The sequence below is a fragment of the Nelumbo lutea genome, chromosome 3 (genome assembly GCF_056320005.1).
Source record: "Nelumbo lutea isolate HS-2025 chromosome 3, American lotus-T2T, whole genome shotgun sequence".
Lineage (NCBI taxonomy): Eukaryota > Viridiplantae > Streptophyta > Magnoliopsida > Proteales > Nelumbonaceae > Nelumbo > Nelumbo lutea.
This window is the reverse complement of record NC_142686.1, coordinates 101,567,808-101,711,986: the sequence shown is the minus strand read 5'-3', so window position 1 is coordinate 101,711,986 and position 144,179 is coordinate 101,567,808. Positions and strand designations below refer to the sequence as shown.

Here is a 144,179-nt window from a genome sequence, read left to right as displayed (position 1 = left end):
CTTGTTGCAGTGGGAAATTTATCAGAAAGGGAGGGAGAGAGAGAGAGAAGGGCGGAAGGAAGTCAAGGGACAACCTTATCTGTTTAGACCTTTTTATAAAAGCATAGTAAATTAGCAAAACCAAGAGCATAGAAAAAAGGGAGAAATTCTTAGAGGCTCAGAAGAGAGAACGGGCAAAAAGACAGAGCCACCATATTAGCTCTTGAAATTTTTTCACTATGGCAGCTAGGAAGAGCTACCTCGCCAACGATTAGTTCCGATACCATGTTCGAATTCGACAAACCGACCTATGGAATTTGAATCACGCTGCCTCGTTTGAGTTGAAGAAATTGATTACCAATGTGCGTGATGCTACAGTCATGGAGGGAGATATGTATCGACGCAGAGGCATCCAATTCCAGGACAGTGTAGAACACATATGAAGAAAGTGGATTTTATAGATTAGGAACAGAGAAGGGCAACTGAGGAAAAGACCATGAAGATGTATATCAGGATCAAGAATCTTATATGCACGGTCCACTTCCTCTTGAGCTTACCAAAATAGCTCAGGGGAGGCTGCTGAAATTGAATTTTGAAGTTGTGCGTCCCGTCTGCCAGCCCGTTGTTCCTCCTCATCTTGATCCATTTCAACCTCTTCGTCGCTAGCCGCAACGTCAGCTTGTGGCACCACCACAAGCCGCTAGCCACTACAGCCCATCGATGCAGCGAAGAGTCTAAGCCACCGAGACGTAGAAGATGAGATGGGCCATGGTGAGGAGGCCGATGGGGACCCAGCAGTGGCGACACTGTAGCTTAGGCGACTAGACCAAGGCAATGGAGACCAGGCCTAGGAAGAGGAAGAAGAAATGGAAGAGCTTTCAAAGTTCCTTGTTTTCAAGATCAAAGGCTTGCTTCTTCTCCAAGGTTTTCTCAAAGTGGAGCTTGATTATGGTGTTTAGGGCTTGTAGAGTAGTTTCCTTTGGGATTGTTGGGTGTTCGTAGCCCACCATTGCTAACTGCATGTCGAGTCCTGGCCCCTGACCTCCTTCTTCCTAGTTCCTACCCAACAAATGCGGTGGAATGATGTAGGGAAGAGAGAGAGAGAGAGAATTTTGATGTATTTATTACTTCGGTTATCGATATAATTAGACATAACAATGTAATTTTACACTAAATTTTGATGTAAAATTACATGTTTACCAAATGTCTATAAAATCGAACCAATGTGTAAAGTTTACCTCGGTTAGATTTTACACCTCTACCAAACGCAGCCTTAGTTAATGCCATGAACCCAACCTCCCAACATGGTCTAGCCTTAACTTGGTTGCCACGTGTCCTATATTAGAGACGAATACACAAACCACTTATCTATTATTATACAACCCTCAAGGCGGAAACCAAATGAACACAGTATACCCATTCCGTCAAAAGGGCAAAAGCCCCCATATCCACATCCGTGGTGTTCCCAAACTTTTACCATAAAATAACTTAAAACATCCTTGCCCTGCATGATTGACTATGGACAAGAAAGTACTTGAGGAAAATAAACGCAGTTAAACGCGGGTACTCTGGATATTCTGCTGCATTTTTTTGGCTGGTCCGTCGAACTAATCTCCTGCAGCTGCAAGAAAACTCGTGTGGGTGTCCGCAGAGGGTGAAAAGGCCCAGCTGTTTCTCAAGCTACGATACCATCCTGCTCCCTTCAGATAAATCCTCTAAAAATCCCCACTTTGTTTAGTTTCACTTTTGAACAATGCGCCAGTAAAACATCAAATCGTTCCCCCCCCCCCCCGCCCTCTGTAACACATGTACGAGCTTTAGTCGTTCACGTTAAGGACAGTCTGGACTCTGGAGCTGCACAGCACGGTGTTTCAGTAGTTGCAGAGAGCTTCAAAAGACCGACCAGAGGAGTGAAGCCCATTCACACCTCACAACTTTCAATTGAAGTTTGAACTAATCTCATTCTCCGGTCCAAGATTGCTCGAGTTGTGGAGCGGACCCTGCTGCCGCCTGGCGGTCAAAGTAGCGGAGAAGGAAGGAAGAACAACATTGAAACTTGAGAAGATAATGATCGACTGCTTGCTTGTTGATGAAATTTCAACCCTACGATCTCATCTCTCCCAGTGAATTCTGAGAAATCTGGTCCATTCCGGAGAGAGTTTCAGTTTGGTTTGGATTTTGGCGTCGTCTGGTCTGGTCAGTGGTCACCGATTTTCTATTTTTTTATTCTTCTTCCTCAGGGAGGAGTGTTTAATGATACCGGGAAATACGGAAGCCCGGCCCGAAAGTGTAAACTGGGAAGTACAAAAAAAATGGATACTTGGTTTTAGGTGGTCTGACGGTTCTACCCTCCATGGCCCTCGCAATTCTAAATGCCTGAAGAAAGATGCCTTCCGTGGTGTTTACGGGGAAAACGAAGTTACGGGGTTCTTCGGATCAATTTCTGAATGGCATTTTGATTTTGATGATTTTATTCATCGGGGCAATTCTGTCATTTTGACGTAATATATTCAGGATCAGGGATTTTTTTTTTTTTGGAAAATTCCACGGGTACCGGATTTCGCATTCTTTACTTGTTTACAGCACGGGTACCGGATTTCGGAAACAAGACCCGGCCCAACAAAAAAAGGAATGGTAAAGTAGCTGTACAAAGATGCGGTCACATCTTTAGGAGCTCGCGTGAGGCGTGAACCCACCAATCACGTTCGACCATGTCATCTAAGGGAACGAAGCATAACGTTAACGGTGTTAACATGGATTAGGCGGTTCAACCAGACAAATCGGCCACCGAACCAGTGGCTATTGGGAGCACGGCGAGAGCTCCAAAATTATTGTAAAAATAATAAAGAGTCAGAATGGAATCAAACCAAAATTACAGTATTGTGATATTACAGAAACTCGGAATTGGGAATTGTAAGGAGAATAAGGGTTGAGTCATGTCACTTGGTCACTTTCCTTAAAATCGCATTTGCCCCTTACGGTGCAGCCAAGTGATCGCAAATCAGTCGCCAAGATAAAATAGTTCGCAGGCCACTAGTAGACGTGCATTTGCTTATCAGACCTCCGCAAACCACATAAAAGATGATGCTCAGATTACAGGGAAAACAGAGAAGAAGACTATAAAAAATTGTTGTGTGTAGACTGGATCGGCCAACACTCTCCTCATAGAGTGCTTTCAGACCCGAATGGACACCATTCAGATAGGAGCCTCTTCAGAATAGCGTACCAGTTAGAAAAGGCACAAGGAGGAAGAAAATATACGAAAAAAAATGTTTTAATTTTAAAAAATTATATTCGAATTTGAAAAGACACGTTTTAAAAGGTTTAATCCGATTGAAACCAAAATGATTCAATGCATCACATGCACACCCCACCCCACTCCCTGGCCCGGCTCAGCTTGACGCACGCGTGTGAAAAGGACCCCCAACCCCCTTCACATGCATGGAATATCTATAGTGCTCTCCTCCTATGGGTCCCTTACCCATAGAGAGAGTAAAACTATAAATATACTCAACTTCCCCTCCTTTCCCAAGCAATGTGGGACAAAAAGTTTTCCCATGCACTTAAGGGTGAGAAGAGAAAAAGACAAAAGACAAGAGAGGGAGGAGATAGATTCTTGAAAAATTGAATCTCCCTCCAACAATCCTCCACAATATTCAAAATTACAAGAAAATCGAATAATATGAGCATCGCAGTGAAAAAAGTATTCACGACGATGTCTTTTGGATTTCAATCAACACTTAGGTATGACGGGCTATGTTACAAAGTATGGGTGGAGTCAAACTCCTTCAACCTTTCCTCTTTATCGTAACTAGCTAACCGACCAACCAACTCAACTCACTAGTTCTTTAGTGGTTCTTTTCTTTTGAACATTTCAGTCTTGTTCCCCTCTCAGAATCATGAGTGTTTTAGAAAGGTAGCCCTAGATCTCTCTTAGAAGCGGTCACACTTCATACTCACTTAGGAAAGTTATTAGTGTGCACTGCACACACTATTCCTAACTGATTAAGAGCCCCATGCTCAAACCCCTCAAACTGCAATGAATACTATCTTACCTCTGTATCTAAAATGAGATACAATTTGATAGTGCTTTTCCAAATCATCTAGCAACTCGTTTTTACCCATTCAATTTAATTCCAATGATCTCCTTTCACATAGGTAGGTGTCCATCACTAATGACTTTGTAACGGGTGCTTCAGCCCATTTCCTATCGATGCCTCAAAAACCACCTTAGAAGTCTGTGGTTTGGTTGATAAATCTGCAAGGTTCTTTTCAAACCTTACAAAATCCAGAGTGATTGTACTTTCGTTAAGGTATTGTTTTACCAAATTATACCTTAAGTGGACGTGCATTCTTTTATCATTGTATGTCTATTCTTGGCTCTAGCTATTATTGTTTGGCTATCACAATGGAGAGATATGGACAGAACTGGCCATGACCAAAGTAATATATTTGCCAGCAAGTTCCTTAGCCACTTTGCCTCGGACCCCACCAATTCCAGTGCAATGAACTCAGCCTCTATTGTTGAATTTGTATTGCATGACTATTTTACTGATTTCCATGATACTACTCCTCCACCTAGAGTGAACACATATCAACTGGTGGAAATACTATCATTTGAATTTGAAATCCAATTCGCATCATTAAAGCCTTCTAAAATAGGAGGAAAACCTAAGTAGTGTAAATCAAAAGTTATAGTTCTTTTTAAATATTTTAATAATCTTATTAGAGCTTACCAGTGTTCATTTTCGAGATTATGAGTATGTGGACTTATCTTTCCCATAGCTATAGTTATGTCCAGTCTTGTACAGTTCATTAAGTAAGATACAGATCTAATTATACTTGCATACTTCTTTTATGAAGCAGGTTCTCCAACATGTTTCCTTAAGTGAAAACTATAGTCAATGAGTGTTTTAACCGGTTTACAATCATAGTGTTCAAGTTTCCTAAGAATACTCTCTACATAATGTGATAAGGAGAGAATAAAGTTTCCCTGTTGTTTATGGATTTTAATCCCCAAGATTACATCAGCCTTATCCATCCTTGGTATCAAATTTGGACATTAGAAATTATTTTATTTATTTTACTACCTCTAAACTAGTTCTCATTATTAGCATATCATCAACATATAAACAGATCATGACTCTTTTGTCATTTTCAAATTTACTGTAGGCACATTTATCGGAATCATTTCTGCTATATCCATTAGTTACCAACACATTATCAAAATTTTCATGCCATTGTTTGGGAGCTTGTTTTAAGTCATAAAGAGACTTAATTAATTTACATACTTTATTTTTTTGTCCTGACATTATAAAGCCTTCAGGTTGCTTAATATATATTTCTTCTTCTAATTCCCTATTTAAAAGAGTTGTAAATGGATGCTATAGCAAACAAAACTCTAATTGTTTTTAACCTTGCAACTAGGGAGTAGGTGTCAAAGAAATCGACATCTTTCTTTTGTCTGAACCCCTTAGCAACTAATCTGGCCTAATTTATCTATTGTGCCATTTGGTTTTACTTTTTTTTTTAAATCAACTTACAATATGGTGTCTTGGTTCTAGGTGGGAGATCTATAAGTTCCCGGGTGTGATTAGTGACTAAAGAGTCTATTTCGCTTTTTATGGCTTCTTTCCAAAATACTACATCAGGTAAATTTACAGCTTCCTATTAGGTTACTAGGTCATTGTCTACCAGAAATGTGAACATTCTATCACCCAATTTTGTTTCTCTATTTTGTCTTTTTTTCTCCTTAAGTTTGGTTTTTGCCTAGGTGAAGTACTGACTCATTGATCACTCACTTGTTCTTGGTTTATAATTAAGTGTTGAGAAGGTTCTCTATTTATTGTTTATTTTCCCCAAGGAAAGATGTGCTCAAAGAACTCTACATCTCATGACTTTATTATTGTGTTGTTTTCGACAACATTTTCAATTGTTTTAATTACAAGGAACCGATAAACTGCATTGTTTTGTGCATATCCAATGAACATACAATCATGGGTTTTTTGTCCAAATTTTTTTCTTTTAGGTTCGGGTATTCCAATCTTTGCTAAGTAGCCCAAAATTTTTAGATAGTTCAAACTAGGTTCTGTTATGCCAAATTTCAAAGGATATTTGTCATTTCTTCTTGGGTGGTATTCTATTATACAAGTGACAAGCCATTAGGATTGCTTTCCCCCACAAATTCATAGGTGCACCTGAAATAATTAGCATTGCATTCATCATTTCTTTTAATGTTTTGTTCAGTCTTTCTACAACTTCATTAGATTCAGGTTGAAAGGAAATTGTGATTTCATGTATGATTCCATTTTCTTAAAAGTTTGATCAGCCTCATCTTTTGATCTAAATAGAACTAACTACTTTTGCATATCTAGAAAAGTTATTTATAAATGTTATATAGTATCTTTTTCCTCCTCTAGCTTCATGACATTTAAGGCCTCCTAGATCTCTGTGTATAAGTTGTACCAGTTCTGTTTTTCTTTGTACACTTTTATGAGGTTTCTTAGTAAATTTTGCTTCTACACATACTTGGCATTTTTCATTTGTAAAATTAATAGGAACATGCAAAACTCCTAATTTACATAATTGTTTTAAATATGGAGCACTATGATGTCCTAGTCTAGCATGCCAAATATCAAAAGATTTAACAATATAAGCAGAAGAAAAAGTAGTTTTATTCATAACAATATCACAAATATTCAGTACAAACAATCCTACAGCATTGTATCATTTTCCAATAAATACATTATTCTTAGTTAACACAGCCTTGTTTGCTTCAAATGTGAGCTTTAGTCCTACTTTGTTGAGGAGTGCTTCTGATACCAAGTTCCGTTGGATCTCCGGCACATGCAGCACATCATTCAACATTAAAATTTTTCTTAAAACCAGTTTTAGGAGCACCTTTCATTTGCCAATGACCTTCAAAGTTTGTGAGTTTCTCATGAACACTTGCTCTCCTTCAGTCTGAGTTTTATACTCATAGAAGGAACTGCGGTCCCCACAGATGTGCTTGGTAGCACCAGTGTCCAGTACCCACTCCTTCGGTTTATCAACTAAGTTTACCTCAGTTATCATGGCTGCGATAATATCCTCAGTCAAATTGACTTCCAGTTTCCCAAAGTCCTTTTGATGTCGGTAGTCCTTCTTGTAGTGTCTAGGTTTTCCACATACATAGTAATTTCCTTTCTTTTGTTGTTTTTTGAATTTTTTTCACATTCAGATTCTTTTTGGATTTTAAACTAATCCTCATCTTTCTTTCTATTCTTTTCTTCTATTTTAATTCAAACCACTACTTGATCCAAAGTAGTGTCCTTTCTCTTATGCTTCATATCGGTCTTGAAATCATTCCATGTATGTGGCGGTTTCTTTATGAGAGAATAGGCAATGAATTCATCTGATAGTATCATGCCTTCCTTTGCTAGTTCCCCCACAAGAACTTGGAACTCATCTATTTAGGCAAACACGTCCATGTCTTCTTTAAAGGTGAAGTGCATGAATTTGACAATGACATATTTCTTGTTTCTGGCATTTTCCAGAGCATATTGATTGTCCAATGCATTCTGAATTTCATAGGCATAATTGTAGGAAAAATAAACATTGTATAGTTCATTGGACAAGCAGTTTAGGAAATGGTTGGTGTAGAGGTGATTGGTTGTAGTCTAGTGTTCTACAACAACAGAACGGGCTACTTCCTCCATGTTTAGTGGGTTCAGTTCGGTCAAGGCAAAAGCTACCCCTAATTGCTCTAAGGCAAATAGTAGGTGTTGTCTCCAACAATTGTAGTTGGTTCCATTAAAGGGTTCAATCTTAGAGAAATCGAGAACTATTGATAGTATCTGGTTCCTCATGAAGAGGTTAGTAGAGATTGGTTCCATAAATGCGGTTTTAAGATTGTCATAAAAATAATAAAGAGACAAAATGAAACTTATCGCTAATCGCTTTCCAAACCAAAGTTGCAATGTTGTGATGTTGCAAAAACTCGAAACTAGGAATTACAGGGAGAAGGAGGGATGAGTCGTGCCACTTGGTCGCTCTCCCTAAAATCGCATTTGCCCCCTACGGTGCAATCAGGTGATGACAAATCAGTTTACCAAGATAAAATAGCCCACAAGCCACTGGTAAGCGTGCACTCGCTTACTAGACCTCCGCGAACCAAAGAAAAGATAATGCTTAGATTACAAGGAAGACAAAGAAGAAGACTGATGAAAATTGTTGTGTGTAGACTAGGTTGGCCAACATGCATGCGCATGTGCACCCACGCCTACGCCCATGTGCAAAGCACCCCTAACCCCACTCACATGCATGGAATATCTATAGTGCTTTCCTCCTATGGGTCCCTACCCATAGAGAGAGCAAAACTATACATATACTCAACTTCCCCTCCTTTCCCAAGAAATGTGGGACAAAGAGTCTTCCCATGCACTCAAGGGTGGGAAGAGAAAAAGACAAAAGACAAGAGAGGGAGGAGAGAGATTCTTGAAATTTTGAATCTCCCTCCAACAAACGGTAAATTTTTTGGCCTCCTCCTTCCCCTCCTCTTCTTCTCTCTATTGGTCGTGATTGATCATCTACTAAAACGGGCCACCAAAACAACGACTATCGATGGCGACGACGAGAGCTCTAGTGGTAAATTTTCTGGCCTCTTCTTCTTCTTCTTCTTCTCCTTACTGGTCGTGGCAACTTCATCATTCACCAACCTAACCAAAATCAACACAAATAATGACCCCGCATCATGAAACTGTATTCCACTGCAAAATTCTATCCACGTGAACTGTACGACCAAAGTTATGGGAAATAGGAATATCTTGTAAATGTTTATGATGAACCTATAATTTATCTATATTTTATAAGGTTTTTGCATGAAATTTTATGCCGGTTTAATTAGATTTTGCCATATTTTAGCTTGATTGCAAGAAAGATTTCAGGGGTAGCCAAATCAAGAAAAAAAAAAGGCAAAAGCAAGAAAAGAAAGCCCAAAATTTATCAAGTTCAGCCCAGCCCAGCCATGAGAGCAAGGGAGTTTCATTCGGCCCAAATAGTGCAAGCTAACTCTTTGGAAAACCCAAGGGAAGAAGCTTAGTGATGTAACCGTTTTCGGCCGCGTACCAATGTTTGTGATGTATAAATTTTTGGGCTAAGTACCTCGTTGTTTGACCCGGTGGTGACGTGCCTTGGTGATGAGCTACTTGGTGGCGAACTCCTTGGGGGAGAATTGCTTGGTGACGAACTCCTTGGTGGCGAACTGCCCGGTAGCGAGCTCCCAGGTGGAGAGCTACTTGGTGACGAACTGCCGGGTGGCGAACTGCTTGGTGGCGAACTCCTTGGTGGTGAACTGCCTGGGGGTGAACTGCCTGGTGGCGAACTGCTTGGGGGCAAACTGCCTGGTGGCGAACTGCCTGGGGGCGAACTGCCTGGTGGCGAACTCCCTGGTGGCGAACTGCCTGGTGGCGAACTGCCTGGGGGCGAACTGCCTGGTGGCGAACTCCCTGGTGGCGAACTACCTGGGGACGAACTGCCTGGTGGTGAACTGCTTGGGGGTGAATTGCCTGGTGGTGAACTGCCTAGGGGCGAATTGCCTGGTGCCGAACTCCCTGGTGGCGAACTACCTGGTGGTGAACTGCCTGGGGGTGAACTGCCTGGTGGCAAACTGCCTGGTGGTGAACTGCCCGGTGGCGAATTGCCTGGTGGACTCGTCACTTGACTTGCTCCTAGGCGGCCTGCAACTCAGAGGATGGTGGAGCTCCCTGGTGCAGCGCAACCCGGCTACCCTCCGCGTGAGGTGATTTTCTCTCCTTTGTAGGCGGCGGGAGCTGAGGGACCTGCGAGAACTGAATCAGAGGTCCCAGGGGTATTTTCCCGGTGGGGGGCTCTCCGACGCTTAAGTTAGCACTCTTATTGTAGAGAGCTTTGAAGATAATATGAGAGAGCTAGAGAGCAGGGGTTACTTCCCTTTTTTCCTCCCCCTCCCCTTTGGGGGGTGAGGTCTTTATATACCGGAGTCCTCGCAGGTTAGGTGGGTGAAAAGCCTCCAAACGGTAAGACTCGTCGCATCCTGTCAGAACCGGGGTACGGTGGGGAACTCCTCGAGGTCGTCAGGCTGGCGCTTGTGTCAGGTGGCCAGGTCGGCACCTGGGCCGGGTTGTCAGAGGGGTGCCTGCGTCAGTCGGCGGGTCAATGTCTAGGCCAGGTCATCAAGTCAGCGCATGTGTTAGTCGGCGGATCAGTGTCTAGACCAGGTCGTCAAGTTGGCGCCTGTGTCAGTTGGTGGGTCAGTGTCTAGGCCAGGTTTGTCGGCGGGCGCCTTGGCCGGATCATGCGCTAGGCTGGTCCAGGTCGGCTAGGTTGCGCAGGTCGCACGCCGCACGCAGCTCGCACAGGCCATGCGCAGTTCACGCAGGCCGCGCGCGCGCCACGCAAGTCTCGCCAGGCCGGCCAGACTGGTGCCCGGGTGGGTCACCAACTTCGTAAGTTTGTTGGCTGGGTGTTTTCCTAATTGTCACAAGGTGCAACGTGTCACAATTTCACTGGAGGGCCAAATCTGCCATCATCAATAGCCCCCCACTCCCGAGCTGATAGTAACTCAACGAAGGGAGTAGATTTCTTTTGGCCCGTAAGTCGATGAGCTAGTAAGTGCTGATCCAATTACTAGTGTGGCTCGTAGGCTTTGGGAGCGACTCGTAGTCTACTCTTTTTTTACTTTTGCCCGTGCCGGAGAGGCGACCGGGTCTTAAGTAGTAATGTGGCCCGTAGGCTTGGCCTGCATCAGCTTCGTAATGCCGGTCACCTACTCCTACAAGAAGCTACTAGGGGCTCGACCTTCGGGGGCAGCACTACTAACTTTAGGTTGCCAGCTCACACGGGAGCATTGGAAAGCTCGACCAGTAAGAGCGCCTATGTAGTCAGTTGGCCGCCAACTCCCGCAGAAGCCACGAAGAGCTCATCTTTGTAGGGGGGATCTTGCGAGAGGACTAATGTGGCATTAATTGAATTGAAAGTAAGGTTGGAAGAGCTACTTAGTCCGTTAGCTCCCTGCATAGTCTCTGAGCTCATAAAAAATGTAAACTATAAAGCGATAGCTTCGATTTCTAAAAAGTGAGGACTTGGTTTTGGCAAGATGAGAACTTAGCTTTTGTAGGATGAGAACTTAGCTTTTTGTAGCGTGTTCCCACAGATGGCGCCAATTGATGTAATCGTTTTCGGCCACGTACCAATGTTTGTGATGTATAAATTTTTAGGCTAAGTACCTCATTGTTTGACCCGGTGGTGACGTGCCTTGGTGATGAGCTACTTGGTGGCGAACTCCCTGGGGGAGAACTGCTTGGTGACGAACTACTTGGTGGCGAACTGCCCGGTGGCGAGCTCCCTGGTGGAGAGCTACTTGGTGACGAACTGCCAGGTGGCGAACTGCCGGGTGGCAAACTGCCTGGTGGCGAACTCCTTGGTGGCGAACTGCCTGGGGGCGAACTGTCTGGTGGTGAACTGCCTGGTGGCGAACTGCATGGGGGCGAACTGCCTGGTGGCGAACTGCCTGGTGGCGAACTGCTTGGGGCCGAACTGCCTGATGGCGAACTCCCTGGTGGCGAACTACCTGGTGGCGAACTACCTGGGAGCGAACTGCCTGGTGGTGAACTGCCTGGGGGCGAACTGCCTGGTGGTGAACTCCCTGGTGGCGAACTGCCTGGTGGCGAACTGCCTGGTGGACTCGTCACTTGACTTGTTCCTAGGCGGCCTGCAACTCAGAGGATGGTGGAGCTCCCTAGTGCAGCGCAACCCGACTACCCTCCGCGTGAGGTAATTTTCTCTCCTTTGTAGGCGACGGGAGCTGAGGGACCTGCGAGAACTAAATCAGAGGTCCCGGGGGTATTTTCTCGGTGGGGGGCTCTCCGATGCTTAAGTTAGCACTCTTATTGTAGAGAGCTTTGAAGATAATATGAGAGAGCTAGAGAGCAGGGGTTACTTCCCTTTTTTCCTCCCCCTCCCCTTTGGGGGGTGAGGTCTTTATATACCGGAGTCCTCGCGGGTTAGGTGAGTGAAAAGCCTCCAAACGGTAAAACTCGTCGCATCCTGTCAGAACCGGGGTACGGTGGTGAACTCCTCGAGGTCGTCAGGCTGGCGCTTGTGTCAGGCGGCCAAGTTGGCGCCTGTGCTGGGTTGTCAGAGGGGTGCTTGCATTAGTCGACGGGTCAATGTCTAGGCCAGGTCGTCAGGTCGGCGCCTGTGTCAGTCTGCGGGTCAGTGTCTAGACTAGGTCATCAAGTTGGCGCCTGTGTCAGTCGGTGGGTCAGTGTCTAGGCCAGGTTTGTCAGCGGGCGCCTTGGCCGGATCATGCGCTAGGCTGGTCGGCCAGGTCGCACAGGCCACACGCCGCACGCAGCTCGCGCAGGCTGTGCGCAGTTCACGCTAGCCACACGCTAGGCCACGCGCAGTTCGCACAGGCCGCATGCCACGCAGGTCGCGTAGGCGCGCGTCAGGCCGGCCAGACTAGTGCCCGGGTGGGTCACCAACTTCGTAAGTTTGTTGGCTAGGTATTTTCCTAGTTGTCACGAGGTGCTATGTGTCACAATTTCATTGGAGGGCCAAATCTACCCTCATCACCTAGCAAGAAGAAAATTTTGGCCCAGCCCATTTTTAGCCCAAAGAACAACCTAGAGTGTAGCCTACATGAGCTCAAAAGCAAGCTAAGTTGCAGCCCAAATAGCAGCCCAAAGGGAGCTAGGGGCGGCAACTCCTAGAAGTTTCTCGAAGAGAATGAGGGAGCACTCTAGAAGGTTCATGAGGGGTGTAATACACCCAATTCTAGAGACTTCAAGAAGGGGCAAGAGCCCCCTTAAAAAAACTATATAAGGAGGCCTCTAGGAAGGGGGAGAGGTGTTCAATTGCTTGAGAGGAAGGCTCTCCCACTCTTAGAGGTTCGGCCACCTTGAGAGAAGAGAAGAAAAGAAGATTAGGCGCAAGGAAGAAGAAGAAGAAGGGCTAAGGTAGTTCAAGACAAGCAAGTTAGAAGAGAAGGTGAATTCTAAATTGGGGGTTTGTGATTCAAAGATCATTTGTAATAACTCAATTGTAGTTTCATTCTCCTTTAATTTGAATTATGTTTCTTTGTTATATTTTCTTTCTTCTTTCTCCTTCTTCGATTCTTCTTTGATGTATTTCAGCTTGTAAAATTTCAGTTCAACAATCTAATTCTTTTTTATTCATTCGAATGGTCATGAATTGTACTTGGAGTTTCTTGAATAAGGGTGTTTTTGTAGATTAATTCGGCCAACTAACCTTCAAAACTCAGATCTGAGAATTCAGATATGAGATTGCAAGATCTGAATTGCTATTCAAATCTGTAATTTTCAGATTGGCTGAATGGATCTAAAGCTTGGAATTCCTAGAGTGCTTGAGAGAGACTCTAGGAATTCAGATCTACTATTCAAGAACTGAATTGGATGCAAGATTAAAGATAACTTGCACAATTCAGTTGGTGATCAATTCAGTTTTGAATTGATGCCTTAGAAGTGTTTGAAGAAATGCATGCATGGGGATTAGATTTTTGTTAGAGATAGAAGAATTGTCACTCATGCATAGGATGCACATGTGCTTGAGAGAGGCTATTCATGACCTTGGGGTTTCACCAAACCAAGGCTCAATTATGATTTATTCGAATGGTCCAAATTGATAGATTGCTGAATTCTAAGATTGAAATTTAATGCTTACTCTTCTAAACTGATTTGAAAACAATTGGACCAATGATTTAGATAGATTTTAATTTAGGATTTTTACCTTTCATTAAAGTTTTGATTTATTTGTTAATCAGATAAGAAGTACTCAATTTAGTATTGATACTTGTTTCCTAAATCCTCGTGGGAACGATACTTCACTCACTACTTTATTACTTGAACTGCTAGTGCACTTACTAGTGTCACAATGAGCCACACATCAGTTTACTGTTTTGCTTTCTTACTTGGTGACCGGCGAGTCACAATTCCCCGTGTATTAATATGAAAATGAAGAGGAAAAAGCAAAATTGCTTTTAATCCCTTTACCATTCTATTATTTTCTTCTGTCAAATCAATCCAGCACACCATTGCAGCTGTTATTGATGCTATGGCATATAAGAACTTCCAAAAGATGAGAACAACGAATCCAATCAATGAAAGAAGGAGAAAAAGAGAACTGGAAGTCAACTGGAAAAACAAATAAAAGGAAAAAAATAAGTTGTCCGAGAAAGGAAATTATGGTCTATTTTTCGTAATTAAGTCTTCGAGTTTCGATCTTTGATGGGTTATTCAAGTATAGATGAATCCAAGAGCAATTCATCCAATATCGCCATCTTCACCAATAGCCGCTGATAGCCGCTGGTTCGGTGGCCAGTTTCTATCTAGTTGAACCGTCGAACCCATGTTAATACCGTTAATGTTATGCTTCATTCCCCTAAACAACATGGTCGAACATGATTGGTGGATTAGCACGTCCAATGCACCCATGGGTGCAAAGAACGCAGACTCACATCTTGATTATATTATGATCTCTAAACTCTAATTACTTTTGTGCCCTTGAGAATACTGTTGCTTTCCAAATCAGATGAAAACGAAACCAATGTTAGGAAATTCAGTTCTGTTGACAATAAGAATAGCCTTTATAGTTTCTCTTATCACGGACAAGTAATTTCTATGACAATAAGAAAATATTATTAATGGAGCGCGATCTAGATGTTCTTAGCTGGAGGGTAGCTCTGACGTCGGTTCGCTTTGCTGGCCTGTCAAACTGCAAGGAAGTGACACCCAGAGAACATGCAGTGGCTTACCCGGTGTGGGTGCTTTGATGCTTAAGTTAGTACTTTGGTATGCGAGCTAAAAGCTTAAATGCTAGTAAGATAGTGAGCAAGTAAACGTGCATACCTTGTGACATTGAGGTTGGTGCCCTTATATAGGTGAGCTGCTATAGGTCTTACGAAACACATTCGAGATCCCTGGCCCGTGCTACTAGGAACCCGTTTCGCACTAGGAGGTGGACTTCATGCTTGCCGATAAGGCTTATCAAATCCGTTCGATCCAAGCGGGTTAAGGATATGGCTTGCAGACGTGCAACGTGATCCCGGAGAGGTCGGAGACAGTTGGCTAGCTTCTGAAAGTTGGCTACGTGTCACCTCAATAGGTTGAGCTATCGCGAGCTGTTCGGACCTCGGTCTTGGCCAAGGTGACCAGACTTACTAAAGTGGCAGGGAATGCCAAGTCATCATCCAATCAACAGGTTGTTTCTGCATGTCTAGGTGTTAATAGATCGGGCCAAATTACCACTCATCAATTGCCCTCCACTCCTCGTGCCAAGGGTCCTGACCTGGTGTGGGAGTTCATGACAAGCTTGGGTGGATTTGGCCCGGTCTTCATCCTGGCCGAGGTCCGATCCAGGAGTCAGACCTTAATGACTCAACTGGCTCAACCATAGAGTTAGATCGTGTATCAGGGATGTACGAACATCAAAATGCATGCTCAACCAACTATGACCTTGAGAGTTGTGCAACCGTCCTCATGGGAAATATCAGATCAAATCGATCTGAGCCATCCGTGATCAATTACAGTGGCTACAAATAGGGGCCTTGGGTTCAGACCTTAATGACCCAACTGGCTCAACAGTAGAGTTAGATCATGTATCGGGGACACACAGACGTCAAAATGTGCGCTCAACCAACTTTGACCTCGAGAGTCCTGCAACGGTCCTCATGGGAACTATTAGATCAAATTGATCTTAGCCATCCATGATCAATTATAGTGGCTATAAATAGGAGCCTTGGGGACCCATTTCTTTTGTCCCATTTTGAGTTTTCACCTTTTGGAGGTCGCACGCTAGCTTTGGTATCTTCTAGGTCGGTCGTCTATTTTCAGTCTTCAAGGTCGGTTTTCCTATTAGGTAAAATTCCTTCCTTAGTTTCAACTTTTTTCTTCTGTCTTCACTTCCAGCATGTCTAGTAGTGAGAGTTTATTTGAGGAGAGTGGAGAGTCCGATCGGGCCATGGAGGGCACCTCGGCTCAAGACTTAGAATCCAGTTAGGCCGAGGTGGTTACCTCGGCTCAAGCTTAGAGTCCAGTCTGACTGAGGTGGACACCTTGGTTCAGGAACGAAAAGATTTTAACAAGAAATCGGTGTCTTCACGTTGCATCGTCTCCCCAGTGGATCAATGCTTTGGTTTTTCGGTTCAAACGTCCTGACCATTATGGTTATTACCTACCCTTGGAGGGGTTCCATTAGGACCACGATCACGAGGAGATTACGGTCTTCGAGGAGCAATTGATCATCGGGATTCGTTTCCCTCTTCATCCTTTCATTATTAAGGTCATTAAATTCTTTGAAATCACCATTGACCAACTTCACCCGAACTTGGTTCATACCTTGGTCAGTATTATCTCTCTTTTCCATGATTTCAAACTCCCTTTAGATTTAGCCGCTGCTCGTTGTGATCCATTAAGAAAAATCCAACCAGCCCTAAGGTAGTAGACAAATATAGTTACTATATAGCTTACCGACATGGATACAAAGTTCTCCACGAGTATCCCACCAAGGTCCCAACTTGGAAGAGGAGATACTTCACAGTTGTTGTTGATGGGGGTGGCCATTCCCGATACACGAGAGGAAAGGCATTAGTGACCCTGGGGACCTATTGGATAAGAAGATGAAGAAGAAGATGCATTCCATGGTGGAGCTCGGCCTAGGGCTAAAGGATTATTTGGTTAAGGAGAAGCTTGTTAAGGTTGGGCTGAGTCCCTCGGGTAGGTTGTCACTTCGGGCATATGTACTTTATCTTTTCATGCTTATTTTACATTGCTCCAACTAATCTTCTGCTCATCTTCCATAAGCATTATGGCTGATATCTCGATGTCCGATATGTTCATTGACATGAAGAAGAAGAGGAAGGCATCCTGAGGCGACTTTTCCTAGAAACTAGCCCCCGAGCCCGCTACACTTGCTAGGGACGAGGAGGTCCTTGTTATCAATTTAGTCGAGGAGGACTAGGAGAGGAGGTCACCCCCTCACCAACCTGAGGTGGCTTGGACTTCTAAGCTTTGGTCTAGTCATCCCGAGGTCGGCTCTTCTAGTGTAGGCCACAAGGAGAGCCGAAGCATCATGAATATCTAAATCGTCCTCAACAAGAGCAAGGAGGTGGTCTTCTCCAAGGAAGTCTCCAAGTACGCCGAGTTGGGTGCCAAGGCTTTGGGTCATCTCATGGCAATATGCCTTTGATCTCAATACAATGCTTTTATTTGTGTTTTCTTTCGTACTTAGTAAATTTTGCTTCTCTTGTAGACGAACTCCATGATCCACTTGCTTCTAAAGCAGTTCGAGCAGCATGCTACAAGGATACAAGCTATCGATGCAAATGTTCAAGCTGTAGAGTCAATGGCCACAGAGTGTCGGACTAAGCTGATGAAGGCCATCAACACAATCAAAATGTTGGAGGCCAAGTTTGTGGCAAAGAACGAGCGCATTGAAGGGTTGACGAAGGAGGCGAGGGATGCTTTCGCTCAATGCGAGGCCTCTCTTACTTAGGGGATCAAGGACGTCAAGGTCCTTGCTGTCAAAACTTACAAGGCTTCACCAGCGTTTAATCAACTTAAGCAAGACCTCGCTACAATAGCCTTTCGGAAGGGCTTTAGGCTTTGTCATTGGTCGGCCAGGCATGCATTCCTCGAGCTCGACCTCAGAGATGTCACCACCATCGGAGTCACTACGGAGGTGGTGCTTGAAGCTGATAAAGACCCAGACTCCAAGGAGGAGGGTGATGATGACGTCAATGAGGGAACCGTGGAGAAGAACAGGTCGGGTGCCACTGTTGAGGAGGCCATGGAGAATGAGGAAGCTAAGGATAGTTCTGCCATGGAGACTAAAGAAGCCAAGGATAGTTCTGGGACCGTTGAGGGTGGGGGTGAGGAGCCCCGTGATGACTGATCTCTGCCTCTTTTCTTGGAGTCCCCTATACAAACATCTGCCAATCCTCCGAGCTCGGTATAGTAAACCTTTTTTTTAATGTATAAACTACCATTTTGAAATAATGAAATGCAACTTTTGGATTTTCCACATCGCATACAATAGTTTGTCTAAAAATATTCAAAGTGTAGGTTCTCCTGAGGTACTCAACTTCTAAAATAACCAGGCAAGGTAAGGAGTAACTCGAGATAACTGTGAGCCGAGGTGAATAGACATAGAAAGGTATATGACCCGAACTGCCTACACACCAGTAAGGCATAAATAAGGTTTGCTCATGCTGCCCATGCTTAGAAAGTGATTGGGTCTTATTCAAATTTGGTACGGAGGTTGTTACTAGCTCAACATTGTGGCCCTTAGGCTCTAGAGTGACTCATCATCCACTTTTCGTTATATAATTTAGCCAACTTGTGGCCTAACTAGGTTGCCTAAGTAAGTGGTCCTTTGTACTTAGAAAAATTCTTTGATATGGCGGATGCTTAACTCCTGAGCTCATAAGTAGTACTTCCTTAGGTTGTCGATGTTCCAGGCACGGGGCACTTGCCTCCCTTCCAACATCTTGAGCTTGTACGTCCCTTCACCGAATACCCATCTTACTCTGTAGGGAACCCCCCAGTTCGGTCCGAGCTTACCTACACCAGGCTTAGGTACCATCACTTTCCGAAGTACAAGGTCGTCAACTCAGAACTGGCATCGCTTGACTCGAGCATTGTAGTGCCGAGCTACTCGTTGTTGGTAAGCCGTAGTCTGGATGTAGGCCAGGTCGTATAAGTAAGGTTGAACAGTACATGATCATTGTACTTCATTAGTACTAGACGAAGTGACATTGACATTCCCTCGAGGGCTTGCCAACCTAATTAAGGTCCAGGTGGCGACTTACGAGGCGTGCTCGCCGACCAATTCTACATGCATCCCGTCACTCTCGGGAAGTTGGCTCCCACACCGAATGTTCTGGAGGAGACTGAATAAGGCGCAAAGACTGGTCTACGTGCACGACTATCTCTGAGGACTTCGGACCAGTTAGGCACGTCTTCCCAGAGATCTCAAACACGGTTTGTGAAGCCCACGCTAAACAATGCCTACCTCCAACCTCAGAAGGTATGCGCAATTTAGCTCTCGCAGCTCTCTATCTCTCTCACTTTTAGCTCTCTCAAAAATATCCAATTCGTTGACTTAAGCATCGGAGTGCCCACCCCGGGTAAAGCAAATTGGGCACTTTTACATTGTTTCCTTGCAGGTTGCCCCAATAAATTATACAGCTCGGAATCCAAAACACCTTCCAACTAAGAACTGTTTAACTAAGCGTCCAAACCACCTTCCAACTAGGAATTGTTAAGTTAGGCTTCCGAGTCAACTGCCAGCCGAGAGCTGCAAAACACACATCATCAATTATAAACTTTAAATAATAGAAATCTGCCAAAAAAAAATAACAACGTTAATTTTAACTTTAAATTAGTGACAAATATCTATTAAGTGAACCATCAAATCAATTGATTCTCTTACTTTGCAAGTGGCTTCAGAAATAGAATCGGGTAGAATAACAAATTGGACTGTCATTAGAATAACTCATACCCTTTTGAGGAAAGGAAGATGCCCAATTGAAATGGATCCAAATCATGGAACAATTCTCTTACTTTCCATAAATGAAAAGAAAAACCCGTTTGCTGATAAAAAATGATCGACATTTTTTTCCAAAGGTTTAATGTTGTATGGAGCTCTTTTCTTATTTCTTTAGACCTCTGTGAGTCTAAACTACTGTTAGGACTTAGGAGCTCTTTGCTTGTTTCACTAGTTTTTAGAAAACAAAAAAAATAGTAGGTTATTAATAGCCCTGCTATAAGAAGTAGTCCTAAGAATATAACTTCTAATTCCGATATAACAAGTAGCCCTGAGATAAGAGAACAAAGAGGAAAGCAGAGAGGAATGTCGGTGGAGCAGAGAAGGGAAAAGATTGGCGCAATTGTCGATGGGTTGTGGAATCCTTTGTAATGGGAAGAGATGAGAGAATAGAGAGGAGTGAAAGGAATACAAAAGGGGAGCAGCCAAATAGGGAGGATCACCGTCGGTTTCTAAAGTCGTCGTCGTCATTGCCGTCATTGGTGAGAATGACGACTGCCGGCAGAGTGCTAAGAGGAAGTAAAGGCGCAAAGGTTTTGGGGATGTTTCAGGTGGGAAATTAAAATGGGATAAGATGAAATTTTGTTTGAGCTAATGGTAGGGGTGCTCACTGTTTGGTTAACCAATCCGTGGGGCATTTTTTGGAATCGAAATAGTACTATCGGTTTTTGGAAAACCGATAATTAGAATTGGACCGAAGCCAGTCAGTTAACCGGTTGACCAGTTCAGTTTGTCCATTTTTTGGTTTTTTAATTTTTACAATATATATTATAAAAATATATATAAATATTGTATTTTAAATAATAAATAATAAAGAACATATTATAAACATATATATTTATATATAATGCATATTTATTAATTCATAATATATAAAAAATAAAAAATATAAATACTATATATAATATACATATATATTATATAAATATATTTTCTATATTGATTAATCCAAACCAAACTGATATCTTCAATTTTTTAAAATCACTGAACCCAAAATCAAATCAACCAGTTCGATTAACCAATTTTTTGGTTTGATTTGATCGATTCAATTTTTTGGTTTTTTTCTCACCCCTATCTAACAGGATGGACTAAATGTCTTGTCCCATTAATTCAAACATGAGAGAATAGAAAACATGTGTGGGGACATGTGTCTTCATTTGGGGTTGTTTGATAGGTGGTTGGTTGAGGCTTCGTTGATAGAAGATCCGACTCTCCAAATTCATTTCGAAAAAATAGGGTAGGTATGGTTGGGTTGAAGTTGGGGTTAGAGTCCGGGTGGAAAAGTAAAGATTTAATTTTAATTTTGGGTTTAGTTACAAAAAATATTAATTTTGGGTTGGGTTAAGAATGAGGACTTGACCAACGCACCTTAACCTCTTATTTGCATTTATAAATATGTATTATGCATATAAGTATTTATATATATGTGCATTCACTATTCATATATGTATTTATATATAAATATGCATCCATAAATGTATCCTTTACTATATATTAAAACAAAACATGCCATATCATATGGTCTCTCTTTTTTATCCTTACCCACTTGAGACTTTTCCTTCTTCTTCAAAATACCCATTCTTTACTCTCAATTTGTCACCTCAACACCTCTTTTCCTAAAATTTCTCTCTCTCTCTCTCTCTCTCTCCCTAAATCATCTCCTCTCCTAAAATTTCTCCTAAACCATCTTTCCACCTAAAATGTTTTTTAATCTTCTCTCCCTTTCTCTCCATTTATTTCTATTTCTATCTCTATCCACCTTCCAAATACATTCATTTAACTTCTCATCAATGTATTAAAATATTAATGTTTAAGTTAAAAACTTTTTTTTGAAAATAATTTAGTTAAAACTTAAATATTAAAATAAGATGAGTAAAAAATATCCAAAATAATAATAAGAGAAGAAATATGTAATATAAGAAGATAAATAATAAAAGTAAATTAAAAAGTTAATAATTGATTAAAATATTATTGTACCTATAACCAATACAAATACAAAATTAAATAGTTAACTAATTAAGTATACTTTATCATTATCAAAGATTACTATTATTCATTAAATACTTAATTAGTTAATTAAGTATAGTTGATAATAAATTACTTGATTAATTATGATCAATTAATTAATTTTAAAAATTACTCTTAATAATTGATAAGTAATTATAGCTAATTAATTGCTGAACTTTTCAATAGGTAATTTAACACTAAATTACCATATTTATTGAATTATTTAAATTAAATATCTGTAATTAAAATTACAGTAATTTAATAATAAATTGCTATTAAATTAGTGGATTTGGCATAATTTTGTTAAGTAAAATAGTTAAGTAAATTATTGGATTATTTAAGTAAAGTAACATACTGATTAAAATTATTTTACACTTAATTTACTTAATTAGGTAAATAATTTTATAATAATTAAAATAAAAGTAATTAAGCTCAACCCAAGACCAACCCTTAGATTTGGTCTTAATGCTTGAGATATGGTTAAGATGGATCTGTCCAACCCGAACCCAGCCCAGGCTAAAATTTGATGAACTTGGGTTGGGCTCGGGCCTGGGTGTCGGGCTTAGATTAATTAATAAAAACACTAAAATTTAACCTAAATATATATGTATGCATGTTATGAATATATGGATACAAATAATGTGTACGTGCATGTATGTATGTATGTAATTTAGTTAGGCTGACGATAAGGCTGGGTTGGGCTCACATTGGAGGAGTTTAATCACGTTTTTTGATCAGTGCTCCTTCCTAGGGTTGTTCATGGGTCAGGTTGGGTCGGTTTACTGCAGTTTATCCAACCGACCCAACTTGATCGGGTTACCTGACATAGAAACTGAAACCGACCTAATGTTAAGCAAAACCGACCTGATCGATTTGAGTCGGGTTGGGTCGGTTTCGGTTCTAAGTTCATCCCTGTGATAAAATCTTGTTAATTTTAAAAACAGTCATAAATTGAACATCATTTCAGCCATCTCCTATGATAAAACTTAAATGAAAAGTTAATCACAAAAGTTGTTCATTAATCACCATTTACTAATCCAAAGTTTCTTGCAACCATTCAAAAACTAAGTGGCCTAATGGGCTTTGGAACTTCATGTTTGAACTAGGAACTAAGTCGGTTCAGTTCGGATCGGTTTTGGTTTTCTTGTATGAAAACCGAAACCGACCCGAATCATCGGTTTAAGAATTTGCACAACCCAAAACTGACCCGTGCTGATGAAAACCCGGACGACTCGGGTTGGGTTTGGTCGGGTTGGTCGGTTTGGTCGGGTTGGGCCTTCTTATGAACAGCCCCACTCCTTCTTTCATACTAATAGAGCTTCAAATGAAGTAGCACATGGCTTAGCACAGTTTGCTTGCACAATTCAAAGCATCCACACTTGGTATACTGAACGAGACTTTGTACATGATCCTCTTGTAAGAGATCTCCCATCTTAATAAATGCTTTGATTTTTATTAGCAAAATCTTATTTTATAAAACATGATAACTATATAATTTTACACATGATAATATTAATATTAAATTAGCATACACCTTATAGTCTAGGGAATAATTACATTTGGCAAAGGAAATTAACATACACTTTATAGTCTAACCCCAACTAGAAGTTTTGAAGTTGGGGGTTCAACATAGGGGTGATCATGGGTCAGGTGGGCCGGGCTTTGCACTTCTGATAAGGGTTATAGTTTAGGCCTGGCCTAGGGTTCTGGGCTTGAAAGATAAGCTCTAGCCCAGGCCAGGCTTGATTCCAGGCCAATGTCACTCATATATAAAACATTATATATCTATATATTAAATGATATAACATGAATATAAATTTGTTTTATACATTATATAATATAAAATATTACATATAATATAAATTATACATATTATCTTATAATATTTATATATAGAATATATAATATAATATAAAATAACATGTATACATATGTATACTTTATACACAAAATGTATAAGTTTAAACATATAAGGGCCAAACCGGACTTGAAATATTAAACGCAAATCCAGCTCTAAAATTTATGGGTCTGATGCAAGTCCGGGCCTAAACACAAAGCACAGGCCCAAGCCCAAAATTTCTGAGCCGGACTGAAATTGTCACCCCTAATTCAACTTCAACAGCCTGAAACCGACTAGGACTGACCTCAACTTCACCTAACCCTGCCTGACTTATTCATGATCCGATGGACGTTATGTTAAGTGTATGCCCTAAAAGCAAGTCAGAAGTCCAAATGGTTTACCAATATCCAACGCGTAATTGAGTCGTCCAAGTGGCATAAGAAGAAGATATAACAGTTTGTTTTGGCCGTCCAAATAATGTGTCAATTGCCAACTAATGTCTAACTGTTGAGTCTAGACTTATTGTCTTTGACTCTTTGCATTGAATGAAGCGGACTCATGTGAATATCAGATTGTATTCTTGATATATTACATTTTATAATCCTTCTGCTAAGATGCCTTCTATATACCAATCCACGAATCCTGCTGCTAATCACTCCGGTGTTTTTTGTTGTATTTGTTGCGGTTTAGGGATTTTAGTGGGTTGGTTGGGTTAAATGGTAAACCCGCCTTCACCCAATGCTTTGTGTCAAAACAGCCTTAATCGGATTTTAATTTAAACATATCTAAAAAATATCAATTCACCAATGTAGTAACATCAAAATATTTGTAAATATAGCATTGATTGATGGTGGAAATGGTATTTGTGAGATGGGACCAGCCACTAGGGTTGGAGGTTTAAAGTAGGGGTGGTTATGAGCCGAGTTTTTCATAAATTATTCGAATTTGGCTCGGTTTGATTTAAATTGGGTTTTGAACCGAGTTCAAGCCTAAACTCGTTTGCTAGTCAAGTCAAACTTGAGCTAAGTGAAGCTTGGCTTGTGAGGCTCGCTAGCCTAGTATAATAAATAAATAATTTTTTATTATATATATACATATATACATATACATATAAATATATAATAATATTTTTATTTTTTATGTATAATAGTAAATAATTTTTATAATTCTTAAATTTTTGTATGTAAAATAAAAAAAATATTTTTATATATATATTTTTTATTATTAAAAAAAAAACTTGGCTTGCAATCGAACTTGAGCCAAGTCGAGATTGAACTTGTGAGCTTTGAACTGAGCCGAGCTCAAGCTCAAGCCTCTAGCTCGAATCAAGCTTGAGCTCGAGATCGAGTCTAACACAATTTCAACGAGTCAAACCTGAATAACCAATTATTTGGCTTGGCTGTGTTTGAATCCACCCCTGATTTAAGGGGATGGAGTATGGATTACTACCAAAAAAAAAAGAATTGTGAGAGTGCAATCCTAACAAAAGAGGTAAATCTATGGTACTGGCAAAGTTTTTCTATCATCTTCTAACCTCCAATCCTTAAAAAAATACAAAATAAGTAAAATGGGCCGTTTGGATAAATAGAATACTTTTTTTTTTATATTTATATTGGAAGATTGAAGATTCAGAAAAAAAATACATATCCTACTTTTCCATATCGATAAACCACTTACATCTTTTCTTATAAACAATTCAATGCACCAAATAATATCACACTTATGGGGGAAGAGTGATTGGTGTACTTCAATTTCAATATTAGATGGGCATTACAAGCAAAACCCGGAACAGAGTGGATGAGCCAAACATACCAAACAAAACCAAGCCAACCTGAGCGCCAAGGCATTGCCATTGCGCCTTAAAAGGAGAAGTTGCCTACTATGAGCACAACATCTTGGGGTCCCTGCACAGGAAACCCTTTCCTTATCTTGTGTTGATCTCGACACTTGTTGCGTTCAGAGTAGATGCCGCAACCATGTGGGCAATGGTGGATTGGCCACTCTTAAATCATTAGTCAAAGAAGTACACCTCTTGTTCATTATTTTTATCATTAAACTATAAACCAGGATTACTGTTTGGATTCTTTTTTTTTTTATATAAGGTGTGGCCTACTGGCCCATTTCTCTAAAACAGATAAGTAGATTTTACGTTTGATGATGCATTATTGAATTAATTTCACCCCTTACACCTTCCTTCTTTTCATGATTGAGCAAAAAAAAGTTGCATTTGAATATGAAATGAATCTACTCTGTTATTTCCTACTTTTTTCTTGCTCTATCAAAAGGAGTATAAAACCCTTATCCAGACAAAACAATGTTGGGGGAGAGGGGCTTGGGCCAAGTCTCGATCTTCGACCTGACCCAACCCAACCCAAGTTGCATTCATGTTAAAATTATAGAAATGGAAATGGGGTTGGACGGGGTCAGGTTTTTTCTACCCCATACTCGATCCCGAATTCAAATGCCCTATCCTGTATTCACCCCAAACCCTGGTGGGGCTAAAAATCCTAATCCCATTCTCATTCTTGTGGAGAATATAAATTTTTAAATTTACCCTGCCTCGCCTTGATCATTCCTATTTATATACATACAAATTTATTTTTTAATTTAAAAAATAAAAATCCATCCCAACCAGGGACTAGGGCAGGGCCCAATGGGGACATGTCAAATTGCCATCTCTATAGAACTATCATTGAGTCAGGCACTCGGGCCTATTAAGTAAAACGAACCTACCAAATCAATTATGACGGTATTTGGTATCATGGTTGCTTTTTATGAAATATTTCCATGTCAGCATCATGTAAGCATTTTAAATAATTTTCTATTTGGTTGAATGATTCAAGTAAAAAAGTGATTGCAAGTTTTGCAACTATTTTACCTCTGTTTATAAAATTCACTTTTGGTGAAAACAAAATTTTCATATTTCTTGATTTAAAGGTCTTTTGTCATGTGTGACACCCATATGTTTTGAAATAGAATAAACACAGATAAATTATTATGCTAAGTGTTTGTGCATGAATCACCCTGCAACAACTATAGCTATGCCAGTTTTTTGCTATGAGTTTTATATCCCAATTATAATTGAGTTTGGAATTTGGATCTTATTATCACAACACATTATTGACCCCATGTTCACTACCGAGCCATACATTGGGAATATCGGTGATATAAAGTTGAAGAGACATTTTTAATGTGTAACTGCAATATTGTGTTTTCATTAAGGCTCAGTTTGGAAGGAGTATAAATACAAATATGTATATTACAAATACATACAAAATAATATAAAATGTAAGGTTTTTCATTCTACATGTTTGTATTTGTACTCTTTCCAAACTCAGTCTAAGGTTATATTACAGTCTATTTTCATAGTTTATTTGGTTTAGACATGAATTGGAATCACCTGGAATGAAATTTCATTCCAAAGGGAGGGGGAGAGAATGACATTCCACCATGAATAATGGCAATAGGATTCCCATTCTGTCCAACTAAATAGTTGGAATCGAAATGAGACTCAGATCCTGATTATAGACCCCTGTTTATGCAAACCAAACGGGCCCTAATTATAGATGTCAGGTACAACCCGTCTCATCGGGTCAGCCCCGATTACCTCGATTAATTGTTGGTTTAATTAACAAGTAATTGTTGGTTCAAAACCGGTCCATCCAGTCCCGAATCAGACCCAAATCCATCGGAGCTCCAACTTATACTTCTGCACTTCTATGCCCTGGGGGCTGGGGCTGGGGTCAATTTACAGGGTTCAGAAAATCAGATATCAGACTTCAGACTCCAACGGGACAGAGAGAATCATCAATCTCATTTTTATCCGGTTAGGCCATTAAATAAGGGTAGTTCCGTCTTTCCATGCAACTTTGGTACCAGCTTTCTCGCTTGTCGCAAGCGGGTAAAAACTCCGCGAAAACCCGAGCGCTCTCATCAAATCAAAATATATCCGTACCTGGCGCATCTTTCAAAAATACCCCTAGCGTTAAAAGTAAATCACGGTAGTACCATTATAATCGTAAGAAAACGACAATGGTCTTCAAGTTGACGTGGAACCCACGCATCATAGGACCGTTCATGTGCGTCAGATTAGAATCGCCTCGACAATAATGCCCCCCTTGTTGGCAAAAACGATTTGGACACCAATCCAACGGCTGGAACCCGCGTATTGGGTCGGCATCCAATGGGAAATCCGTCGCCATGTGAGTCAAGCAGCTTTTGTCGGAAGATTACTCCCGGGAAGGGTATTTTGGTCAATTTGAACAGTAAAATTTCGCCGATGGGAGCTGCCGTCGCCATGCTCAAGGTCAACATTGTAATTTTGTCAAACGATCAGGATATTCCGTAGAAATGAAATATTATCAATCAATTTTTGTTTATTTTATCGCAATATTTCGGGGGCAGAGAGAGAGAGAGAGAGGGAGAGGGAGAGAGAGAATCAAAGGCTAGGAGAAAGAAAGGAGAGAGAAGTAGAGCTGTATTCCACATGGCCTCGTTGCCGCTGGGGCCTCATCCACCGCCAGAGAATGAGGCAGTGAAAATTGCGCCTCGTCGGTCGGAGATGGGAGACGATAAGGTATTTCCGGCATATTTCAAGTCGTCCAGCATGATTTGTATATTTCTGCAATTTCACTTTTTGTTTTCGCGTTTTTTCTGATTTGGCTATTTTTTTTTAGTTTTTTTTTTTTTACATTTTTTGTGGTGATTGAAAACCGAAAAGTTCTGCATTTGTACGATGATTTTTTCCCCTCCGGTGATCTAGCTATTTTTGTGTCCTCAGATTTGTGATATGACCTTATAACTTTTGTTCATCTTCTTGTTCTGAAATAGGATTGATGTTACCGGAAATAATATTCAGAGAAAAAGTTTCCGTGATATTTTATAAAGGGATTTATTTTCCAGTGATTGCTGGCAATTTTTTTCTTGATTATGGCTTTTGATCCAAGATGTATTTGCTTTTAATAATTTGCGCTCCTTTTGTTTTGGCCCTATCGTATTTCGTGATGATCGGAGCGAAGCTGAGGAGAACCTGCTGAAACTTCCATTCGTTTTTTTCGTTTATTTATTTATGTCTTCTTTAAGTTCGATGGAAATTTGGCTATCAGGCTGATGCTGATCTTTGGTGTCATTTTCCGTGGTGTTGAGTCTTGGATTGCTTTCTTTTTCTAGGGTTTATTAGATTTTAGATTCCGGGCCTTCGCCCGATCTACTGTGCCAAACATTTTCTTCGAATTTTTGCTAATGGATGTTACGCTTGATTGGAGAATCTTGTTATATTCGCTTTGATATTACTTGGGTACTTTTCTAGATCTTCCATTCTTTCCTGGGTTTTGGTTTGGATTAAGCCTTTAGGTTCCCTGATACTTTTCTTTCGATATTCAGAGTCATCGTTTTTCGCGATATTCCTTTTTCCCTTTTCTTTTATTGGTTTATTCTTCAATGTGCACTGGTTTTGTTTCATGAGGTTGGTGGTTTGATTCTCTCCTCATTGGTGCTTCGACCATTTCCTGTTTGGTTTTCAAGCTTTAGGCATTCGATTCTTGCTTGCAAGCGACTACCTTTCCACTTTTCTTCTCTTTGACGGATCATCTAAGATATTTGTTTTTAAGTTTATCATACCTAATATTTATCTGTGTTTCCTCTTACCCTGATTTGTTAGTGTTAACATCACCATGAGCTTGATGGCTAGTTATTACTTTTTATGATTGAAATTGTTAACTTAGTATGACAAAATCATTCTACCTTTGGTGGATTTTACACTTGTTTCTTACTTTCTTTATATTCTTTACACTTCACATCATATTTGCACGAGGGTCTCTTATTTGTATCTTTTCGGTTCTTATGTATTTCAGGAAATGTCAGCTCCTGTTGTAGAGGGGAATGATCCAGTCACTGGTCACATCATTTCTACCACCATTGGAGGCAAAAATGGTGAAGCCAAACGGGTTAGTGCTTAATGTTTCAGACATTCTTTTTTGCTCTGTTAACTTGCTGTTCTGTTCTTTATGTTTCATATCAAGTTGTTAACTAGTCCTTGTTTAAGATCTAAATGTTCTCAAGAATTAGTCTATGGAGAAAGATTCTAGATAGCAATATGATATAATCAATCTTCCTGAGGTATACAACCTTAAATATTTCTTGGATGCACTCAGTTGCTAAACTCTTTTTACAACTTAAATAGGTGCTGTGTATTTCAGTCTCCATCGGTTCCTTTCCCATCCTTTTCCCCCACGTTTTGAAAGCTGAGGTGTTTATTGTCTTTCCTTGCAGACCATCAGTTATATGGCAGAACGTGTTGTGGGGACTGGGTCATTTGGAATTGTGTTTCAGGTACTGATTTTAGGTTTGCAGGAGATTTAGCTTCCTCTATTTTTTTTTTTAATCTCTGATCTTACATTTGTTTTCTACTCTGTTATTTTTGCAGGCAAAATGCTTGGAGACTGGAGAAACAGTCGCCATAAAGAAGGTCCTGCAGGACAGGCGGTATAAAAACCGTGAGCTGCAGTTAATGCGCTCGATGGAGCATCCAAATGTGATTTGTCTGAAACACTGTTTCTTTTCTACCACGAGTAAGAATGAGCTTTTTCTCAACTTGGTCATGGAATATGTCCCTGAGACTGTTTATCGGGTTCTGAAGCACTATAGCAATGTGGGCCAGAGGATGCCATTGATCTATGTGAAACTCTATATGTACCAAGTAAGTGATATGATTTTGTCATGTAAGTCTTCTTTAACCCTTGCCCTTACCTTTCTTTGTATTAAATGGGTTTATGGGGTTCTTTTCAGATTTTTAGGGGGCTGGCATATATTCACACTGTTCATGGAGTTTGCCATAGGGATGTAAAGCCACAAAATCTTTTGGTATGTTCTTTTTCGAATGTCTTGTAAGTTGGGTTGCTATAGCTGTCTATCCTTACTTATCATGAATACTTGCATTGTTTTGTTCCTGGATATTTTCATCCACCCTTTGCTTTGCAATACATGCATTCTAATCCAATAAAAACTCATTCTACAGGTTGATCCTCTTACACATCAGGTCAAACTTTGTGATTTTGGAAGCGCAAAGGTTCTGGTATGTACAGTCCCCTTTTAATCAATTTTTGCTATTTTTTGATAAATAATTTAAATTTTATTAAAAAACACTTGAGGTAACATCTTTACAAGCATCCCTTAGAGAGACACAAGATGCTATCTCTCAATCAAAAAAAAAAAAAAAAAAGAAATTACCCAGAATAAAAACGATCTATTCACCCTTGCTTAGCCAAAGCATCCGCCGTCCCATTTGCTGATCTCCTCTCCCATTGTATCCTCAAATCAATTTTCGCTATTTTATTCATTCATTTAAATTCCATGACAGGGATTGATAAAGTTAAGTTTCTTTGATCTTTGTCCACCTGATAGGTTCCTAATAAACTGTATTCCATGAGAAATGTGCACTGATACATTGGTAGATCTTAATAAATTCCCTTAAGTAGGTTACTCCTATTGTGGTTGGGGTGTGAAGTGAACTCTTTCCATTCAGAACACATATAATGGTTATCAAGTTCTGTTTTTTCATCTTTTAATGAAATTAATTTAATTGATGATGATCCTTTCTGCCCACAAATTTTGCTTCTTAGATGATATTGGTCAAATTATTCTCTGCTGTGTTTTAGCATTAATAAAGAATTAACTTGTCAGGTCAAGGGTGAAGCAAACATATCATACATATGCTCTCGCTACTACAGGGCTCCTGAGCTCATATTTGGTGCGACTGAATACACAACATCCATTGACATCTGGTCAGCTGGTTGCGTTCTTGCTGAGCTCCTTCTGGGACAGGTAGGCAATTTTCTACACACCTTAGATGATAAATCCTGCATTTTCAGATAGTGTTCAAATGGAAGTTTTAGCATGGTTCCTTTAATCTTACGCTGATTCTCTGGATTTCTAAATTGTTGTAGCCATTGTTTCCTGGAGATAGTGCAGTGGACCAACTTGTGGAGATCATTAGGGTAAGCTTCGTTTTCCCTTAGAAATCAGTGGTATGCCTTGAATCTGGGGTTTAATGTATCGTGGCTATACAAAGGCCTCATGATTCATATTGGTTAAGATCATATGGTCACATTTTCTGATGTTGTCTAGATGAAGAGTGGAACACTTGCTCGATCATATATATCAAGCTTATTCCCTTAGATGTGGTTTGAATCCTAGTATCTTACATGCACTGTCCATGCATCTAAATTTTGCATTGTGAGGTGGATCTGTATGGGTGGTTGAGACCCAAGGCCTGAATTTTCCAAGATGTTAATGGGAGTTGTGGAGTTTTACTGGTGATTTGATCACATATGAATGATTTTTTGCAGGTCCTTGGTACTCCAACTCGAGAAGAAATCCGTTGCATGAATCCAAACTACACCGAGTTTAGGTTTCCTCAGATAAAAGCTCATCCATGGCATAAGGTTTGAATATATGTATTTTGTTTTGATACCTATGTTTCTTGGAATTCTGTTCACTCAGATTGTAGTAACTAAAATGTCATTGATTTTTGACTAAATAAAAGAAATTCTGAAGAAGCTGTCATTGGTATTCAGTGATGTATATTTTTCCAGAAAAAACTTTATTAAACGAGGATGTTTTTTTAGGTTGAAAGTTTGACATATTTCCCCCTGCCTTGGCCTGTAGTAGGCGTGCACATAATTATATTATTTTGCTTATCTGGGAGTGGTTGTGCATATTTTTTGGAAGCCTTAAGTGGTTGTACATTGTGGAGTTTTGAGCTTTTCTACAAATTGGAAACCATGGAATTTTTTTTTTTTGAAATCATAAGGTTTGTGAAGTTGGTGGTTTTTTTTTTGTGTGAAAATGATAAAAATAAGTTTAATATCTACATTCCTTTTGTAATCATAATTGTTATATAAGTAGTGTGTGGTCATGTGGATATGTTTCAACAAATATTTCATTTGTTCTTTTATATATGTTACATGTCCAAATTCTAGGACATTTTATGGGACTGATTGAGTGCTCTTGATGTAAGGCCAACTATCTACTTTATATATTAAAGATACATATTAATGGTGCCATAAATGTTGAATTTTCTTTCTGTTCTGAAGTTTAATTTTCTGAGGGTGGGCCTTGGCACAACAGTTGGATTGTTCCATTGCAAGCTGGCTGACCAGGGGTTCACTGTTGGAAACAGCCTCTCTGTGTATATGCAGGGGTAAGGCTGCGTAATCTGTCCCTCCGCAAACCCTGCATTGGTAGGAGCCTTGTTCACTGGACTGACCTTTGACGTTTAATTTTCTATAATCTGGAGGCCCAATTTGCTGTAGTAAAGAACATAACAATTTATTGAAGTATGGACCTATGGTGGTTGGTACACTGACAATGCTTCTCAGCTTCACCAATTAACACACTCCTATGGCTATGAAAATCCTGTTTCTGTTTGACTACCAGACACCAGTTTGGTTATTCTCTGCAATCTGGTATTTCAGTTATCCAAGAATACCTGTCCTAGGTCATGCATAAAATTAAATGGTTATTCTTTATGAATAACATTTTTGGTTGATTAATTACAAAACCATGTTACTATTATATTGGTTGCAAGTTTTATTTTTTCTTTGTTGCCTATTCAAATCAGTTGGTCTTACAATTAAATTTTCTTGGTTTAGGTTTTCCACAAGCGAATGCCTCCAGAAGCAATAGATCTTGCTTCAAGGCTTCTTCAATATTCACCAAGCCTTCGTTGTACTGCGGTAAGCGTATATGTGCAGACATGTTCTTATTGCTTGTACTTAATAAAAAAATCTTATTGTTTGTATGTATATGATCATATAATGGATATTATATATTTATATTATGTGCAATATCATATATATGTATTTTCTAATTCTTAGTAACTTATGGACGTTACTTGTATGCTAACCTAATACCTGTCATCTCTATCTTAAAAGATCTTCTTTTTGTCCTTTTAAAGTGCAACAGCATAATAAAAATAAATGCAGGTTACGTTGGTTTTAAAAGATAATTATTATCATTCCTGAACCTTGATAGGGAAGAATAAGAACATATCAATTAGAAAATGCAAATAGACTGAATTTGTTTAGTGTCCTTGTTTACATAGGCTTTTTGCAACTTTTATCATTTGTTGATCTATCTATTCATTTTCTTATGCTGCTTATTGTGTTGAAGTTTGTTTATATAAAAAAATATAGCAAGAATGTGATTTTTCTTTGTTATATGGAAAATGTTGAACTTAACATTTTGTGCTGTTTCTTTTCTTTTAAAGGGTGAGGCTGCACCTCGCACCTCCCGTTGAGATGCTTGTAACAGTCTTTATTTTGTTGATAATGAATTCTTAATGAAATTTTATTTATCAAAAAAAAATGCTGAACTTAACATTTTGTCACTGCAGCTAGAAGCATGTGCACATTCTTTCTTTGATGAACTTCGGGAACCCAATGCCCGCCTTCCAAATGGCCGTTCTTTTCCTCCCCTCTTCAACTTCAAACAGGAGGTATGCTTCTGAGTCCGCGTTTTTGGGATGGATCATCCAACATATTGTCTAGGCAGCTCAGGAATCTTTTCCTAACCAATGATTTGTGGGAGGGAAGTTCTGGCCAAACAGCCCTTGCCAACTGGGCTCCTCAATAAAGTTTTGGAGCTTAAACAACTAAATTACTGAAGTGTATGGTACTTGGAATTTGACATAACTAATTTAGATGAGCAGATATTTAGTTGAGTTGTTTGTATTGACACACCATGCTGAGTGGCTGAACCTTAGAGAATGCCTAGGTAAAATGCCTAACTTGACACCCAAAGATGTTTCTTTTTTTTTTTTTCATGCACCAGAAAATATTTTGCTTAAAAAAGAATTTATTTTTCTTGGGTCATTAAAATTTATGGAGACATGAAATATGTACATTATGAACAATTAAATTGAGCTGGCAATGAGAAAGCAATACTGTAATCTCTTGTGTTGCCATTAGCATGTTTTTTTGATAATGTGGATCTGGCCACTAATGTGTTGGTATCAAATATGGATATGAAGTTAATAGTTAAGTTATTGATTTCCATAAAACTGATTTAATTTGGCAAGTCTTGTTGTGAAAGTAAAAATTAATAGATTTTCAGTTTTAGTCGAATCAATTCCTTTTCTATTAACAGTTTAAGTTCACTCATTTATTTGTTTCATGGTACCAGAGAAGAGAAAGGACAGTGTTAAGTAGAATTTTCTAAAGATTACTGATAAGATTGTATAAACATAATGGCAAGTACTGATCAGTAGTCCAGCTGCAGCCTCCAGGTCTCCCTAGGGTGTCATGTTAATGTGATGGTTAAGACCATGGTTTTTAAAAACGAACCGGTGACCGAACCGGTCAGGGGTCTGGTTACCGGTTCGAATGGTCTGACTGTTTGACCCGAATGGCTGGCCCGTTCTGACAAAAAAATTTAAAAAGTTGCAAAATGGTCAAAACCGTTCGAACGGTTATCTGGCCGGTTCAGCGGTTTGTTGACCAAAACCAACGGTTTTGAGGGAAAAAGCGGTTTCGGAGGAAAACTGAACTGGTCAGGTGACCGGTTCCCGGTTTTCCCGGTCCGACCGTCCGGTCCGGTCCGGTTTTGAAAACAGTGGTTAAGACTGCCCTACTTCAGGTTGCCTGTAGCAGGTTGTATATTTCACGGTTAATTCCATATATGCGTACTATTTTCTAAAGGAAATTTTGACTAAACTTGTTTTTCAGTTTTTACAAGCTTCTGTGAACTAGGTAGTACCTAACATATATAATGGATGACCAGCTTGGGTGTTGTATTTTTTTAGTTCATTTCTTTCCTCTTTCTAGCACATGTTCGTTGGATGTATTCTGACTAATTTGTCTTCTCTCCTGTGATCGCAGTTATCTGGAGCCTCACCAGAGCTCATTAACAAACTTGTACCCGAACACGTTAGGAGGCAATTTGGTACGAATTTCTTGCATCCTGCAGGCACGTAAATGAGGAAAGCCAAATAGAATTGATTTCTGCAACCGGATGGATGTAAAAGCGAAGAGTTACTATTGTGGTTTAATCACTTGCGTTACCAAGCCCAAAAGCTGGGGTCTCTAGTTCAGCGAAGTTATATACTGACAGGGGTTGCTGGAGAGAGATTGGCCTTCTAAGATTTGTTTTTTTCTGCTCTTCCCCCTCTTGTACCTCATGTCCCTTTTTTTTTTTTTTTTCTTTTTCTTCTAGCCACGTTGTTTCTTGTTTTTTGTATATTTATCTGATCATAAAGGTAGGCTGGGTTGGACTGATGGCCTTTAAGGTAGGCTTGTTTTTTGTATATTTATCTACCTTGGCCTTCAAGGTAGATAAATATATGATGATGCGAAGGATTGGTGTAGCTAGAAGGGAAGAGGGAAAACGACAAACGCCAGGAGCTCTGTGGGGTTGGGCGGGGGGAGGGGGTTGCTGCAAGGGTAAGGGTTTGGTTGTTGGGTATGTCTACTTACATGGTATTGTTTCTACTTATGTTTGTAGCGGCATGTGGTCGCGGACTTGAATGGCAAAAGGAGGTTAGTGTTCTTTCTAATCTTATGTGCTTATTTTTGAAGTTCTTTTAATCTTTTAATCGGGATCGGGATGTATCAGAATTGGAAAATCCTTGAGTGACTTGTGTCCACTGCCTCTCATTTTATAATTTACTGGTGAATGAATATCATAATTAATAATGTTAATCAATATAATTTTGAAAAAATTTGTCAATAAATATTATTGGTAATTACTGTTAATTATTAGAATATTTTTCAAACACTGGAAATAAAAATTACAAACACGTGTCCTTGTATACTGTTAATAGATACCAATAATAAATATTATTTATAAGGTAAAGTTTTAAAATATAAGCTGTTATATTAAAGACTCTTAATTAGTATTGCTAACATTTAAAGAATGTATTACACGTGGGGTGCATGGAGTGTTGGGTTGGACTTTTGTTATTTAATCATTTTTTAATTAATCATATTTAATTATTTAATCAATTTTTATCAATTTTTTAATTTTAAACATTTATTAATTGTTCAATTAATCATATTAATTGCTTAATCAAATTTTTATTTGAATAAATTAAATTATTTGATATTTTTCTTGTTAATTTAATTCTTAATTAGTAAATTACTTAATCATTTTATTATTTAACTATCCATTCTGTAGTGAATAATCATATTATAGTACTTCTCAATTTGTTAATTATTTAATAATGTTTTTGTTTAAGTAAATGTTTTGAATTATTTAATCATTTTTATTCATAATTGAATAATTTCGTATTTATAGAGAAAGCAACGTTTATATATATATATATATATAGAGAGAGAGAGAGAGAGAGGGCCTAAGTTGGATGCTTTGTTATGTAGATTTCCATTAGTGTGGTGTTGGATTGTCGGTGGTGCTGTATAAGACAAGGTTTTTATAAACGACTTGGAAACAAAATCGATCAGGGGATCGGTTTTCGGTTAAGCAATTCAATTGTCCAAGTTGAATGGTTTTACTCGTGACTTCATGAATAAATTAAAAATAAAAGATATTTATATATAATAAAAAATAGAATAAAATTAAATAAAATATAAAAAATAAAACTATCTAAATACAAAAATATTACAATACAAAACACAAAATACAAATAAATATAGAAAAACACAAAAAGAATTAAAAAATTACAAAAAAATAAAACTATCTAAATACAAAAATAAATAAGTATATAACAAATAAAAAATACAAAAACATTTTAAAAAATACACAAAAAACACAATACAAAAACATGTGTATAAAATACAAAACAAATCCAAGAAACTACATAAAACACAAAAAAATTATAAAAAGAAAAAGAAAAAACAAGGAAAATTGCAAATAAATATAGAAAAATATTGGAAAGTATAGAAAAATAAATCAACTCATGGAAACCAACTTTGATGTACCCATTTGCTGAGGATCTAAAAGCATGATATGAAACCCTAATAACAGCTAGAGTCCTATAATGCCATGATCCTCTATATCTCTTAAATCTCCTCAACATCATGGGTTGCCTTGGTTACTAAGAGATCATCCATTGAAGTTCAATTTCATTGCATCTTATTCTGGTGGAAACCAACTATGATGTATACATCTGTTGAGGATCTAGAAGCATAATATGAAACCTTGATAATGTTATCCATCATGTTGTCCTTAAACTCTTCTCTATTGCACATTGTGATGCACCAAACTTTGATCATTAGAGAGTGTATGCCCTTAGATTCAATCAGATTGATGCACTAATACATTTATTGTAAATGAATAAAAGTAAATAATTGTTTCATTTTATAATTGATTTATTTTTGTGTAATTACCCTTAAATTGGACACTTATGAGATTCATGTTAGTTTAGAATGTTTTTAGACGTTGGATAGATTTGGAGAAGTTTATCCTACCAAGGTTGATACTAATGTGCTATAAAAAACGTTGGGGTAATTTGTCTTAGTTGTTAGGATTGGAATATGTAGTGCGTGTTTATTTGAAACACTGAACTTAAACCAACTTTTAGTTATGCCCTAGACTTTGGAGATTAGTGGTTAAAATTGGAAAGTTGTACATAACCCCTAAACTCGATTATGATACTGTAATGGGTGTCGGATTGGGCTATTTTTGATATGTCAATCAGTGAGATCCTTTGGGGGTTAAAACTTAAGTATGTTGGGGCAGTTTGAAAATTCACTCGAGTGAGTGATTATAGTGAATGATTAGGGCTGCACTTTCTAATGGAAAGTAGAGAGTGCAACACTATACCTTACAGTCAGGGGAGAGGTTATTCTCTATTGAGTAGTGTTTGATCATTATGGGTTGAGAGGTTGAGTTTTAGAAACCGATCATTTAGGGATGTTTACATGTGGGTTATATTTTACTTAAGTCCATCTGAGGTCATATATGTATGTTTTAATTCTCAGGACCCATACGAGTAGAGAGTGCAACACTACACCTTGCAGTCGGGGGAGAGGTCATTTCCTGTCGAATGGTGTTTGATCATTATGGATTGAGAGGTTGAGTGTAAGAGACCACCATTTAGGGATGTTCATATGTGAGTTATATTTTACTTAAGTTCATTGTCCTTAGGCCTTCATAGGATGGTTGAACTCAATAATCATTTAATGTAAATGTTAGGGTCATTAAGAACCCATATTGAAGGACTCAGGGGTTCACTGTACTTGATAATGAATTCGGTCAAGCTTTTCCACAGAGGCTGGGCCAAATCCATGTGCTTATGTAGGGTTATTGGGGTCACATGCCATACAAAGTGAACCAAATGGGCCAGCAACTACATAGGAACGTGAGCCACTTGCTTAATTGGATTAATCAAGTGGTCACATTACAACTTAAACTGTCATGTGACTTTAACGAATATGGATTTGGATAAGGGCCCGGATCAACCGTTAGGATAAGATGATAAGTCTTATCCACTTTAAGAGTCCAAATCCAAATAAATGTTTGGATTAGAAACCTCTTAATTCGATTAGGAGTGGTGATCCTTAAGGCTAAGAAAAGAAGAGAACGAAATATGCTCTATATTAGTTTGTTCTCATATCATTTTCTTTGTTATTGCAGCCCTAGAAACCTCTGTTTGTTTTCCACCTTGTGGTTGATATTGATCAATCTTGATTTCTGATTTTTTGTAAGAAAACATCAGAACAGTTTCGTGCTCACTTCCCTTGTTCGATCCAAGGTGTTGGATCATGATTTTACTGAAATTTGTGTTGTTAAACCGACATTAATTCAAGTTGTGTCATGTTCAATGGAAGTTGGTTTTGAAATTCTCTTTGGGCGTGAACTGCCATTTTGGGAGTTACATTTGTGGAATTCGTATCAGGTATACTTCTCCCTTTCTTTGGTTTCAAATATAGTCTGGTTTTGGTATAAGAATAGTCTTAGAAAAATGCAGTTTTTCTAAAACTGAGAATACAATTCCTGGAAGGATAAAAGAAAACTTTTGAAATTTCGCCCAACCATCTAACATGGTTCGACTATCCATATGATGGATTCCCCTTTAGATGAGGTCTACTAGCCTTTCATGCTGACATTCTTTTGTTGAGAAAGGCCATCTCATTCCTTTCCTCTCAAACTGTCCATGGTACAACAACTCTTAAGACATCGCATGGAGGCTCAATGACTTTGTATTATATCATTGAATCAGGGTGTGTTACTTTGTTTCTGTTTTGTATTATAACACCGTTCCAATGGGAAGGGCTTGGTCTTGATCTTGCTTGAAAACGGGAGCCTTTCAAGATTCAAGTTATTCTGACGAACTCCTATGAGATTGAATTCTAAAATGTTAAAATTGTACATAGTTTTTACTTAGTCATTTCTGTATTCATAATTCATTCTATATATGGTTTCCATTTTATGCTTTATGTTTCGTAAATTTTATGAAAGAAAATTGCATGTGTTTCTCCCCTCATAGTCCTTGTTTGACCAGTTATTTTAGACGTGCCAAACCATCTCAACTTTCGAAAATTACATGTCACCTTCTACCCTACTTTCTTCCAAGCATTCAAGAATTTAAAACTAGATACATAAAAAGTCATTATTCATAGGCTCAAGAAATGACATTAGATTGCAAGTTGCCTTTAGAAGATAAAGTTCCTGCAAATAACTATTTTCACAGAAGCAGCCTTACTTGCTTTTATGCTACACTAAGATATATTGATTCAATTAATATGAACTTATGAAGCATTAATTTGCTCCTTTTTGGCATCCATTGGATTTATTTTATTTATTTTTGATGAATAATCCATTGGATTTAATTTGTTCATGGATTGTAATTGCCCATAGAAAGGTTTAATTCAAGCCATTGATTTAGTGGCATTGGGGAATGAATCCAATTGTTTAAATAGAAGAGATGAAAATCTCTTGTTTTTCATGACAAAATTTTCACCCTCTCATGATATTAGATATAAGATAATAAGGCTTTTATGTCTCACTTAATCTGTTTTAACAGTGTTTTCTTGTCAGAGAAAAAATTGGTTAAAAATAGAAAATTATAAAAAATAGAAAAAAGACAAAATTGCAAATAAATACAGCAAAATATTGAAAAAATACAGAAAAGAACAGAAAAATAAAACAGAAAAAATTCAAAGCCCACTGTTGGTCGTTGTTGCTCCTTGTTGATGCTGATTACAAGAAGAAATTTGTTGTAGATGAAGCCCTTTTGTGAGGAATGAAGGTTGTAGTCGCCGGTCATTGTAAATGAAGCCCTTCTGTGAGGAAGGAAGGCTGTAATCGTCGGTTGCATTGCCGATCGTCATAGATGAAGCCCTTTTGAGGAAGGAAATCCACCGTAGTTGTGATTCACCATCGGTTGTGGCTGCCACAGGTCGGTTGTGTTGTCGGGGTATGAGGTCTGAGAGGAAGGAAGGCTGGAATGGTTAGAACGAACTCGTAAGGCTGGTGATGGAGTGTGATTTGGCCCGACCTCATAGCACGGGTACACGTGGGCATCAGCGTGATAGCACAGCAAGCGCAATCGCAACTCGGTGGGAAGGGCTCATCGAGTTTAGTCTAGCAACTCGGCGAGTTAGGCTACTCGTCGAGAGTCGCCTGGCTTGCACCTCCTTCCCAAGGCTGAGGCGCTCTGAGCTACCTCCGAGCTCGGGGTCCCCTGACCTTTCCTAATGCCCAAGCTCCTCCTAGTGGATTTTAGGCCACTCCCAAACAGGAACCTCTGTATGAGATCTTGAAGTCTCTCCAGAGTCATGGTGGAAGGGCCGAACTGATCTGGCACCCGACCTCGGTGGGAGGTGGATGCCAGATGACTCAAAGCCACCCGTACATCGGACGGTTGGGCGGCAGGAGAGCCACCCTGAGTCGAGGTACCCACCTCGAGCTCGTCGATAAGGCTATCTACACTAAACGACATGAAAGCACGAAAGGAAATAAAGTTTAAAAAAGAAAAGGAAGCTCGGAGACTCATCGTAGAAAATGCGAACTGAACTGAGGAAATAACTGAGCTAGAAAACCCGAGCTAGGAACCTCATACGCGAGCTTGATACTGGCGTCGAAGACTTTGTGGCGAAGAAACGACCAAGGGTCCCCCACTATTTATAGCCATCGCATTCGGGTGTTAACGGTCGAGATTGAGATGATCCAACGACTCTCAAAGAAATCGGCTACGAGCTTCTCGATGCGAAATTAGTTTAGCGTGTTTTTTGGCATCTGTGAAGTCTAAATCGCGTGATGTCCACGCGTAAACCGAACGCGACTCGGGTTTCTTTTGATTGAGCCGGTCACTGGACCGGTCCAGATAGGCGAAGCGCACGACGGAGTGTCATGAGTACTGAAGCCAAATCCACCCGACGCGTCATGAACTCCCCACATTGGGTCAACATCGCCAGCACAGGGAGTGGGGGGCAATTGATGGATGGTGATTTGGCTCGACCTCGTAGCACGGGTACACATGGGGATGACCTTGCTCAAGCGATGACTTAGCGTGACAGCACAACAAGCGCAACCACAACTCGGTGGGAAGGGCTCATCGAGTTTAGTCTGGCAACCCGGCGGGTTAGGCTACTCGCTGAGAGCCGCCTAATTTGCACCTCCTTCCCAAGGTTGAGGCGCTCCGAGCTACTTTTGAGTTCGGGGGCCCCTGGCCTTTCCTAATGCCCGAGCTCCTCCCAGTGGATTTTAGGCCACTCCCAAACAGGAACACCCTGATCCGCCTCTAGATACCCCAAGGTAGAGACAGCTCGGTGTAGCTTGCCATAGACAACTCGCCACTTGCAGGGTAGCTCGCAGAAGAGCAGTTCGGCACATCACAGGAAGGCCTCCTGCCCGACCACCACACCTGACAAACCTGGAGATTGCAACCACATCTCTCGTCAGACAGTGTTGTGCTCGCCACTTTTAGAAGGTGTCTTACACCTGACAGGTACGTACCCTGCAATGACGGCCCCGCGTGTGCCACCTCAACCCTGGCTGTAACGATTGCGGCAGGACGGCAGTGGCAGTTATACCTGCCTTGTCAGAGGCAGGTGGGCCTGATTTGACAGAGTTCTGTTATAAGTAGCCCAATCCCAAAGGACAGAGGTAACTTTCTGATACTTACGCTATCTGCACTCTTAGCTTTCTTCCTCTCTTCGCATCTTTCACAAAACTCTAACTTAAGTGTTGGAGTGTTCCCACTGGGCAAGTCCCCGGGGATCCCTCATCTTCTCCATCTCAGGTACCTTTCAAGAGCGACGCAAGTGCCAGTTAGGAGTGATCAGATTGCGCACCATCAGCTGGAATTGGGGGATATGAATGTCATTTTTTGTTTTTTTTTAAATCCAATTAAAATAAATTTCACAACCCGCAAACTGCTACCCGAGTCAAATTAGCGGTTCGACTGCCAGGGTCAACAGTTTTTGACCTTTTCAATGGTTATTTAGGAAATAGCGATTTATAGTATAATCGGAACCGGGGGCTGAATAGTTACCAGTTTTTTCCGATCCGATCTGATTTTGAAAACCATGCTATAAGATGATCTTACAAATTACAGGTGTCCCTCAACTTTTTTAAAGCGCGGAGTTGTTAAATCTCTTGTTTTAAAAGGTTGTTAAATCTCCCCAAAGAATTTATTCGACCAAAGAGTTGAATGATCGATTTGGTCCTCCCTCTTAAATTGGTTCCTCCAAAGCGCATCTCTATACTCTATTATTTGCCTTTGACGGCAAGGTGATTGTATAAAATAAAAGGCAAATTTCTGAAGTTATCCCTAAGGTTTAACTAATTGATTAATTCTATCTCTACATTTAACTATTGTCTTAAGTTACCTTTCGTGAATATTCCGTTAAAAGTCATACACACGTGACATCATGTAATGTATACATTTTTTTAAAACCCATTTTTACATTTTGTCCCTCTCCCTCTCCCTTCTTTTTCTTCTCCTCTTTCATTGTCTTCTTCCTTCCAGCAGCAGCAAACCCAGTGGTGGTGATAACCCCCTCCACCGATGTGATTTCGGTTGCCGTCGACCAGAGCAGTGATCGTTAACCTCAACTCCAACTCATGCACAACAACATTGGTGGCCAATACCTCCACCCTATGTTTGTCAAAGTCAATGTATTTGAGCATACAAGAAAAACATAATCATGATTCCTCGGGTCTACGATTCAAGTTGGGTTGGATGAAGCTATTGGTACTTAGGGGTAGTATTAGTTAGAGGTTTGGGTGGTCGCAAGGTGCTATCGTGCTAGGAAGACCAAAAATACGGCGGAGGGGATGGTCAAGTTACGATGGCGGTGGGCGGTCCTAGATTCTAGTTTGGTGACAGATTCAATGGAGTTGTAGAGGTGTGGCGGAGGGGATGGTTAAGTTATGATGGCCGTGGGTGGTCCTAGATTTTGGTTTTGTGACAGATTCAATGGAATTGCAGAGGTAAGGAAGATAGGGGGAAGTGGTGAAGGGGACTAGGGGAGAGGGAGAGAGAGGGGGGGGGGGATCAGAGGAGAGGGAGATCGAAAGACTTAAGTGGCATTTGATAGTGTGTAAATATTGGTCGTATCTACGGTAAGATATGGTGTTTTATTACGTGTGGACAATCCCCGTCCACAAAATAGCATGAATAGGGATATGTTACACCCCAATTTATCGTCCATAATATTTTCTTGTGGATGATCCACATTATGGTATGGACAATTTGTGGGAAGGTTTCAGTGTGATGCACATGTGTTATATTAGTCAAATTACTCACATTTTATTTAATTTTTTAATAATTTTTAAATTTATAGTTTTTAATATTAATTCTAGCACAAGTCCGACGATTCTCCTTCTCAACTCTTTTTTCATTATTTAAATATTAAAATTTTAATATTTTATCAATAAAATAATATTTAAAATATTAATTTTTTATTTTTTAATATTTAAAATAATGCTTTCTAATTATTTAAAAAATGCCATTGTTATTTACATATTGATGCATTTTTTTCAATTTATTCACCATATAAAATGCAAAAATTAGGCATTTATGATCGACTATGTAGGTCTTCCATAAATGTATATGAGATATATGGAATAAAAAAGTGTGGTGTGGGCCAATCTACCCCACACCTACAGAATGCCACTGTGGGTGTGGACTGATCTGGTCCGCACAATCTATCAATAGTTTAGAACAATTGTAAACCGTGGTGTGGTGTGGAATCTACCAATTTCTCATCCACACTACAGAACATCCCCTTAAACTATTGCCGCGAAGAGAAGAAAAGAAAAACAAGGGATGAGGAAAGTGTTTGAATGGCCAAAACAAAAAACAAAAAGTGTGATGTGAAATCTGATTTCTTCTCTTTTGTTAGCCTACATGAGTTTCATTTTCATCCTTTAAAGATGTGAATATCAACAAACCGTTGCTTCTCTTTTGTTAGCCTACATGAGTTTTGTTTTAATCTTTTAAAGATGTGAATATCAATAGAGGAAAAAAAGGGAATTTTTTTTCATGTTTCTCTTCTTATCTCTCGGGAACCTTTCAACTCTGGAAACTGAAAAACAAACTATTCTACAAAATCACAAAAACAACGACTAAGGTGAATATGGCTTTTTGTGGAATCGTTAATCAACCCCCGCTTTTCCTCCATTCGCTCCACCTCTACCCCAACCTTACCTCCTTTTACCTCCTTTTCCCAACTTATTTCCTTCTCTTATCTCCCTATCTCCCTTTTTGGACATCTCAATGGGATCATTGCTGCTCCAGTGGAGGTATCATAGTGACGGCGTAGCTATCATAGTAGTGACAGCGGTTGTGAACAATGGATGTAGTAATGGCAGTGGCAGTGAATTTTTTTCAACAGTTGGGCCTTTATTTTGAAAATTTGGAAAATGATAGAGGACAAATTTTACATTTTATTTTGTTTTTATGTTATGATTTAATGATGATGACACATTAAAAACACAATTTAAAAACAATAGATGTAAAGTTAGTTGATTTCCTAAGCTTTAGGAGTAATTTAAGAAATTTGTCCTAAAATAAAGGAAAAATTCCTAAACTTGGTGCTCCAGTGACAATTTGGCCCCCGAACTTAAAATGCGACAATCTACCGTTAACTAGTCCGTTAATCAGCCATTAATTGATATTTAAAAAGTCAAAAATACCCTTTAAATGCCATCTAATTTTCTTTATCAATCATTTTTTGTCAATCATTCAAACGTTGACAAAAACTGAACAATCCCCAATCCTAGCTTTTTCTATTAAAAAAAGTTGGTGATTGTTTAGAAGAATCTAGAATTTAGGGCTGTTTATTTTATTAATGTTTGGATGGTTGATAAAAAGAATTAGATGGCATCTGAAGGGCATTTTTGACTTTTAAAATGTTACTTATTAACGGATTGGTTAACGACAAGTGCTGGATTGTCACATTTTGAAAGTTAAGGTATTGAATTATTATATTGTAAAAGTTTGAGTATTAGATTATCATATTTTAAAATTCAACCACCAAATTGTCTCTCGAGCCAAAGTAATGATCCTGAATTTTCCCTAAGATAAAATATTAATATCAGTGAAACAAATTGCACTCTATTAGGGCTTGATGGTTTCTGTGAGACCCACAAAGCACCAAACACAAGAAAGCTATGGTCTGATGGTTTATGTGGCATGAAAAGTTAAAGCGGAGTTCATCTAGCGCATCCACCGCACTCTAAATATACAAGTCTACACGCACAATGCATAAAGGCGAAGGCTTCTCTCTCGTATTGTTTACAACGTGGCTTTGTGTTTGTGTCACAACTAATCAGCCCAGCTCAAAATTGTTTACAATTCTATTCAAGGAGAGTTCATAAAATTTGGTCAATCATAATATACCACATCAGCTCCGTACACCTGACTTGGTCCTACATATTAGTTTTCAGAGCTCTGCCTGAGTTGCCACTTGTCACTTTCTACTTGCCACGCGTACAAGTAATTAAACAAAATAATATGTTCTCTGTAATAACCCACACTAGAGAGGCAATATGATTATGATGCTGTACTCTGTGATGTAAACAAAATGTACCAGCTGAGCGATGTATCTCGATTCTCCTTTATGCTGTTTTTGTGTTGAAATAAAAAGTAGGGAAATCAATATAAATCTCAAACCAAACGCAACCTTAATAATGGGCTCCACTGTGCGCCATTCAGAAAAGCTAATCTACACGTACACGCCTGGTCGGGTAGGTCATCTCATCTGTGCCTGTGGCCTGACACGTTGCTCGTTGGGTACTTGGGTTGGATTCACGACCTCGGGATCCAAATTCCACAGATTATAAAATTCATGCATCTCGTGGCTCTAGAATCCAACGGATAGGAATCAGGATCGTGGATGTGGGCGCGGACAATCACATTATTAATTACGCATCAATACGTAATTAACTTGTTTCGTAACCAGAGAGACGGAGACAAAAGGTGACAACATCTGTTTCTTGATTTCCGCATCTCAAAGCCATTTCCCGCTCTCGGAGCTCTTCCATCTTCAACCTTCAAATTTCTTCGTTGCTTGCAAGAATAATATATATAATTCCATTATTTTACGGCACCGGAGGAGCAGCCCGACGCGACAGATTCGTCATCAATGGCAATGGGGTGTTTATTTGTAATTTGCAGCTGTAGTAGTAGAACCTCTAGTGCCAGTAATACCGTCGAGAACTGTCGGTCTCAGGTCAAAGCCCTAGAAGCTAGAACTAGAACGTCTACAAACCTTACAAGGACCTACCAGTCTGCAGCTTTTCTGGCGCTGTTGTTTTCTGTCTCCCATGAAACCGCGTGGGATGCTACTTCTGTTCTTCTCCTTCATCTTGTTCCCTCCACTTCCCGTTTCCGACAGCCTTCTCTCTCCCAACGGTGTTAACTACGAAGGTAGTTGGCTTCTGAAAAAGCTTACTTTTGCCTTTACTGCTGTTCTTTTATTTTCGGGGATTTTAATATAAAGTATAAACATAATACTTTTTTTTCCCTTTTCTGGGTTTGCTAGTTGCTACTTTGATGTCTTTAAAAAGTAAGTTGAAAGATACTCTTCATGTCCTTGATGGATGGGATATTAATTCGGTTGATCCTTGCACGTGGAATATGGTTGGTTGTTCTCCTGAGGGTTTTGTAATTTCTCTGTCAGTTTCTGTTTTCTGAAAGAGTGTAAAGAAAGTAAATATCAGTTTTTTTTTATCCTATATTGAGTTTATTTGAGTTGTATGTTTTGCTTTTATTTTATTTTTGAGTTTGTAATTCTGTCCTTTTTCCTTATGCTTCTTTTTGTGGTTTCTATGACAGAGAAATGGCTAGTAAGGGATTGTCAGGCTTGCTGTCTCCAAGCATTGGGAATTTGAGCCACCTGCAAACAATGTAAGTCATGCTACGTTTTGGCCCTTCTGCGGCACTCGTTGATTCAGAATTTCAGATTAGTTGTGGGCTTGCATTCATATAAGAAGTACGCATCTGCATTCTTGGTACAGTCATTGTCTGAAGTTGGAAGTGCTGTTCGCCTAACTCAAATTTTCCCTAGTTCCTACAGATGTTTCCACTGCAATTAGTCCTTTCAATTCAATGGACTAAATAGTTTAAAGCTATCTGACACTTCTGGTAGGTACAAATTATATGGGGTAATATTCAGTCTCCACTGGAAAGTGAATCTAGTCTTTCAGAAGTTAAATATGGTAGTTTTACAATATAACCTAAAAACCAGAAAGATTGGGCAATCAAGTATTGTTGGACCGTATCGTAAAAACTGATGATTCGTGAACACACTCTCATTGAGTTAGTCATGAGTGCCCTATTGTATACATCAATTATTGGCTTCAAAATCCATACAGAAATATTTGTTAGCTTTTTCTTATTTTCTTTCAACCAAGCGATAAACATGTATGGAGAACCAACCCAATTAGGGCGTGGTTATTTGATCACCACTCGGTCCCAAGAGAGAATAAATATAAAAATTCTAAAGAATACTTGAAATATTGATGATTGATGTTATTAAGACTTCCCTATATGTGATTCTGGAATGGAAAAATTAAAATTCAGACAAAGTTAAGAATTACGGTGCTTTGACAGAGAGGACCAATCTGAATCCTTGAAATAAAGATTTCTGTTCTCTCCAAGTGCCATGAAGTAATGAAAAGTGATTGAGGACTTACAATTTAACAATGGAAGGATAAAGTCGAATGCTGAAGCAGGGTATATATAGCTGGTCTCATATGATTAGAATGCAGCTTTGTTGATATTTCAACAGAACCTGTATCAGGGATTTTCTGTGCTCCAGTCTGTGCATGATTTTGCATTGCCAAAAGCTTACATAAGGAATATTGCAAAACAACCTATGATTTGCAGGTTATTGCAGAATAATCTAATATCTGGCCCTGTTCCAGTTGAGATAGGGAAGCTTTTGGAGCTTCGTACTCTTGATGTATCAGGCAACCAGTTTATGGGTGAGATTCCAAGCTCTTTGGGCTTTCTGACTCATTTAAGTTACCTGTGAGTATGCTCTCCATTAGTAATTATCCGTTCTTTCTCATGATTGATTATGTTGTTGGTATGCTAATTATTTATTTTTTTTTCTTTTTATTCTTTTAATTAATTCCTAAGATTTGCAACTTTTCAGGCGGCTTAGCAAGAACAAGTTCTCTGGACAGATTCCTAGATCTGTTGCTAATCTCACGGGCCTTTCATTCTTGTATGTATGCCATCATGCTTCAACTTTGTTTTCTTAGTAAGGATGTGTATAGACTATAGAATTCACTACAATAGAATGAAACAGGGATCTGTCATTCAATAATCTTAGCAGCCCCACTCCAATAATACTTGCAAAAGCTTACAGGTAAGATCTTTAGACAAAAAAAATCCTTGGGTATGAAGTTCATTATGGGGTGCCACTTCAATGTGCAAATGCCTTACTTGCTCTTATAAGCATCTCACTGGAAATGATGATTATATGGGGTGCCACTTCAATGTGGCAAATGCCTTACTTGCTCCTATAAGTATCTCACTGGAAATGATGCTTATATCATATATTTATATTGTGGGTTTAAATTTATCTCATCTTTATATTGTCATATACAATATTCATGTTGTCTCTTAAGTGTATATTATCTTGCATATTTTGCATATGTTGTCTCTTTCTTCACTGTATGTATCTCTGTTTTCTTTTTTATTGCCAATTTGCTGCTAAATCTAACACCTAAATTTTTAATTTGTATTCATCTTCTATAGTTGCTAATTGCAACATGTAGATCATTATGCATTTGTCCTTTTCTTATTCTGAGTAGCTTGAAGCTATATTGATTATTTTTCTTTGTTAAACTATTCTATTGCCTTGTTGTTTGGTTTTGTAAAATGAGTATTATTTCTTAAAAATTGTGTTGTCCCATAGGTATATTAGAATGCAAATGGCCTCAATGATAATATACAATTACATGTACGCTTATTCTTTGGTTTGGTAGTGAGTGTCTTGTGCTTATGTTAACTCCCTTGACCAAAAAGCTAGTGAATCTTGAACAAAATTCAAAAGCGTGATGGAAGCATGCTGTGGAGTGGTGGAAGTCAAGGCAAGACAGATATAGAAGTTTTGTGAGAGATTGAAGATCCTAAATGTGAGTCTGCTTGGAAGGTTCATTGGGTTGGATTTGGAAGAAAAGAAAGTGGAAGCTTGGGTGCGGATTCAAATGGGGGAGGGAAAGAGTTTTGAGAGTTGGAAAGCTGAGTGGAGGTTTGTTTTTGTTTATGTTCCATAGCAGAATTCATGTAGACTGGGTTTTGGAGACAGAAGAGAGAAAGAGCAGGGATTGTGATTTGCGATTTAAGATTAAGCTGGTGGTTTCCAGCAGCAAGGATGATTCAAAAATGGAGAAGGAAAGCGATGTGGATTGTGGTCTTGGGTGTTCCACTTTATGCATGGTGTACCTTTACTTTTAAAGTAATTGGGAATTTCTGTGATAAGTTCTTGAGTTTCGATAGAAATAGGAGATGGGAGAAAATTGATGTTGCAAGAATTTTGGTGGAGATAGAAGATATTTCAGATCTCCCAAGTTTGATGGTGCTTTGTTTCACAGGTGAAGATTAGGAGATGAGGTTTTTCGTGGAAGGAGAAGAACATGCTTTTTTTAGGGCTAGAAAAGGCTATGGTTGGAGAGAAGGTTGGGTTGTGGAAGTTGGAGGTTGAAGACGAAAGGTTTAGGGGAAGGCAAAAGGTTGGTTGGAGACAAACGGGTGGGGAAGGCCCACCTCTTAAAATTGAAGTTGAGGGTTAAAGATATAGACGTTTGATGAAAAAAATTGAGGATTTTCAACCGAAAAAGCTTCAAGGTTAAGTTTTCAAGGATTGGAAGGAGAAGGGTCCGCTTCAAAGATCATAGAAAGAAGACTGAGAAGTGGGTTAAAAAGTTGGTAGATATGATAACATAGAGAAGGAAAAGGTGCTCTTGGAGCTGGAGGCCTCTTGAAGCGGGAGGTGTAGAACAACGAAGCTCTATTAACTGGGAGTTTCTATCCGTGACAAGTGATTCAAGTCCAAATAGTGGAGTTATTCTGTGGTGGGCAAAAGGAGGGCGACCAATAGGTAGGTATGGCTCTAAGCTTAAATTTTTGCTCGTTTTGGGTCAAGCTTCATGGAGGAGTGATTCAGGAAGGAAGAAGGGATTCAGTGATTCAGTTCGATGCAAGGTTAGGAGGAAAGAGAAAAAGGAGGCAGACTTGGGAGAAAAAGTGGAGGAAGCTGTAGGGAGGGGGGTGGGAGTGCTAAAGAGGGAGATGGGGAGATAGGTGAGAGGGTTGAAGGTGGAAGCCAAGAAGTAAGTTTTGACCCTAAAGATGTTGGTAAGGAAGAAGAGATTGGTAAAGTAAGAGGCTGTGAGGACTTATCAAGGTTTGAAGTGGTTGTTGGGAGTAGATTAGGGTTGGAAAAGGAGATTTGCAAATTCAGATGGAATCGGGGGTCAGTCGGAGGTGTTGAAGAAAACCCGAGTTGCAAATAAATCCATTTAGTGCATGTTACTAAAGTGTTCTCTAGATTGAAAGAGGGACTGGTAGGGGCTGGTCCAACAAACAAATTCAATAGAGTTTATAAGAAAAGTGGACTGGAGTTCGAAGGTTCAATTAAGGAGATAATTGAGAAAAAAAATTTGAGACTCAAGTATTAGATGGAGCGAAGGCCCATGTGTTAGTTGCATCTGAGAAAAAGTTACAGCTAATTGATGAGCTAGAGACTCATGAAAAGGAGGGGGAGGAGTGGAGAACTCTGAAGAGTCCATTTTTAATAGATGAAAGAAAAGGGAGGATTGGTGGAGATTGAGGATTTATTTTAAGAGATGTCAGAGTTCGCAGGAGTTTAGGCCTGTTCTTTTGGGGTGCTGAAGAATTTGTTAGATGGGCTTTTTGAATCTTTTGAAAGGAGCAAGGAGGAGAGTCCAAAGAAGGGCCTAGTAGTGGAAGGAAGAGGCATGGAACAAGGAAGGAGGTGGGCAGGAAGAAATGTTTGAAGAAGAATATTAAGGTGTGGGCAAGCTGGCAAAGTGCTTCGTGCACCGTTTCATGAGTTTGGGGATCCAGAGTTTTAGGAAGAAGAATATTTTTTCGGGAAGAGATTTGGAGTGTGGGTTTTTTCTTTTACTTTTTAGTTGATGTAATTGTGTTGTGTTTGGATAGTGTTTTTGGGTGTTGCCTCAACATCTGCTGATGTTTGTATTAAGTTTTTATTTTAATGAATTCTTTTTTCTACTTTTCAAAAAAAAAATCTTGAACAAAATTATCTAATCTATGATTTCATCGTCTTAATGGTGATCAACAATATGGAGCAAGTAGTTTAATGTTTTACGAAATGTTAAAAAAGTTGGAAAACTGCTTTTACATTGCATCAGTTACTATAATTTAGTTCTTATAGAAATCAGCCACAATTACACATCAATTTTCTTAAATAATTTGTTGAGACTTTTTGGAAGACTTGATGTTTCAAATTTCAAACTGGCTTGAGATTTTGGTTGATTTACTCAATTATTTGAAGCTATGTCTGTATTCTTTTAGTGTTGCAGGGAATAGGTTTCTTTGCTCCTCATCATTCATGGAAGCTTGTGGGACTATTCCAGAGCCAGCTAAGCGTAAGTTACAATCTAACCTGGTAAAAAAATTATACATGAATATATTGTAGATGTAACATACTCATAATGGTTTGCTTACAGAAGCTAATTCATCACAAAATTCCAGTGGTCACCATCAATGGGTGGTTGATGTTTCAATAGGTTTCAGCTGTACTTTTGTGGTCTCCGTGATGCTGATTGTTTGTTGGGCTTATTGGTTCAGATGTATTTTTCCCTTTGCATCATATGGTACTCTCTGAAAGAGAATGATTTTTTTTTACATACACAAAGGGTGAAGGTTATGGAAATGATTTTAGGCTATCTAATCAGCTTATAGTATTTATTTCAGAGCAACAAGATTATGAATTTGAGATGGGTCATTTGAAAAGATTTTCCTTCCGTGAATTGCAAATTGCCACCGATAATTTTAGCCCCAAGAACATCTTAGGTCAAGGTGGATTTGGGATAGTCTACAAAGGATGTCTCCGAAATGGAACTATTGTGGCCGTGAAAAGGTTGAAGGATCCCAATTTTACAGGGGAAGTGCAGTTTCAAACTGAAGTAGAGATGATTGGCTTGGCTTTGCACCGGAATCTCTTACGCTTGTATGGGTTTTGCATGACACCTAATGAAAGGCTGCTTGTTTATCCTTATATGCAAAATGGCAGTGTTGCTGACCGCTTGAGAGGTTTATTTCTAATGGCTTGGTTGCCTTCTGTGGATTTGATCTTCAATGACATTTTCAAACTTCGTTGAACTTTGAATTTCTTGGGTTAAGAGAAAAGACTACTGCTTTGAGAATGGGCCATTAAGTGTCCTCACTGTTTTATGAACCGTATACAGAAGTGATTCATTTCATAAAAGCAGTTTTCTCCTAAATGGGGTCATTTCCTCATTGCTAAAAAAGGATAGAAATGAGTCATTTCTGTATTTCAAAAATTAACTCAATCCCATCTTTTCATAACTACAATCCCACTTCATATGTTGACAATGGCAGTTAAGATGCTATGAAAAACTCAGGATAAATGATTTCATCACATGTGTTATGTTGTAAAGCTCTCAAATAAGGTTTTCATTTATAGATGGCATTATCTAATTATGGAACATGTCCAATTCTACTTGAAAATTATTTTCATTTTGGTTTTCAAAGATTGTAAATGTTGATAATGGTGGTGTAGGCAGGGAGAGTAAGGGAACAAAGGGATCTACCTGAAAGATCGTAGATGGCTCTGCGAGAGGAGAGAGGAGGAAGAAGATTGCAGAGAAGCTTAGGGAAGGTTGAGGTCTCGATCCGATAGAGCTTATGTAGGGGTTCTGTAAGATTGAGGTGAGGAAGGTTTCGGGCCTCCTCTATTTATAGACCTAAGTCACATAGGAAGGAAGGAAACTTTCCCCAAGTGGGGAATTTTGTTATTCTGTTAGATCTGAGACAGGTGAGCACAAGTGGGGTTTCACCATGTGTCCATGTAGAGATCTCGGGGTCTGGGTTTCCACCTGTCTCCTCAAGATCCACACATGAGCACGAGTATAGCTACTGCCCCCTTCTAGAAGCTTATTTGAATGTGCCTTGGACATTTTCTAGGAATATTTATGTGTTGGTTTGTCATCGCAAATCAAGTGTGGATAGATTGCACTGTTGCGATGTAGCGCTTAGGCAGCTAGTCATCGCAGCACAGGGGATCATTGTGATGCCGTATCAGATCGCGGGACAAGACTGTGATAGCGAGATTCTTAAACTAAAGCTAGCCTCCTGCTTTGTGCTGCGATGGCGATTCACTATTTCATATCATGGGGTACTTGCGGGATTGCATTGTGAGGGATTTAGGCTTATGCTGTGATGTGGGTGCATTGTGGTCATGTGTTTGCATGTCCTCCAGTGTAATTCCTTTTACACCTAAATCTATGTACTTACAGGTGGTCTTTAGGTTATTGATTATTTCATTAGTGAACTACATTTGTATTCTATGAATTATTTTTAAATGACTATGTGGATTGATAAGGATTTTACTGGTTTTTTAAGACTTTCTCCACTTGTTGACATGGAACTATTTGAATTCTATATTTGCTTCTTTTTCCCGTTATGCAATTAAACTTTCAATAACAAATTCCATAAGAACTTATTGAGTGATCATCTAAGAGTATCTTCATGGTTTGGGTCTTTACATCTATGTGTGTATATATTTGACTATATGTACAATCTACTTATGCATCGGGCAAACTTAGATCCTGTGCTGCACCAATTTTTTCCTGTGTCATTTCTTTCTTAGCTTACTATCATGTTTAGATCCTCCTCGTGAACAACCATCTTTGGATTGGAATAAACGGATGCAAATTGCTCTTGGGGCTGCCCGTGGACTGTTATACTTGCATGAACAATGCAATCCAAAAATTATTCACAAGGATGTGAAAGCTGCAAATATTTTACTTGATGGAAATTTTGAAGCTGTGGTTGGAGATTTTGGTCTGGCAAAACTTTTAGATCTGAGGGATTCACATGTCACAACTGCAGTATGGGGTACTGTGGGACACATTGCCCCCGAGTATCTTTCTACAGGGCAGTCCTCTGAGAAAACTGATGTGTTTGGATTTGGAATATTACTTTTGGAACTCTTAACAGGGCAAAAGGCACTGGATGCAGGAAATGGTCATATTCAGAAGGGAATGATTCTTGACTGGGTTAGTATTTTAGAATATTTGATACTTTCTTACTTTTGTTGCCTCTAGTAATTACTTTTACAACCTCATGTTCACGTAAAAATCTTTGGTGATTCTCTAAAGTCATTTATACATTGCAGAGAAAATTGTATCACTATCTTTATGATCATTGTTATTATTTTCTTCCAAGTGCTATTCACAGAAGCACTGTCAATTTAGACAAACCATCTTTATCCAAATTTGAATTTTAGCTCTCTCTCTCTCTCTCTAACCATTGCATTAATCAAAAGTTTTTTCATCTATTGAGACTTGCTCTCAGCAATGAACCTTCTCCTGTTGAATGTTCAAGATAATTTCTCGAGCATTCAAAACAAAAATAATTTTTTTCTTAATTGGGTCAAGTATGGAACTCTCCCACACGAAACTAACTATTTCTGCCACTTGGAGAGATCTTGTGGCTGATCCAGGCTGGCTGTGTTTACAGCTTGCATTTGGTATGCAGCGTTTTTGTTTTACAGTTCCAAATCCTTTATTGATTTTAAATTCTATATCCTTTCTCTGAAATTTTGGTTCTTTTCAAATTCTTTATAATTTCTATTCAACTCCTTCCATAAGCCATCTGACCAAGTCAGTGTAGTCCATACAAGAGTGAATGCTATCCAAATTTATAGTTTGTCTTTCAACTCCATACTGCATTACTTCCTTACATGCACGGAAACTTGTTTCATTTTGCAAGGCACATGCATTTCCTGGTTACTGTTTTGTGTTTCTTAACACCAATGTCATTATAGTTGTGGTAATATTAGGTCTTTCTCAATTTTCATACCTTCTTTTTGCTTATCCATATAGCTGTTAAATAATATAATCCATTGGGGTGGCAGTAATGTTCTTTGAGGTTAAAATAAGGTGTTATTGCTTTGTTTAATTTTTTTAGCTGTTTGCTGATACTAATGTGCCAAAATTGTGCAGGTTAGGACCTTGCATGAGGAGAAGAGACTGGAAGTTCTGGTGGATAGGGATCTGAATGGATGCTTTGATGCAGCAGAGCTGGAAAAAGCAGTTGAGGTGGCCCTGCAGTGCACACAATCCCATCCTAACCTCCGCCCAAAGATGTCAGAAGTCCTTAAGACGCTGGAAGCGGTGATCAGACTATCAGTACATACAGAAGAACTTGAAGTTGAAATGCCCAGTGGAGGAAGGGCTTATGGTTTTTCCAAAAATTACGGTGATGCTCTTGAAGAGTCTTCATTTATCATTGAAGCAATTGATTTATCTGGCCCCAGGTGACATACATACCAATTTCCTTTTCTACACTTGAACTTGTGGGTTTGTATTTGGTAACAAAGGAAAATCTTTGAATTTACATGCACATTCGAAGCAATGTTTATGTTATTAACCTGTTGTTGACCTGTATGGTAAAACCGTTTGACCTGTCACCTGGAGGTCAAGATGGTCCGAGTCAACCCAAACCCATTAATATACAAAAAAGTTGAACTGTTCAATCCAGTCTATGGGTTACGGCTCATACCCTTTTATGATATCAACTTTTATGTCATAATTTCTATTTGTTAAAAATGATTTGAATATTAGAACTCATTTGACCAACCAGTGAATCAAATAGTCAAACCTGAAAAGAGACTACTTGCGAGTTGTGACTGATGATATGAACAGTGAGTCTTCGTTCTCTGCCATCTGCTCTTCTTCAACTGTACATTTTTCTGTCTTTTATATTACATTTACTTATATTTAGGTTTTAAGTTGTATGCCCTAATATTATAATCTAAGGGTTTGGACTGTTATGTTGATGGTTTGACATGTTCAAACGAGTTCAGCTTCAGTCAGGGCAAAGTCCATTCGGGCTGCTTTCACTGCCTTGCATTGAGAATATCTCCGCACTTGTGTGCTTTATTTCATGAGGAGATATTTCTAATGCAAGGTTGCAAAAGACTGTTAGAATGGTGTGGGCACAGATTTTCCCTGATAGAAGCCCATCACGTTCAAACCACAGCTGGTCGAATCAGTGGCCTGTCACCCAGAAAGAAAAGTAGGTTGGTCTCTGATTCAGTTTAAAGACCTACCCTTCATTCTCTCTCTCTCTCTCTCTCTCTCTCTCTCTCTCTCTCTCTCTGTACCCATAGACTTGGTTGAATGTCCAAGCTAAATAGGTTTCTCATCAAGCAAATGATTTTTTGTATATTAACAGGTTTGGGGTTGAACCGGACTGTCTTGACCTTCAGGTGATGGATCAAATGGTTTCAGTCCAGGTCAACAATGGGTTGAAAAACACAATCTGTAACTGAATTGAAAAGAAATGAAAAAAGAAAGAAAGAATAAGATAATTGTTATGAAGGAAATAGTTCATACTTAAAACCTCCCCTGTAGTCTGAGTCTCTGACGACTGCTTTAACCTCCACATTTCGCCTAAAACTATACAAACTGACTCCTTAGGCTCAGTTTGGAAGGAGTACAAATGCAATAGAGTGCAAAACCGTATATTTTGTATTATTTTGTATGTATTTGCACAGTACATATTTGCATTTGTACTCTTTCCAAACTCGGCCTTATGTTAATTTATTCCTGTTGCACATTTCTATTCACTTTGTTAGATACGTAGATCTATAGACATACTCAAGAATTATATCAGATGCTCTCCAAAGGTGCTCTGGATGAAGCAGGGCAAATAGCACCAATGCAGTTTTGATTGGATTCAAATGTGATTCTGAAGCACTATTCCTCCTGTATTTTGAATTAAACTCTGCAAAAGTTCTTGGATTTAACCATTTTGTCATTTTTAGAGGCATGCGTTTGGGTGCATGCTTTCAAGTGTTTGATCCACGTTACGTGATTTATGCAAATTCAAAGAACGAGAAATGCAAGAATTAGCGACATCTCTTTGTTTATCATGTGCTCTTGAAAATTTTTAAGAGTAAAGAGAAGCACCCAAAATTGGTATTGGACTTCAGACATTTGTTAGGGAAGTCCGGATGAGCTGCGTTTACAGCTGTGTTAGGGGCTATTTCAACCAATAACAACGCCCCACGTCAGCCATCAAATGTATTTATTTACCCCATAACTTCTCGATCTCACTTCGTATGCTTGATTGATGTGGGGCCTTTTGTTGCTGCCGATTAGCATTGGTTGGTCTGTTAGTGGATTTATTTATTTATTTTTTAGGGGAGGTGGTTGCGTATTGCTGAATCAGTCAATTCAGCAGCTAGGAAAAAGGGTTAAGAGTCGACTCTGAACATGATCTCAATATTTGCTTCATCAAATTCAGCCCTTTTAAATGCTTCCTTAGACCGCATATATGGAATGTTTACATGTGGATTCCACCTCTGCTGATCCATTTGCAATGATACACAATGCCTACCCATCAGAAGGGGTGCTCATGGTTCTATTCAGTGCAGTTCAGAGAATATCTCAGACCAAATCTCTAAAATACAGTATGAGGATTCTCAGACCAAATCAAACTATTTGGTGTTTTTCTAATATGGTCTGGGCCATTCAAATTGGCTTAATCCAATTAGAAAGTCAAAATAACATATATAATTGCATAAATAATAAATATTGTTTTTTTTTAATCATTAAGTGGGTGTTCTGCGACCTGAATTGTTTTTCTTGTTGCTAGTCTCAAAAAAAAGAAAAAAAAAAGCCAAAACCATATTATTTGAACATAGGTTGTTTCTTAAAACATGTTCTTGAATCTGGTTTCAAAAGCATGTTTTCATTTATTTATTCAACATCATGTTCCTTAAGTCATAATTTTTATATTAAAAAATTTTGCTGTTTTTTTCTTTTTTTGTTTCAGAAACTAATATTTTGTTGGTTTCAAAAACTTGCATTGGTTTTTTGAAACAAAACCAACTTGTTTTATTCTTTAAAGACGAAAATAGAATTCAAGAACATGTTTTTGTTTGTTGATGTGGCGGTTCCAAAAACATTCATGTTGTGGAATGCCCCTTAAATTATTATAATTGGTAATGCTATGCAAGCATCAATTTGGCTTAGAATTAAAGTGTTTTGAGAGTTTATTTTATTATATATTTTATATGTTAACATATTTTGTTTATGGCTTACGGTTTGGGGTTTCGGTTGGCCTTTACCACATGTCCTCACTTTGTCTTGGGGTTGAAGTGTATACCAACGCCTTTGAAGTGTATGGGAGCATGCCACATCACCATTCCTCAACTCGTTCGAGCTCTAAACATGTAGTTGTCTAACTTAGCCAATTGTCCTTCGCCAACCTTCCATGTGGTGGTCCAACTTAGGTCCAGGCTCACAACTATTAACCTCTCATTGTAGGTCTCATATATTTTATCACTAGTGTGGAGCATTATCATTGGTTCCACAGCCTGATACACAACCCTTGCGATGTTTAGTTGATACAAATTACTTAAGTCAAATGATATATATATACACACACACACACACTAAAGCACAACGGTTTAGAAATTTTTTTCCTTTTTTTTATTTATTTTTATCTTTTTATTCTATGTGATTTTTGAAACAACTAATGAGATGCTCTTCCTTTCCATAAAAAAATGACCCACAATCTCTCTCTCTCTCTCTCTCTCTCTCTCACACACACACACACACACACACACACACACATTCCCAATAACCTAAATAATATCCTTTCCTAAAATTTCTCCTATGCTACCTCCTCCACTATTCTCCAATTTCCCTAAATTATCTCTAATTTCCATTTCTTATCTCTAAAATTTTTTATCTATTTCTATCTAAAGAAAATTTGAATTAAAAAAAATAAAAACTATTTAAATGTTCTAACAAAATTATATAATAACATTAAAATATTTATTAGAAACACAAAAAATGATAATAATAGATTTACTAATAGTCATATTATTAATACTTTTATATTTTACTTTTTATCTATATCTATCTAAAGAAAATATGAATAAAAATTTAAAAATTATTTAAATATTCTAAAAATGATATAATAACGTTAAAATATTTATAAAACACAAAAGATAACTATAATAGATCTAATAATAGTCAAATTCTTAATAATTTTGTATGTTTACAAAATTCATCAAGAAATTATGTACTAATAGTATATAAATTATGGTTTTCTGGATTATTCAATTTAAATGTTATTCAAATAATAAAACTGACATTAAAAATAAAATATCACTTAAATATTTCAATAACTAAATATCTTGAATAAAAAACATCAAAATATCTAAGTAATTATATAACAAAAATTTTAATATTATGTAATAACTTTAAAATAAATAAAGTTCAAATAAAAAAATTAAATATTTTATATATTTTTTAGACATTTCAATACCAAAATATTGCAAATAACGAAATATTTAATATAAGTAGCTTTTAAATAGTTAAAATAACAAAATTATGTAATAAATTTTAAAAATTTTAAAAAGTAGAAAAATTATGTAATAATAGCGAAGTTATGTAATAATAGTATAAATTATAATTTTATGGATTATTATATTCAATAAAAAATTAATATTTTAAAATTTAAATAACTAAATAATATTGTAAATAACTAATTTCACTTATATCAATTAATAATTCTAGAAAATAAATGTAAAAAAATAATATTTATTAATAATAATTTTAAAATCTTAATCTATATTTATTATATATTTATATATACTAAAATTAATATTTATTATATTTTCAGTAATTATTTATTGTTTTTTGTGATGAATATATTTTCAATAATTATGTACAAATCTATTTTTGTTTTTTTTTTATTTAACAAAAGAAAAATTCAATAATTATTGGAGATTAAACTACCATTACTTAACTTTTTAAATTTGATTTGTTATACTTATTGTATTTATTATATTTTTGTTATTATTTTATTGATTAATATTTATTAGAGATTAAACTATTATTTGAGATTACACTATTTATTGACTAATTTAATATATTTTTGATATTTTGGTAATTTTTATATTTATTATATTTTTATTAGTTATTTATCGCATTTTCTTTGTCAATATATTTTCAATAATTATGTATTTTTGCTATAAATTTTCAATAATTATTTGGGATTAAACTATTGTTATTTATTAGATATTAGATTATTAATTTAGTTGAAATTAGGAGTGTTCGGTTGGTTCAATTTGGTTGTAAGTTGTGTGGCCAACCAAATCGACTTGGTCAGGTTGGGGAGTTGGTCACCCGAAACCAACTTAACATTTGTGAAAATAAGCTTACTAAAGTTGTACTAGTTGAGGCCGATTTTCTGTTTGGTCAATCGATTCAAAAGATTTAAAGTTAAAAAATTAAATTTATGATATAAAACATTTTAAACTAAGAAATATGAGAATTTTTCCACTTTTCCATATTAAAAAAATCTATTAAAAATATAAAAGATTAATATATCGGGTCATTTGATTTTGGTCGATTTACAAATGGTCAAAGCAAAACTGATCCAACCTAGTCAAGTTAGGAAATTGTTGAACCGAAGCCAATCGAAAATATTAGAAAACCGACCAACTAGGGTTGTGTTGGCCGGGTTGGTCGATTTCATCAGTTTGATGAACAACCTTAGCTGAGATTAACTATTGTTATCTTTGTATTATAAAAAATTATTAAAAATAGTATATAAAATATAAATAATTATTAATTATTTAAAAAGTTAAAAATATAAAAAATATATGTATACTCTTATGTATTTTTATTGTTTAAGCATTCGCTTAACAAATATTTGTATCTTGAGTAAAATATAAATTTTGGTGTTTGTTAAATTTGGAAGGCATACAATAACACATATTTGTATCTTGAGTAAAATATAAAATCATGCCTTAAAGCGTATGACAATCATAAAAAGTTCCTCTGAAGTTTCACTTTCACAAAAACATCCCTTGTAGTTTTGAAAAAACCTACAATTACCTCCAAGACAGAAAGCATTGAACTAATGCATTAATTTTTCATTAGTACCCATTTAACCCTTATATCTACCAATTCAGATGATATTTTACTAAAATACCTCAAAAGAACTTTGAACTTTTAATTAAAAGTTTCCCAAAGTCAAATTGTAAAACAATTTTACTCTAAAAAACATTAGGTCTAGTGTGAAGTTTAGAAGGGCAAATATAACAATTTGAATTATATTGAAAGATTTTGTAGCTTTGAAATCTCCATTACTAAGACAAAGATGGAAATAAGGGTGCAACTTGAGTGGGTCCAACCTGAGTCTGAACCAATCCAGATGAAATTTTACATGAGTCAGGCTTGAATTTTCAATCTTCGAGCTTGGTTTGTGCACAAGAATTTGGACATTTTGTTTTTTTTTTAGGTGAGCTCGGGCCTAGCCCTTAAGTAGCTCAAATTGGCTCGACTATAAACATATATACATACATACATATGTATGTAAATATATATATATATATATATATATATATATATATATATATATATATATTTACATATAGACATACATATTTGTATACATATTTATATATATACATACACATATGAATACATATTTGCATAAAATGTATACAAACATGTCTGGTTTTATAGGGGGTTCATTTACCAACCCAAGCCCGGCCCGGGCCCAAGCCTAACCCCAAGTTCATCAAATTACAATGTGGGTTGAGAAAATCAGGCTTAGCCTCGAGTTGGGTCTGGGCTCAAGCCTTATGCCCAAATCTTAGGGTTGGGCTTGGGTTGACCATAAACCCGACCCAACTTGCACCCCTAGATGGAAAGGTGGTAAGTGTAGTTTCTTTTTATTTTTATCTTTTCAAATTATAAAGAAGGCTTTTGTTAAAATGAAACCTCTTGGGGGATTATTATGATTGTTAGAAAATTCAGGGGAGGTTTTATATTTTACCCATTTATCTATTTTAGAGTTGTAAAGTGGGTCTTGCTACTCACAGGCCTGGCCGACCTAGCATGATATCGATCGTGCTAGGCATGGCTTGATCACTATAGCAAGAGGGTCATGCTGCAGTTCACTTCATACCCCTGGGTCATGCCAAGCTTGGGTTTGGAGGCCCACAAGCCGATGCGACACAATCGATATAGTGGCCTGGCATGGTCCATGCACACATACACATAATAATAATAATAATAATAATAATAATAATAATAATAATAATAATAATAATAATAATAATAATAATAATATATTACTATTATTAATATACATGCATACATACATACATATATATATATATATATATATATATATATATATATGAATATACATTTTTATTTTTATTTTTATTATACTATTTTATTCCAATTTTATTTTATTATTTCATATATAAACAATAATAATAATAATAATAATAATAATAATAATAATATATTACTATTATTAATATACATGCATACATACATACATATATATATGAATATACATTTTTATTTTTATTTTTATTATACTATTTTATTCCAATTTTATTTTATTATTTCATATATAAACAATTGTATACATCAAATTTCATATAGAATAAAATTTTAAGGTTTTGTTTTTCAATTTCTTGTCTACTTAACTATTTAATTTGTTTCAACCTTTTCATTATTTTTTTTTATTTTCTAACAAAATTGTACTGCCCTGGCCTGGCCTGGCGCAAGCCCGTTTGGACTCATTCCATGGACCATGCTGGGCCTAACCTTTGAGGGGTTTCGGGCCAGACAAGCATGACCCGAACAGGCCCATGTGTTGGGCCAATAGGGCCCACTTTACACCAATGTTTTAAAAAATGACCCAAAACCGGAACCGTTCTGGCCACCGGTTTTCGAGTCAATAGTTCTACCATCCGGTTTGAATGGATGGCCCATTCCGACAAAAAATAAAAAACGACCAAAACCATTGAATGGGTCAATAGTTTGACCGCCTGGGTCAGTGGGTCATTGACTTTTTGGCCAGAAACTAGGTTTAGGATAAAATGGAATCAATTGCTTGGACGGTTCTCGAGTCAAACGGTCAACCGTCCAGGTCAATGGTAGTTCGAAAACCATGCTTTACACCTCTAAATGTGCAGTATATTAAAAAAATTTTGGAAGTTGTAGCCTACAAAAATAGTAATCGTTTGCCTCATGGGGTTTTTTGGTTCTACTTTTGTCTTGTGTGGGAAGTGAGAACTGGGAATGCTTGGGAGTTAACGATAAATAAACTCTCTCGACTTCATTTTCTTTTTCTTGTACAAGCTTCGAATAATGTAGAGCCTGTTTAACAATGGCAACCAATTTCAGCCCCGTAGAAACGTTTCCTTCTCTTGGCACCAAACAACATTAGGTCCCTTTCGTTCCAAAATCCGATCCTCCAAGCCATTTTTTCACTCTACAAATCAAATTCTTTCAATGATTCATCAGTTGCAGTGCCCAAAAAGTTTTTTTTTCGTTGATTCCCAATTGCAATATATATGATCAGAAGAATTATGGGCAGTTGCTGGAAATATGTGTGGATGAAAAGAACCTGGTATTGGATAAGCTTATCCATTCCAAAATTGTGTCAAATGAGTTAGAGAAGAACTCTTTCTTGCAACTAAGCTCATTAGCCTCTATTCATTAAATGAAAATCTTCGAGTGGCTGAGTCCATCTTCTGCGGAGTTTTGAATCATAACATCTTCCTGTTAAATGCCATGATCAGAGGATATTCCGTAAATGGGTTATATCACCAAGCATTGGACCTCTTTTATGAGAAAAGGAATGAAGGTCTCAAATCGGATTCTTACACATTTTCCTGTCTTCTAAAGGTTTGTGCCTCGTTATCTGATCTTTAGCAAGGCAAGAAGATTCAAAGCATAGTTGCAAAATGTGAACTTGGGTTTGATTTATTTGTCTCAAATTCGCTTATTGGCTTTTTTTGCTAAATGTGACAGTCTAGTTGATGGGACCCAAGTGTTTGAAAATATGCCTCAGAGGGATATAGTATCATGGAATTTGATAATATATGCATACATACATGAGGGATTTCATTGGGAAGCTATGGTAAAAGTACAAGAATTGGTCCAAACTGAGTTAAGACCGGACTTGGTGACAATTGCTTGTGCTCTTTCAATATGTGATATGGATGTAACAATCAAAGAAATGCACAGCTATATTTTGATAAATGGACATGAACATATTGCCATAGCCTGTAATTCCCTTATTAACATGTATGGCAAGTGTGGTAGAACTGAAGAAATTTATAAGGTTTTGTTAAAGTGAGCGTACCTGATAAAATTTCTTGGAATATTGTGGTTTCTATCTATGCTCATAATGGTTCTCTTGATGATAGTTTCGGGCTTCTTAAGGAAATGAAATTTGTAGGATTTTAAGTAGATGAAATTACTTACAGTGGGATCATTTCCTCTCTTGCTCAGAATGATATCCAAAGAAACCATGAAAATCTTCACTGAGATGCTAGATTTAGGACTGAGGCCAAATGTGGTTATTATAGCAAGTATACTTCCAACAATTTTTTACTTGAAGGACTTTGGCCATTGTAGAGAAAATCCTGGTTACTCGTATAGAAATGGACTGGAACCTAATAGAAGAGTTAGAAATGCTTTAATATCTGTTTACACCAAACTTAATTTAATCCAGAATGCATTTCAAATCTTTGGAAACATGAAGAATCGAGGCGTGGTCTCTTGGAACTCAATGACTGTGGGCTTTGTACATAATGACCTCTTTAATGAAGCCCTTGATACATTTAGAAATATGATTGGAGACCAAGCACAACCTAACCCAATTTCCATTACTAGTATTCTGTCAACTTGTGCAGGTTTGTCTCTTATATGACAAGGGAAAGAAATCCATTTATGGGCCTTAAAGAATGGATTTGGGGGTCATACATTTGTGGGTAGTTCTTTGATTGACATGTATGCCAAATGTGGAAGGGTCAAAGACTCACGAAATGTGTTTGATCCGATGATAGAGAAGAATTGGGTATCATGGAACTCGATGATTGAAAGATATGCAGTGCATGGCCTTGGGCAGGAGGCCCTCAAAATCTTCCAGATGGTGGAAAACCCTGACCATATTAGTTTCGTGGTAGCTTTATCAGTATGTAATCATGGAGGAATAGTTGAACAAGGCATTGAGATTTTTAATAGCATGAAAGACTTTGGACTAAGCCTCAAAGGACATTATGCATGTATGGTGGACATATTGGACCGATCAGGATGGTTAGATGAAACTCCCAGTTTGATAAGGACAATGTCAATGGAAGCCAATCCAGATATTTGGGGAATATTGCTTGGGGCATTCAAATTTGGACATTGCAATTTATACAAGAACTCAGATAATTGAATCAGGCTGTATGAATTTGGGATACTACATCCTACTATCAAATATATTGGTAGATTATGGGAGGTGGGAAGATGTGGAGGCAATGAGGAAGCTGATGACTGAGAAGAGAGTGAGGAAAGTAGTTGGTTGCAATTGGATTGAAGTTAACAAGAGTGTGGGGCAGTATATTCAATATGTTAAGAAGATTGAATGAATAGATGAAGGAGATGAGATGAAGTATTAGATGGCAGATCACTTATATTTTATTTCAACCAAACAACCATAGATTCAGAAGAACTGCAAAAGACAAGTTCTAAATAACAAAGAAGATGTTTTTGTATAAAGAGAAGTTGGGACATTACCATACATGGTACCACCTAAGAAATATTTCATGTGAAAATTGATAAGGAGATATTGATGCATGGGGCTTTCCATTTCCTAAAAGACAAGAAAAGCAAGGATCTATATATGATAATAAAGCTCAACATGCATAATGTGTAGAATCTTTGAAAAGATTTCCATAAAGGAAATTCTAGATGAATTTGGCGCCTGTTCAAGATGGATAGGAACAGAAAGTGCACCATCATCATTTTTTTTTCTCATACTAAATATATGTGGAGGTAACCCTTTGACCTTATCATCAAATTTGTCAAGATGGCCCTTCACCCTTTAGCTTAATCTGCAGCCTGGCCTTACCTAACTCCCTCAAGCAATTGAACCAAGGACTACCATATTAAACATGACCCATTGGTGTTAATTTGATTTTCTCATGGAATTGTCAAGGTGACCCCTCTCCTCCTGTATCTTAACTTGCAACGCAGCCTTATATATCTTCCTCAAGCAATTATCGAATCAAGGATTGAATTGCTAGAAGTTTTTCATCTCATTTTGTATTCACTATTTGCTTCTGTTATCTGAAATCAAGAGGGTTTCTTCTGTGATCTAAGAGAACCAGACAAGTCATATGCCTCAAAAGAACAATTTATTCTTTAGCCAGAATACTTCTCTCGCATTCAGATGAATGATACGAAGATTCTGCAGATTTCTATGAGCGAAAGCAACCTCACATTCCTATTAAAGTTGTTTGGAGCAAGAAGCAACTATTTATTGGACCAAGATAGCTCCAAAGAAGATGATGCTGGTAATACTCTATGCTTTCTCAATGAGGTTGAGAAGTGAATAAATCAAGGATTACATGTATCCCAGGTATACCCTATAATCAGGGCAAAGCATCTTTTTATTAATGGTCAAAAGTATTCCAACAATTGGAGCAACCAGTGCATAGTGAAGTTTTGGGCTGCACTTTTCCATCATCTCTATATTTTCAACCTAGCCCTTTTGGTCAAAACAGGCTGGAAACTTTTAAGTTCTTCTCTTTGGTTAGAGTTTTAAAGGAATATAGTTTCCGTGATAGAGGCACTAATGAGCATGAAAAGTATCTTGGCTATAAGAAATCCATGGGTCCCATTCCTGCAAATCTTCAGATTGCAATCCACTGATCTCAATTACTATGAAATCGAAGTTGCAAACTTGATGAAATTGGACCCAAAGTGCTTAGATGGGATGCTTTTGAACAAGCTTGTCAGCAAAGTTGTGGGTAAGATCATGCTTCTAAGATTATTTGACAATGAATGCAAGCTCAACTTTGCCTACTTGTAATTAGACTGCTATTGTTACTCAAACCATAAAAGAGAACATTTGAGAAAGTGGACTTATATTGAAGAATTTCGCCTTAGCAGATATAGAAACGGGTTTTGAAGTTTGAAATGCCCCCAAAGATTCAAACTTAATATAACGAGTTTGTTAGTTGGGGTGGAGGCGTGGAGCTGCATTTCAAAACAAAATAGATGTTTCAGACTGGGTATCAATCATGCCATCATTTTGTCAGATGTGAAGGAGATCCTGCAAAAACTCAAGGAAACTAGAATAAACACAAGGTGGAATGAACAATCTTTAATCGAGCGTATCAAATTCCTTCTCTTTTTTTTTGCGAATCTTAAAATTATGTATATAAACAGGAACGATGTAGGCCCAGCCCATTATATAGCTAAGAGGGCCAATGTAAATAGATCTTATATTCTAACCCCTAGACCCCTCCCCCCAAGACACAGTGCATACCTCAACATGAATGGTGAATGTAAACAGGAACGATGTAGGCCCAACCCATGATATAGCTAAAAGGGCCAATTTAAATAGATCTTATATTCTAACCCCTAGACCCATCCCCCCAAGATACAACGCATACCTCCAAGGTTCAAAGTATCGTTACGTATCAACCCGTATTGATCGATATGTATCGTTCTGGGACCCTTCCAATACGCCCCTACAGTGAGTTTATCAAGGGTTTGACCGGTTCAGGGGATGGAGGGGTCCTAGACCGGCTCTCCTAAACCAATTTTAAAAAAGAATAAAAAAAAGTGAAAAAAACAAGTATCAAAATGCCCAATGCACCCCTACGATATTTTGAACCTTGCATACCTCCACATGAGGGTCTTCTTTTGTACCCTTAGCTTCTTTCTGTGCAATGGGTCTCTTTTCTTACAAAAAAACAAAGAATTTCCATAAAGTCCACCCAATGCTGGATGATTCGAGGAAGATCTCGTGATTCGTCTATTTTAGTAAAGTTTAGCCCCATCAGAAAGACTGCTTATAGGCACGTCAATGGTGGATATCCAGAAGGCTAGGACAGCAAGCCTAATTCTTAATAGCAAGTTAGCAACCTCACCGGAATTTTTTAACATTCAAATTAAATTGATTGGCATTGAGATTCCTCCATATTGACCGACTCTGGTGGTATTGACTATGGATTATGGACTACAATATGTATGATGAATGGTCTCTCATTCGGGGTAAATCCTGCACCTTCTCTTCAGAGGCTGTGGGCGTGTGGGGTACAAAGATATCTGAAGTTGCAGAGGAGGTCGCAATCGTATAAAACCCCCCCTTTATGAGACAAAAAACATGTCGCCGGCGGAAAGGCCGGCCGATTACTCTAACAGATGAGATAAAGGTTGAATCTTTAACCAAAAATTATTTCATTCTTTACTCACCTCTGGCAGAAAATTGCAAAAACTGCTCATGTTAAGCTTAACAAAGTTTTTATTTTATTCCCTATCCTCGGTAGAAAAATAAAGGAAAAAAAAAAAGCAGCTCATGACATCAATTTATGCCTCGGCCTCAATGTTATACAACACCTATCCCATGATGTGACATCAATGATTTTAGTCAGAACTCAAATCTATTTTGTGGCTTCATGGATGGCATTTGCCAAGTATGCAACATTTCCAGTAGTTACACCTGCCATACTGTAAAAGATGAATGAAAAAATGTAATCAGAATACATTTATCAAGCGATGCCCTGAACACCTGCTCAACAAGAGAATACATTTATAGAAGACTCCTGAGATTAGAATTACCTGATACGACCATTACGAGTCATGTAGATGTGGAACTCATTTGTCAAGCGATCCACCTGCTCAGGTGTCAAGCCACTATAGCAGAACATACCAATCTGTTTGCAAGCAGAGCAAAATCTTAAGTACCAACAAGCCTTCCATGTCTAAAGTAATCAAGGAGGAATGATTATTAGAAAGGAGTGATAAAATGAAAGACCTAGGAAAAACATCCAAGTACCTGATTAGTTATATGCTCCCATGATAAGGATGAACCTAGCTTTTCAAGGTTTTCTCTTAGAGCATATCTCATCCCTATGATGCGATCAGCCATGCCCTGAACACAAAGTGTCAGAGAACAACTAGACAATTATGAACATTGATTTGTTTGACAAAAAAAGATCAGCGCAAGTCTAACAAATGATAAATGGGTTTTCAAGAATTGTGCAGTAAAAAATGGGAATTGAACCAAGTGGTAATTGCCTAATTGGAGGCAGTTGGATTACCTTCACTTCCTTGAGCCATAAATTCTTCAGTTCCGGATCACCAAGTACCGTAGTAACAATAAGAGCACCATGAACTGGCGGGTTGCTGTACATGGGTCTGGCAAGTTGTTGCAACTGACTCTTCACAGCCACTGATTGCTTTTCATCTTCACAGACAATGCTGTTTATATGAAAAAAGAGCACCATAAACCCTCTTTGCCTTGCAAAGTAAATGTTCAGAAGCAAGATAATAAAGAAAAGGGTGAAAAAAGTGTATATGCTTAAAATTTCAGCATTCACCAGCAAAAAAAACAGCTTAGTAAAGGAAAAATGGTAATTGTAACGAAGGATTACTAGACCAGCTGTCAGGACGTCAGACACAAAACACATGATACAAAGGAGTTACCAACTTGCAACTTTGTTTCTTTTTCCAATTGGTTCTTTTTTTATTGGTAGATTTTTTTCCTGTTTGTTCAAGTTGCTAATATTCAATTATTAATAAGAAATTAAACCATGAAAATGGCTTCAATTAGTGAAATAATCATGTGTGATTTTGAAAGTGGCTAATAATCAAGAAACCAAAGAAAGACCCTAGCCCATGACTGAGATAACACTCAACTATCAGTTGCGTTTCTTTTACTAGGTATCAGTTGCTAAAAATCCAAACACAAGTTGCCAGGTGAAGGTAGACTCATGATATCAGTAGCACCTTAGGGCTACTTATAAGAATGCAATAAGTAGCACTAGCACCAAAGGGCTACTTATCAGTTGCTAAAAAATCCAAACACAAGTTGCCAGGTGAAGGTAGATTCATTATATAAGAAATAAGAATGCAATAAATATCACCTTAGGGCTACATTCATGATATAAGTATCGGTATCAGGTAACATTCATGATATAAGTATCGGTATCAGGTATCCTATCGGACTGCTTCAATATGGATATACTTTGGAAATGCATGGATACAGACAAAAGTTATGAAACACTAGGATGCATAAATATCATACAATTTTGTTGATAATCCTTCAATCAAGAACTCAAGACATTCATCGAAAAAAAAAAAAAGAACCCAAGACTCATTATATAATATATAGATTTTTACAAATTAATACATGGACAAAGCCATTATTATATTATATTCTATTTAAGTCCAAGACACAAACATACAAAATTATTATATTTTAATTACCATATCAATTACTTGCTGTTTTACTATTTTTACTTCTCAACATTAACAAAAAAATCAACTAAATATTAAATTTTCAAATGCTTGGTAAACAATATTTTTATTTTTGTAAACAATAAATATGTTATTATAAAGTGTAAATTAAAATCAGTTAATAATTTAAATATATATATATATAATCTTAACTTAAAATGTATCAAATCTATTAAAATTCATAAGATACATATCATATGCAAATTCAATTTTTAATTACAAAAACAATTATTCCATGACACAGGATTACTCATGTGATTGATGCAAAGAAATTTTGTGCTTGAGGTGCAAGGCACGTGCCTTTTTTAAGCAAGGTGCAAAATTTAAAAAAAAATGCAAAAACTGTAAAAAACATTCAAAATAAATTAAGAAAATATTAAAAATAGTAAATAATTAAAAAAATTTAAACTCTAACTTTTAAACGAAATGTCCTAAAAAGCCCTATTAGCTAAAATTAAAATAAATAAACATAAAAAATGCAAAAAATAAAACAAAAAATAGCATACAAAACATATTCAAGCATGTCAAGCTTTTAATTTCTTTATTCTATCTCAATTGCATTATTTCAAATAGCTAATGTGATGTTAAACATCTTTCATTTCTAATTCTATAAGCCACCTTTGTACCAAGCCCAAACAAGTCCATTTTAGGGTCTTAAATTCTTAATCCCTACAACTACAAGCCCCTTGAGGCACGCCTGAACTGAGGTGCAAAGCACACCAGGTGCATGCCTTTTCAAAGGGAATGCACCTAGGCCTAGGGAAGGTGCATATCTTAAAATGTGCCTCGCTTATGCACCTAGGCACACCTTTTAAATCACTGCATGATTGCTACCCGATCCAAGGGATGCTTGTATTAATTGTGCATATTTTTATATTTAGTAAAATTTTATAAGTTACTTATTAAAAATATCACCAATAAATCATTTTTCCCAAAGGGAATTACACAAAAATCTCACAAGAAATATCCCCTTAATCCCCATAAAAAATAAGAAGGGAAAGGATTAATGAAAATGCAAAAGATAACTGATACAGATACCTTGGTGAAGATGATAGTAAACTCCACATTAAGACCATTTAAAACAAATCCCTATTAAACAGCAAAAGGAAGGTTCTTCAAAGTGAAAACATTGAATCTATTACAGGATCCCCATCAATTTGCTGAAATGTGATAATCTTCATTTCATTTTCAGACCCCATTCCCTGAATGTGAAAATGCAAGTTAATTGAATACCACCCTCCAGAAAGGTTCAAAATTTTGATATGATACACCCAGTGTTGGGCATATCGTATCGTATCGTCAGGTCCCCGATATGCCAAATAAGGGGCTTTTGGGGTTTAGCCCATTTTCAGGGGGGTAGGCCTGCCTAAGACCAACCCCCTGACCAATTAAGAAAAAACTAAAACAAAAAAAAATGTGGGTTTCGAACACCCTATATGCATGTTCATGTGTATTGGATGTAGTGATACTTTGAACCTTGCCCTCTAGGGACACAACCACATAAATACCAAATTGTAAAAGATCCATGAAGCCTGGCAAAGATCCAAGTAAGACGGTTGGATGAAACCCATTTCTATCAATAGAAAGAAGTGAGCTCCTATGCAAAGAGATACAACTATCTTATAAACTTCCACTCATGGTTGCAAAATCAGGTTATGACTCAGGCGAGTTGCTGAGTTGAGTAAAATTTCAACCATAATGAATCAGCCAAGTAAGAGTTAAGGCATTTGCACCATTAATGAAGATTTGATCAAAGCAATCTAATCTAACTAAACCTAAAATATTGAAATTCTCTTTTGCATGAGAAACAAATACTCTTCTCTCATCACTTCTGACTGGCCATTGCCGCTACCACTGGCCATTGGTAGACACTGATTTTTATGTTGACATTTTGACATTGTCAATCTGATACAAATCCCTCTTCAAAATCCCTATTTAAATATGTAAATTGGCATAGGGTATTCTGTATTTTTGGGATGGATTAAAATCTTTTTCTTTTTAAGATCTATCATACAGTCTCCATTTTGTATTTTAATTAATAGTGCTCAGTATTGATTTGCCACTTTTGTTTTTGTTTATTTACTTTTTTTTTGTGTTCTTGTTCCATTGTAAGATTTTGTAGTTTTATACTCTGCCTTCTTCCTTTGTTTTCCCTTTTTTCCTGTTTTGGTTTGTAACCTTTGATCAAACCCTCTTTGGTCTTTGTTTGGGTAATCGATCTTTCTTTTATGAATAATGAAGACATTTTTCATTACATGGTACAATGAGAAGACCTTTGTTTGGGTAATCAATCATTTTGTAATACCCCCTTTTGTTAAACCCTCATTTTTCTTAGGGATCATTACATGGTACAATGACAAAGGCTGAGAAATGAGAACAGCCTTTTTCATGATAAAAATGCTGGAGTCCACCCCTGTATTGCCAAGACAAGAATTGGTTAATGACCCTTTTTATTTATTGAATAAATAATTTCCTAACTTTCCTTGACTTGAAATTGAATTTCTAAGCCATAATACTTTTTTGTTGGAAATTTTGATTCAATATTCCTGGTTTTCCAACCTTGGTTATCTATGTCCCACCCATCCAAGGACTATTTTCCAACAAAAAAGAGAGAAAAATAAGTATCAGTGCCCTTACTATCCAAGAAAAGATGGTGATCACTCTTTGGCTAAAACCTTGTATTAAATTTGATCTGCTTCAGTTCTATCTGTAAAATGATAAACTAAACACAAGATCTCTAGAATACCACTATAATGCTATGTCCAATTAATACCCACCATAATATTAGAAAATTCAAGAACAATATAGCTTCATGCGAAGATAATTTGACTAAACCATGATTATGCAACTTAAACAGTGGACAAATGTTTATAAATAGAAGGTAATATTGACAATAACCAACAAAAAAATGAATGACTATAGGAGTTGTGTAAATGTGTTATGCTGTCCAGTGGTGGTAGCAGTAGCTATACAGTATACTACATTTAGTCAAGGGATTAATATTTAAATAGTGTCCAAACTAGTTAAGGCAGAAACAGAATCATGTACATGGAAATAGCAATATTTTCAATACATACCTGAGACATCCTACTCTCTGGCCATAAAGTCCCATATTTTTGGCAAATGATTGGGCACATCCAATGGCATGCCTATCCTCAAGAAAGATTCTGATAGCCTTTGCATCTCTCTCAGGATCACCACTGGCAAAACCTTGATATGCCATGTCAAAAAGGGGGAAATGACCTTTTATCTGTTAATAATACCAAAGCATAAAATGTCAAATAAAAGTTCTGCTTCTTCATTTAATATGGTGCAGAGTAGAAATATGGGAGAGGCACATCCAATGAAGCAACGAACCTTGAACTGATATGAAATCTCTCTCCATTGTTCTTCTGATGGATCCACTCCAGTAGGATTATGAGCACATGCATGAAGCAAGAAAAATGAACCATTTGGAGCATTCTATGCATAAAAAGCAAGACAAGATTAAAAAAAAATGGCAATGTGAGAAAAGAATGGTAAACGAGAACAGAGAAAAATAACCAAGAATTTCCTGCAATTTATATACCTTCACATCATCCATCAATGATGCAAAGTCTAAGCCTCTTGATTCAGGATGGTAGTAATGGAATGTCCTCTGAGGGACATGGGCATCTCTCCAGATGTTGTGATGGCTACAACAGAATCTTTGTATTAGAATCCTAAACTAATCAACCATGTGCAAGAAGTGTAAAAAAAAAAAATGATAAGTGCAGCATATCAAGCTTTTGTGACAGTACATGGTTAATTCAAAATTTCATGCTTTGTTACGTTTACCATTTCTGCATAACCTTCTTGCATAAAATTAAAGGAGATCAAAATGACATGATCACTCACTTAGCCCATGTCGGCACAGGTATATAGATTTGGGAATCTGGCCTGAAACGTTTCTGGAAGTCTGCAAAGAGTCGGCAAGCACCAGTTCCCGAAAGGGCTTGCACTGCTGCAATTCGTTTCTCTTTGATTAAATCAGAATTCTCTCCATAGGCTAACTTTAATGATTCTTCCACCATTTTTACACTTCCTCCCATGGGGAGATATTCCCTGATGTTAACATTGCCATAAAATTTTCAGCAGTTTTAAATTGAAGTGTAAAATAATAACTCAAATTAGCATTTACAATTCTACAGGTGTTAGCATTATCTATTTAACCAAGAAAAAAAACCATAATAAACAATCTCTATCTTTTCTTATGGATTAACAATGTGAAAAGTCTATTAAATTTAAGGAAAACATGAAGAAACATGGCTGAAGGCCTAGAAACAAGTCAACAAGTCAATAAGCATGCAGCACAGAAAAAGACCTAGAAGCAACTACATCCTTCTTTTCTTGGTGAAATTTCCTTCAAAAGAAAAGCATGTAGCACAAAAAAAGGAGGATCAACCAGGGTGTATAGGGGTTCAGGAGAACATGATATTCACCTTAGTAAACAAAAATGGACCTGCCTAAGATCTTCTCCACTCAACAACACCAATGCAAGAATCTCCTTAAACTCTTCTTTGCATAACTAAGGTAAAGTTTATTGTATAATTAATTTGAATAAATGGGCTAGATACCACATAAATGGACTTTACATGGTTAATGAGTCAAAAACATGAACCAAGATATACATCTGTATGCATCCATATTCTTCTATGAATAAAAAATTGGGTAAAAAATAATCTGCTGATGATTACCTACAAAAACACCTATATTCGAAGTTGTATGCGTCCTTGAGAATGGATAATTGGATTCCTGGTTTTGTTCCTTCCAAAGACCACCATATTGAGAAAGGAGTCAGATTCCACAAGATGCATCCACTATGACTGAAACCTCTAATCAGCATGGTCATCCTTAATTGTTTAAGGACAAAGAAAGCTTTAGGTTCTTGGCTCTAATAAGATCTGCATCCGCAATAGATAATGGACATATTACTGCCTTCAAATTCTCCGCTAATATCAGATGGGTCGGAATTTTCCAGGAATTTTCCATAAAAAATAAGCTTGTAGAACCACTTACTAGGTGAATCCACATGAATAATGAGCCAAATGCTGCACCTGATGAGAATTCTGCCAATACAAGGTGGATCAGGATGCCCATATCACTAACATCACATTAATTTCATTAGGACTTCAACCTCCACCCAAGATTGTCCATGCTGGGCTTTTCTTAGTTCTTACATTGCCTGTCCTAAGACCTGACCTTATGAAGGGGGAAATTTGTGTCAGGTTGGCAGCTGGAATGGAACTTTTGCAACCTTTGCAAAAATGAATGTCGACTTGTTTTGGTTAAAGGAATAACAAAATAAAATGCTATAGCTGACGCCCAATTGTATAAGATTTAGTTGAGAATCCATTGCTGGTGGGATAAATCAACTTAAGACAACAAAACATCATGAAGAGAGGAAAAGAGGTATTATTTTCTTAAGACCTACATCTGCTATCCTTCTTTTTCCATATCCCCAACTTTGATCAAACTTAGCCAATAAACCATCGCATCAGCATTATCTTTAGATGTTTAACCCAACCCAATACAATGATAGGCGTCATATTAAATCTTTTCCTACCTAAATTTTGTCGTCAGTTAAATTTCGATACGGCTCTTATAATTTACCCATACCTAAGCTGCAATTTGAGGGAACGACAAAGCATGCAATTTCAAATTAATATCCAAGAAATGACTCACGACTGGATGCATATCACCACTCAAAGTACTAAAATAGTTGCAAAATCGTAAAGCAATCAGAATCTACTTTTTGTATCACAAAGTGTATATTTATCAGCAACATCGTAGTATAAGAATCAAAGCAGTGGAAATGGAAGAAAAAGTAGATATGATAGGACCACGGCACTAGCGGCAAGTGGGAAGCACACTTATACACAAAAAGTTGCATAACTTGATATCCACTGCTGCTCAATAACTAAGCATCAAATATTATCTAAACCAGCTACAAAAAGACAGTAATCCACTTGAAAGAAACCAATAACAACAACCACTCACATGTTCATCTTTCCGGCAATCCTCCTCTCTGCTTCTCTGACGCATTCAAGAACAACAGGCTTCCCATTGTCATCACGATAAGCTCCCTAAATCATCAAAACCCACATGAAAAAAAAAATAAAAAAAAAAAAACAAATCATAAACAGAAGCACAAACTAAAATAATAAAAACAGGGACAACATCAGAAATAAGCAAAGATTTTTTTTTAAAGAAGATATGGAATATAACTGGAAGAAACTTACAACTCCAACGTTCACTTTGTCGGGGCTCGGATCAGCGAGAAAGGCTTCGGTTACGCCGAGAATCGGATCCTTTGGGGCAGGTTCAACACTTGTCCACCAGGAGGACATAGATCGGGCTCCGGTTATGGAGTTTCTGCTGAGAAGTCCTCTGCAAATAGCGGTCCTCGACGCCATGATCGTTGATCAGTTCAATCTCGGCGAAGAAAGCTTGCGAGAAGACGATGGTATATTAATCAATCGGCGCGAGCAGACACAGAAACAGATGTGGAAAATTGTGTGCGGAAACGTGAATAGCTGCAACCACCTTGAAAAGTGTGACAAGCTCACTAACAGCGAAAGTAATTAAAAGCCAACTCCACTTTTGGTTTTATTTTTGGGTAAATGACAAAGACCCCCTTATACATGGGGTCAGTGACAAGGACTGCCCTATACAACCCCGAATTTTAGCCATAAGACAAATAACACCTCAGGCGTTAAGTCAGATCATGGAAACAGTTAAATTACCAAAATACCCTGCTAAACTTGTTCTATTTTCTTTTTCTGCCATTTTCTCTCAAAACCTAACCCAGAAATACCCCCATTACTTCTCAACAAAAAATACTTCTACAATCTCGATAATTTCCGGAATGGAACTCCGATGTTGCTCAAATAAACATATCAAGTTTTCTGTATGGGTGAATGTACTACAGAGAACCTTCAGTGGGGTAGAACTTGAAGACCGGTTTGAATAATTTCCGGACATCTTGGAAGAGCCCAGACGACCCTTCAATGGGGGGGTTCAAGCCCAAGAACCAGAAGGCTTGGGATTTGCGACAACAATTCTTCGTCCATCTGTGTGTGAAGGGATTCAAGCACAAGAACCAATAGGCTTGGGATTTCAGAGATGGGTCCGATGGCTGTGTTGTGGAAGCCAAGTTCGAGTAAGAAATTGTGTTACTCTGTTTGATAGGAAATTTAATTTGAAAGGATTGAGCTGATATGGATACATGTATCTCAGCAACTTTTAGATTGCTAAGGCTCTATAGTTGCAAATGGAAGTGCAGAAAAAGCTTCTTGAACAGATTGAGGTAGGCTTTTCATCAACCCAGCTTTATTTTAAAGCCAGTTATTTTTGGCAAAGAATAACGGATACACACCAGCAACTATTTTTCTCCTCTAGGTGCAAAGACACTTGCAGCTACGATTGAAGCTCAAGGGAAATACCTACAGTCAGTTCTAGAGAAAGCACAAGAAACATTGGCCGCATATAATTCTTCATGTGTGGGACTTGAAGTTGCAAAAGCTGAACTCTCTCATCTGGTCTCCATGGTAGAGAGACAACGTTCAAGTTCTTCCTTCTCAGGACTAACTAAAGGAGGAAGTTTTAGCTTACAAGAGATAGAGAAGCAACCAATGATTCTAAGAGCTGTGAAAGAAAAGAGGAAAAACCACAGAAGCTGGAGGATGGATACCTCGATGAAAGTAAAAGACATTCAAACGTGCATCCATTTATGGAGATCAATCCAAACAGGGGCAACTCAAATGATCGAATTGGTGGACGGAAGCGAAGTGGGAGCACCATCTCTGATGGCAATTCTGTTGATTAGCAATCAGTTAAGAGATCACCAACCCATAAGAAGGATTGTGATAATTGGTTTAGAAAGTCAGGATCAAGGGATGAACTTGACCTTAACAATTAGTATCAGAGTGAAATTGAATCGGGCTTCGAAGAACTAGACTTGAACAGTTGGGGAGCGGAATCAGGGTACGAGTCTTCCAAGAATTTTGGCTCCTGAAATGTTGTTTCAAGATGCGTATCCTGTGATGGGTTTAAAAATTGAATTCTAAATATCATATAGAACAGGCAAGTTGCTTTCTTGTATAGCTTATGTGAATACCAACATCACTGGAGGCGGAAAGCGGTTGTGTGTTTTGGGTGAGTGATCTTATCGATCTTCGGAATACATCATGAACGACAGACAAGATCTCGACGTGAGGGTGGCACCTCCAGATGCTTCAGCACAGTGGAGAAGGAGAAGAAAGTGGGGACTTCGTCTGTTAGCTAAGAGTAAATAATAATATAGGTAAAATTGTCCAAAAAATTATGATAAGGGCAATTTAACCGTGAAAATGAAATCTTTTTTGAATATATCTGACGGAATACTGACAGAAGGGGGGTTTTTGTCACTGACCCTATAGAACAGGTGTTTTTGTAATTTAGTCTTTATTTTTCGTATTTATTGAAATGCCCCGGTTCTTTTTTTACATTTTTTTATTTTTTTTAGGTTTAAGCGTCAAAACGATTCGTTGTTGAGATTTTCTGTCCGAGCCCCGGCAGAGGGCTTCCGACTCCCGATCTTTCGGTTCGGCATGTATTCCGCAGAACAAGAGTTAAAAGAGGAGAGAGAACTTTTGTTAGTGTACTTACTAAAATACCTTTATTATTGATGAATATTTACCAAAATACCTTGAGTAGCCTATATAGACGTCACGGATCACCTCATTGACTTTGGATGGAAGTGGAATTTTTTAAGTTTGAGTAATATTTACTTAGTTTATTTTTACACGATTACAAGAGGTTGGGCTGTTAACGGATCGGATCTGGGTAGAGTCCATGTCGAATAGAAACTGACCTGATAAAGAAACACCAAGACCCAGGACCAAATCGGACCCCGATAGGGTCTATAATTTTATACCTAGAATCGAACTGATAAATTCTCGGGACAATCGGTGTCTGATTTGATGAACCCGATATAATAAAATTATAAATATATTGAAACTGTTATATATAAGGGTTTGAATCGATTAGGTGATGGGTGAAATCAGTTTGAAACCAATAAAATTTGGGACAATATATCAGGATCTGGAATCAAAATATTGACCATTGGGTTTGTCGGGTCCAACCCAACCCATTGACATCCCTGATTAGAGGTGCAACATGGACGTGACCGACCTGAAATTGGATCAGTCTAACCCAAAATTTTAAATGAGTTGGATTTGGATTTTCAACCCTTAAGCTAGGCCTGGGCCCAAGTCTTTAGACTTCTTTATTTTTTATTTTTTGTCTGGACTTTGATTTAGCCCTTGGACAGCCTGAATCCAATCCAATTTTAGGCCAATCCAAATTCAGCCTGATTATACACATTTATACATACATTTTAGATTAATTGGCCAACCTAATCCAGCCCATATTTGAATCGATCCAACCCAAATGCATCAAATCACAGTGTGGACTAGACTCAAATTGGGCCTAAATTGATCACAAAACCGGCCCAACCCATCCAACTTGCATACTTACAAGTTACAAATCATTGATATAAAGATGACAAAAAAAAATCCATCTAATGAGGGCACAAGGTCTCAACAGCCATGGGCCAGATCAATTACTTTTAGCTCCTTTCCATCGAGGTCATTCTCGTTTAAAGTTCCATTATGAAGAAGATTATACTAGAATGCGCAACAATGGCCTTTGGATTTTAAACGGTTAATGGATCCTCATGCAGCCTTGGGCCCCAGGCAGATCCTAGTATTCTTGGAATCTTCAACAAATTGAATTATGGATTCAACTTCATGATCTACCCTTTGAAACCCTGTTTGTTGATGTTGGAAGACCTTTGTTCGAACGTCTAGGCCTTACTAGGTTCATTTCTATAGTTCAAAATTATATCCGAGCTAAATTAACTATTTTGGTTGATAGACCTCTGAAAACTGGTTGTTTTGTTAGTATTCACCAATGGTTTACTTATCGTTATAAAGGTCTACCCTGGGTTTGTTATCTTTGTGGGAAAGTAGGTCATCTTTTCCATCGTTGCTTTCAACCAATGCCCCATATCATTGATTTCTCTTATGATCGATTCGTTAACCAGCGAACCATGAATCATCCAAGACCATGGTTGAGAGCTGAACAAACTCTTCGATGCACTTGGAAAAGACCTCAGTTCAGTGACTTTGTTAACCTTCCACCTACTTCGCCTTCCCCTACAGCTAATCTTAATGGTAAAACAAGTCTTGAGCAACCTTCTGATTTCGTGTCTTTCATACTTCATCTTGTTTCTTTAGATAATCAATGTTAATTCTGAGTTGGAACTGCCGAGGGGCTTTGCGTCCCAAGGTAGTTCATGGTTTGAGGGATTTTGTCTTTTGTTTTAACCCTAATGTTATTTTTCTTTGTGAGACAAAAATTCCTGAAATTAAATTAGATACTTTAATAAATTCTCTTAGGTGCCCTAGCTCTTTCGTAATCAATCCTGAAGGCCAAGTAGGGGGGTTAGCAGTTTTATGGAAAGTGGGTTTAGGAGCTTCTGTTTTTTGGTCGCACTCTAGGTATGTTTTTCTCAAAATGCAATCAAATTTCGATTATTGGCTTTTAGGTTTTATTTATGGCCCATCAATTAAACACCATAGGAATACCTTTTGGGCAAATTTAAATGCTTCCCTACCAACAATTGATCTCCCTTTTGTTTTGATAGGCGATTTTAATGAAGTTGATTCTCTAGACTCTCTAGATCATTCCTTTTCATCTTCTAACACAACTCATTTAACCTCAACTCAATATGGAAATTTAATTATAAATCATAATCTTCTAGAATTAAATCTTTAAGGCAGTGGAATTTCTTGGTCAAACAAAAGAACAATGGGTCATATGCATAGGACTTTAGATAGAGTAATTTTGTCCCCAGACTGGTTACATTTATTTCCAAATGCTTCTTTATCTTTGGGTTCAAAATGGGGTTATGACCATCACCCTTTGTAAATCTCCACCCACAGACTCAAAACTTACCTAAACCTTTTAGATTCTTTGAGATGTGGTTAGTGGAGTCCTCTTGCAAATAGGTTATGGAGGAAGGCTAGAACTATCAAATCAATGGTCATGTGGTGTTTCAGATAACTCAAAAGTTGGATAGGGTAAAGAAAAATCTAATCCATTAGAGGAAACAATCTTTTTTTGGTCTGAAAATAAAAATAAATAATTTGGAAACCAAAATCTTACAGGCTGAACAATTGGAAGATTACTCAAATCTACATATCCTTTATAATGAATTGGAGGAAACTATGTGGCAATTGGAAAGCTTTGGGAGACAGAAATATCGCCACAATTCATTACAGTTGGGTGATAGAAATACAACTTTTTTTTTCCATAAAAGTACTTGGAAGAAAAAAAAATTATATTGAAGGAATAATGGATGACAATAATCAATGGAAATCCTCTCATGAAAATATTGTAAAAAATTTTGCGGATTATTTCTCAGAGCTTTTTTCTTCCCAATATACTAGACTTCTGAATATTCCATCTAAAGAAGAAGTTAAATTTATTTTTTTCAGTATTGGCAGTATGAAATCTCCTGGTCTAGATGGAATGCCAACTTTGGTTTTTAAGGAATGCTGGGATTTAATGGGGTCAGAAATTGTACAAGTGGTTCAGGAATTTTTTTAGGAATAAGAAAATGCTCAGAAGGATGAATCATACTTTCATCTATCTTATTCCTAAAAATATTGATTGCAGAAAAGTCCAAAACTACAGGCCTATTAGTTTATGTAATATCATTTATAAAGTGATAGCCAAACTAATAGCTTATAGACTTCATACCCTCATGGATAAGTGTATAGCTCCAAATCAAGTAGATTTTGTTCCAAGTCGTCACATGTTTGACAATACTATCCTGACTCATGAGGTTTTCCATTATTTAAAACGTAAGAGATGCAGTATGAGCTATCTTGCCTAAAGTTAGACATGTCAAAAGCCTATGACCGCCTTAAATAGAACTTTCTTTTAAATTTCCTTTCTCTCTTAGGTTTCTCTGAGGACTTTTGTCAAATCATTAAAGAATGCATTTCCTTGGTATCATATTCAATTCTAATCAATTGTACTTTTGAAGGACATTTTTGCCCCTCTAAAGGCTTAAGACAAAGAGATCCTTTATCTCCTTATTTGTTTATCCTAGCAATGGAAGGGTTAAGTCCTCTTCTTTTTCAGGCTGAAACTAAAGGCAAAATACAAGGCATATCCTTAACTTCTAACTCTCCTAAAATTTCTCATCTTTTCTTTGTGGATGATATGCTTTTTTTGAAAGCTCATAGGGAAGACTTAGACAATTTACTCCAAATTCTTACTAAATTTCAACAAGCTTCTGGACAAATGATTAATTTAGAATAATCTGGAGTTTTTTGTAGTAAGAATATTCACCATCGGCATCAACGTATCATTAAAACACAACTACATATAGGCCCTCTTAGCAAAAATTCAAAATATTTAGGCCTTCCTCTTCTTTGGTCCTGTAATAGACATTCTCAACTTACCTTTATTCTGGACAATATGAAAGCCAAATTAAACAATTGGAGAGCCTCTACAATTAATCAAGCTGGAAAGAAAATTCTTATTCAATATGTTCTTCAAACTTTACCTATTCATACAATGAATCTTATTCAATTTCACTAGAATATGATAGATCAAATGAATAAAATAATTAAAATTTTCTGGTGGGGTGTGTCTGCTACTTGAAAACATCTTCATTGTTGGTGTCCTTGGAATTTTCTCTTGTTACCCAAAGCTTTTGGTGGTTTAGGTTTTAAAAATCTTACTTTGGTAAACCATGCTCTTCTTAAGAAAATAGCTTGGAAATTTTTAAATGAGCAACACAAATTATGGGCATAGATATAGAAAACTAAATATGTAAAAAATCATAATATAATTCCCTATGCCTCTACCTCTATTGGTTCTATATGTTGGAAGTTGTTTGTCCCAAATTAATAGAACAGGCTTCTAAAGTAGGTTATCTTGTAAATGAAAATTCAAACTTTATGGTTCATCAGTTTCCTTGGATCCAGAAAAATCATAATTTCCATTGGATTACTTTTCCTACTTCCTTTCATCTGCAAAATTTGAATATTTCATCCCTAATTTCTATGGGGCATTGGCATACGAGTGAAATTCAACTTCTCTTTCCAAGAGAAGAAGCAAGGGATATTTTATAAACCCCTATTTTTCCCTCCAATAATGAAATGAACTGGATCTGGACCCCTCATCGTTCTGGGAAGTACACAGTTAAGGAGGAATACAAGATTAAACAAATGACTATTCTTCCAAATCTATCAGAAAATTTCAAATTCTGTTTATCCAAGATTTGGAAGTTGACTACTACTCTTCGTTATCAACTCTTTTTTTGGAGAATTCTTAACAATTTCATTTTATAGATCCATTAGACAAGTTGTGCACTCTGTGTGAAGAATCAGAAGAAACACTTACTCATTTGTTTCTTAATTGCCAATTCTCTCAAGCCGTGCTATTTGGAAATCCATGGAATCTCAACTTGCATAATATTTTTCAAGACTCTTGGACTTCCTATCTTAAGGAACTTTATAACCAACTAGCTGACAACATCTTTTCCTTCAATGTTTGAATTGGTTAGCTATTGCATGTTATTACATATGGTATGCCATGAATGAAAAAAATTTCAAGAAAAAACAAATTCTACCTTCTCAAATTATTTCTATTGTAAATAGAATCTTCCAACAATCCATGGAATCAAGACTGTAGGAAAAAATCATATCACTCCCTCTCTGGAAGTCAAAGAATGAATTTGACTATTAATAATACTACTGAGCTAATTGTCTTCATTGATGCATGGAAAATTTCACTCATTATACAGTTTTGTTATTGTAATATTAAATGCAAGCTTGGAATGTTTGAAAGTTATTGGAGGAAGAACATCACATCCTACTTCTATTGACCAAGCAGAACTATATGCCATTATGCAGGTGATGATGAAATTACAACATTAGAAAAAAAAAAGAAGAAATAGTTTTATGCTCAGATGTGAAATAGATAGTCCAAGCTCTACAGAAGATATCTATTCTTCCTTGGTTTTGCCACTGGTTTTTGTTGAGAATCAAAAACTTAATTTCTTCTTTAAACCTTAACATTATTTTTCGTTTTGTAAATATGACTTTTAACATACCAACTCATAGTCTCCTAGCAGGCTAAAACCCACCCTTTATCTTTTTTGATTATTATGATTATCCTAATCGGATTCCAAGAGCTAATAACTTTTGTTGGAGGGAGATTCGAAATTTCAAGAATCTCTCTCCACTCTATCTTATTTTTGTCTTTTCCTCTTCCCACTCTTGAATGCATGGGAAGACTCCTTGTCCCACACTGCTTGGGAAAGGAGTGGAGGTAGAATACATCTATAGTTTTGCTCTCCCTATGGGCAGAAACCCATAGGAGGAAAGCACTATAGATATCTCATGCATATGAGAGGAGTTAGGGGGTGCTTTTCACACATGCGCGCCGAGCTGGGTTGGGTCGGGGTGCGGGTGCATGTACTTGTATGTGTACATGCGCTACACCGAATCGTTTTTTCTTTTAATCGAATTAATCATTTAAATTTTAATTTTGAATTTATTTTTGAACAATTTTCTTTTCCTATTCGTGTCTCCTCCTTCTTGTGTCTCTTTGAATAGGTGCACTATTCTGAAGAGGTCCCTATCTGAAAGGACACCTTTGTGTCCATTTGGGTCTAAGACTAATCTATAATAAGAGTGTTGGTCGACCCAGTTTTCACACAACATATTGTTTTTTGACAATCTTCTTTTTTTTGTTTTTTCTGAAAATCTGAACATCAACTCTGTGGTTCGCGGAGGTCTAGTATGCGAGTGCATGCCTACTAGTGGCATGTGGACACTACTTTGGACCAAGTAGTGGTATGAATTAAGATAGAAGAAAAGAACAAAAAGAAAGATGATGACTAGTTTTCCAAAACCAATATGGTTGAGGAAAAGACTACAAAATTAAAAAAGAATCTAAATGTGAAAAATGATAAAAAATTCAATAAGCAACAAAAGAAAGGAAATTGCTATATATGTGGTAAACTCGAACATTACAAGAAGGATTAGCGGTACTGAAAGAAGAATGAATCAGGGAAACCAAAAGTCAATCTGACTGAGGATATAATCACAACCATCGTAACTAAGGCAAACTTAGTTGATAAGCCGAAGGAGTGGGTACTGGACACCAGTGCTACCAAGCACATATGTGGGGACCATAGCTCCTTCTATAAGTATACAACTCAATCTGAAGGAGAGCAAGTCTTAATGGGAAACTCACAAACTTCGAAGGTCATGGCAAAGAAAAGGTGCTCCTAAAACAGACTTCAAGAAAAATTCTAATGCTGAATGATGTGTTGCATGCGCCAAAAATCTAACAAAACTTGGTATCAGGAGCACTCCTCAACAAAGTAAGACTGAATCTCACATTTGAAGCAGACAATTCCGTGTTGACTAAAATAATGTTTTTATTGGAAAATGATACAATGCTAATGGATTGTTTGTACTAAATATTTCTGATATTATTATAAATAAAAATGCTTATTCTTCTGCTTATATTGTTGAATTTTTTATATTTGGCATGCTAGATTAGGACATCATAGTGCTCCTTATTTAAAATTGTTATGTAAATTAGGGGTTTTGAATGTTCCTATTAATTTTACAAATGAAAAATGCCAAGTATGTGTAGAAACAAAATTCACTAAGAAACCTCATAAAAGTGTACAAAGAGAAACTAAATTATTACAACTTATACACAGTAATCTAGGCGACCTTAAATGCCAAGAAGATAGAGAAGGAAAAATATACTATATAACATTTACAAATGACTTCTCTAGATATGCAAAAGTAGTTCTACTTAGATCAAAAGATGAGCCTGATCAAGCTTTTATAAACTACAAAACTGAAGTAGAAAAACAATTAGGAAAGAAAATAAAAAGACTTAAAATAGATAAAGGGACTGAATATGATGGACAAACCATTTGAAAATTCTTTGAAGAAAATGGAATTATACATGAAATCGCTGTCCCTTATCAACCTGAATCTAATGGATTTACAGAAATACTTAACAGAACACTAAAAGAAATGATGAATGCAATGCTAATTAATTCAGGTGCATCTTTGAATATGTGGGGGGAAGCAATCCTAATGGCTTGTCACTTATATAATAGAATACCAACCAAGAAGAAATGACAAATACATTTTGAAATTTGGTACAACAGAAAACCTAATTTGAACTACCTAAAAGTTTGGGGTTGCTTAGCAAATGTTGGAATACCTGAACCTAAAAGAAATAAATTGGGACAAAAAACCTATGACTGTGTGTTCATTGGATATGCGTAAAACAATGCAGCTTATCGATTTCTTACAATTAAAACAATTGATAATGTTGTAGAAAATAACACAATAATAGAGTTTTGAGATGCAAGGGAACATTCCCAAATCCAAACTAGAAACCAAGAACATTTAAGTGCTCAAGGAATCAGTACTTCACTTAGGCAAAAACTAGATTTAAGGATAAATAAAAGACAAATAAGAGAAACAAACTTGGGTGATAGAATGTTCGCTTTTCTAGTGGACAAGAATCTTGTAACCTATTAGGAAATCGTAACTTCACCTGATGTAGTATTTTGGAAAGAAGCCATAAAAGTGAGATAGATTATTTAGTCACTAACTACACTTGAGAAATTGTAGATCTCTCACGTGGAACTAAGGCACTAGACCGTAAGTAGATTTTTAGGAAAAAATTAAAACCAAATGGTACAATAGATAAATTCAAAGCCAAATTAATTACTAAAAGGTTTAGACAAAAGAAAGATGTAGACTTCTTTGACACCTACTCCCCGATTGCAAGGTTAATAGCAATTTGAGTTTTGTTTGCTATAGCATTCATTTACAAACTGGCAGTTCATTAAATGTATGTGAAAACAACTTTCTTAAATGGGGAATTAGAGGAAGAAATATATATTAAACAACCTGAAGGTTTTATAATGCTAGGATAAGAAAATAAAGTATGTAAATTAATTAAGTCTATGTATGGCTTAAAACAAACTCTTAAACAATGGCATGAAAAATTTTATAATGTGTTAATAACTAATGGATATAATAGAAACAATTCTAATAGATGCGTCTATAGCAAATTTGGAAATGATAAAGGAGTCATGATATGTTTATATGTTGATGATATGCTAATAATGGGAACAAGTCTAGAAGTAGTAAAAGAAACAAAACAATTTCTAATGTCCAAATTTGATACCAAGGACTTGGGTGAGGCTGAAGTAATTTTAGGAATTAAAATTCATAAACAACAAGGAAATTTTATTCTCTCCCAATCACACTATGTAGAGAGTATTTTTAGGAAGTTTGGATACTATGACTATAAACCAATTAAAATACTTATTGACTATAATATTCACTTAAAAAAACATGTAGGAGAACATGTTTCACAAAATGAATATACAAATATAATTGGATATGTATCTTATTTAATGAATTGCACAAAACTAGACATAGCTATAGCTATGGAAAAATTAAATCAACATACTCATAATCCCGGAAATGAACATTGGGAAGTGCTAATAAGATTTAAAATATTTAAAATGAATTATAAATTTTGGTTTACACTACTCAAGTTTTCCTCCTATTTTAAAAGGCTTTACTGATGCGAATTAGATTTCATATTCAAAGGATAATACTTCTACTAGTGGATATACGTTTACTCTAGGTAGATGAGTAGTTTTGTGAAAATCGGTAAAGCAGTCATATAATATAAGTTCAACAATGGAGGCCAAGTTTATTGCACTAAAATTGGCGAGGTCCGAGGTAGAGTGGCTAAGGAACTTACTGGCAGATATACCACTTTGGTCACGACCAGTTCTATTCATATCTATCCATTGTGATAGTTAAGAAGCAATAGCCAGAGCCAAGAACCAGATGTACAATGGTAAAAGATGACACATCTGCTTAAGTCATAGCTTGGTAAGACAAACCTCAACAAATGTACAATCGCTTTGAATTTCGTAAGATCTGAAAAGAACCTTGTAGATTTGTTAACCAAACCACATACTTCTAAGGTGGTTTATGAGGCATCAGTAGGAATGGGGCTGAAACCCATTATATAAGTCATTAGTGATGGACACCCAACCTATGTGAAAGGATATCCCTAGAATTAGGTTGAATGGGTAAAAATGAGTCACTAGATGACTTAGGAAAGCACTATCGTTTGTGTCCCATTTTAGATGCCGAGATAAGATAGTGTTCACTACAGTTTGAGGAGGTTGAGCATAAGGCTCTTAATCAGTTAAGAATAGTGTGTGCAATGCATGCTAATAACTAACTTAAGTGAGTGTGAAGTGTGACTGATCATTTTTGCTTTTAACTGAATTAATCATTTAAATTTAAAATTTGAATTTATTTTTGAAGTTTTCTTTTCTTGTTCGTATCTCCTCCTTCCTGTGCCTCTTTGAATAGGTGCGCTATTCTGAAGAGGTCCTTGTCTGAAAGGACACCTTTGTGTCCATTTGGGTCTGAGACCAATCTATAAAAAGGGTGTTGGTCGACCTAGTTTTCACACAACACATTGTTTTTCGACAGTCTTCTCTTTTCTGTTTTTTTTTTTTTGACAATCTGAGCATCAACTCTCTGTGGTTTACGGAGGTTTGGTATGCGAGTGTACGCCTACCAGTGGCATGTTTGCGATCATCCGATTGCACCATAGGAGGCAAACGTGGTTTTAAGGAGAGTGACCAAGTGGCACGACTCAGCCCTCATTCTCTCTACAATTTCCAAGTTTCGAGATTTTGCAACATCACACTCCTACAAGTTTCAATTTAGAAAGTAATTACTGATAAGTTCCATTGTGCCTTCTTTATTATTTTACAACAACTTTGTACATTTTTCTTTTATTTAATATATATTTTGTTTATCTTCCAAAAAAACATATCGCCAATATATTCCCAACATGCGGCTGCAATGGATGTTGGAAACCGGTTGTTGGGACCTTGTCTTGGCCAAGATCTGAACTCGACAAAGAAGAGTTTGGGTTTATAATAGAGTCATATGACTCACACCTCACATGTCCCTTTTGTTTTATCATGAAGGCAAACATGCGTCATGTGTATGTTGGATGTACTTCTATTTAGACAGGCGTCGTAGCGTGTATGAATAATATTCAATGCATGGGAATCATACATGGGACGTTTGTTACAAATTCAATGAAAACACACAAAAAAAATCAATTCTAAGATTCCGTTGGTTCATTGAAATGCTGAACCAAAATTTGAGATTTTATTATTATTATTCGTCGTCAAGTTGATAAAAATAAATAATTTACTAGTCTTTACAAAACGAAACTCAAGCAACCACCAAACGGGCAACAATTAAATAACTTTTGAACTAAAGAAAAACAAAAAGAAAATGTCATTATTATATTGGTTGATTGTTGTATTGCCGGTGAGGCCTGACCTGGACTCAAGTTGTTGTTTTTGGTGGTATGATAAGCTCATACATTTCCCAACCCACACCAAGATATAACAATTCAACGATTATTTAAGATTCATGAGTAGACGTGGATATCCTCTCTATATATGTATTATCTAAATTAGAAATAATTGTCATATATTAATTTAATAATTCTTATTATTAATAAAAAATAAAAGGCTTTTTAATATTCCACCCCCCTCACATTTGTTTTATTGATTCTAAGACAATTTGCATCTAGTTACATGTGAATCTAAGTAGAGCTGCCAATGGATTCTAAAAGTCATTTGACACCTGAGTTTAGATGTTCATCAAATTAATAATAAGACTAAACCTAGATTTAACTCTATGATTAAAATTGCCATTATGTTATATATATATATATATATATATATATATATATATATATATATATATATATATATATATATATGTGTGTGTGTGTGTGTGTATTTATATATGATTAATAAATTTAATATTTTACATTTACATAATTTATTATAGACAAGTTAAAATTAAGTAGTTTGTTTAAGATTTTTATCAATTGTTGTCATTTCGAGGACAATAAAATGGATTAGAGTCTTATATACCAAATTTCAGATCCAAGGATTCAATAATGAAGCTGGATATAATTGTCATCCAATTCGACTATAGCCCTAAATCTAGGTTTTCTATGATGTTGTTTTTTCACATGTTTCCATGATAATCATTAGATTCAATGGAGGTTTCCATTTAGGGGTTTTCCACAATATGGTTGGGTTTTTTTTTTTTTTTTTTCAAAAACAAAAGACAATTGTCACATCAACAAAATTATATTGTTTGTGCTGACATGGAATTATGGGCACATGCTTCCATGATAATCATTTGACTAAGTGGAGGTTTTCATTTAGGAGTGTTCACAATATGGTTGGTTTTTTATTTTCAAAAACAAAAAACAACTACCACATCAGCAAAATTATATTGTTTGTGCTTACATGAGACTATGGTGTATGGGAGTTGTTTTTGTTTTCAAAAACAAAACCAACCATGTTGTGGCATCACTCCCCTTAATGCAACTTGAGATCCTCTTTCTTTATCAAGATACTTGATTTGCATATAGTAATTCTAGATGATGATAATGATAGTAATAATGTATCCATTTTTTTCTATAAACTTTATATATTTTTTATTTTTTGTTTATATATATATATTTATTTGTTTTTTTATCATTAATTGGATACGAATTGAAAATCCAAATCTAATTACATAAACACTTTATCCAAATATGTGATAACTGAATCAAGTTTTGAAGTTTCAAGTATCATTGATAGGCCTAATTGTTTGGATAGATTCTTTTTTTTTAGTAATATTTAATCTTTTTGGTGTATTTTTTTTGTTTATTTATCCAAAAAATGTAAGATTTAAATTGAGGGAATTGAATGTGATGAAAAGTAGTAGTTCAATTTGCAATTTAAACCTCATGATTAATTAGAGACTAAATTAAAGAATAAGTATTTTAGTCAAAAGAAAGTTCCACAATCTTATTCATATTTTTAATAATAGTGTAAATATTGACACATAATTTAATGAGAAAAATGAGAATTAATAATTCAAGTATAAGACTTAATGAGAGGGGATTAAATGAGGTGGGAAGTAATAAATGAAGTTACATTTTCAACCTTACCATTAGAGATGGGCTAAATACATAATTATGGGCATTTTAGTAGCCATTAAATCTAGCACTAAAGATGTAATAAAATGACTTTTATACCCTTCCCAAACAAATAAGTAGAGGGTAATATTAGTCCAAAAAAAGTTTCATATTGCATTCACACTTTTATATATAGTATAGATATTTGCTAGTTGTTTCTTCTTTTCAATACCATTACAAAAATGGTCTTCCACTGGATTAGGCTTAAGGTTGCTCAAGCTTTGAGTATAAGGGATTATTAGGTTCAACCTTGATCTCCTACACACAAATAGGGGGTGCCAATGGACTGGTTTTGAGTTGGACTTTGTTCAAATCAAAACCAATTTGGACTGCTTGGATGGACCAATAAGACATATTGAATTGGACCAATCCAGACTTAATGGTCCAAAAGTATTCACTGGATTGGATTGGACCTGGTTCATTCGTAATGAATTTATATTGGATTTGGTTGGAGTGAGTCGATATCTGATCCATTAATAGAAGATAAAAATACATGTATCAATGGACCATGTTTGAGTTGGAACCAATCTAAATTAAAACGAATTTGAATAGATTGGACTGGTCCAAAATATTCAATGAACTAGATTGGACCAGACCCATTTGTAATGGACTCACATTGGGGCTGGATTAGATTGGACCAAATCCAGTCCAATTGATACCCCTACCCACAAGAATCTTACCCATACATACCTAAAAGACACTATAGTTGTGCATTAGGAACATCTCCCCATAAAATAATAACATGTAAATATGAAAAATGTTCTTAAGGATGCAAATGGATCGGACCGGATTCGAATCAAGAGGTATATTCGAATCTGATCCAACTTCTTTTCTTAAAAAAATAATAAAATTATTAAAAGAAAAATAAAATATACTAATTTAAATAAAGTACAAACAAAAAATACAAGTATTTTTTAATTATTTTCATCACATATATATGCTTTTTATAAAAAAATAAATAATATAACAAATTTATAAAAATATAATATAAAAAATATAACTATAAATAAATAACATATATATATATTATATTTATAATTATTAATATATAATATATTGGACCGAATCTTCTCGAATCGGATAAGGGATGATTGGAATCCGATCTGATCTAAACGGAGGGATCCAAATTCAACCAAATAAGATCAGATCTTGGGTCGAATTTGCACCCCTAAATCTTCCCAATATATATAGTTGTAATGTCCAGCGGGTAGGTGTGAGTAGGAGATCTTTTTTTCTGGTGAAAATGTGAGTAGGAGATCTGAGCTCTATTAAGTTGCTTCAGGTTCCAATCACTGGCCCAGTGCGTATATGGGCCGGGCCTGCAGGCGTCGGGGCCTTGTATTGTTTTAGTTAAAAGTTTTGAGTGGTTCAGGCCGTCAAATGAAAAACAAGGTCCTAGTGGGACCAGTGGAACGCCGGACGGAAGCCTGTCGCAGCTCGCAACTCACAATTCCGAGTTGCTGCCGTTGCCGACAGTATCAGGTGGGTCCCACGAAAATAACTTACTGTTAAAGAGCCTAGTGGACTAGGACCTCAACTACCCACTGCGGTAGTAAGGGACCAGAGAGAGTGACAAACTAACAATAATGAGTGGAGATGAGATCACTCATCAAGTCATCATCGATCGGGTCAAACTTTGACTCCAATATTGCACTAAATAATATCATCTGAGTCAACAAATTACTATTATGAAGAGGATCTAAAGCTGTGATTGATGATCATGTTGACCGATCAATCTCCATCCAAATCTAAGGTAAGTCCATTGACCACATCAATTATTGACCGTCAAATAGGACATCAAGAAAAATATATAAATAAGACAATTGAGCATAATAGCAGAACCCTGTGCTTTCCCCGCCACCACTCAAGCAAGGTAATGTATTACTGTAGTAGGTGTTACCGTATAAGAGGAAGATTATCAGAATGACCGTTGTTACCCTCTTCTTCTACAAACTTTTGATTCTTGTAATTTGTAAATAAGACAAAACACAGGGGGTTCTTTATAAAGGATAACGCCGGATAGAAGCTTGACTTCGGCACGGCAGTGAGAATCTGAACGCCAGACGGAAGCAAAAGTTGTTCTTTTTTATTTTTTTATTGAAAACAGGAAAATCATTCTCGCGAAGTTGTTTTTCTTCGAAGTCTTCCTACGAAAGCAATTCCATCTTCTTCTGTAATTATTTATAATTTCTTTGAAATTATTTATAATTTGTCCAGTTTTTGATCTTCATCTAATCTGAAAAATAATGGCGGAGATTAGTCAGAGAGAAAGAAAGAGAGAGGGGCTAAGAAGAAGCTAAGATGTCAAAATATCTTTATACGATTGAGTGTGGAATGACTGGAATCCTGATCAATCTATCACGGCGGAGATTAGATAGTCAGAAAGCGCGTTTTAAGTCTGAACGCGGTGTAAGAAATTGAAGTGTCAGCCAATAATTCGAGCTTTCGTTCGTGGAAGAGAAAGAAGGTGTTTCGGATAAATTGAAAGTGAAAATTTGGTATTTATTTAAAGATCTGTACTGTTAATTTAATCTTTTTTTTTGTGAATTTTTTCTGAGACAGATAGAGGTTGGACTTTGGAGATTTGATTGATTCAGAGAACTGGAATAATTTATTTCGAGGGTGTTTTGGTTGTTTTCTTCGTGATCCGTTAGGATTTATTAAGGGAAGTGACAGTTGGAGATTGGGGTTTGCTGGAGGTTTTGTCGATTGAGAGATTTGGAAGGTTTTGCATTTCTGTGCATGAATGAGGTGAAATCAATTGAGACCTGTGAAAGAATAAGGAAGTTAAAGTTGGATAGGTTCCGAAATAGAGAGGTGGTTAGAAGGTGAGCATGTGAGTGACAGAGTAATGGATGATGCAACACGCGATCGGCAAGGGGCCGTTGAGAATTCTTCGTCGAAGCCAACTGATCCGGCTTCTTCTCAGACTGCAATTGTGATAGCAGCTGCAGAGGGTGAAAGTGCTAGTGGTGAAGGTGAGTATTCGAAAACTTCGTTGAGGCAAACTGATCCGGCTCCTTCCCAGACGGTAATTGTGATAGCACCTGCAGAGGGTGAAAGTGTTAGCGGAGAAAGCGGATATTCGAAAACTAAGGCCAATGTGCTAGAGACAAGTAAGGTGTCTCCAGAAGAACGGAGAACAAAAGCTCCTGAGGCGGAGAAGCATGCGCGTGTTGTCGATATTAAATGCGGGGATGGAGAGCTGAGTAGCGAAAATTGGGAGGGAGAGAAAGTTTGCAGGATCTGTCACTTAAGTTCAGGCTCTGATCACCCGGCCGAGGTTTCGGATCTTATCACGCTTGGTTGCGGTTGCAAAGACGAACTTGGCATTGCACATCGTCACTGTGCGGAGGCCTGGTTTAAGTTAAGAGGCAACAGGTAATTGTTTCTTTTCTTTTGCTCTAAAGAACCTTGGATTTTATTGGATAAAGTGAATCCCATCTTATTTCAGTCAAAAACTCATAATGACCTGAACTTTTTTGACATGTTCTTGATTTGAATAATAAGTTTTGAATTTTCAATCCTTAAAATGAAGCTATGCTTCGTCTAATTTTTCCTTTTCTGAGTTGTATGATAGAATTGCCCATTAGGCATGACTGTCCATGTCATGTTGTTCCAGGGCAATCATCAAGGATGAAAACCAGTATCTTGAATGGGAGGAAGTCCCTTGATCTCTGGCAAACATCTTGATTAGTAGATCATAAAAGTTCTCATTTTATTGTGAGCTTGTCAACATTTATCATCTTATTCTGTACACAAAACCCGGTGCCCTTTTTCCTTAAAAACAATTTTGCAAATTTTAGAACTGCTATCACCGTCTGTACAAATTTTGAAAAGGTTCTTAGTCATGCAGGTAAAATGTAAAATGCAGATTCTTGAAAGTAAGCAGATAATTACTTCTTTTACAGCCAATATCCACTTATTTTTGCAGAATTACAGTCCTCAGCCCTTGTTTCTCCACTATTTCTCTATGTGTTAAAGGCAAATTAGACCAGTTTCCCATAACATGGTGCTGCATTAACTGCATTAACTCAATTACCATCTATAAGAGCCATTTATCTTCACTTATATTCAACATGTAATTGTATACTTAAAGATTTAATGAAGAGCTTAATATTTCAAAATTCAAGTTTCAAGGTATAATGTAGCCTAAATTGATTGTGGCTGGTGGTTTTCATGTGCACAAATTTTGTAGTTGATGCTTGATTGTAAAAACTATTCTAGTTTGTTGTCATTTAGTGCTAGATTTTATTCCATGGGAGTGTTAGCTTTATTACGTGTTAATTTATAACCACCAATATGGAAAATAGTGGGTGGGGTTAGTTGTAGTTGTGTAGATGTTGATACCTTATCCTTATTTCATTGACAGGGGGACAAGGTTCCATTCTGTACATTGTTGTGCTGTTCTTTCTTGTATTGTGCAAGCAGAGCAGCATCAGTTGAGTTGTTGAATTGCACTGTTTTGTTAATCCCAATTTATGTGTGTTTTTCCCATTTATTTGGGTATGTTGGTTTATGTAGGAAATGTGGAATTAACAAACACAGGAACTAGAAACCATTTGTCAAATTGCAAGTAGAGAAAAAACAGAAAGGAAGTGTAAAACAGAGCAACTCAAAGTACATACAGAGGTTTACGTGGTTTGGCTTAAATCCTATGTCCATGGGCGTCAGAGGAGAACAAATCAACCAAAGAATGGTAGAGATTTCAGTCACAGCATTCACATCCTTTCTCAAACCCTTGCTCCCAATGCACCTGAAGCTCCCTTTCTCTCAGTGTCTCACACACTCCTGCACTTACTCTTTTTTTGGTACTCAAGATACAACGTTACCATGCAAGATACAAAATAGTATTTATATGAGAAACCCAGAAACAGGTCGGCCCCATAAAGCGGAGAATGTATGTGACAGGTATTGTGAGTACTCCAAAATCCCTGGTGTAAATCCAGTGTGCTACAGTTCCAGGCTAACTGCGAGTCTGGATAACCAGTGTACCCAGATGACACTTGCGTCCCATCTAACTGCAATTCTAGGATAACCCACAATTCTGGATGTGCTGCAAGTCCAGGATATGCTGTGATTCCCATATGTCTGTGGGGCTGCTTTTAAGGATTGCATTACCAAAAGATATCAAGTAAAACTCTAGTGTGGAACATTTTGGGGGAAGGTGGGATGAGAAAGGGAAATGGAGATGTCAGTTGAGCACACTTGAGAACAGTTAAGCATATTTTAGCCCTACACTAATAGTTTCAAGGCACGAAGAAGTCATTTGTGAAATAAAGCATATCTGCCTAAATATTTGGGGAATTGATTTGACATTGTTATTTGTATGTATAGAAATTTTGAAAAGGCTTACTATACAAAAAAGAAATGAAAAAAAGGGTTGCAGGTTCTATAGTAATCTTAAAGAATTTTTTTATTTAATTATTTATTGATTTTGGACCTTTTTTAAATGTTATTGAGGTTTCTTCTTTACAGGTTAGCCACTCTTTTCCTGACTCCCAGAGATTTCCCTTACTATCGTCATCTTGTAAACTAAGCCCTATGAATGGGGAAAACAGGATGTAGAAACCTTGTGGGTCTGTAATGTTGGGAAAGATTTTGGCTGTTTGAAAAAAAAAAAAAACAAAAAAGAGTTTGGGCTGTTTTTGAGTTTCTTGTGCATGACAATTACCATGGAAATGGGGTAAAAGAGTTGCAACCAAAATTCTTTTAGCCAAAAAGATAAGCAAGGGACTTAGTGGGATAACATATCATGTAGGGGAAGCTCCCAAATAGCCCGGGTTGTTTTTCCCAAACAACCAAAAATTCCCCATAATATTGATTTAGGTTTGAACTCACATCAATTTTTCCTGGGCACTCTTCTTAGTTTACCAGAAGATCAGAAACAAATCTTCTGGTTATATATGGAGGCTTTAGTCTTAGTGAAAATGGAGCACTCTGATATCTCATTATTTTTTGACCTGAGGACCACCATAGTGAAGAATTAGAGAGGTATCTCTGTTTTTCTTTATTATTTAACATGTAGATCATGTCTACATATATTGGATTATTTGGTTGAAGAAATAATTATATTTTTTTGTTGTAATTTTGTAGTTTCATTTCTATACTTCATTTGTGGTTATCATGTTACTAACACTGGATACCTCAACAAGAGTATCAATTACTGGTGATCCAGCTTATTCAGTAAAGGCCAGCTACTTGGGTTTCTATGGGGTCATTACTTATGGAAATTACCTTTTTGCACACTATGAGAAACTTGTTTATTAAGATGATTTGGTGCACAAACATTTGGAACAATCTAATAGAACAGATGAAGACAGGTATATGCCAATGATCAAAGAAATAGATGTGCTATACCAGGCAGTATGATTGATGGATGTATTATGGATGCCTCACTTCTTGGCATGAGAATTAAATGTAGAAGGGCAACTGGCAGTGAAATGTATTTCACTCCTCTAGTATGAAGGATTTCCATTCTGATGGTGTTGATCTGTTGCGGTCAGCATGCAGAATCATAGGTTTGAAGCAAGGAAAGAACATTTTCAATGTTGAAATCTGGATCCTGGAGGATGTTTTAGCACATCTATGATAGGTAGAAAATTGTAGGTTGGCAAATTTTCTGATTGAATATGAAGATCTGTAATGCAATCTTATGTTTTCCTGAATATGCAATACAAATGTAAGTTTCTTGATGACCATGGTTATTTTTTGGGTACTGGTATACCTTTGACAATGTTGAAATCTGTTATGTTGGGTTAGATGAAATGTAGACCAGAGTGGATATTCTAATTGAACATGAACATCAGTGATGAAATCTTTTACTTGCCTGAATAGGCAACATAAATATAACTAGTTTCTCAATAAGCATGTTTGTTTTGGGCTTATAAAACTGGTAAACTTTTGACAAAGTAGATCATGGGTTAGGGATTTAAATATTTTATTCCGTTAAGATCACCATAGTGCAATACTCTGCATGAAATTCTGCTCAACTACAACTACCTTTTGTGGGAGAGCATGTTTAATCCTGTTTCCCACTTTTTTCTGTCTCTTCTTTTCGGTATCTGTATCCGTTTGATGTAAACCTTTTTGGAGATGGAGGAGGTTTTGGATCCTTTCTTGGCAGAATAGAAAGATTTCTCCTCTTTTGTCAAGCACTAGAAAAAAGGTTTGAGGCAAATAATAATGTCATTCTAGCAAGACACTGAATACGCATATCTAGACAAAAAACCTAGTCCCAAGCCCAGAAATTTGCAGACCAGGCCAGACCAGGCAAGGTTAGAACTAATCATCCCTACTTCAAACTTATCTATAGTAGAGGTTCAATTAGTAAACCTTACTGTCATTAAGTCTATAGTGATGTTTACCTCTGGCTCTTATTGGCAGAATGGAAAGATTTCTCCTCTCTTGCCAAGCACTAGAAAAAAGGTTTGAGGCAAAGAATAATGTCATTCTGGCAAGGCACTGAATACACATATCTAGACACCAAACCTAGTCCCAAGCCCGGGAATTGCAGGCCAGGCCAGACCAGTCCAGGTTAGAACTAATCACTCCTACTTCAAACTTAGCTATAGTAGAGGTTCAATTAGTAACCCTTACTGTCATTAAATCGAAGTGATGTTTACATCTGGCTCTTATTGTTGATATTTCTTTCATTCCACACACTCCAAAGTGTAACTGTCTTCGTGCACCTCCACATCATTTTGGTCCAATGGTACTTTATGATTTGATTGATGAGCTAGCTCTTGTGTTGTAACATAGATATTTTTTTTTTATATTGATCCTAAAATTCTGTGAAGCAATTACTTATCAAAAAGAAATTCTGTGAAGCAACTGAAAGAGCATATTATTTATATTTCTTAAAGTAACTGATGGTCAAAACAGAAAGCTGAAGTTGCAGCCAATTACTGTCTTGTAACACAAGTTGTTAGTATTTGATAATTAGACAAGTATGGTATTTTGGTAATTGAATATAATTCAGACTAGCCATTGACCACAATGTTGCACGGGCATGGACACTGGAATCAGAACCTAACATGTGTCTGGGAGTCTGACTTGGCAAGGTAAAACAAGGACTTTGCGAACACGTCTATAGAAAGTATAAACCAAGAAATTTTTTTTTTTTTGAACTATGGCATTTCATATCTATGGGAAAAGGTTTAGAAGTTTATGTTTGTTAACAACATTCTATTGAGAAAGATGGCATTTATTGCATATATTAGCTAGTCATTTATATCAAATAAGAAAGGAGATAAAGGAAAATGTTATGTAGAAGTATCCGTCAAGAATTCTTATAGTGTCAAATCTGATGTGTCTCTGTCAGAGACACTTCATCTGTTTGCAGAGTCCATGCATCATTTTTAGTCCATTACTAGAAGTATTTCAGTTATAACCACCAAGTGTAACATGACCTATATGATATTTTAATTAATTGAAGCAATATATTTCCTTTATTACATTAAATTTTCTGAAAAGATGGTACATAGATATCTATTATCACTACTGAACTTACAAGAAATCTACTATGCTCTGGTTACTGATATGGCTCTACAATTTCAGTCAACATCTCCTATATGTCTAAAATTATTTGAATATGAAAATGTAGTTTCAAATAGGTTACTCTTGGCAATATTTCTATGATATTCTATGTCATTACACCATGAGTGCTATTGATTGAAGGCTTCCAAGTAAATGCTTGTACAATACCTAGAAAAGGACCAGAACAATAACTATTTCATTGGTTTTTACAACAAGATGGATAAATGTAATAAAGTGTGGGAAACGTGTCTTACGAAAAGAAAATAATATGACTAGTTAAGCCATGCATTTACCATAAACAATTTAAGGACTTGTTAAACTTTTCACTTGCCAGCTGTTGAACTTTTGTTTCTTCTTCTTATCCACTTTTGTTTTACTTTAAGTATTGATAGATTCCTTTTACTTGTCATTGAGTCCTTCAGTCCTCCCATATAAATACTTAATTAGGACATCCTACTAGGCACAGTGATAAACCTTAGGAGGTAATGCTGCTCATGCCTCTACAGAAAGTTCCACTTTGTCAAGAAAGTACACCTGTTTCTTCAGTTTAAACAGAAATGCTGTTTATAGTGTTTATGGAGTTCAATAATGAAATTGGACACTATGTATACTTTTTAAATTGCAGTTACGACATTTTGATACTTTGCCAATTCAAATAAGATTTCTTACGCAAGGCAGTTTCATTAAAATGGTATTACTTATCTCTAGATCAGAATTCTTTATAGATTTTATTTAAGTTGACCATCATGCCTTTTTATGAATCGTACTATTTGTTCTGGAAACTCTGGATGGACCAGAGTGACAGGACAGTTTTTGTTCACATTGTAAGTTGTTGGGAATAGGCAGTGATGATAATGATGTTTATGAAGTGGGACAAAGGTAATATTTATGCAAAAAAGAAATGTGAAAGTGGTTAGGTTGAAATTTGAACTTGAACTGACCTGAGTGTAAGTGCTAAGTAATGCTGGTACAACCCAGAACATCGGTTAACTGACCATAGATATGGAATATCCCATAAAGCAATTCCCTGCATAGATTTATATCTTTTGCAACAGGAGGGAATTATCCATAGAATAATTCCCTTAATATATTTAAGTTCTTCAGTTTCATGACATGCATTATAATTTCTTTTCCTTAAATTTCCCATAAATGCATTATAATTCCCTCCATAGTATTGTGTAGAAATATGTCAAAAAAGAGAACAGAAACAATAGCAATAATCTGACATATTGTTTCTTAATGACTAGTGATATTACAGAAACCCAAAACCTCAGGCTTCAGTCTTGACTCTTGATAAATAGTTTGTTACTTTCAAGTAATGACAAGAGGCTAGTATTAAATGCTATATGAAAGTCGTCTTGTTTTTCATTGATGCAGGTGCTGTGAAATTTGTGCGGAGACTGCAAAAAATGTTACAGGTGTGGGGGACAACAGATTCATGGATGAATGGAACGAGAGGAGATTCAGGTCTAGCAGTACAAACTTCTCAAGCAGGGGGAGGGGATGCTGGCGGGGACAGCCGTTTTGTAACTTCCTTATGGCTTGCCTGGTAATAGCATTTATACTCCCATGGTTTTTCCGTGTAAATATGTTCTGATACTGGGGTCTGTGAACAAGACACTTGGATTCTATCCATGCATCATCTCTATACACAGTTGAATGTGTGCATATAATTGCATTTCATGGTCTGTGGTGGTGGTCTTCTGTTATAGTTCCAGCATTTCAAGAGATGTGGTGGGTCCTGATTCCAGCCTCTAAGAACTTAAGATTTGGATTTCATAAACTATTACCATCCAGAGAACAGATGGTATCATTAAATATGAGGTTGTGCAGACAATTATTGCTTGGCTGCAATGAGTACAAGGGATCATATTTTTAGATTTTGCTTGGGTGTTTGCAGACATATGTATATCATAAAAATTGGATAGAAATGGGTTAGACTGCATAATTCTTGGTTGTTCTTTTGCTTCATAAATTCAAGATACTATTTGAAACTTCCAGTGGATTTAGAAAAGCCATCATCTTTTGGTTGTTCTTTTGCTTCATAAATTGCAGAATCTTATTGCTCACTAATTCACCAGGGAATGTCTGGCTCTGTAATACTCGGTGAATGTGATAGGGTGTTTTTGTGAACCATATGGGAATTGATTAATTTCATCTTGATTGTTTGGACATTGGGTGAAGCCAATTCGAATCCCAAGAAATGGTAATATAGAGCATCAATGAGTTCATTGATTGAGCATGGCTGTGTTTTAAATTAGACTTGTCTACTACAGAGTTTGGTCCTTTTGTATAACCACTTGGAATACCATACCATGTAGATGCATTCAAATGCCATGATGTTGAAAAACAGGAACTATTTTACATGGATTTCAAGTGATTCTCTGGAAATTAAGCAGGTGTTTGGTGGCAAACAACAGAATTTCTGTTGTTCCAGGAATAAAGAAACCATGGCATTCTTTACCGCTGGTTTTCTGTCTCCGAGTAGGTATAAAATAGTCACCTTTCTGTTTCTCTGAAACTGAAGCTTGGAAACGTTTTTTCTTTGGATATGTCCATTGGACCAAACACTGCTTATTTGGACAGCTTAAATGGGATTCCCTTAACATCTGTTCCTTGACCCCTTAAACCCAAGGTAATGCCCTACTAAACTACCAGTTGAAGGGGAAATAGAAAATGACAAAACGTGAATGAAGAAAAGGCAGTTTAGTTTGGAGGTGCCAAAGATGTAGTTTGAAAAGAGTAAGGGAGACAGAAAAAGTCCCAATTCATTTGTTGAAGATTTTAAATCTGCAACTGCTACTTCAGTAGATGGCATTCCAAATCTGCTTTAGCTTTATTTGGGGAAATCAAGTTGTAACAGCTTGAATTCACATCAGCCAATGGTTTAATCTATGTAGACTTTGGATTGGTATTGTTGCTAATATTTGGTTGTGGTTACTTGGAAATTTTCCACAGAGCAAGAACGTCTAGTCATGACCAATGTTAATATCTCTAAATGCAATTTGAGATAGTCTTAGAAAGAGGAATGCTATTCCAACTTTGGCCTGGCACTGGTTTTAACCTCAAGGTAACCTGAAGCAATGCCAAATTAACTAGATTTGATTCTATTCTAAAATTAATTCAAACGCAGCTAAGTCGAGGTAACTTGTGTGGAATGTATTAATGACAATTTACCTTATAACTTGCAAAAAAACGTGATGCAATCAACTAGTTAGATTGGCTACCTCAAGGGTTGAGATGATAACTTAAATCATAAGATGCAGCACAGCGGTATCAATGTTTTGTTTCCTTCACATTGATCTTGATGGTTTATGAAGACTCTTCACTTTAAGAACTGATTTATGGGTTTTCCATGAAAATCTTTATGGGCAGACAGCCAAGAGAACAGGTTTCCTATTGCTCTCTTTTCTATGACCTCCTCATAGCTGTGTTCATTTTCGAAAACATGGGCATTCGTCTCTTTCCATATATTCCAAGGGATAACTGCTTCAATAGTCTGCCTTGTAACCTTTCTACTTTCAAGTTCTGTCCGAAAGTAGTGTCCCCAGGATACGAGGCCAACAACCTTTTACTCTGAAACAACTGTTGAATTTGACCGGCAGATTGTAGGCCATCGTATAATAAGTAATGTGCTGACTTCTAAGCAGCTGACACATGGTACATTCTGTTGAGTCTAAGGCTCAGTTTGGAAAGAGTACAAATACAAATATGTAGAGTGTAAAACCTCATACTTTGTATTATTGGGTATGTATTTGTACTCCTTCCATACTGAGCTTACCCAGTGCTCGTGAATCAAGTTCTTGTGGAATGTGGAGAACTAAACCCAAATTTAATTCCATGTTTTCAACGAAAAAAATGGCTTTCTATGTTTGACAGTACGAGGCTATGAGCTATTCACGGGGCTCTTCCTGCATAAAACATCAGTCCACATGAACTCCATGTGACAGTAAACAGTGCTGAAGTGTATGGGCTAACATGTCACATGGAGAGAGCCTATAGACAGTAGAACGTGGACAACCAAAGATTTCTTGTCCTCACCATCTGTTCTATTCTATGCAATCATTTGCCTCTTTTGCCTAATCCATTTTTAGCTAAAGCACCGATTACTGCTGTAGCATATGCGAAAGAATCGGAATTTTTGTAGGTAAATGATTGAAGTATCGGTATCAATTATTGATGTATCGAATAACTTGGATATGAATACGCTTTGAAAATGCATGGATATAAATGAAATATATGAAAATGCTTGAATACACTTAGGAAATGTATATAAATCATATAAATACACTAATAATATTAAATATATAATTGAATTATTTATGGACAAGGTATAAACACTTGAGAAATGCACATTAATAGGTTATATGAGGAGAAATATTACAATCAGCAATATTGGGGTTGTAGAGCTTGTACACAACATGCAATAATTATCACTCTATTTCAGCTTTTATAATTATAACTTTTAATTTGTATTAATTTTTTGGAGAAAAATATTTATTTATTATTTTTATATCAATAATAACTATTTTTTAAACAATAAACATGTTTTCATGTTTAATTTATAATTGTTTTATTTTAACATATAATTGTAAAATAAAGCATATTAATTATTTTTATATTTTTCAATTTTTATTAAAGTTCAAAATTAATCTAAAAGTGGTAAATATACAAATTTGTCAAGGCCTAATACGGAGGTGTATGTGTATGATGCTGATACACATGGCTCATGAAACACAAACCCAATCATATCACATCTGGCATCCCACATATGTGATTATAAATACAGATACAATATGCCCATATTGAAAGAATCTTATTGATATTTTAACATTGACGTAGGTCTTAGCGTTGCAAGTAACGATGGCACCATCAATGAAAGCAATGCAATTAATGAACCAGCAATCAACCTTGATAAACCAATAATAGGCAGCAACTGGTACATATTATAATTTGTAAGCTACGATACGATCATTATAATTGGTTCGGCTTTCTCTAACCGCAGGGCTTTACATAGAGAAACCACACAGATATTCAATTAACTGAGTGGAAAATATACCGACCACTCTTTAAAGACCTCTACAGATGGAAATCCAGTGGTGATGGAGATAGGGGTGTTAATTGGACTGGATTTGGTCTAATATGAGTTCATTATAGATGGATCAGGTTTAATTCAATCCGATAAATATTTTAAATCATTTTTGACCAGTCTAATTTAATGTTTGGACTGTTCAATTTGTTCAAATTGATTTTAATTTAGATTGATTCCAACCAAAATTTGATTACTTAACATCTGTATTCATATCTTTTATCAATGGAGAGGATATTTGGTTCAATTTGACCCAATCCAATATGAATCCATTACAGACGGACTAGGTCCAATCCAATCCAATAAAAACTTTGGACCATTAAATATGGACAGGTCCAACTCAATATATTTTATTGGTATATCCAATCCATTCAAATTGATTTTGATTTGGTTGCCAAAACCAGTCTATTGACACCCCTAATGGAGATATCTAAGTAATGACAGAGAGCATCCATTCTATCATTCATAACCAGCAAAACTGGCACAATCAGACCTAGCAGTTTGGCCATGTTTGGAACCAATTAAGATTCTTGAGAGGTGTTTTTGATCAAATGGTTTTGTATTGATATGTTGTTTTCTCATAAAACGTTTTTTGAGCAAATGGTTTTTCGCACAATTACAGCTAAATAAACGGGTTTTATTGCCACATCAGCATACTATTGTTAGTAACAGTAAAAAATCAAGAAAACACCAAAAAAGAAGTTTTTTCAAACCACACCTTTTTCCAATTTTCAATTAGTGATCTGAGAAAACATTTTTTCCAAAAAATACATGTAACCAAGTCTCAGGTGTGATATGAGAGGCTTTCCATTAAAGTGGCCATAGCCACGGAAAGAAAGAAAACATCCAAAGATTTTGCAGAACATAGAGCAAACAACCAAAACACAAATCACAACAGAAGAAATTAGGGCAAGTCAACTTGAACTAAAAGAGAATAACCAGTCGGGACAGACATATCCACAAAATTAAAACACTTTGATCAAACGACCTCTTCGAGCCAATTCATAAGCAGCACCATTGCACGAACTTCTGACAAAGGAAAAAGGAAATAAGACATCTCTACGATGTCTCTGAACAAAAAGAAAGCATCAGTATTGATTGGGGCAGCATTTGCATTGGCTTTGATATTTATAATCTCTACTTCTATCTATGCCTTCCTGGTTTGAACTTTAGCAGCACTTTTACTAATAACGACCACAGCAAATTAAAATTGAACTTACCACTACTTGGGGCTGTTTGACGAGTCTTTCTATATCATTCAACAGCCCAGTAGACAAGAAGATTACTGAGCTTTTGGGGGTTTGTTTTTAAGGATAAGATTGTATGCTTGGCATCGTGGTCTATCAAGCTGTTAAAAACAGTTGAAAATGCTATTTTCGATGTGGAAAGACTAAAAGCTTCATTTGAAACTTCATAACTTTTAGCTGGTCTTTTTGCACGCTCATCTTTGCGTCTTTCAATCTACGCAATATCAAATGAAAAAAGATTTTCACAAACCGAAAAACATGCCAAAAAATGCACCAAACACCACCATCAGTAAGTCAATTACCGTTCTCACCTCAGGTCAGCACAAGCTATGACATCTGGGCTCACAAATGATTTAATATATCAATAGAGTCCGGATCTCCTGCCCACATTTATTGTAGTCACACATTGAGAAATCTCATCCTCTGCATAGTATTATGCAATGGGAGATATTCTCAATTCATGGGGGTGGTGTATTGTGGGTAGGCGTGGGCAGAAGATCCGGAGTCATATCGATAAACAACATTAGTTAATGCCCGTTTGGGAGGGCTGAAGCACAGCCGCTTCTGGCTTTCCAAGGTGGGCCCTATACAGACAGTTTTTAAACCATGTAAGCATGTTTGGTGAAAAATCCAAAGAAGCTGTAAGTCATTTTTGGGGCTGTCCACTTCAGCCTTTCTCAAAGTAGCTGAATCAGCTTAACTGAATCTTTAGTTCAGTACTCACAATGGACACTATGGAGATATCCTACAACTTGAATGTCTTTTCATTGTTTTTGAAATTATCATATAAGCAGAAAAGTAGAAACATGTTCCTAAACTGTATATTTGCTTTGAAATGGAAAACAAGTTATTTATTTATTTTTTCAAAAAGCAGTCCAAGTTTTGAAACAACACAAAACACATATATAACCAATAACCTGTTTTCTGTTTTCTGTTTTAGGCTCAGTTTGGGAAAGAATATAAATACAAATATGTACAATGCAAAACCTTGTATAGTTATTTTAAAATCTTGTATTTGCGTTGTAGAAATTTATATTTACACTTTTTCAAAACAAAGCCTTAAGATCCAAACTATTTTTAAATTGGGGTTTTCATATATTCTTGGGATTATAGCTGATAAGGGCAATCTTTGGGCCCTAATATCAATAAAAGTAATACTTTTAATAAAATTTTAAAAATATGTTAACTTTTTTAAAATAATATTAAATAAAGGCAAAAATACTGTTTATCTTCTTCCTCTTGCAGATCATTCATTCCGCCGCCGCCTCCAGCAATGCCTCTGCCCACCTTTGCCTTTGGAGATTCTTAGAGTGACGCTGCAAAAGCCCCCCAGTATGTGCTTCCCACTGCTGAAATGGTTGAAGTCGTCACTACCAGGATTTTCCAAATCTCTACCTTTTGCAGCTATAAGTAAGGGTTGTGCTAGAACATTGAGTTCGAGCTCGACTCGAATCAAAAACTCATAAGCTCGAGCTTGATTTCAGAAAAAAATGTTTTATAAAAAAAATTATATATAAAAATATTTTTTATTTGATATTTAAAAAATTAAGAATTATAATATTTGTATTATATATTATTTTCTATAATTTTATTATATATATATATATATACTCGGCTCGTTTATTAATCGAGCTTGTAAATTGGACTCGAGCTCGGCTTGAAGCTCGGTTGAAACCGAGTCGAGACGAGCTCGAGCAGCTCATGAATAGCTCGGCTCGTGGCCACCCCTAGCTGTAAGTTGTTCTCATGACACGACCACAATCATTGACAAGTACTTGAGCGCATTGTATGCTTGCATTCAGTCTTTTTCTTCGTAAAAGCGTCAAGCACACTAATGAAATAGAAAGTGTTGTAAACGCTACTGACGTTGCATTTGTGTTCTCTCTTTTCATAATTTCCCCAGCCATAGTAGCAGATGTACAGCTCCGGGCTTCTGTTTGCTTGGACTTGTTAAAACAAGTATAACAACATACACACCACTTGTTAATTAACTAACCAGCCTGAAGATGTTGTTACAGTACTATTGTTTCAGATATTAGACCTGGCTGGTTAGTTGGTCGACCAAGAAAAAATATGGGAGGATAACCTGTAAAAGAAAAGAAAATTATCAAACACATTCATGAATTATGATCATGAACCAAGCAGTTCTTTAGTGTATACAAGTTTTCTTATTGGGTATATACCTTGTAGAGGGAAGCACATAGGCAGTGGAATGCACACTGGAATAGGAAGAAGGTGGGCATAGGCATTGTTGGAGGTGAGCGGAGGCGGCAGAGGTAGGCGGTGGTGGGTGGCGGCGCTGATGAATAATCTACAAGAGGAAGAAGATGAACAGTGTTTTGCCCTTATTTGATATTATTTTTAAAAGTTAACCTATTTTTGAAAATTTATTAAAAACATTAATTTTATTGATATTAGGGCCCAAAAGTTGCCTTCATAAGCTATAGTCCCTATATTCTCCCCCCTCATAATTTTTTATTTAGTTATACCATTAGAACTTGTAACAATGACAAGTGGAGGATTCCATCAAAATTTAAGAGGTTAGTGAATCACTAGGTGTTGATAAATAAAACAAAAAAAAATAAAAAAAAAATTACTTAAATTAAACAAACCATTAATTTTCCTATTATTAACATGAAAAAACAATTCATACGGGAGAATACCCTCAATATGGTTTGGCCCGAGGCCAGAACAAATGGATAAAAATGAATCGGTTCTTCATAGAGTGCATCTCACACCGACCTCACAACCACATTCTACCATATACTTTCCATAAATAATGCGTAAGGTCGATATGAGGCGCGCTGTGTAAGGAACAGACTCGGACTCATTGAAGAGAGAGCTACAGGTGCATAGATGGTTAAGTACAGTCCGGAAAAGACAAGTGGTTGGACTGTGAGTTCGGAATGGTGTAAGCCCTATTTTATATAAATTTGGTTCCGATATTTATCAATCTTACTGAGTGGTCCGCCCCGCATGTGGCTCTTACACAATATGCTCCTTGATGATTACCTTTCCCTAATGACTTAGTTTGGAAGGAGTACAAATCCAGATGTGTAAGTACAAAACCTCATGTTTTACATTATTTTGTATATACTGTATATATTTACATTTGTAGTCTTCTCAAACTGAGCCTAAAAAAAGTTATACTTATTTGCAGTGCAAATCTAAATCAGACACTTAATTTAGTTTTGGACCAATTTGTTTGTAATCATGATTTATTATACTCTTATTTAATTTAAAATTTGTATTTTCTTTTGTCTTATTTGCATTAATTGATCTTGGAAATTTTGCATTCCAAAAATTGATACAAAATTTGCACCACCTTTTATCTACTTAATTTTCTCTTATATAAATGGGGATCACGTCATCTAGCTTCTACCTTATTTCTAAACAAATAAAATCCTCCTACTGCCTTTCATTCTCTTGCATATAGGGTGGGAACAACATTATTTTCATTTCCTATTTTAATTCTCAAAAACAAATAATACAAAGGCAAGTCTGAAGCACAAGCAAATCAGAATTTTCACCTAGCTTATGCATTTACACAAATGCAAATGAAGTTTGCACTGGAACCAAACTGAGCCTAGAATGCATGCATCCAGTTTAACACATTTGGACCATACCGTACGACCATTGGACCGAACAATCAGGGCCAACAACTTGCTAGGTCTGGCTTTTACCACAGATGAATTCTAGCGCCAAAAGCACTGTACACCCCAAAATGTCTTCACCAATAAAATGCATTTATACCCAGTTTGACAAGGGGACCATCCAAAAACCAGAACTCTCTCTCTCTCTCTCTCTCTCCTCTTGTGCCCATAATCATTAAATCTGTTTATCTGTCTTTACAAGGACCTCTCCTCTAGTGGATATAGACATTAAAACCTTAATTAAATGCCCCAGGTGAAATGCAGGAAGATTTTGCTAATCTGTTTGGTTTGGTTTTGCTTGTTATAGTCTGTCTTAATGAAACCTGAAACAGAATGGTTGCATCTTGCTATAATCACATAAAATGGATTCACGAGTTACTAATTAATTAACAAAGAATCCATAAAACAACCTCACTCCAATGGTTTATTAACAACTAACAAGTGGAGAGTACAACTAGTTATTTTGCCCATTAAAAATAAAGAAAAAAAAAACAACAAACTGGAGTATAAAGAAAAACCAGTAGATGGTTATCAGCTTCATAAGCGTAGCCATGGGAAAAAATGGCATTTCAACAAATAAAAAAGAAAAATTAAACTTGGAGAAAATCTTGACCATGCAAGTACATGAAAACAACACACAACATACAATCAAAACAAGAGAAGACAAAATAAAGGAATTGAAAGAGAATGGGTCTAGCCCCGGTTCATGGAATTCGATCAGTACTCGACTATAAAAATATCTCTCAACAATTCTCAAATTAATGGAGAATCGTTCCATCAATTAAGGTTCAGCCCTCAACCGGTGGATATGGTTTAGATTGTCCATGTATCATCCCATCCATCCAGGTGGTTCCATGCATGGAGAAGATAGGGCCAATCGTTTGTTTACCATCTTTCTGGTATTCTGGATTTCTGTTTACCAAAATGGTTCATTCTTTATACGTTTTCCAGTGGCTTCTTCTCTATAAATTAATAGTACTACTCGTCTCCATTATTCATTAATTAGTTTCTTCTCTCTCTCTCTCTCTCTCTCTCTCTCTCTCTCTCTCTCTGTGAAGAAAATTCAGGATGTCTTCCGCTGAGGAAATTTACAATGGTACAGTTGTAGCAGACAAGTACCGATCTCACATGCATGGGGAAGCAGAAAAGAACACCAAATGGAGACATGGTGGCCCTCCTATCTATAATCTGGTTAACCAAATCTTCGAACAAGGTCGAACAAAGGTGGTGTAAGCGTATCCCTTATAACACCTCCATCGGTTGTTGTTTCTGCTGTTGTTGTTGTTGTTGAAATCGTGTTAATGTTTGTCTCCATCTGTTGTGCATTTTTCAAGAGCTCTGCTACAGTTTTTATATTCCCAATTTGTTTTGATGAGATCTTGTGGGGAGGAAAGACAAACCCATCAATATAATATTAAATTTTTTCCTTGTTATTAACGATCTTCTTGGTTTACACAGGAATGGCCGAAAGGATCATTAGAGGAAACGGTGCAGAATGCTGTCAAAACATGGGAGATGGAGCTCTCTCACAAGACACAGTTGCAGGACTTTAAAACCATCAACCCAGAGAAATTCAAGTTATTCGTCAATGGTGAGCCAACCCACTTCCATCTGTTTCCTTCTCCTCAAGTTTCATCAGTCGTCCAACAGACCTAATTAATTTTGGTTTTGAGGTTGACGTGCGGTAACTGCAGGGAGAGAAGGAATATCAGGGGAAGAAACTCTTAGACTTGGGAGCTACAACGCATTGTTGAAGACCTCTCTTCTTGAGAAGTTTCAGTACTACAAGGCCAACGAAGAGAACTTCGAGTCGTCTCACGACGTCTTCCGAACGGCTTTTCCTCGTGGGTTTGCTTGGGAGGTGCTGAGCGTTTACTCTGGACCACCTGTGATAGCTTTCAAGTTCAGGCACTGGGGTTTCATGGAAGGTTCTTTCAAAGGACATGCTCCCACAGGGGAGAAGGTTGAATTTTATGGGATGGGAGTTCTCAAGGTATAATTACTTATTAGCTACCAGCATCTCTCTACTGAATCCTCTTTTGTATTCTCTTAGAATGAAGTACTCTGGAGCATGTTTTCATGGATTCTGATAATGCCAACAATTGGCCGGCCCCCTCCCATTCAACCTGCTACCCAGTATATATAGTTAATTTCAGCAACAGAGAATGAATTCAAGTTAGTCATCCTACTACGGTCCAGACTGGATGAGTTAATGACTTTCTTCTATTGCGGTTTCACAGGTTGATGAGTCTCTCAGAGCTGAAGAGGTTGAGATTTATTACGACCCGGGAGAGCTGTTTGGAGGTCTAATGAAGGGACCACTGGTCTCTGCAGCCACAGCACAAGACAACCCTCCTCCTCAAGGTTGTCCTTTCTTAAACTTAAAGGGCGATTCATCATCCAAATAAGCGTTTCATATGAGCAGCAGTCTACTTCCATATTACACCCTTTGGTGTTGATATTTTTCTCTGATACCATATGTCTTATTCATTATATCTCATTATATAAATGATACAAGTTTGTGAAAAGAATGGAAAACAAGCGAGAGGGGCCCTCACAAAGAAAGTCACAAGAAGGATATCTGTCCATCCATCGATCTATCGTTAATTGAAATCCCCATGATGGTATTGGATCAGCTTAATTATTCTGATAAGTCCAACCATGATACTTTTGCTTTTTGGTGGTCAGGTTACATAATATCACTGAATGCATGTCAAGTTCTCCACATGGCAACTTCTCATTTGGTAGAGTTTTAATGCACCATCGTCTATTTTTCCCAATTGGGAAGGATGAACTCATGAACCCACTCGTAATCGTAATCCATCAGCTTTCAATACCATCAATACAATATATATATATATATATATATATATATATATATATATATATATATATATATATAATGGGCGTTATTACCATCAAAGTATGGATTCTCCTCGAGCTTCCAAATTGGGTAGGCAATTCTAATGGCCCACGGTAGCCCACTGTAGAGGAGTGAGGACCATGATTTAATGGTCCCTATATTCATGGGCAGCAGAAACGGAGGATCAGCCACATATATGATATATCTTTGTCGTTGTCCACCACTCTCCTTCCAATTCTAATGGCCCAACGTAGAGGACCATCATCAGTAACTCAGCAGAAATGGAGGATCGGCCACATATCCTTGTCTTTGCCCACCACTCTCCTTCTCATCCATCCTTACTAGTAATTCAGCACTTGACATGCATGCTGTGGTCACCATCTATGGCATGGGTCGGTCCATGTTTCACACCCATCTCTCTCGGTCTTTGATCTTAGCAAGATATCTACGCCATAGGAATCAGCCACAATAATGTGGTGAAGAAGAAAGCCGCATTAATAAGAAGCTGTTGTATTAATAAAAGGGAGAATAGAATTTATCGTCTTGTAAATTTTCACTTTCAAACTTGAAGAAAAATGCAGACTTTCTATCAAAATGGATGTTCTTGCTTCCATGATATGGAAGTAGGCATTCTAGTGACTTCAGATTTAACAAAACATCCAGAACATCCAGCATAAAATTCATAGTTTGCCACACAATGTTTTAAAAACCAACTCGGAACTAGAACTGCTTTGGTCACTGGTTTTTGGGCCAATGAATCATAACGGATGATTCGTTCAATTTTAAATAAAGTATAAAACTAAAAAAAATTAATTTAAATAAAAAATAGCTAAAAACTGTTGTATGGGTCGAATGGGTTGACAATTTGATTACCCGGGTCAGTGGGTCATTAACTAAGTTAATGGTTTTTGACAAGATTCTGATTTAATGATACAGTGGAATTGGTTGACTAAACGGTTTCAGGGCCAAATAGTCCAATCGTCCAAATCAATAACGGTTTGAAAACCATGGTTTACCATCTATGGAAGTGATGAACCAAAAACAATATTTTCGTAGTGGACACATTTTGTGCCATCTTGTAGTTGTTGGAAATACATGATGAAAGGACTTTCAAACCTGAACAAATCATCTGAGCCCATCTTACATTGTGTTGGCACTAGTTTTTATGGGGTTTGGGTTGGAAAGATTAGACATTAACCTTGGCTTGAGCCAAAGTTTGGACCTTAATCCAATCTAACCTCTTCAGTTTATCCCCTCTTCTATTTCTGCACGGTGCTGGAACATAAGTAAAACATTTGGTAGCATCAAAGTTGAGGAAGGGACTACTAAAGTATTTTTTCTATGGGTCATTTATTAAAACACCCCTATAGTTTCATGGATTTACTAAAATTTACTCTATAGTTTACATTTTACTAAAACATCCCCTACAATTTTATGGATTTACTAAAATCTATCCTATAGTTTACATTTTATTAAAACACCCCTTTACATTGCAATTTATTTACTTACTCGACCTTCCATTAAATGACAATAGAAAATGACAGTTTTGACCCTAATGTCCATTTCAATTAATTTAATCAAAAGAAAATAAAAATGAAAATACCATTTTTATCCTTAGTAAGACACAAGTAATCACTCTATTTGGTTAATTTTGTTTTCTATATGAAGAAATCTTAACATTACTTTTGGAATAAACAATCAAAAACCCATACCCATGAACGTTTTTTACTTAATTCATGTGATCATGTTACTGTATTTAGATGGCAAAATAAACACTTCTTAGTAAAAGGTTGATTAAAGTAAATAAGTTGCAAACTATAGGTAGGGGTGGCAATTTTTCACCCAACTCGCTGAACCCACCTAGTATCCAACCCGCCCATTTACTTGGTGGGTTGTGTGATCAACCCGTCACCCAACCGCCCATTTAAACGGGTTGGGTTGGGTTGGGTTGTGGATAACCGTTGGGTTAACCATTACAAACATTAGTATTAAATCCTTAGCCTTTTTTATTTTCTTCATTTGAATTAAATAATTTATAATTAATGCATTGATTTTCTATTATTTATTGACTAAATTTAGTTTTGTCTTGAATCAACACACTTCACCCAACATAAATCCAAATCAATTTCCCAAGTCCGAACCGGTTCAACGTGGTCTGACTCGATCCAATATATACCGATGTGGGTCGACCTAAATTCAAAATAAATCTCGGATATGATGGCTCGGTACCGCTTTCTTTGCCTGGTTTGGGTCGTTCAGTCCAACCATTATTCACACAGTCCGGCTTGACCTGACACAAAATGATCTGGGTCGACCCGAATCCGAAATGGGTCAGACCAGTGAGGTCCGAACCCTAAACCATCATGCTCCCTTTGCCCGGTTTAGATCATCCAGTTTGGTTCATATCCGTTCAACCCGACCTAAATCCGGCCTAGTCCGATTTACTTAATTTGACCCGCTTTTGGCCAATTGGTTCGGCTCCAAACCCGTGCACAAACCTTATATGAGCCGACCCAAGTCAATCCACCATTGACTGAACCGGCCGGTCTGGTCCAACTGGATTGAACAGGATTGGTCAGGGTTTGCCCCGATTGAACTGAACCGGTACCGGTCCAATCGGGTTTTGCCCGATCGGACTGATCCGGATCTAAACGGTTCAACCACTTTTGAACTTGATGTGATTACCTCGAAAATAGTCCAATTAGATAGTTCAAGTTGGTCTGACCGGTTTGAACCTATGTGGTTCGTCAAATCCGAAACCCGAACATAGTTAAATGGCTTTGATGCTTGTATAAAAATAACATGCATGTAATGTGATTTGAAGCTTTACCATTTGTGTAAATAGCAATTACTATTACAACTAAGCTATGACTAACTTATTTGTTAAAAAGGAGTTAGTTTTTTGTTTCAAGTACATAAATATAAGATTAATCGGTTTGGGCGGGTTGGATTGGGTTAAGGCAAGTTTGGGTTGAACCCAATCCATTTAATTTTATATAACAGGGTCATTAACGAGTTGGCGGGTTAAATGGGTTGGGTTGAAACTCAACCCAAACCAAACCCAACCCAACCCGCCCAATTGCCACCATTAATTATAGGGGATGTTTTAGTAAAATGAAAACTATAGGGTAGGTCTAAGTAAATCCATTAAACTATAGGGGGTGTTCTAGTAAATGGCCCTTTCTCTATTTTATTGACTTTTGGTGGATGCCTAGAGATTGAGGGATGAATTCTTTGTTTGGTGATAATACTTAATTGTTGAAAATGGTGGGTGGCTAAACTAAGGTCATGCTTGGATAAGTTTTACCAAAGTGTTTTTGCGTGAAAGTTTGATTAAACACACTTTTGAAAATAGATTTTTTGAAAGAAAAGGAAAAAATGCAACCAAAACCACAACTTCATTCTAGATTATTTCAAACTACAGCTACGTGCTTTGGGATAAATATACTTTTTACAAAATGTAGTAAGTTGCAAACATATGTAGTTTTACCCAAGGATTAAAATATTGGTATCGAGTATCGTATTAGACAACTTAGATACAGACACATATACATTTTGATAATACATGGATATGGATGAAAAATGTGAAAACGCTTGAATGCGTTAGGAAAACACATACAAATTTCATAAATATATTAATAACACTAAATTTAAAATAAAATAGCCACAAATAATGTATAAATACATAGAAAATGTACATTTCAATGGTATATATGAAAAAATATATAACACTTAATATCTCAGGATGTATAAATATCATACAATTTTATAGATAATGCATCAATCAATAGTCTAAGACACATAAAATATGCACATATTATACTTTAATTATTATATCAATTATTTTCTATTTTACTATTTTTACTTTTTTACATTAATAAAAAAGTTAACCAAATATTAAATTCTCAAATGTAAAGTAAAATATCAATTAATAATTTATAATTGCAATTTAAAATATATCAATTTTGTTAAAATTTCTAAGATATATATAGTGCAAATTTTTAATTCCTAATATAATTATTACATTATTAATATTTTTGTTTCTATAGTTTTTCTAAATTGAAAACCATTTTTGGAATAAATGTTGATTAGTAGAGTTGATAGATTCTATTTAATATTATATATGTATTAATTTTAAGTACTAAAATAATTATTCTATTATTAATATTTTAGTTGCATAAATTTTTTGAGATTAAAATCATCTTTGTGATTTTAATGTAAATTTGATAGATTATTTATTTCAATAGTTTACAAAATATCAATTGTAAATATTATTCTTTTTAATTTTTAGTTGAAATTGTTAAAGATAAATATTGATTATTTGTTTGGATTACATGTAATATTTAGACATAATATTTAATAAAAGTTATTGTATTTAAATTATAAACACAAGAATTAAGTTGGTTCAGTGGTTTAGGAGTTGATTTAGAGCACAAGCATGTGGTGTGTTAAAAACTCAAGTTTGAATTGTTATAGCATCAAATTCAATTTTTAGTAAAAACCCACAGTGTATCGGTACATATCGCATTGTATCGGATTGATACGCACACATATTAACCTAATACGCATGACTGGCAGAATATACCTCTAGCCGTGGTGTATTGCATGTCAAGTAAGGTTGATATTGATACAATATGCCCGGTATCGAATATATCATATCAATATTTAAACCATTTACCAATTGTATTATAAACATGATAACTGCATATGAAAAATTTGTGACACATGAAAAAAGATATGCCACATTTGATTCACATAAATATATGATACATAACAAAATATGTCATTTGTCAAAATTTATGATGCATGACTAAATGTATGCCATGTAATGAATTTGTGACATATAACAAAATACATATGGTAAACTATATACCATATGGCAAAATTTGTAATACAAAAAAATATATATCATATATCAAAATTTATGATATAATATATGTTGTGAAAAAATTTGTAACATGTAACAAAATACACATAATAAAATATATGATATATGACAAAAATATTTCATGTGGTATTATGTCATGTGTTAAAATTTATGACACATGGCTAAATATATGCCATGTGAAAGAATTTGTGACATGTGTCAAATTTATGATATAATATATGTTGTGAAAAATTTTGTAACATTTAACATAATACGCATAATAAAATATATGATATTGAGTGAAGTAAAAATTTGGTATTATAAATTTGAACAAATAACAAGTTTTGTTTGATAAACAATTAATAATTTGAGACATATATAATTGTTCCATATGATGATAAGATGTTGTGCCAAACACTTATTTATGATTTTACTTTCAAAACTTTGTTTTGAAAATAATATTCATTAAACCTAAACTACAAAAGTATATATAGTATTTAAAAAGGATAACATGTTTCATTGTTTTATACTTTGAAAAATAAAAAAGCAAAATTTTATCAAAATGCAACTCGAGACCTTGTTTGATCGTACTTTTTTTTAAAATATTTTCATACTTTTAATGGTGCAAAAGTACGAAAATCACCATTTTTATATTTGATATAGATTTTACTTTTAAAAAGCATGAAATAAAAGTACAATAAATACAATTAAAAAAAAACATGAAATTAACTTTTGATACTTTGTGTTTTTGGCCTTTTGCATATTTTATACTTTTTAATATACTAGTAAACATATACACATGACGGTTTCAAATAATGACGATGATAATAATATTTTAATATTTTTATTAGAATTCATGGAACAAAGAAAAGTTATCAAAGCATGATATACTGATGCACATGTAATCTTTCAACTCAAAGACCCAATTTTAAATGTTCTTATAGTTTTTTTTTTTCAAGATGTGATTGAACCATAAAGTTGGATTTTTTAATTTGTTAATTGGACACATTTTTTTAATATATTTTAACCTAAACCACTTTATTGCAAAAAAAAAAGAAAATCATTGACTTGATTAACAACCAAATGATCTTATTGGTTGAACCACTAACCTATTTAACCAAGAAAATGAATTATGGTTAATATATTAATGCCTTTTTTATTTTTAGCCATTTTTATTTTTAGTAACAATAATTCTCATTTTTCAAACATATTTTTTGTTCAATATGATGAATATATAATATTAATGCATGTTCGAAACTTTTTATAAAGTTTATAAAAAATTCAATATTTTTAATTTATATTATTTAATTATGACATAATAAAATTCATTTACTTACTATGAGAAAATGAAATTCTAATATATTGTTTGAATATTAGTTTTTAATATTGTAGTCAAATCAATTTATTAGATTGATCAATCAACCACCTAATTCAAGATTGTAGGTATATTTACCACCAAATCGTTGGCCTAATATGGCCTAACTAATTAAATCATTGAACCATTTGACATGTTTAGTGGGGCTATGTGTTAGACATTAATAAACTTTATTTTTTTCTCTTAATTTTCATTCCATTTTCATCATTAATGAAAATAATTCTCATTTATCAAACTTTTTTTATATGATAAATATATAATATTATAGAATGTGCCCAATTTTATATACAAATTTTTATATTTTATACAATTTTATGTATTTTATTATTTAGTTATAACATCATGTGTTAATCCATTTGATATGGACAATTGAACCACTAACCCACAATTTGGATGGAAAAATCTATTTTTCCTTTTTAATTGATTTTAAATGCTACTCTCCATTTTCATCATTAATAAAAGTAATTTTTATTTTCACATTTATTTTGGTTTAATATAATGAATATATATACAAAACTTATATTTTTCTTTGAGTTTTTATATATATTTTTAATATTTATTACTTACTCATGACATCATAGATGACCCATTTAACCTATTATCTAGATATGAAAATGGTTTTCATTTTCAAACTCGTTTTAAATTTTGCATTTCATTTATTTTATTGATAAAACAATTAATTATTTATTGTTTATCATACTTGTTTTTGTTTATATGATTAATATATTTAATTATAGATGTGCCCAAAATTGTTTCATATTTTTTGTATTATTCTATTTTAAAAATTATATTTTTAGTTATACATTATGGGTTAAACTATTTGACCTAAAAGGTTGAACCACTACCTCACCCCCTAGATAGGAAAATGGTTTCATTTCTCATTGGTTTTAAGTTGTAAATTCTATGTCCATCATTAATAAAATTGTCTATCTTATCATACTTATTTTTTAATATGAAAAATATATAATAATAGAAAGATGATTTTTTAAAATTTCTTTATTTTTTATATTTTTAAGTTTGTATTATTCATTTATGACATCATGGAATTATTCATTTGACCCCAATGGTTGAGCTACTTATCCACCACGTAGATGGAAACTATGATTTCATTTGTAGGTTTATTTTAAAAATATAAAATTTCATTCTATTAACTAATATTGTGTATGGATTTATTAGTGAAATTTAATGATGATAAACAAAAATATAATTGTTAGATTCCATGAGAGGAGTTCTGCTTTAGTCAGGGCAGTGTCTATCCGCGGACCGTTCGTGCAAAAAGAGGGCATGCTCCACTTCGTGTGAACAATTGAAGTGTGTAGGAGACGTTTAACGTCGTTGCAAACAAAAAAAGTGGAATCCATTCGGTTTTTCAAGTTTTCACTTCTCGTTTCTCTCATTTCCTCTCGTTCGCGAGTTTTCTTTTCTTCTCTCTCTCTCTCATCCCCTTCCAAACGGCGACAACAAACAATCATTATTGGCGGCAAACAATAACCATCACCGGTGATTAGGGGCAACCTCATGTATTGACTTTTTTGCAAGTCTTCTCCTTTACAAATAATAACCATCACTAGCCGGTTTGGATGGCAGCCATCATCACCGGATATTTGCAACTAGCGACAATTAATTTCAAGTACGGACATCTTCCTTCCTTTTGTTTTCCCTAAAACCAAAACTTGTTAATGTACAAAACAAATCATGTAGGGTTAGTTTTTTAATGTATAATGCTATAACATATGTTTTTTGTCTTTGTTGATTTTTTAATGTATAAAATGGATTAGATCTATGCTATAGCTTTTGTTTTTTAATGACTAATTGTCATCGATTGTCGGTATCCAATGCCACAGTCGCTGATGGCTGCTATCCAAATTGGTTAGGATTAGTTTTTTCTTGGAAGAGATGCAAAGGGGAAAGGGGAATAAAAACAAAAACAAAAACTTGAAAATAATTAATACTTGAGATCTCCGGTCGCCGATAATGGTTATTGGTTATCGGTATCTGGTGATGATGGTTGCCATTCAAATCGATTAGGGTTAGTTTTTTCATGGAAGAGATGCAAAAGAGAAGGCTTGAAAAAAAATCAATACTTAAGGTTAACCCCAATCAATAGTGATGGTTATTGTTTGCCTCTGTTTGAAAGCGGGGAGAGAGAGAGAGAAGAGAACCTACGAACAATAAGAGATGAGAGGTGTGAGAAGTGAAAACTATTGGATAGATTCCACTTTTTTTGTTTGTAATGGTGTTAAACGTCTCATTTTGCGTGAACGGGGCACAAATAGACAATGATTATGGTTATTATGCATTGTGACGATTATTAGATGTATTAATATATTTATTAAACATTGTCTGTCTATTATAATATATCATAAAATTGATAATAGACAATTTGGTTAGTTTTACCCAACCATCACACATAATAGTTATTTCATATGTTTCAAATGTTTTAAGAAATGTTTTGAACTGTGATTTCAGTTTTTCTTTTTTTTTTTTTTCATTTAAGAACCTCTATATAAACTAATAAGTTGTAGGCCATTATGTTGTTTCATTTATTATAATTTATAATAAGGAAATGCCTTATTATGCCCCTAATTAAGGTTAGACTTTACTTGTTTATTATCAAAATCCAAAATTTCGATAATAAACCTTTAAATCAATATATATAATAACTAAATGTAAAATCATATAATTCTAATAAATCAAATTCAATTGTGTTATAATTGAATTCATGAATTATGCTTTCAGCATGTCATTTAAGTGTTAATTTATGCATTTTTTTTATATATTGGGAAATACACACCACATTAATAACTCTATCTCTAAAATTGATAGTTACGGGAATCGAATCCGCATCAATACTAGAACATATTAGATAATATACCAACTGAGTCACCATTTATTTGGCATGTCAATTTGTGTTTTTTGGTGGAAGAATATCAATGACATTATTACAATTTTTAATATAATTTTTTTCAACATTTTAATATATCATTATGTTAAATCTCTAAAAGTTTAACATCATTTTTAGAAAGATATAAATAGTCAAACATGAATTAAAGTGTAAAGGTGAAGCATAAGGACTCTTAACACAAAAATTATATACTTATACTTGCCTTATAAATGCAATATAAAGTGTATTTTTAATAATTCATGTATTTTTTTTGTTAGTTTTCGTATGTAATTATATTTTTTGGGATACACATGAAAACACTATAAATAATTTAATACAACAAAAAAATACATAAATAACATTAAATATAATATTTTAATAAATGTTTGTGCCTCTTAATAAAAATTATAGTAACAGATATATAAAACATACATTGATGATTGATGATGTTCGTTAACAATTCATATGATACACAATTTAAACATAATTAATAAATAGACACTAAAATCATAATAAAAACTATGAAAACTATAAATATATCAATATTTGATAAATTATTTACTTATATATTTGAATTTAAGTGATGACAAAGTTAAATACCATAAGAAGATTTTTTGTAGGCTCAAAATTATTTATATCTACATTATATTGATATTTAGTTAAAAAATAATTTTTACCTTAATTAATTTTATAAGAATATGGCATTATATATATATTTGTTTGAAATGCGTAAATTATTCTCCAGTATAGCATTGTTGATAATAAGGTTGAGTTTGATAATTTGATTCATATCATTTATTATGACCACATAAAAGCCAAGAACATAATGTAATTTTAAGGGTTTTAGTTGCATGGTTTAATTTTTGGTTCTTGATTTAATAGATACAAAATTTCTCAGTCCACATAACACTTTACAAAATAATTTTTCCCCAATTAAAATAGCAAATATTATTATTATATGATTAAAACATATTATTATATAATTTATCAAATTATACAATTACACTCTTCTTATAAGGCAAAGCCACCTTTATTTTATTTGGTTATGGTGTAATAATAACATTTTATAAAAATATTAATAAATTCTCATTGATACTAAGATTATGATCATATTAAAAGCCTGGATTTAAATAATATGTTAAATTCAAAAAAACAAAAATGTTAATTGGAATTTTAAATATTCATTTAGTACAAAATATTAAAAATTAAAATAAAGAAAAATAACATACTTTATATAAATATTGAATGAGCTATGAATTTTATTTCTTTTTTTCTAGGGAATTTGTTTTCGATTGACTTTCAAACTTTGTTCATTCATTTATAATTATCATTGTTGTTTTCTTTGCATCATTATATATTTGAAGCTTTTTTTCATAAATGGTTCAATCATTAAAATATATTAGATAACTAATTTCCAAAAGTTATTGTTATTAATAATTTTCTCAAACTCTTCCCCCTTTAATGTTATTACTTGTGTTAGCAATTTTTTCTTGTTTAAATCAATCATACATATCAATGTTGTTTTATGAAAATGAAGAGTTTCAATTGCAATATAATGAATAGCAACCATTCATTAATTGAGAACAATTGAGTGATTATAAATAGAATTAATAATTTTTTTTCTTTTAATGAATATAAACACCTTAAGAAGTTTACCAATATCTTCCAATAATAAATCAATGTAATGAGGTACATATAATGTCCAATATAAGTTGCTACTTTGTTTTAAAATTTTTTCAGTTGCTTTATAAGAACCATCATTTTTAATTACAATTTGAACAATATTTTTTGCATCAAGTTCATCAACCTTAGTATTCATCAATTTAAACAAATTTTGTGCATTGTGTTGATTATTAGATGCATTAATATATTTATTAAACTTTGTTTGTCTATTACAAAATATCACAAAATTGATAATAGACAATTTGGTTGGTCTTACCCAACCATCACACATAATAGTCATTCCATATGTTTCAAATGTTTTAAGAAATGTTTTGAAGAGATTTTAGTTTTTCAATTTTTTTTCATTTAAGAACCTCTATATAATCTCATAAAGAAATGTCTTGTCACGCCCCTAACCAAGGCTGGACTTTACTTGTTTATTATAAAAATCCAAAATATCGATAATAAACCTTTAAATCAATATATATCATAACTAAATGTAAAACCATATAACTCTAATAAATTTGATTTATTAGGGAAAACTCTCGTCTACAAAAATACAATAAATTTGAAATTCAATTAATAAAGTCATTTACATGGTTTTAATGTAAAAAAAAATTATATTAGCACACACTCTCTCTCTCAAACAGTCTTATGCAATAAGTAATAGTGTTCAACATATGAAGAGTGTGAGAGTTAAGAATAATGAATACAACCATCAATACGTAACGTTTTATCTCCCTAGTTTGACCAGGTTAGTGGTGTAAATTGGGTCGTGCCACCCATAGCCCGGCACAGCCCAACACAAACTTGGATCGGCCTAGCATAACCTGACACGATGGTCCACGGGCTGTGTCAGGCTTGGCACGATCATGTGGGTAGTGCTAGGCCCTGGGGTTTTAGGTTCACGGGCCGACATGACACGACACGACTGAAATATATATATATATTTATTTATATAATATTATATAAATTATAATTATATAATAATATATATTATATAATATATTAATAAAATAAATAATTTTTAAATTTTATGATACTAATTTATTTAATTTTCGTATATATAAGTAATTGTATACAAATAATTCATACAAAATTAAATTTTAAGTTTTTTGTCATTTTTTTAAATAAATATCTTTGGCCTGATGCACGACCCGACTTGGCCCTCGTGGGCCATGGGCTGTCTGGGGCAAACCCCCAAAATTTTCACCGGGGAGGGTAGCATGGCTCGTAGGCCAATACGACACGGCCTGCAATTTTCGTGGACCACCCGCAGGCTGTGTTGTGTTGGCCCAGCATGGCCTACTTTACACCTTTAGACCAAGCATACGAAGGAATAATAAAAATAGTCATAACAATAATAATTCATAAAATCCAGTTAGACCAAGCATATGGAAGAATAATAAAAATATTATAAATTTAAACATTACTCCCAGCCAAAGAAATCACCGAACGACCCCTTTCTAGAAGTCTAAAATTGGTAGGTTGCTAAAATTTCCTTGGATTCCCATATCTAACATATTTAGGATATCGATTTTAAAAATTCACAACTCTTAGTACAAAAGTCCAAAAGATGAGTTCTAGGTACCATTTCGAAGATCTCATTGATAACTATAATTTAGAACCAAAATCTAGTTAAAGATGTCTCCATAATTTTAGTTTTTGATAGTCTAAAATTGGTTGATGTACATTTGTGTTTTAATCTAAAATTTAACCTAACTTTCCCTCCATAAATTCAAAAAACACAAGGTTAGATTCGTTGGAATCCTAGCGTCATGAGGTATCTTTTATAACCAATGTTTAGAAAATCGAAGAAGGGAGAAGCTCATGGGTCAAAAGTTTGACCGTGGTCCCCAGTTGAATTATGATGATGTGGCATATACATATATACTATGGGTCATATAAATACTATATATAATATATTTTACAACATTTAATGTACTTAAATATGGTGGATGGATCATGGATGATAAGCTTCTATATTTTTAAAACAAATGACTATGATTGAAGCCTTTTAACTTATATTTTTGTTAAAATACGTGCACAATAATGTAATATGTATAATAAATAATCAATAATTAGCATAAGTAAAGAGGTGGGTTCAAACCTTATTAACAACATTTTAAAATTTCACTTATATATGGACTCAGGCAGTTTCATAAAATTGAGACCGGTTCACTAGCTTTTTTTGTTCAACCGATCGGTCAACCAATTTTCAACGGGCTTTGAGCAAGTTTGGTTATTAGGTATGATTAAACTGGTTAGGGCCCCGGGTTACGATTCAACCAGCTGGTTTAATCTAATTTTTTAAACATTGATTATAATTATTTTTCCTCATTAGAGTGGCTGAAAAACAATCATTCGACAAAAATCTTAATTTTAAATTAAACGAAAACTCAAGGAAGAAAAAAACTTACCTAAAGAGTGATTTATACCAAAGAATCACTAAGATAAATATCCACCTTGATTCTTCAAAGATAGATTGTCTTTGCCTTTTCTTAAATCTGAAAAAAAGAAAAGAAAAGAGAAAAGAGTTTCTTGCATTAGCTAAAAAATGTTTTCTTTTTTGTTCTTAACATATTTTTCCTTTTTTGCTAAATGGTCTTTCCAAAAATAAATTTCAAATAGCCCCCTCTTACAAACACATGACCCACTCTCCCATTAATATCATTAGTGGGCCTTTTCTTTTTTTTTTTTTTTTTATGAATGGCTTTTTCTTTTCTTTAAGGGGGTATTGCATCTGCATTTATAGGAATCTAGTTGTATAGAAAAAATTTGCAATAACCACTATGTCCAAATCCCTTGTTATAACACTAGATTTTTTTTATCAATATCGTTATCTTTATACAAATACTTGTCTATCTCTGCTATATTAGGAGTGTTTCTCTCTAAAATGTTTTGGAATCTAGAAGGCTTTAATCTGCTAAATGCTTCTTTAAAACTTTGCATTTAGAATAAACTGTTTTTATTCTTAGCCAAATATGGTTATGATGAAGATGGATCCTATTTGATGTTGTGATAAATTGGGGTGTAATGCTATATTATGTAATCTTTCCATTAATTCTTACTCCCATTAAGAGGCTCGTGATGTAGGTACTCTCATATTAAATTAATGTTTTTTTGTTTTAGATCATCATCGTCATCATCAATATTACCATACTGGGACATTTCTTTTTTTCTTCATCCTCTTTCTCATCGTCATCATCCCTTCTAGGCATCAATATTCTTCTTATCATTTTTTCTCCATTTTTGTTTCTTTAACATCTCTTGTTTTTTTATATGTTCTTTAATTGCCTTAAAAATTTTTCATTAGACACTCTAGGCAATAATAACATTTAAATATCCTTTAATCAAATGATGTTTTTTATAGATTACACCACCACCCTTCATAATTTGCCTACAAAAAAAAATTATATTTTATATGAAATTTATTTCCAACTACTTTACTACCATATCTCCATCCAATATGCTGTTCTTCTTCCCATTTAGGTGCTGTGTTAGAGAACTAGAAAATAAAATTCCAAATATTCAAGAGACCAAGACTTCCATGTAATTTAATTAACTACCATAGTTCATAAGTCAACTCTAAAAATAAATTAGAAAACACTTTATAATGAGTTTGCATTTGGACAACCAAAGTTACTGCAACTTATGACGATCACCAATAAAATATTGCCACATTAATATATATGTTAATAAAATTCATACTTCACCACCGATTCCTCAACGTTAATGGTTCAGATGTAAACAAAAATTTTAATTTTCATTTAGATTAGATTTATTTGGGTTACAAAAGTCATGACCCAACAACTATACTATTCAGCTAATCCAAATTATAGGACACCATCTACATGTCTCCTTGCAACCTTAGTCGGACAGCTGGTGATGATTCTAGCACTAGAATCCATTTCCCTCCCTTGGCATTATTGATCATTAGCACTGAAGCCTTAGTTGCTATATATACCACAAACAGACATGTTTCACATAGATCTCCATTGCCATCATAGACGATGATGGGAAATTAATCAAGGAGATCTCCATATACACATTCTCAAGTCTATTTCCATAGAAATATAGAGTTAAGATTACAACTTGCATTACTCTAATAGAAACAAAACACCTTTTAAGAACATGCTATTGTTGGAGTAAATAAGATTATGTTCTGATTTCAAAACCATAACTTGCCTTTGGCACTTGTTTAGAATTGAGAAACAAAAAATCCAATCTTAACAAAAAAAAAACAATTCCATCATCTTCAATCAATATTTGGCATATTCTAAAGCAAAAAAAAAAAAAACTCTTTTATCTAAGTCTATGTTTCCCGATTTGTTAAGAGGATTCCTTATTAAATTTTATTGGAATCTCGATGTGTTTTCTCGAAGTTGTGGGCTCTTAATTTGGAGTTAAAATAAGACAATCCAAAATTCTATTATGGAACCATAGAATTAGGGCTTTTAAAGTTGGGGATATAGGGTTTTCATATGAGAATCCTTTGATGTTGAAAGCAAAGGAGTCCAAACTAGTTGGAGCTTGGAGGATCTCCTCTTTGTGGACTGGAGTGAAGAGTGGCTGAGCCATTGTTCATCATCTATCAATATTGTGGCCGTCGAACTGGAGTGAAGTGAATGGGGTAGGGCTGGAGACTAGAGTCACATATTTGTCTTTTATGTTAGGATATTAAGGGAGAGGAGTGAACAGGGGGGGTAGGGTTATAACTTATATATTAGATGGAACCCAAAATGATGTTGTTTTAACTTTTTTAACAAAACTGGTCCATTAAATGAGGGTAACTATTAACTTTGAAATATAGAAATTTGGATTGGATTGGTGTTTTCATATTCATTGGTTGTCACCTTAAGTTTCAACCACTTCAGTCGTTGTAGATGCAAACTCCTTTATAATCATACCAATTCAACATAACCCCTGGTCACTTTAGTCATTGCTCACATTAAGACCTAGGAGTCTATTCCCTATGTCAGTACCTGAGATGCTTGAGAGCTTGACAATTTCATGTGGTAAATGGAATAATATTTCATAATTGATAGTATTGATAATGACTAACTACAAGTTTGTATTGTAACTATGCATTTTATTTATATTGTTATGTTATTGTTGCACACGAGATGTAAAGACAGAACATGGCACATGCATCATCAACATGTGGGATGACTTCAAGTGAGAACTTCTACCTAGAAAATGTTGAATACATTGCCCAAAGAAAACTAAAGGAGACTTAAACATGATGACTCACTCTATGATTATGTTAAAGAATTCTCAATCCTAACACTAGAGATCACGGACATGTCCGATAAAGATTTAGTATTCAACTTCATGTCTGGACTGCAATCATGGTAGAATAATTCACAAAATTGAAATTATTTAAGGATGAAGTCCACAAGCCACTTAGCTCATGTGCCTCAAACTTGAGTGAGGTAGAGAAGTAGCTACACACCCCTCCAAAGAGCAGATAAGCAGAACACTATGCAGTGAAACAACTATAGGGAAATCAAAGCCATCAACATAAGTATAAACAGAACCCACTGGTATTCCACGTTCTTTCTTCATTTATGGGGATAAGTATTGGGCTTGGGATTATCATATAAAGAATAAAATAAACGTTCTCATTGCCAAGCTTAACAATGATGAGCAAAGTGATAAGGAGAAGTTAGTGCAAGTGCTAAGGACATGCTACAATTATTCAATATAATGATGAAAAAGATGCTACTCATAAATAACCCAACAAAGCCTATATGGGGCTAAAGTATGTAAACATCACCCTCGGTGTAAAGTTGGTTAGGCCCTAGTTGATATTGGGGCATCGCATAACTTCATTTCAGTCATTGAGGCAAGGTGACTCAACTTATCCATTGCTAAGGGAACATGGTAGATCAAGGTCGTAAACTCTAGTGCTAAGGCTATTGAAGGCATAACCAGTGGGGTTAGTCCCAAAGTTGGGCCTTATATTGTAAAGATTAATCTATTTGTTGTATCCCTATATGATTTCCAAGTTGTCTTGGGTATGAATTTTTTAACATGGGTGGAAGAAACTTTCATGCCTTACATTCACTTATCCATTGCTAAGGGAACATGGTAGATCAGGGTCGTAAACTCTAGTGCTAAGGCTATTGAAGGCATAACCAGTGGGGTTAGTCCCAAAGTTGGGCCTTATATTGTAAAGGTTAATCTATTTGTTGTATCCCTATATGATTTTCAAGTTGTCTTGGATATGAATTTTTTAACATGGGTGGAAGAAACTTTCATGCCTTACATTCACTCACTATGCATTTTGGATAGGCATTCCCCCTTTATGATATTCATTATGACATCCACTAATGCTTATGGGAAGCAAGTATCAACATTGCAACTCTACCAAAGTGAAGCCAAGTTTGAAGACTACAACAAGATGCAACAAAGAAGACTTTCCACTCATAGTACTTCAACCACAAGTTCAAGGCTTGCCCAAGATGTAGTCATGAAGACCACCCTGTAGGAGTGACAACAACATCCAAGAGTGGTTAAGATGTCATCTACAAGAAACATTACCATCACATCAACAATGGAAGCATTGCCCATCTTCAACCAAAGGGCCTAAGAGATGACCTAACCAACAACAACCTAACCTATCATATACCATGCTAATTGAAAAGAGAGTGACATTTGCTCTAATTAGGGATGGCACTTGGCACCCCCTACATGGCCTTGACTCAACACTCATAGTGGACTTATGAGGAGTCACCCTTAGGGACCATTAGGAAGGAACATAAACCCTCAAAATCCAAGATGGCCTTTTGATTCAAAAACTACCCCAACTAGCACCCTAAACCACACATATCCTACCTTGAAGTTGCTAGCAAAGGACTTGACCCAAACTATAGCCATAGGACCCTAGCATATTAAGAACTTTCAAACCAACCATCCATGTGTCAGCCCATGCCTTAGACAAAAGCATGTTCATGGAGCTGCTAAAGGATCTTTCTCCCTTACTAATCGAATTCATTGACTATGCCTTCATCATGCCATTCAAGTGTCAACTTATGTGTCTTAGGTGGGGCATTATGCACATTTTATATGTCAGAGGATTGTTATGGTATTGGATAGGCATGAAGCCTTCATGCCTCACATTTTGTCTTGAGTGAATGTGAGGCGTGAAGGTATTCCCCCTTCATCATGCATGTATTTACCTTGTTAATGCAATATAAAGTGATTCTTTACTAATTTGAGTGCCTTCTTTGTTGCCTTTGTGCGTGTTGTTACTTCTTTTGTAAACTTACTTGGTTATTTTGAGTGCCATAAATTGGGCTTGATCTCAAGCACGGGGCGGGCCAGGGTTGACCATAAACTTGACCCAACTCATTGGACTTGCACCCCTATTATAACATATGTATAGATATTTTGTTTTTGCATACATATTTACATACATACATAAATCATGTATATATATTTGCATAAATACATTTATATATGTATAATTTTAGAGTGGGTTCATTGACCAACCCGAGTGCATTAAATTACAGGGTGGGTTGTGCTCGGGTTGGGAAAATCGGGCTTGGGCCTTAAGCCCAAATTTTAGGGTTGGGCCTAGGTTGACCATAAACCCGGCCCAACCCATCCGACTTGCACCCTTATCGATGACTAACTTCGTGACAATGTAGTTTCATATATGGATGTCACATGAACGTAAGTCAATGACACTATGCCACATGGAAGCATATATAGATGCCATGTGGCATTTATATGTAAGTAATGAGATGTTTGTGCCATGTGGCAACATATATGTCATATGGCATTTGAAGGTATTTAATGGCATGTATATGACACATGGTAGCATATGCATATGCCACATGACATGAACATGTGTACAATATCTTGTTATATCTAAGTGTTATTATTTACTTTTAGAATGCTTTTGAAAAATTTTTAGCCAAATAGTTTTCAAAGTAAAAATATGAAAGTAAAAGTATTATAAGCACTTTAATTTCAATAACATTTCTTTTGAACTTTGATGAAATTAAAAAAATAAAGTATGATTCCACTAAATAGGGCCTATGAAGGGAATATGATATCCATCACATGGACACCCAAAGATTGTGGAATAAGGGGGCGAATTTCAAAAATTTTTCTCTCCCTTCAATTGGGAATCGAATTCCCTATTTAGAAAATCATATTTTCAATGATCATTCTTGAACTACAAACTGAACTAGATCTGAACCAAAAGTAGTAGGGAGGGATTATACCTGATACGGAGAAGCAGTATCTCCCAATGGAGGTGTTCACTCCCAAGGAAGGATCCAAAATCTGCTCCCGCTGAAGATGGCGCAGTGCAGGGTGGAGCAGAATCAGTAGTGTTCTTCCAAAAGAACTTGACCCTTCGCAAGAATCAACTAGATGGCTTGTGAATACAACTCCAACCAATCTTTGGTATCAAGATCAAATCTTGATTTCTCCCAAGAACGGGAGATCGAACTGCTAGAGGCGGCGGCGGCTGCAGGAAGGAGGCAGCAAGAGAGTGTTTGCAGGGTGCAGAATTCTCTCTTCTTATAATCTCAGCTCTGAAGACAAGAGTGTGTTGGTTGCATGTCTAAAGGTTTCCGCCCCTTCCTCCTTTTATAATCTCAAAGGGATCAGCTCCAAATTCCATTAGGAGTTGCTAACTCAAATCATATTTGGATTCGAAGTCCCTTTAAGTGATAAGGGATAACCCTTATCTTATCTGCAGATTAGATCAGCCATCTCCTAATCTAATTAGGAGGCTTCCAGATCTAAATCTTATTTAGATCTTGGACTCTCTAAGTGGATAGGGTCTGGGCCCAATCCTATCAGGTAATCCATCTCAGAATTCACCCCTTTAAGTGACTAATCAAATTAGCCTAGTTCGAAATGGTCATACACTGCCCGACAAGAGATGACCTCTCCCTCGGCTGCAAGGAACAGTGTTGCACTCTCTGCTTATATGGATCCTGGGAATTAAAACCTTTTGCAAATCATTTCAAAACCATAATATGTATACTTTTATATCTCATATAAAATATATTTTGCAAAACAAATCTCAACGATTGAAATTGGCTGTCGACAGTCTTGGTTTCCATCAGTGAGAGTGCATCCCCGATCATTACCTTTGTCCGACAAAGGGGCTGATCATGTCACTATGATCACCCACTCAGATGAATTCTCAGACAGTCCCAACATACCTAGGTTTTGACCTCCACTAAGGATCTCACTGAATGGTATATCAAAGACAACCCAATCCGACACCTAGTGCAGTATTATAATCGAGTCTAGGGGTTGGGTGTAACTTTCCAGTCTTACCTATCAATCTCCAAGGTCTAGGGCAATACCGAAAATCTGGTCCAGTTCATGGATTCAATTAATCTTACACTGTATGTGCCTAGGGTCTCACCCCGACAGCTGAGACAAGCCACCCCAACTGACTTGGTGGCACTACAGTGTCAGCCTTGTCAGGATAGGTCTTCCCAGACCGACCCACTGGCTGTGAACATTCTAAACTAACACGAGTCTCATTAAGTGTCCAGTTTAAGGGTATTAGATAGAAACACACCAAGGGAACATGAATCAAGTATGCACTTTTATTCATTTACAATAAACCCATAAAGTACATCATCTTGATTGAAGCTAAGGCATACAAAACTGTTTAATAGCCTAAGCTTAGCTCTTTATCACCCTAACAATAAGTATTTATTGATTCTTTTGCTAATGCAAGCTTTATTGATTTTTAAAGCCCTAAAGCCTAAAATTTATTTGTCAACAAAATGGTTACACTTCAAATAGCACCACATAATAAAAAGTCAACCAAGACAAAACTAGGTCAAGGTAATTATATGTAAAGAGTATCTTCATGTTTATAACATTAGACATAATCATAAAAACCTATATGAAAAGGCAAAGGGATAGTGGGCAACCTTGATAGAGTCTGCAAATAGGTTTGAGTGATTTGGAAGTTGCTTATAAGTATAATGATTGAAGTATGAATAAAAACATAATTCAATAGGTTTTCAAACACTTTGGAAAGAAATACATACCTAACCCAAGTTCGATCCAAGTTTTAGTGTGGGTTGGGCTTGAGCTTTTGGGCTATGGGTTGGTCTTGGGCTAGAAAACTTGGGATGGTGTGTTAGATAGCTCAAATTCAACCTGAGCCCAATCCAATCCAATCCAACCCAACATGAGCATGCTTACACAAATACATGCTATATATATATATATTAAAACAAAGCGGTCAAGAAATTTTCTCATTTTTTTGAATTTTTTGTTTTTTATTTTATGTCATTTTTTAAACAACCAATGAGATGCACTTTCATAATAACCTAAATAATCTCTTCTCCTAAAATTTATCCTAAACTACATCTCCCACTTTCTCCATAATTATCTCTAATTCCTATTTATCTCCACAATTATCTCTAATTTAGTAGAGAGTTTCTCTCCTAAATTATTTCTAATTCCTATTTATCCTCTCCCCTACTTTTTATGTATATCTATCTAAAGAAAATTTGGATTAAAAAATTTAAGAATTATTTAAATATTCTAACAAAATTATATAATAACTTTAAAATATTTATTAAAAACACAAAAAAGAATTTTATATTTTTACAAAATACATCACGAAATTATGTACTAACAATTTAAATTATGTTTTTTCTGGATTATCAATTTAAATGCTTTTCAAATATTTAATAATATGTAATAGCTTTAAATAAATAAAATTCAAATAACAAAAAAAATTAAATATTTTATAGATTATTTAAATATTTAAATAACTAAATATTTATCATAACTATATTTTAAATAGTTAAAATAATGAAATGATCTAATAAATAATTTTATATTTTTAAAAAATATATCACGAAATTATGTACTAACAATTTAAATTATGCTTTTCTAGATCCTCGATTTAAATATTTTTCAAACATTTAATAATATGTAATAGCTTTAAATAAGTAAAATTCAAATGACAAAAAATTTTAAATATTTTATAGATTATTTAAATATTTAAATAACTAGATCTTAAATAGTTAAAATAACTAAATTATGTAATAAATTAAAAAAAATTTCTTTAAAGCAGAAAATAATTATAACATAATATTGAAATTAATAATAATTTAATATATTACAAAATTAATAACGAAATTATGTAATAATAGTATAAATTATGATTTTATGGATAATTAAATTCCGTGAATAACTAATATTTTAAAATTTAAATATTTTACATATTATTTAAGTATTTAAATAACTAGGTATTTTAAATAACAAAATTTTTAACATAAATAGATTTTAAATAGTTAAAATAAAGAAATTATATAATGAATTTAAAATGTAGAAAAATAAGTATAACATAAGATTGAAATTAGTAATAATTTAATATTTTTACATAATATTGTAAATAATAATTTCATTTATATCAAGTAATAATTCGATAAAATAACTTTCAAAAAGTTAATAATTTTTAATAATGATTTTAAACTCTTAATCTGTATTTATTATATAATTATATATACTAAAATTAATATTTATTCTATTTCAGTAATTATTTATTGTTTTTATGATAAATTTATTTTCAATGATTATGTATAAATTTATTTTGTTTTTCAATAATTATTGGAGATTAAACTACTTTTAGTGAAGTTTTTAAATTTAATTTATTGTACTTATTGTATTTATCGTATTTTTGTTATAACTTATTGATTAATATTTATTAGAGATTAAACTATTATTTGATATTATACTATTTATTGATTATGTTAATATATTTTTAGTACTTATTGTATTTTTGTAATTATTGTATTTTTTTATTATCAATATATTTTCAATAATTGTGTATTTTGCTATAAATTTTCAATAGTTATTGGAAAATAAACTATTGTTATTTATCAGAGATGAGATTATTAATTTAGCTGAAATTATGAGTGTTCATGAGTTTGTTCAATTTGGTCGTGGGCTATTTGGCCAACCAAATTGACCTGGTTAGGTTGGCGAGTTGGTCAACTGAAACCGATTGACCTTTTGTAAAAACTGACCCACTCAAGTTGTATCGATTTGTGTAGATTTTTTGGTTTGGTCAGTCGGTTCAAAAGATTTAAACTTAAAAATTAAATTAAATTTTATAAATTATAGTACAATTATTAAAAAATAAATTTAAAAATTAGATTTATGATATAAAACATTTTAGACTAAGAAATATGGGAAATTTCCCACTTTCTATATTAAAAATTATATTTAAAATATAAAATATTAATATATATCCATGGTTAGGTCATTTGATTTTGGTTAGTTTACAAATGGCCAAAGTGAAACAGATCCAACTTGGTCAAATTGGAAAATTTTTGAACCAAAGTCGACCTAAAATACTAGAAATCGACCAACTCGGGTCAAGTTGATCGGCTTGGTTAGTTTCATCAATTTGATGAATAAAACTAATTGAAATTAATTATTGTTATTTTTGTATTATAAAAAATTATTAAAAGTAGTATATAAAATATGAATAATTATTAATTATTTAAAAAGTTGAAAAAATAAAACAATTGTATACTCTCATGTAATTCTATTATGGTCCTTTATTAGAACACATCTTATAGTTTTACATATTTACTTAAACCTACCTTATAGTTTTCATTTTACTAAAACATCTTATATATTTTGCAACTTATTTACTTAATTAACATTTCATTAAGGAGTGTTTGTTTTGCCATTGGGCCTGTGATTTTTTATTCCAGAAATACCTTGAAGGTTTTTTTTTTTTTTTTTTGTACAGAAAACAAAATTAACCAAATATAGCCAATAGAGTAGTTGACCATGCCTTATAAAGGGCAAAATTGATATTTTTATTGCTTTCTTTTGATTAAATTTATTTAAATGAACATTAGGGTCAACACTATCATTTTCCACTATTATCTAATGGGAGATTGATTAAATCCATTGCAAATTATAAGTGGTGTTTTAGTAAAATTTTAACTATAGGATAGATTTTAATAAATCCATGGAACTATAAGGGGTATTTTAGTAAATGACCCTTTTTTATTATTTAGCTTTTGATTAATAAATCCCATGCATCGCACGGGTCCCTGCTAGTATTTATATAAAAACTAGAAAATCACCTTGTATGTGAGGGTACTATTATGATATTTTTATTCATATATTTCGACAAATTTTGTTTGATACCGATAAATTTAGGTTATAATTTTATGGGCAAATTTATTAAGTATCCTTACGGTTTAAGAAATTGACTAACTCTACCATTACTATTTACATATTGTCTTAAAGTATCCTTACGTTTTTTTGACAATTGCCTAAAACTTTCACCTTTCTCACTCTCTATTCACATATAACATCAAGTGACTGATATCTTTTTTGAAATTTCTAAAATATCCTTTAATGGTTTTGGTGTCCTATTATAAATGACAAAAACCCAGGAGGCCAATGACCGAAGGAGAACCTATTGCTGTTGTGGCAATGGCGCAGGCAGGGGAAAGCATGAAGGAAAACCTTTAACTATGGAGCCTTTACAAAGATAAAGTTAAGAGAGTTTTAGCGCAACTTGGCTATGATTTGTGTTATTTTACAAAAAACAAAAAACTAGTAGCTCAAATGTTACTTTAGATTGAGCTAGAGTTTGCGTCTCTGTATCTTAAATTCCGAGTTCAACAAGAATGAGGTCTAGAGAGAGGGAGAAACGCCAATGATGGCATTGGCTTCTGGGTTCGGGTGGTTCGACGGTGATTGGTGAAGGAATAAGGTTTGAGATGAGGAACGAACCGCCCGAGTTGCACCCCTCCCAACTTGATGCACAACTGAACTGATATACCAAATAACGGTAAATCGAAGGTAGGGCTATAGAACAAGAATGCAAATGACAATGAAATGTATGATACTGCAAATGTAATTCCGTTGTAGTCTCGGCTCTCACCCGAGAGACCCGGGTTCGAGTCCCGGCAACGGAACATTTTTTCGTCGAACATAGTTACACCAAATCTTTTTCTCTTTTGCCTCCTACGTCCCACCCTAAAATACCAATTTTCCCAATAATCTTATATTTTAATTTAAGGGTATTATAGTCAATTGACAAAATAAAAAACGAATACAAAACCCTAGCACGGCTTTCATCCTTCTAGGGTTTCTTTCATCTCTCCCGCTTCTATCAGAAGGGCATCAAGCCTCGCGGTTGCCACTGTAAGCTCGCCAGCGGAGAGCCATGGTGATTCTCTTTATCTTTGCTTTACAGTCTATTTTGAAAAAGGTGTCTTTTATTCTTTCTAACTAAGCTTTTCTACAATCAAATCAGGCTTCGGAGAAGAAGCTTTCGAACCCAATGAGGGAGATCAAAGTTCAGAAACTCGTCCTCAACATTTCCGTCGGAGAAAGTGGAGATCGTCTCACCAGGGCCGCGAAGGTTTTTCTTACATATCCGAAAACCCCAATCTACTTCACATCCGATATTCTTCACTGGTTCATTTTATTTTGTTTTTAGTTTTGACTCGGTTCCTATTATAGGTGTTGGAGCAGCTGAGTGGACAGACCCCGGTATTCTCAAAGGGTGAGTTCGAATTTATCTTCATCGGATAACTTCATTTTCTCATGTGTAAGTTCTTATCTTTGGATATTATGTGCGGTTGTTCAACAGCTAGGTACACTGTTCGATCTTTTGGGATCAGGCGTAATGAGAAGATTGCATGCTATGTCACCGTTAGGGGTGAGAAGGCAATGCAGCTTCTGGAGAGTGGATTGAAGGTGAAGGAATACGAACTGTTGAGGAGGAACTTTAGTGATACTGGATGTTTCGGATTCGGAATTCAGGAACATATCGATTTGGGAATCAAGTAAGCCATAGTTCCTCTTATTGTCCATAAATATCTGATTTTTCTAAATCTAGTTGTTATCAACGATTTCCTTCATTGTTCAAACCTAATTTGTACGTTCTGTTTGCCTTGGGTATAATTTTTTTTTCTGTCAATGGTTAATCATATACGAATCTGTAGATTATAGATTGTACCTTGCTTCTTGCCTCAAGTATAAATTGGTTTTGGAAATAATATTGTACTCTTAATCTGCTGTATGATTGTTTATTAGTGTGACTAATGAACTGAGGTGGTTAACATATGCACTTAGCAGTACTTATTTGAATTATCTTCTGTTACTGGTTTGGATATGTTTAAAATGTGTTATTGATCAAGATGAATGGTTAGGGTGGCCTATACTTGAAAATGGTTTGAGAAGGCTCTTTTTCCCGATTCCTTGACATTGCAGGTTGCTAATTCTTTTAAATTTATTTAAAGAGCTAATTTGATGATTTAAGTACGGAGAGTTCTATAGCTACAATAGTTACTGATAAAAAAAATTCTATAGCTACAATAGAAGTTGCTTTGATATGATATATTCTCAGGAATGTCACGGGTAGTTATAGACATTGCTTTGTATTGAACTACTGTGCCTTTAATTTAACAATGGACATGGGCATTAAACTGAAGTTACAGAACAGAATTCTTCTGGCCGGCCCCATATAGTTGGGATAAGGCTTGGATGATGATGATGGTGTATTTAACTACTATATATATCTTTTATTACATTGGAATATTCAATTGGAATAAGGCATGGATCTTCAAGTCATCAACCTTTGTGTTCTGTGTATTTGTTTGCTTACGTTGGAAACTGATTTATACCATATGATTCTTCCATTTTGAGTCGGCCAAGTTTGTTCTCATGGTTTGAGGCACTCTCACCTGTTTTCTTCTTGTAGAAAGAAAAACTCCTATTATTTCTAGGACATGGAACTAAGGCAATGTTTAGTTTGAAGGAAAAGGTAGGGAAAGGAAGGGAAAGGCAGGGAAAGCCAGGGAGTTTGTATGTAAAGGTTTCCCCACCATTCCCTTCCTTTCCCTACTTTTTCCTTCAAACCAAATAGCCTAAGGGTTTTCTATTGCTCTTGAAACAACATACACAGTTTAGAGGGGCTCTTTATTTTCAAATCGTTGCTATATTGGTTTCTGTTTCCCATAAGGGTTTTGAAGGTTAACATCCTGCAATGGATTCTATCAAGGTTTAAAATTATTGTATAGGCAGATCATTGATATTCCAAACATCAACGTTTTGGGATTTTGACCTATTGGTAGGCAGGCCTAAGACCTACCCCTCTGCCTTATTTTTGAAAAAAAACTAAAAAAAGTAGGATGAGTGTGGTACAAAGTATTGGCACACCCCTTCTGCCATATTGGGATGTATCGATACTTTGAACCTTGGGTTTTAGTAAGTAGTAATTACCATTGTTGCATGGACTCTCCTAATTGTCTGTATTGGATGGTTCGGGTTTTGACACCCCACAGATTCTTTTGGCCGGGTAGCCTGACGGCCCGGCCTGGCCTGGCCTGGCCTGCACCCCGGCCGGGCCTGGTCATATAATTAGGCCCGTGGGCCTGACCTCGGGCTTTAACACAGTAAGCCCAATTGTGCTTCGGGCCAGGCTCGGGATTTGTCAAAAAAGCCCGGCCCGACTCAGTATTATATATTTTATAAAATATATAATATGTATTTTATATATTATATAAAATATATAAATAATATAATATTTATTAAAATATATATTTATAATTTAATATATATATATATATATATTTTATTCTTTTCTTTATAATTTCAATCTCTCACTCTCTCTATTCAGTTGCTTCAACATTAATAATAATAATAGTATAGGCTAAAATTTCGGGCCCGGGCCCAGGCTCAGGCTTCGGGCTTTTTATGAGGGCTGGGCTCGGGCCCAAGTTGTAGGCCCGATGGTTGGGCCAGGCTCATGCTTGGGCCTTAAAAAAATTTGTTAATACACAGTAAAAGCCCGGCCCGAGCCCGGCCCGGCCCGGCCTATGAACAGGTCTACTTTTGGGTACATCTATGCAACATTTCCCTTTTTATCTTCTGATTTATTTGGCATAAATGAATAACTAATGTACAAGGTGAATGGCATTTTTCATATTTGAACTTTACTTAGTAATAATGGCAACATTTTAGGCCCTCCTTTTGCATGTATGTAATTTTGGAATTCAAAAAATATAAACTATTTTAATAGTACAAATGTTGGATTATAACCCGTTTGTTTTCTGTGTACATGCAAACTGGCAGTTATTCATTGTTATATTATTTTTTTTACTTGCCAGTTTGTTTTTTAATCCAGATTGATTTGCTCATTGGGATAACGAATATCTTTGCTAATTTCTTTTTTCGGGTGTTCCCTCTAGCTTATTTTTGATTAGATATAGCCAATTTTTTTCTTTAAGTTGGAGACCAAGAAGGAACTTTTATTGGGATAGATTAATGGTAATGTCCCGATTGCTAATGCTAACTATCTTGAATTGTGTCTAATTCATGTAGTTCTTTGTAAGTTCCAACACAGGCACGATATTTTTTCTGCCATACTAGGGAATTTAGTTCTATTCATGTGATTTTGGATTTTGAATCTTTCTGTAGGACACTCCTGTCTAAATAGAGACTTTGTAGTGATAGAAGTGGCATAGTTTGTACTAGTATTTTTTAATGATTAAATTTGGAAAATTTAGCATACTATTTTAATTTTTGTTTTTTATCAAATTCCATTGTTGAGTCGTTATAAATAAGGTTGATGAAGTTTTAGTAACTTCTTTGTAGACTTCTTGTTGTGTCCTTTCGCAAACATCACCACCATCTGTTTGGATTTTAACTAATCCCTGTTATATGCATGTTTATATCCATATACATGTTTGTGTGAATTGCACGCGCATGTTCACTCATGCACTGAAATCCTTTTTCTTGCACCTAAGGAGATGAGATGTATTGAGTACGTTCTTCTGTTCTAGGTATGATCCTTCTACAGGCATTTATGGTATGGACTTCTATGTTGTTCTGGAGCGTCCGGGCTATCGTGTTGCTCGCCGTCGTAGGTGCAAATCTCGTGTTGGGATCCAACACAGGGTCACCAAGGAAGATGCGATGAAGTGGTTCCAAGTGAAATATGAAGGTGTAATCCTCAACAAGTCTCAGACTATTGCAGCTTCGTAGAGATCCTACTCATATATATCAAATTTTTAAGTTTTGGCAAACTTAGTAGACCGTGAATTTCCCTTTCATTTTTTTTTGTAAGAGAATTTTGAAAAACGGGATGCTATTGATAGTTTGTGTTAATTGTTTTAAATTCTAATTTCGTCTGTCTATTGGAGTGCATTTGATTATTAGCTATTATTGCAAATACAATATCCAAGTTGTGTTCCTACGCCATTTTCTCATTTTGTCCATATCCTGTCTGCAACGTTTTTCACCTTTTTTGCTAGTCCAGTTGCCTTTTAGTCGTTCCACTTAAATGTAATGCCATGGGAAAAGAAGATGGTTGACTTTGGAGGTATTTCAGTATCAGTGGATGTTTCATGCCTTTATGACTTTTTGGTTTATCCTTGAAACTAACTGATTTTAATTGCTTCTGTGAATCTTTTCATCATTGACAAACCAAATCGGTTAGCTGCTTAGAAAGAATGAGGATGGTGAGGGAATGAAATGCGATATTCTTTTTCAAAAATCACATTTCTCATTTCTCACGCCTTGGGCCATATTTGGTTTGTTGAAATTGGTCTCATTCCTTTAATTCTTCCTTATTTTGTGTGAGAACGGGCAAAGAATGAAAAACTTCAGTGCATTTGATTACAAAATTTTTGCCACGGGTCTCATTCTTTAATGAAAAATCAGCCCATAGTACAAAAATTGGAGTAGAGTAGTAGACAGCAGGATGAAAATTAATCATGTTCCATGTTGCTCATTTGTTTTTTTATTTTTTATTTTTGTTTATGACCATTGTTGGCACAAAGGATTTTTGAAGAATGAAAATGAGCAACATAAGTCATCTCTTACTTAAAAAGAATTCATTTTTTAGGAAAACAGTATTTGGTTCATATTAATATTTTTTCATTCTGCCCATTTTTACCTAGTTTTGTAGAGTTTAGAATTTCATCTGGGTAAGAGTGAGATTTGAAATCATGGTCTAGATAGATACATGCAATGACGTTTAGCTATGGATACAATTTATGGATTCATGCAAGAATGGGAGAAAGCATTGTGAAGTTGGTGCCAAGGTTCAAAATATCGATACACCGGTAGGGCATATCGAGCTATATCGGTATTATTTTTTTATTTTTTTTAAACCAGTTCAGGGCATCAGTTTAAGGCTGCTCCATCCCCTGAATCGAGCAAAACTCCAATACACCCTTTGTAGGGGCGTATCAAGGAGCTCCTGAAACGATCCATATCGACCAATGTGTCGATACTTTGAACTTTGGTGCAAAGTTAACTAAGGGAGACGAGATATTTTTTGTGAAGAATAGGGAAATGAAGGGTT

General features: G+C 35.8%; 6 protein-coding genes and 2 long non-coding RNA genes across 20 annotated transcripts; 7 read left to right on the top strand and 1 right to left on the bottom strand.

Annotated features, from left to right (window-relative positions):
• Positions 1 to 27,790: 27,790 nt before the first annotated feature.
• Positions 27,791 to 35,957, top strand: LOC148867217 (shaggy-related protein kinase eta). Of its 2 annotated transcripts, none has more exons than XM_088974755.1 (12): positions 27,791 to 27,983; positions 29,260 to 29,352; positions 29,678 to 29,737; positions 29,832 to 30,104; positions 30,194 to 30,268; positions 30,423 to 30,479; positions 31,088 to 31,228; positions 31,351 to 31,401; positions 31,753 to 31,848; positions 33,058 to 33,141; positions 33,801 to 33,902; positions 35,284 to 35,957. In XM_088974755.1, exons 1-12 carry the CDS (start codon positions 27,894 to 27,896, stop codon positions 35,377 to 35,379), a joined length of 1,218 nt encoding a protein of 405 aa, XP_088830881.1. In that variant the 5' UTR covers positions 27,791 to 27,893; the 3' UTR covers positions 35,380 to 35,957. The 2 variants fall into 2 exon arrangements, with proteins under 2 accessions (XP_088830881.1, XP_088830882.1); XM_088974756.1 differs by lacking the exon at positions 27,791 to 27,983 and adding an exon at positions 28,018 to 28,703.
• Positions 35,958 to 46,765: 10,808 nt separating this feature from the next.
• On the top strand, positions 46,766 to 56,706 carry LOC148867216 (protein CLAVATA3 INSENSITIVE RECEPTOR KINASE 4-like). 6 transcript variants are annotated; one of them, XM_088974448.1, is made up of 11 exons: positions 47,001 to 47,240; positions 47,356 to 47,488; positions 47,649 to 47,720; positions 48,702 to 48,845; positions 48,973 to 49,044; positions 49,129 to 49,188; positions 52,386 to 52,459; positions 52,541 to 52,687; positions 52,788 to 53,126; positions 54,723 to 55,114; positions 56,063 to 56,706. In XM_088974448.1, exons 1-11 carry the CDS (start codon positions 47,138 to 47,140, stop codon positions 56,378 to 56,380), a joined length of 1,854 nt encoding a protein of 617 aa, XP_088830574.1. In that variant the 5' UTR covers positions 47,001 to 47,137; the 3' UTR covers positions 56,381 to 56,706. The 6 variants fall into 6 exon arrangements, with proteins under 6 accessions (XP_088830568.1, XP_088830570.1, XP_088830574.1 ...); XM_088974442.1 differs by lacking the exon at positions 47,356 to 47,488 and having other exon boundaries at positions 46,766 to 47,240; XM_088974443.1 differs by lacking the exon at positions 47,001 to 47,240 and having other exon boundaries at positions 47,482 to 47,522.
• Positions 56,707 to 64,244: 7,538 nt separating this feature from the next.
• LOC148867215 (uncharacterized) lies at positions 64,245 to 65,282 on the top strand. Its single transcript, XR_016110366.1, has 2 exons — positions 64,245 to 64,801; positions 64,928 to 65,282. It is a non-coding gene; the product is annotated as an uncharacterized LOC148867215 (long non-coding RNA).
• A 4,049-nt stretch (positions 65,283 to 69,331) lies between these two features.
• On the bottom strand, positions 69,332 to 79,121 carry LOC148867214 (aspartate aminotransferase, mitochondrial-like). 3 transcript variants are annotated; one of them, XM_088976052.1, is made up of 12 exons: positions 77,677 to 78,016; positions 77,435 to 77,520; positions 76,454 to 76,631; positions 76,132 to 76,338; positions 75,293 to 75,499; positions 74,985 to 75,090; positions 74,774 to 74,878; positions 74,494 to 74,666; positions 70,219 to 70,378; positions 69,954 to 70,049; positions 69,737 to 69,831; positions 69,332 to 69,625 (listed from the first exon to the last, which is right to left on the bottom strand). In XM_088976052.1, the coding sequence occupies exons 4-12, from the start codon at positions 76,284 to 76,286 to the stop codon at positions 69,559 to 69,561; spliced, it is 1,164 nt and encodes a 387-aa protein (XP_088832178.1). In that variant the 5' UTR covers positions 76,287 to 76,338; positions 76,454 to 76,631; positions 77,435 to 77,520; positions 77,677 to 78,016; the 3' UTR covers positions 69,332 to 69,558. The 3 variants fall into 3 exon arrangements, with proteins under 3 accessions (XP_088832178.1, XP_088832179.1, XP_088832177.1); XM_088976053.1 differs by having other exon boundaries at positions 76,132 to 76,631; positions 77,677 to 77,875; XM_088976051.1 differs by lacking the exons at positions 76,132 to 76,338; positions 76,454 to 76,631 and having other exon boundaries at positions 77,677 to 79,121.
• LOC148867213 (uncharacterized) lies at positions 78,397 to 79,917 on the top strand. The gene is made up of 2 exons (XR_016109503.1): positions 78,397 to 78,743; positions 78,836 to 79,917. It is a non-coding gene; the product is annotated as an uncharacterized LOC148867213 (long non-coding RNA).
• A 14,578-nt stretch (positions 79,918 to 94,495) lies between these two features.
• Positions 94,496 to 103,231, top strand: LOC148867212 (uncharacterized). Of its 4 annotated transcripts, none has more exons than XR_016109502.1 (4): positions 94,496 to 95,622; positions 95,698 to 96,025; positions 100,031 to 100,180; positions 102,560 to 103,231. XR_016109502.1 is itself a non-coding variant. In XM_088976049.1 (4 exons), exons 2-4 carry the CDS (start codon positions 95,496 to 95,498, stop codon positions 102,777 to 102,779), a joined length of 675 nt encoding a protein of 224 aa, XP_088832175.1. In that variant the 5' UTR covers positions 94,503 to 95,111; positions 95,207 to 95,495; the 3' UTR covers positions 102,780 to 103,231. The 4 variants fall into 4 exon arrangements, 2 of the variants coding, with proteins under 2 accessions (XP_088832175.1, XP_088832174.1); XR_016109501.1 differs by having other exon boundaries at positions 94,499 to 95,111; positions 95,207 to 96,025; XM_088976049.1 differs by lacking the exon at positions 100,031 to 100,180 and having other exon boundaries at positions 94,503 to 95,111; positions 95,207 to 95,622.
• Positions 103,232 to 111,850: 8,619 nt separating this feature from the next.
• Positions 111,851 to 113,699, top strand: LOC148867211 (pathogen-related protein-like). 2 transcript variants are annotated; one of them, XM_088975094.1, is made up of 5 exons: positions 111,851 to 112,070; positions 112,239 to 112,395; positions 112,630 to 112,762; positions 112,866 to 113,164; positions 113,412 to 113,699. In XM_088975094.1, the coding sequence occupies exons 1-5, from the start codon at positions 112,030 to 112,032 to the stop codon at positions 113,577 to 113,579; spliced, it is 798 nt and encodes a 265-aa protein (XP_088831220.1). In that variant the 5' UTR covers positions 111,851 to 112,029; the 3' UTR covers positions 113,580 to 113,699. The 2 variants fall into 2 exon arrangements, with proteins under 2 accessions (XP_088831220.1, XP_088831219.1); XM_088975093.1 differs by having other exon boundaries at positions 111,932 to 112,070; positions 112,230 to 112,395.
• Positions 113,700 to 138,946: 25,247 nt separating this feature from the next.
• LOC148867210 (large ribosomal subunit protein uL5-like) lies at positions 138,947 to 143,066 on the top strand. Its single transcript, XM_088976047.1, has 5 exons — positions 138,947 to 139,031; positions 139,119 to 139,226; positions 139,328 to 139,370; positions 139,458 to 139,653; positions 142,654 to 143,066. Exons 1-5 carry the CDS (start codon positions 139,029 to 139,031, stop codon positions 142,853 to 142,855), a joined length of 552 nt encoding a protein of 183 aa, XP_088832173.1. The 5' UTR covers positions 138,947 to 139,028; the 3' UTR covers positions 142,856 to 143,066.
• The last annotated feature ends 1,113 nt before the right edge of the window (positions 143,067 to 144,179 follow it).

Excerpts from the sequence above, each read along its gene's own strand:
- LOC148867217 (XM_088974755.1), top strand. The coding sequence starts at position 27,894 with ATGGCCTCGTTGCCGCTGGGGCCTCATCCACCGCCAGAGAATGAGGCA. Across the intron at positions 27,984-29,259 it reads CGGAGATGGGAGACGATAAG|GAAATGTCAGCTCCTGTTGT; the intron begins GTATTTCCGGCA and ends TATGTATTTCAG. Across the intron at positions 33,142-33,800 it reads CAAGCCTTCGTTGTACTGCG|CTAGAAGCATGTGCACATTC; the intron begins GTAAGCGTATAT and ends TTGTCACTGCAG.
- LOC148867216 (XM_088974448.1), top strand. The coding sequence starts at position 47,138 with ATGAAACCGCGTGGGATGCTACTTCTGTTCTTCTCCTTCATCTTGTTC. Across the intron at positions 52,688-52,787 it reads TTTTCCCTTTGCATCATATG|AGCAACAAGATTATGAATTT; the intron begins GTACTCTCTGAA and ends TATTTATTTCAG. Across the intron at positions 55,115-56,062 it reads AGGGAATGATTCTTGACTGG|GTTAGGACCTTGCATGAGGA; the intron begins GTTAGTATTTTA and ends AAAATTGTGCAG.
- LOC148867214 (XM_088976051.1), bottom strand. The coding sequence starts at position 77,850 with ATGGCGTCGAGGACCGCTATTTGCAGAGGACTTCTCAGCAGAAACTCC. Across the intron at positions 74,879-74,984 it reads CATTGATGGATGATGTGAAG|AATGCTCCAAATGGTTCATT; the intron begins GTATATAAATTG and ends TTTTATGCATAG. Across the intron at positions 69,832-69,953 it reads GGGAGCATATAACTAATCAG|ATTGGTATGTTCTGCTATAG; the intron begins GTACTTGGATGT and ends GCTTGCAAACAG.
- LOC148867212 (XM_088976048.1), top strand. The coding sequence starts at position 95,496 with ATGGATGATGCAACACGCGATCGGCAAGGGGCCGTTGAGAATTCTTCG. Across the intron at positions 96,026-102,559 it reads TTTAAGTTAAGAGGCAACAG|GTGCTGTGAAATTTGTGCGG; the intron begins GTAATTGTTTCT and ends TCATTGATGCAG.
- LOC148867211 (XM_088975094.1), top strand. The coding sequence starts at position 112,030 with ATGGAGAAGATAGGGCCAATCGTTTGTTTACCATCTTTCTG. Across the intron at positions 112,071-112,238 it reads GTTTGTTTACCATCTTTCTG|GATGTCTTCCGCTGAGGAAA; the intron begins GTATTCTGGATT and ends AAGAAAATTCAG. Across the intron at positions 113,165-113,411 it reads ATGGGATGGGAGTTCTCAAG|GTTGATGAGTCTCTCAGAGC; the intron begins GTATAATTACTT and ends GCGGTTTCACAG.
- LOC148867210 (XM_088976047.1), top strand. Across the intron at positions 139,371-139,457 it reads GACCCCGGTATTCTCAAAGG|CTAGGTACACTGTTCGATCT; the intron begins GTGAGTTCGAAT and ends GTTGTTCAACAG. Across the intron at positions 139,654-142,653 it reads CATATCGATTTGGGAATCAA|GTATGATCCTTCTACAGGCA; the intron begins GTAAGCCATAGT and ends CTTCTGTTCTAG.